General features: G+C 42.1%; 1 protein-coding gene and 1 pseudogene across 6 annotated transcripts; one reads left to right on the plus strand and one right to left on the minus strand.

Annotated features, from left to right (window-relative positions):
• Nucleotides 1-7,875: 7,875 nt before the first annotated feature.
• Nucleotides 7,876-64,789, plus strand: CD47 (CD47 molecule). 6 transcript variants are annotated; one of them, XR_003001860.1, is made up of 11 exons: nt 8,854-8,961; nt 21,583-21,930; nt 32,236-32,325; nt 49,320-49,427; nt 50,617-50,709; nt 51,749-51,841; nt 53,189-53,281; nt 55,685-55,731; nt 58,839-58,870; nt 60,244-60,268; nt 62,833-63,554. XR_003001860.1 is itself a non-coding variant. In XM_024735307.1 (10 exons), the coding sequence occupies exons 2-10, from the start codon at nt 21,672-21,674 to the stop codon at nt 60,953-60,955; spliced, it is 855 nt and encodes a 284-aa protein (XP_024591075.1). In that variant the 5' UTR covers nt 7,876-8,667; nt 21,583-21,671; the 3' UTR covers nt 60,956-62,825. The 6 variants fall into 6 exon arrangements, 4 of the variants coding, with proteins under 4 accessions (XP_024591075.1, XP_024591072.1, XP_024591074.1 ...); XM_024735307.1 differs by lacking the exons at nt 8,854-8,961; nt 55,685-55,731; nt 62,833-63,554 and adding exons at nt 7,876-8,667; nt 60,894-62,825; XM_024735304.1 differs by lacking the exons at nt 55,685-55,731; nt 62,833-63,554 and adding an exon at nt 60,894-62,825 and having other exon boundaries at nt 8,833-8,961.
• On the minus strand, nt 28,508-29,077 carry LOC112393202 (mitochondrial intermembrane space import and assembly protein 40 pseudogene; annotated as a pseudogene).
• Nucleotides 64,790-144,179: the final 79,390 nt, after the last annotated feature.

Here is a 144,179-nt window from a genome sequence, read left to right on the forward strand (position 1 = left end):
ACCGGGGTTCCAAGGGATTCTCCACTGTACTACATGTGGGTCTTTCCCAGCAAATCAAAGGGGACAGAGGAGCTGATGATATTTTTACCAAGATGGATGACCTCCTAGGCAGGCCACCTGACTTCTGAGATCAAACCCTAAGCTGGTGGCTCTCAAGCTTTGGTATACACCAGAATCACCTGGAAGACTCCCTAAAACACAGATTGCTAGGTCCCACTCCAGAGTTTCTGGGGTAAGGTTCAATTTCCCAGGTGCTATGGATGCTGTTGAACCAGATACCATGCTTAGAGAACCATCCCTCTAAGCACGGTTTTGCAATAACTTTTTCTTTTCCTCCTACTATTGGGGTTCATGGGACCTATGGTTGGGAGAAAGTGAGTAGAAGTTGCAGCCGCAGCAGCAGTGCCAGTTGGTGTGTGGGAGACTTCAAGTCCAGGCTGCCATTCAAGACAGACAGATAAGTGAGGTTAAAGGCACATGGAATCAGGCAACCCTTCTCATGATTCCAAATATGTACATCTGTCTTGTCTGGCAGTTTGATCCTAGTTTATCCACTTCACTTTTAAAGCCCATCTGATGATAGTTTGAGTCTCTGGCCCACACCCATAGCAATTAGACCAGTATTACAGAAAAGTAAGTTGACAGATGTACCCAGGGAACTGATGTAGCATCAATAAGCAAACCCCATGAGGCACAGTGTCTTGAGTAATTTTGTGCTGTGACCATAGTAGGGGACGGGGGGAGGAGCACACGTAGGGAGCCCTGGTTTTGGCGGAGAACAAAGGTTCCTCAGCAGACATTCCCAGCTGCTGCAGGTGGGGAATTCTTCTGAAACTGGAGACGAGACTCTCAGCCTGAAATGTACACAGTTTCTCTGCAGCTAATTTCAAAGAACACCCATGTGCTCTAGCCTTCATTCTTTTTTTTTCTAGAAAACTTGCCCATCTAAGGATACAAAAGGCTGGCTTTAAAATCCATTTCTTCCTACACCTTGGCCCCAAAGAGGAATGATAAGCAGTAAAATGTTGCCAGTGGAGTTGGAGCTAAGAGGAACAGTGAGCCTACAGAGTGGTTTTGGTTAACGCCAGTATTCAAGGGTGTTTTGTATGTAAGGAAGGAAATGGGGAACTGCATTAGCTGCTGGAAATATCTCTGAAGGGCTGGACTGTGGTCATTAAATACTTCAGATGCTATCCCTTCAGGAGAGATGACACACTTATTTCTATTCTTGTTGCGTTTCCCTTGTAGATCAGCTGGGGCTCCGCTTTGCTCCATCTTCACTCCAGGACCCAGGCTGAGGGAGCAGCCACTGTCTGGAGCACTGCTAATTGTCATGGGGGAGGGGAAGAGAGAGCAGCAAATCCCATGCCCAGAGCTAACACACTTTACTGGCTACAGTGAGTTGAATAGTCTCCCTTCCAAATTCACGTCCGCTCCTTGTACCTCAGAATGTGACGTTATTTGGAAATAAGGCCTTTGTTGATGTATTTATTGGTCATTAAGGATCTGGAGATGATATACTAAATTTAGGTTGGACACCTAACCTAATGATTGGTGTCCTTGTAAGAAGAGAGGACATATGGAAAGAGCAGAAGGCCATGTGGGGATGGAGGCAGAGAGTGAAGTGTCTCAGCTCACACCAAGGAATTCCAAGGACTGTCCGCATCTACCAGAAGCTAGGAAGAGGCAAGAAACGATTCTTCTCTAGAGCCATCAGAGGGAGCAGGGCTCTGCTGACACCTTGACTTAAGACTTCTAGAATAAAATTTTCTTGTTTTAAGCCCCCTCGTTTATGGTAATTTGGCAGGGCAGCCCTAGGAAACTAATACACTGGGCAAAGTCAGTCTTACCCAGTTTAAAGGGGATAGGGAGGGATAGTCCTGGTGTGCTGGATATTCTCCCTCAGGTCAACTCTCCACCCTTCCACACTCTCCTGAGCCTGGAAAGCTGAACTTCAAGAACTGCCTAAGCAGAGTTTCCCCCCCTGGCTTCTAGCTGAGAATTGCCCACAGCAGGAATTCAGAGGGTGGGAGGGAGTGAAGGCTGACTAGTTACTTTGACACCTTCCTCTCCAGCAGGCTGGTGGTGGCTGTGTTCCTCTATCGAAGACCACAACTCTTGCCTGGAAGCCCTCCTTCAGTTTCTCCTTTCCCTTTCTGGTGACCACTTCCTCCTCTTGCACCTCCAGACCTAGGGACCTGGGAGCAATAGCTATTGTTAGCTAACAGCCCTTGCCTTTCCTTGTCTGTTTCCTTTAACCCCATCCACATCCTTGCAAAACAGTCCCTTAATCCAGGGGTCCCCAACCTTTTTGGCACCAGGGATCAGTTTTGTGGAGGACAATTTTTCCACGGATGGGGTTGTGGGGGACAGTTCAGACCGTAATGCGAGAGATGGGGGGCAATGGGGAGCGGCAGATGAAGCCTCCCCTGTTGTGCAGCCCTGTTCCTAACCAGCTGGATCAATACCAGTCCACGGCCAGTGGGGTGGGGACCACCACCTTAATCTATCTCTTCTAAATCACTTCATTTGAGTGTGTCACCTGTTTTCTGCTGATGCCTAGTGGATACACTTACCTGGGACCTAGGAAGAGAACTGGAAGTTTGGTGGACACAGTGGTGACTACCGCACTAAGTTGAGAAACAACACTAGTGAAACAATAGTGGGAACCGCAGCGAGAGCAACAGATCATGCAGTTGCTTTGCTCGCACTATTCCTTCCCTCTAGCGGAAGAAGGAGTGTGAGCTCTGAAGCAAGATTCAAACTGCAGCTCCACTATCTCTTACCTGTGATATAAGTCTCTCTGAACCTCAGTTTCTACACATGCACAATGGGTATAATGAGGCTTCCCTTATTGGGCTGTGATAAGGATTGAGGGACATAAATATAAAGAACCTAACTGTGGTAGGCAGAATAATGCCTCCCAAAGATTTCCAAGCCCCTAGTAGCCAGGAGTCTGGGAATGTTACTTTACATGGCAAAAGAGACTTTGTGGATGTGATTAAGGTTACAGACCTTAAAATAGGGAGATTATCCTGGATTACCTGAGGGGCCCAATCTAATCACTTGAGCACTTAAAAGTAGAAGAGGAAGGCAGAGGAGTCAGTCATAGAAATGTGGCAGAATAAGGGGAGACAGAAGAAATATGACAACAAAAAAAGGATTTTGTGTACCACTGCTAGCTCTGACATGTTTTGAGATGACATGCAACTATAGACAATGACCCAAAAGAGGCCTCTAGGTGCTAAGGGGCACCCCTAGATGGCAGCCAGCAGAGAAATGTGGACCTCAGTCCTATAGCTACTGAATTCTGCCAATCAGCTGAATGATCCTGGAAGTGAATTCTCCCCTAGAACCACCAGAAGGGAAAGGAGCCCAGTCAACACCTTGATTTTGGCCTTGTGAGACCAGAGGCAGAGAAGCCAGCTGAGCCCACTGGACTTCTGACCTACAGAACTGTGAGATAATAAATGGGTGTTATTTTAAGTCCCTAAATTCATGGTAATTAGTTCTGGCGGCCATAGAAAATGACACACTAGCATGGTGAGGTCTTGGTACATAGTGTGACCTGCTATATGTATGTTACCTGCCCTCAGAGAGGAGAGTTAGGCAAGATACAAGGGGCCTTTCCAGGACCGCAAATGTTATGTGCTCTTAAAGAAATAAGCCTTTGGCCATTTTACAACCTAAAGTAGAAGCTGCCTTTCTCTAGTGCTTTCCCACTGTCCTGAGTGCGGGCCCCCCACAGGGGTAGCGGCTAGCAGCAGCCGCAACAGGAGCAGGACACGCTGTGCTTCTCCCGGACCCGGGCAAAACAAGCCTGTGCACATCTGACATCCACAAGGAAATTCACACCAGATCAGGTTGTCATCTCTCTGGTAGGATATCTCTTACCAGAAACCTTCAGTCCTACTTACCATCCTCCTACCGAGAGGCAGTTTCTATTTCGAGTATTTGCCCCTGATTGAAACATGGGCGAGGAAGAAGGTCATTTCCTGCTGCTGGAGCCTTCCTTCCATTTCCCTAAGCCAAGTCCATCTCCCCAGTCATACGTCGATATCTTCCAGCTGTCTAACCAACCAACCCCAGTCCTTGCCCGGAGAATACAGACCCTCATTGCTACACGGCTTTATTTAATGACTGGGACTCCTATGCTTTAATAACTGGGTCAAGTTGAAATAACATCCTAGGACACTGGGCCCTGAGCCAGGCGACAGAGATGTGGGTCCCTCAGCATTCAATCACGAACACGGGGTGCAGAAGAGCAAGAGGATTAAGCCCTACCCACTGGGCACAGACATGTGCCTCTAGCTTAAGTCAAAATTATAGATAGTTCACCAACCCACAGTAATTTTGCAGGACTCCAGATCAGTAATTGGTGATCTTTCTGAAATACTCTTCACTGCCCATCTAGGAGACCCATCACACTGTAAGAAGATTGTAATAAAAAGAGCTGATATTGACTGTGCGATTACTGGGCACCAGGCACAGCTCTATGTAACTGTAAAAGTATTAACACTAAATTCTCAAGGCAATTTGAAGAGTTAATTTCTATTATTTTTATCATTCTATCATCTAGCTTTTAAAATGAGGAAAGGAAACTAGGGCTCACAAAGGCTGCATAACTTGTCTAAGGTTAACTGGTAGTACGTGGCTGTAACTCAAACCTAGGCTAAAGTGTTTGTGTATACTACATAGCACACTGATCTCTCTTGATTGATTTAACACACACACAGCCTTAGGTCTTAACTAGGCACTGTGCCAGACCCTGGAGATACAAATATACTCAGAAACATTTCACTTTTTTTCTAGCTAACATGATAGAAGAGGAGACAGGTATGTAGAAAGAAATATATATTGACACATTTTATTAGCAGCATGAACAAAGTATAATATAATGGAAGAGGTCATTAGACCTGAAAGATGGTGGAGAGTTATGCGAAAAAGGAAAAGTAGGGTTGAGAAAGGCTTCTTGCAGGAGGTAAAATTTGATCTTGGCCTTGAAGGGTGAGCTTGAATTCTCTGGGTTGGAGAGAGAAGAAGAAAATGTGGGGAAGGACGTGTGAAGCAGAGGGAACAGCATGACAGAAGCACAGAAGCCTGAAAGTAGAAAAGTCTCGGCGTGGAAAAGTCCAATGTTACGAGTGTAAAGTGCCTGACCAGGGCACGGAAGTTAGCTAGTATCACACTGGCCGGAAGTGTTAAAAATACAAGAATCTTCATTACAAAAAATGAACCCAAAAAGAAAAAATCATATTCAGAGATGCTAAGAAGAGAGAGAATACTCATCATGTACTGCAACAAGCTTGATGATTGATAAACCAAAAAATTGGAACTTAGTGGTTCCAATGATAGTATCCAATGATAAAGACCTCTGGTACACCAGATAAGCGCCAGGGTTAGCTCAGTAGTTCAGTTCACAGAATTTCAGAATGGAACATCCCCTTATGATGGATAATTTGCCAGACAATCATAGAAGATGGAGTTCCTGGCCTTGAGAGGTTATTTATAATTCTTTCATTCACCCTTTTAACAACCACTTGTTGATTACCTATGATATGCCAGGCAATGGGACTAGCAATGAATAGGACTCACATGGTCTCTCCCCTCATTGGGTTTACAGTCTAGGAAGGAGTCGCTACTGAACTTGAAGACAGCAACACAAACAGGTACTTTCAGTATAATAAGGTAACTCATGTGCACCAAACATGACTAAAAATACAGAAAAGGGGGACTTAACTTACACTGGGCTTATCCTGGGCTTTGGTCTACTGTGGGATCCTTTGACATGGGTCCACTTATGTAGAAAGGTTCATCTGGCTCTGCAAAACGCACAGGCCTTGCACAGCTAGGCAGGTACAGTCCTGAGCTAGCTCTCAGGAGTATCGGGGACAATGCATGGCACTGCATGGCACTCCAACATGGGGCCAAAAAAAAGGTCTAGTTGAATGAAAAATTACAGTAAGGATACAACTGTATCAATATAAATTTTTAGACAATATCATATCAATATGAGCTATGTGGTAGCACGTAGGTTTGGGGAGGAAGATAAAAGGATGTACTGTTAAGATAGAAAGTGAAAGAAACGGAACTTGACCATGAATTCAGAAGGGAAGCTTGTGAACATTTTCATTGGCCTTGGAGTCAGACCAACCACCATCCCCTCCCTGAGCTTGTGAGCAAGCTTCACTTTCCTCACCTATAAGGGTGTTGAAAGGGTGTTGAAAGTAAAGGGTAGCAATTATTTGGGGGTTGTAAGTTTATTCATCTACAAAGGGGAAACTATAACATCTTTGACATTACAGAGTGAAAAGAAAAAATAGGAAGAAGAGGGCAAGGGAGTTAGATGCAAATGAGAGATAAGTGTCACACAGAACCATAGGCAATGTGCTCATTGTCCCTCTTTCCCTTTGTCATCACTAAAGTGAAGATCATAATACCCATTCTAAGGCTGTTATGAAGATTAATTTAGGTAATATACCTAATGTGTATTACCTCTGTTCCAAACATTCTATGCACTACTCCCTTGTCTTCCATCCAAGAAAACCCGTCACATAAAGATAAGATGAGATCAAAATCCAAATAAAAATGCTTGCAAATGTTACAAGGGAAACACAAATGTGAGGTGGTTAGATACTAGAGAAAGGAGCCCAAGGTTATCCCAGAGAGAAGATCATCAAACCCACGTAGGTTGCTTTGGATTGTCTCTCCTGGAACAGGCCTCCTCCTGCCCCACCATCAAAACCTATCCCAGGGCTTCCCTGGTGGCGCAGTGGTTGAGAGTCCGCCTGCTGATGCAGGGGACACGGGTTCGTGCCCCAGTCCGCGAGGATCCCACATGCCGCGGAGCGGCTGGGCCCGTGAGCCATGGCCGCTGAGCCTGCGTGTCCGGAGCCTGTGCTCCGCAACGGGAGAGGCCACAAGAGTGAGAGGCCCGCGGACCGCAAAAAAAAAAAAAAAAAAAAAAAAAAAAAAAAAAAAACCTATCCCAGCTAGATTCCTAAGAGCAGAGGTGGTCACCCAGGTGGCCTCTCCTTTACCTGACTTAAGCCTATTCCATTTTCTGCACAAAGCTACATTAAGCACATAGCCTCAGCAGCTCCCAGGATAAAATAGAGAATCACTGATCTGTACCTCTGAAAGCTGGGGACAGTCCTTCCCAGTCACTCTTCAGCTTTTAGGGGGGTTGGTTGATCTCAGGGACAGCAGACAACCTTATTTAGCCAACCAGCTGCTCTGTGATACACAATGTCCCGAATGCTCAAAGTCTGATGGATGATTCTTTTGTATCCACATAAGCAGCAATGGGAGGAGAATCCATCAGTCTCTTTGGTAGCCTCAGGGTGTCAAGGCTGCCATTTAAATCATTACTACCATAATTATTAACCATTGTTTTAATAAGATATCTGCCAGGCATTTCTTTTTCTTTCTTTCTTTCTTTCTCTCTTTCTTCTTTCTCTCTCTCTTCCTTTTTTTCCCTTTAATCATTAAAAAACTATCAAATTTCACTGGAGCAACACTTGCCTCAAGTCACATCAACAAGTTGTTTAAAACCCCTTCTGTCTTCCCAGTTCAACAGAAAGTCATGGAGAAGGGAATACTTAAAATACTCTCTCTGATTTTAAAGAATTGATAACGCTGCGGGGAAAAGGTCTACACAAAAAATAATCATAGGGAAGAGTTACACAGTATATTATACAGTACACTGCTACAGAGGGTCAGAGTGGTAATTTTATTTCCTGGATGTTATTACTATGGGGATGCAATGGAGGAAGTGCCATGGGTAGAGGATTTGGAGGAGTGGAATATTGCGATGGGAAATTGCTTTGCTTTGCACGGCGTAAGAGAAAAAACAACCAAGGGAGCGGACAGGATATGCACGCCATCAGAGTAGTCACCAGAGCATGACTTTTGGACAAGAGTTTTCATCGTTTAGGGTAAATGTTAAAGGTAGTTCTAAAAGGGCTTTTGCTTTAGCATGAATGATGTGGCCTGTGTGATTCGGTGAGCTATTCAAAGGGCTTGTCCATATTGTGGCTTGGAGCCACACTTTGAACCCATTTTTCAAGCAAGCTAAACCCAAACTGAGCAGAGGAGTGCACAGGGCGAGATCACTAACCAGGCCCAGTGACTGTGCAGGAAGGGACATCTTGGATACTTCTGCTAACGTTTGTGACCATGCCTGATCGTCCCTAGGGTTCCAGAATTAACCACATCTCAAACTGTTTACCACCGAGAGCGGAACTTGTTTGAGTAATCCCGTTCAAAGGTTGAAAACACTATAGAACAAGGCGAGAAAAAGAGCTGAGAAACCGAGAGCCGCTAGGAAAACAAAAGCAGTTGGGGGCAGGTGAACCGAGGAGCGCCCACGACGGGCGAGGGGAAGTTCCCTGCAGACAGGCGCCCGCCACCTGTCTGCCCTCGGAGCGGTGCCCCCGGCTCGCTGCCCGCTGGGGGAAGCGTAGGGACGCCCCCACGCGGTCTGAGCTCCTGCGGCAGGCGGCGGAGCTTCGGGGGAAACGGGCAGAAGTGAGAGGCGTGGAGGCGTCAAGGTCCAAGCGCGCAGGAGAACGTCGGACCCCGGGAGAGGCGAGTGATCCTGGGCTCGAGAGGGGCCGGCACTCCGCAGTCCGGCTGAGCAGCGCCTGGGGCGGTAGTTCCTGAAGCGTGAGTATGGGAGTGAAAGCAGGAGAGGACGAGTGGAGGGAGGACAGTGGGGCCCACGGCGGTGCGGGAGGCAAAAAGGGAACAGCAGACAGGGACAGGGGTAATGAGGCCCCGGTGAGCGTGGGAATACGCGCTCAGCCTCGGGGACACTGATAGGAGGGCGGGGGACTGGGGTGGCAGGATCTGTAACGGCGGCGGCGCCTGCTCCAGACACCTGCGGCGGCGGCGACCCCGCGGCGGGGGCGGAGATGTGGCCCCTGGTGGTGGTGCTGCTGCTGGGCTCGGCGCGCTGCGGTGAGTGGTCACTCGCTCTCGGCTCTGCGGCTGGTGTCTCGCCGCCCCCGCGGGTGTGTGGGCTGCGCCCCCTCTGGCCCGGCGGCTCCCTGGAGAGGGTGGCCAGGGCGCGGGGCACGCGGGCCCTGCACGCCCGGGGTGCGGACGTGGGAGGGCCCCGCGGGTAATCTGCTCCCCCTTCTTTGCTTCCTTTGCCTCCTCTTCCTCTTCCCCTGGGTGAGAGCGGGGCTCATCTTCCCCTGTTCTCCACCTCCAGATGCACACACTGAGGAAGACTCCAAACCGTGCACCTCGCGCAGAAATTAGCTGTAGAGAGAAAGGGCGCGATCAGAGGAGAGGGGTTGGCAGCTTTTAGGGTCCCCCCTCTTTCGCACCCTCCTCAGTGCTTTAAACGCATTTGGGGTTGAAGGAGGGAGAGTGGGAGGGCCCGAGCCTCATGCGATGCAAGTGCGCATTTTGGCGAAGTCTGAAAGAAGGGGTTTCTCCTGTTTGCCCTCCCACCTGAACATCGGAGTTAAGGGGACGTAAAGGACACAGTTAAGTTTCATTTTCAGCCCAGCGTTTAATCAGAAGATTCTTCTGGCTGCCTTTTTTTTTTTTTTAAATACCCTAGATATAAGCTTCCTGGATGGAAACTCTTTCTCGCTACTCCCACGCCCCATCAACCACTTTAATACAGTCCGAATTGCACGTTCAAGTTTTCCTACTTTTTTTAGGGGAACCATTTTAAAAGTAATCCAGATTTCGCTTGAAGTATGAAGACAGTAACCTCTAGTCAAAGCATATTTGCGGCAGAGTGAGATTTAGTGTCTTCCGACGCCAAAGGCGTTTTGGCCCCCCCAAGCTTTTGGAATCCATTTCTCTTTTTTAAAACGTGTGCTTCGTCTATAACAACTGAGGAAGGAATGGGAATTTTCGTGGCTCTACAGTGCCTGTCACACTTCACATCTATAGATCCTCTTGTGAACTTTTTGTAAAATTAAGAATTGAGTTGGAGTAACAGTAACAAGCAGTTGTTACATTTTATTCTAGAATGCTAAGTTAATTACATTTTAAAAGGGTTATTCGCCTCACTGTGCCATTCATAAAGGCTTGTGACTTCAAGCTATTTCCAAAATGCCCTTAAGTCCCGGCTTAGCTCTCTTTCCTCACTCTGAAGCCGCCTGGAATGTTGGAGCTGCTAATAATCAATCTCTGTTATCTGAAGGGTTGATATTAGGTAAGGTAGTGTTTTCTGTTTTCATTCTTAACGGCTTACTGCCCATTACTATCATTATAGCTCAAATAATACTGCTATCAGAAACCTGTTGTATGATCAGAAAGCCTTATATTGAACCCGATTATGAATTTGTAATAAAATATTACTAATTCAGACCGTTGGTCTCAAAGCTAGTTTGAAGCGTAAAAAGTGTAAATCATGTACTGTTTTAAAAACGGAGTCCTATTTTCAAGTAGATTAGAAAGAAGCGCTAGATTGGTACTTTTGGGGATAGAAATGGTTAGGCCTCTTTTAGTAATAGGTATGATCACATATAATTAGCACTCATTTACATACAATAGTAGTGTGCTCAAGTCCCTACAGAGTCTTAGAATTCAGAATTTATGGTATTTCATTGTACTTAGTTAATGATAACCTGAAAAAAAAACAAAACAGGCATTATGCATTTGAGTTAAGTGTTGAATATAAAACAGGAAGGGATAGTGTTTGTCATAGGATACAATGGATTTTTATGCATGTGTGTTTAATATGTAGTTTTAAAAGAACATGTATGAAGAGATGTTAACAGTCTCAGAACACAAGTAGTTATAAACCGAAGTATTTGGGAGACTGAAATTAGATTCTAAAATGAGTAAGGAAGTCATGGATTTGTACGTTTATTTGTACTCAGGTTTGATTTGCTTTCATTTTCATTTATAAATGATTGTTAATCAAAGGCTACTTCCTGGTAACCACTACAGTTTCCATTGATCTTTGTAGTAAAGGAAATTGTCTAAAATGCCCATTCCTTCTAATTACAGGAAAAATACAACCTCCTTTATTGGTTTACAAGATGTAGAATGAGTTACTATTCTCCTTTCCTCCCCCCTCCCCCATATGTCCAATTATACATTGTTTAAAAGCACATCAGCAGTTTCAGTGGTATTCACTAACTGGTAAATAAAACGCTACTCACATAAGGACAGTGATGTGAACTGTCTTATCAGTGGTTGAATGATTTTTCTTTGTTCAAAGTGAGTTTTTAAAATCAAAGGTACACATGATTAAAAAAACATTTTTATTGCGTAAGTCTAGTAGTCATTTGGCTTGCTTAAACAAAAATGTTTTCTTCTCTCCTCAAGAATATATTACTTTTAACCACAATTTGCCATTTTAAGGAAGTAAATGCCTATTTAAAAGTACTTATTTCCGGGGCTGCCCAGCAGTCTAGAGGCAGTATGCTAAAGCATTACACTAAATGCCTACCATTAGGACATTTGCTCATGCTGTCATCTGTATTTTGGCAGATGTTTTATCTTTGCCACTGAATTGTTAATGGAGATTTGAAAGGCCAGGTTCTAAAGAGGAAAAATAGGTGGTTCTCCCAAAATTGATAAACATTCTAAATCCAAAATGCATTATTAAAACTAAGTTTGCATTCCTTGACGTTAATTCAACTCTAGCTACTATACATTTATGTTCTTTTCGTGATGTAATTTTCATATAACCATTTTACCCATCTTTTAGGTTTTTGCTGTCATACCTTTTTATACAAGAGAAAATTTTTTTCTCTTTTTATACAAGAGAAAAATTTCTATATTTTTATATCTTGTGCCTCAGCCTAATATAATGCACTCTTGGGTTGTGATAAAGCAACTTTCACTTTGTGTACTAGTGCCGATATTTCTTCTATGATAAAAGAACAAGAATGATAGTGTAGGATCAATTTTGCTAAACTCATTGTAGTAATAAAGTAAAAAAAATATAGAGCACCCAGGAAATTTGATTATGATATACCTAGACTAAGACAGTAGGACCTGAATTTTCCCTCTTTGTGGTTACATGGAGTTGCAACAGGAATTAGAAGTTACACCCTGCTCTGAATATTTTATTACATCTCCATGGAGCAGTTGTATAAGACTCAGAATCTGGTCAATCCCAGGGTTTAGGATTTAGATTAGGAGAATAAATGCATATTTGAATACATGTCACACTTATAGGTTAAAAAGCAAGGCAAGGGATTTGGCAAGTGCAGGGTCTATCAAAATTGCATTTCCTGTTTCAAGCAAGTATGAGCCCATGTTATGCTCTAAGCATTTTGCAAGGCCCTCTTGGACATACAGACAAATTTCAGACTGTATGCCTCTTAATAACTTAAAGTGTAGTTTATGAAGAGAAGGGATTTTTTGTTTTTATACCGCAGTAATACTTAATATATTTTAAGTGCTTGATAAGGCTGTAATTCTGGATGTTACTGACTCTAAACTGCCCCGGGCCTTATAATTCTAGGTTGACCATTTCTGTTCCTATGAGGCCACTTTAAAACCGAGTGGGAGATTAGTTTGAGTTAGAACTAAACAGGTGTGGACACCTCCATTTTACCCCAGACTTTATTTAGTTTCTGTTGAGAATAGATCTGACTAAATCCTCCTTTTGACCTTAATTCTAACCCAGTTCAGTTTGAGACTCCAGTTCTTCCTACCAGAGACCAAGCCTGATGGCAAATATTAGTAGGATTCATTTCTTGCAGGCGTCTTTACTCAACAAGCTTTGCTTCATTCACCTTAGTGACTGCTGGGGCTTCTTACCCCAATCCTGAACATCCATTCCAAGCAAATAATTAACTTCCTACTCTACGGCAAAAAATAGTGATGTGTGGTGTGGACTCTCTCAACTTCCCACCCACCATTACTAAACTTGTCCATAATATCTTAGGCAACGTTCGTCTCATTCTCCTCCTTCACCCAGTGTCAGAAGTGTTCCTATTCACTTTCCAAGGAAAGGATCCCCTGTCTACAGCTCTTTCACTTCCACCATCTCGGAGACCTGCCTAATCTCCTTAATCCTTAAGCTTTGAACCTTAGATCTTTCCTTCTTCATTGATTCCTTCGTCTTAGCTAGCAGACATGCTCAAGTTTCACCCCATATTAAAAACAAACAAGAAGAACAACCAAAAAAACCTTGGCCTTGTCCCAGGCTCCACGCTCTTTCCATTATTGCCTTCTTTCTCAGCTTTCTTTTACTGCCGAGTCCCTAGTCTGCTGACATTGCTGCAGGTAAAGAAGCTAATGGTGAATTTTTAAATCTCTAGAGGCTGTTTTTACTCATCCTGCTTGACATCTGTTTTGTCCATATTAAGACCCTTGGTGTCTGCAGTGGCATTCTTTGCTGCCTCACCTACTTCTGTCACTTCTTTTTCTCACATCGTTGGTTTGCTCCTCTTTAACTATTTGCTCCATAAATATTGGTATTCGCCAACACTTTATTCTCTGGTACCTGCTCTGTTTGCTTTGCAAGGACTCTCTGGGTGATCTTGTTTATGCTCACAGTTTCAATTACCGCCTATATTCTTGGTAATTCCCAAGTCTTTGTAGCTCAGACTTTTCTTCTTAAATCCAGATTGATATATCCTGGGATCTACTGGACATCTCCATTTCATTGTACCACAGGTACTTTTAATACTCAGCCTATTAAATATTGAAAGAACATTTACCCCTAAATCTCTTTTCTCTATAGTTAATCCACAATCTAACTAGTTATGCATACTATTGATATTTTAGCTAGCAACTTTATTTTATTTTACTTTTTAATTTTTTTAACAACTGTATTGGAGTATAATTGCTTTACAGTGGTGTGTTAGTTTCTGCTGTATAACAAAGTGAATCAGCTGTACATATACATAATCCCCATATCCCCTCCCTCTTGCGTCTCCCTCCCACCCTCCCTATCACACCCCTCTAGGTGGTCACAAAGCATGGAGCTCATCTCCCTGTGTTATGTGGCTGCTTCCCACCCACTATCTATTTTATGTTTGGTAGTGTATATATATGCATGCCACTCTCTCACTTCGTCCCAGCTTACCCATCCCCCTCCCCGTGTCCTCAAGTCCATTCTCTACGTCTGCATCTTTATTCCTGTCCTGACCCTATGTTCTTTGGAACCATTTTTTTTTTTTTTTTTTTTAGATTCCATATATATGTGTTAGTATATGGTATTTGTTTTTCTCTTTCTGACTGACTTCACTCTGTATGACAGACTCTAGGTCCATCCATCTCACTACAAATAACTCAGTTTCATTTCTTTTTATGGCTGAGTAATATTCCATTGTATATATGTGCCACATCTTCTGTATCCATTCATCTGTCAGTGGACTCTTAGGTTGCTTCCGTGTCCTGGCTATTGTAAATAGAGCTGCAATGAACATTGTGGTACATGACTCTTTTTGAATTATGGTTTTCTCAGGATATATGCCCAGTAGTGGGATTGCTGGGTCATATGGTATTTTTTTTAGTTTTTTAAGGAACCTCCATACAGTTCTCCATAGTGGCTGTATCAATTTACATTCCCACCAACAGTGCAAGAGGGTTCCCTTTTCTCCACACCCTCTCCAGCATTTATTGTTTGTAAATTTTTTGATAATGGCCATTCTGACTGGTGTGAGGTGATACCTCATTGTAGTTTTGATTTGCATTTCTGTAATGATTAGTGATGTTGAGCATCCATTCATGTGTTTGTTAGCAATCTGTATATCTTCTTTGGAGAAATGTCTATTTAGGTCTTCTGCGCATTTTTGGATTGGGTTGTTTGTTTTTTAGTTAACAACTTTACAATTCTTCTTTCTTCTTCTCCTTTACCTCCCACATCTGACTTATGTCGATTTTCCTTTTTTGTTTTTTTACTGGAATTTTTTGCCTTCTTTTCAGTTGTCATTTGCCTGGATTACTGCAGTGATCTCTTAATGTATCTTCTTTCCCATCTCCTTTCCTGCCGCAATTCACCCTTCATACTGCTGTATTATTTTTTTTAATGTAAGTAAGTCTGAGTGGTTTGCTACTGCTTGTGTTTTCAACTCCAAACTCCTCAGCATGACATTCAAGGAAGCCTTTACAATACTTCTTAACCATCTTTTCCAGCCCCCTTTCCTAGAGCTCACCTGAATAATCACCAGCCTTCGGTTATTCTCTTTCTTCATTCCTCTGTACTCATTATGTACTCTGCCTAGAAAGCTCTTACTTTTCTATAACATTCCTACTTATCCTTCCAGACCCAGTTTAAACACCACCTGGTAGGAAGAGCATTCTTAGACACTACAAGTAATTTTAAAGGAACTGTTCCATCCAATCTGCAACTGATTTGATTTAGATTTTTCATTAAAATATGTAGCTTCACGATACTGTAATCAGGTCTATAGAAGTAAGAAACAGTGGAGGATTCTTCTGAAATATGGAACAAGAGTGAATCTTCCCTGATATGATGTTTAGATTTTCCTCTCTTGGGATTCATACTTTAACTTTTTACATTTGGAAGAAATGTATTAAGTCCTACTTGCTGGATGGACCCTGGGTTAGATCCATAGGATACCAAATGAAGACATGGTTCTTGCATTACTATCTTTTGATCCTAAAGGAGAGATCAGTAAAGTAAAACAGTAGTTACAAGATTTGATAGTAAATGCAGTGACAGCACTTGAAGAGGGGGCAGTGGGAGCAATAAGGAGGGATGAATACAGTTGAGTAGTAGCAACGAAGGGGACAGGATTGAACATCTCAACCGCGCTTTCAGGAAGAGCCAAAGTTAGTGAACTGTAGCTGCCATTTATTGAACATTTGCTGTGTATGTGAAAGGCACTGAAATAAGAACTCCATGTTCTTTATCTGATTAAATCTTAACAAAATCTCTATGAGGTGTATACTATCAATATTCACATTTTATAGATGAGGAAACTGAGATACAGAAATTAAGTAACTTGCCTAAGGTTATACACTTAGAAAGTGCTAAGTCACCATCCAGAGTCTGACTCCAAAGTTTGTGCTCTTACCTGAACACCCAGTGAAAGGTACAGGCCTCCTTAGGCTGGGGAACAGCTTGTGTGTGGGGGGAAAGGCATGGAGAAGAGGGTGCATTTGCATATCCATGGAATTGCAAGGTCATTATGATTGGAGCTTAGTTTGGAAATGAAGGAGTACAGGAAGTGGAGCTGGACAGGATCTTGAAGGACCTAGTTTGTATTCCATGCTAATGCCCTTAGAATTTAGCCTGAAAGTCGGGGGGTGGCGGGTGCTGTTAAAGTATATTAGGCAAAAGAGTGTATATTTGCATTTGGAACAGTTATTTCGGGAACTGTGGAAAATACATGGCTGGGATGGGGAAACATTGAGGCTGAAGGCAGGGAGCTAGTTAGGAGGGTATGGCAATAGTTCAAGGCAGAAATGATGAATGTCTAATTAATTCATACAACAGACATTGGATTTAGGAACTGTTAAATAGGCTGAGCCTAACAAGAACTCTCCATGGCTAAGGAGAGGGCAGAATCCAGCGTGATTTGTAGGTCCAGGTCTGGTTGACTGGTAGATAATAGAAAATACTTTAGGGAAGTGAGGATTTGGAATGAAGGTAGGCAGAAGGTAAGTAGATTTTTGGACATGTTGACTCTGAAGTAACTGTAGTGCATACAAGTGGAAACACATAGCAACCAGTTGGCTTTCCAAGGTCTACAGTTAAGGAGAAAGGTGAGGCCTAGTTAAATAAAATGAGTGGGTAGTTAAAACCTGGAGTGAGGGAGAATACTGGGGCGGGGAGGGGTGGGGGGCAGCGTTGGACAGGAAGTCCTTAGGAACCTAATATTTATTGTAAGTCAAGGAATAGATTTCAATAAAGAAAAAATGCTGCAACGAGGTGGTGAAGGCTCTAGGAGGAAATTCAGAGACATAGAAGCCAAGAGACAAGAGCAAGAAAGGAGCTGCCCACTGGCTCAAGAACTGTAGAGAAGTCAAGATAGAGAGTGAACCATGTGCATTCCGTTTTCACAGGGGATGATTGGTGACTTTGGCAAGAGCTGTTGTAGTGAAAAAGGCCAAGGTGGAGGCCAGGTGGCAGAGATTTAAAAAGTGAGTAACAGGTGAAGAAATGCATGTAGATTATCTTTCTAGGATGCTAGGAAACAGAGACAAGTACAAGGGATTTTTTTTTTTCCAGTTGGCTAATATTCAAGCATTTAAAAAAGTTTTTTTAAACCTACTGTAAATGAACTTGAGGGATGTCGGAGGATGATAGTCAATGAGGGAAAGTTCTCGAGATTGATGAGCGTGGGGCAGAAATGTAAACTAGCTCTCAGGTGACAGGGTTCATTTCTGAAGAGGAGGAAGTGAGGGGAAGAGAGGTGTGGATAGTTGGGGTAGCAGGAAAATTTATAGGTGGAAGTATTGGAAGCTTCTGGTTTCTTATCTGGAGGACTCAACTTGAAATAGGAAGAGAGGGCTCCTTCAGAGAGTGTAAGATAACCTCTTCCAAAAGGAGAGTGATTTCAGAGTCGTTACAAAGGAGAGAACTTTTATGTGGAACATGTGAAATGATAAAAGATTGAAGGCCTAAATGGTCAGGGTCTATGGCAATCTTCTGTTGTTCCCTTAGTAGCAGCAAACATTTTCTTTTTTTTTTTTTAATAAATTTATTTATTTAATTTTATGTTTGGCTGCGTTGGGTCTTCGCTGCTGTGCGTGGGCTTTCTCTAGTTGTGGTGAGCGGGGGCTACTTTTTGTTGCAATGAGCGGGCTTCTCATTGTGGTGGCTTCTCTTGTTGCGGAGCATGGGCTCTAGGCACATGGGCTTCAGTAGCTGTGGCACGCGGGCTCAGTAGTTGTGGCTCAAGGGCCCTAGAGCACAGGCTCTGTAGTTGTGGCGCATGGACTTAGTTGCTCCACGGCATGTGGGATCCTCCCCGACCAGGGCTCAAACCCATGTCCCCTGCATTGGCAGGCAGATTGTTAACTACTGTGCCACCAGGGAAGACCCAACAAATATTTTCCTTGAAATCCGTAAGACTGATTACTTTCCTGCCCATCCATAGCACTTCATACAGGAAGGACAGCCCTTATGACCTTGGGTTATAAAAAGTATGTATCAGTCCCCCAAGTGAGAATTCTAAGCTTCTTAAAGATAATTCCTACATTTTTTTCCATTAATGTATCCCCACATCCTGTCACAGTGTTTCAGACCAGGTAATTCTCAATAAACATTTGCTGCATGTTAGCATTTCTGACCTAGACCTGTGTACTGTGAGTATCATGTATTAAGCCTTTTCTGAAAGTGTATAGCAGCTGTTTTGAGGACTGTGTTATGAGATGGTTTGAGTTGGTGGTCTGTATTCACAGAGGTTGTAAGGTCCAATATTTTTGGCATTTGATATAAGTTAATTTTTTCATTTCATTTGTTAATTTATCTGTAATTCTAGCATGGCTGATGGTTATACTTATCAATTTCTATCTGATTTAGACTGCTGTAGGCATTTCTTGATTATTCAGAACTTACTTATTCATGATAATTATCTATATGATCCTTTATTTGCTCTGTCTATTTTAGATCATTTCTTCACTCTGCTGTTTCATCAAAAGGCAGTAGGCAAAATAGAGAAAAACCAAATCAGATAATTTTACTGCTTAATAGCTTTTTAACAAATGTTTATAGAGGATGAAGTTGTAGTTAACAGCTGATGGAGCAACATTTTTGGACTATATTTATTAATTATTAGTGCAAGGATTATTCAAATTATAGTTTATCCAGGTCAATTTCACTTTGAAGTTTATTGACAGCATTTATTCTACTTAAATTGCTTCAGCTATAAAAATGTTTGCATTAATATTACAACAAATAACAGTGTAATCAGTGCTTTCTGTATTCTTTCGAAAATTCATTTTCTAAACATAAGTTATGAAATCGTGGAGTGCTTGCTGACTGCTTCTTACTTACTTAGAAGTGGTCTTACCACTTCTAAAAAAGATCGCTGGGATAACTTAGCTCTTCACTTGTATCTCTTTAATTAAAGGATAATTTTTAGAAGGTAAAATCTTGACTCAAACAAATATAAAATGAACATGTGTCAAAGTTTTTATTTCACATTAATAAGCAAACCAGCAAGACGGTACAACCATCTTGGTTTTAAAAGAGAATTGGAAGAATAGACACATGTACATATGGGAAATCAGGAATGGTGAAATGAATTTGTGAGCAAATGCAAAATTGGTCAGTGTCCTCAGCGCAGTAAAATGTAATTAAAAAAAAATTTTTTTTTTAAATTTTTGGCCACGCTGCAAGGCATGCAGGATCTTAGTTCTCCATCCAGGGATCAAACCCGTGCCCCCTGAAGTGGAAGCACTGAGTCTTAAGCACTAGACCTCCAGGGAAGCCCCTAAAATGTAATTGTTTAAATTCCTCTCTTCCACCAGGTGGAAATCAATGGCAGAACAAAGTTTATTTGTATCTCTATGGATCTGAATCATTCGCATTACCATCAGTTTTCTACAACTTACAAAGTTGTAAAAGCAGCCCAGTCTTAGCAAAATGCACAGGCCCCTATAGAATCAGATATTCCAAAAGCATCTCTCAGACAGTGCCCAGCACTCTGCTGAAAGGACTCCCAGTAATCTTTTTGTCCATTTCAAAATCGTTGACCATATTTTCTGACACTTTCCTTCCTTTCTAATTCCAACATCATAGCCACTTTTCTTCTCTCCTTGTACACTGTAGTCTCCCACTAATGCTTATTTCTCAGGGGGAATAATTTACAACTCCAGGGTTTTGAAGAACGCAGTTGGAAGTCCAGGTTTTGCCTGGGGCTTCCTGATATTTGGGTGGCTAGAAATATAAAGAACTAGGGAGAGGTGAGCTATGGATGCCCACGGGATTGATTCAGACTGCAGATTCCCAGAAATGTAACAATTTAGACCTGCCAGTCAGAGAAGGTCTGGAACATTACATTAAAATGCTGTATAGTGCTTAGTTTTTATAGTATCATCCTACATATTTATAGCACAGTATTGTTTAGAGAGCACTTGCCAATATATTTTCTCCTGTGTTGCTGACCACAATTCTGTGAAGCAGCCCAGTGTTCGTTTTTGTTTGTTTGTTTGTTTTTGCGGTACACGGGCCTCTCACTGTTGTGGCCTCTCCCGTTGTGGAGCACAGGCTCCGGACGCGCAGGCTCAGCGGCCATGGCCCACGGGCCCAGCCGCTCCGCTCCGCGGCACGTGGGATCCTCCCGGACCAGGGCACGAACCCGCGTCCCTTGCATCGGCAGGCGGACTGTCAACTACTGCGCCACCAGGGAAGTCCTTTTTGATCCTGTTACTTACAGAGAGTAAACCAAGGCGTAGAGAAGTTAAGTGAATTGCTTAAGATCGCATACTGAAAATTGACAGAGATGGGATTTGTTCTCAGGCTTCTTGAACATTGTTCAGTTCATATTCCACTCTGCATCCTAGCATTCAATTCAGTGGGCATTTATTGAATAGTAATTATGTTCCTAGAGTAATACCATCCTATGCCCCGATGAAGGAAAAAATCTTAAAGATGAATGATTAAACTTGAGGTTTTATTTATATTTGTTAGTGCTTTTTTTGAGAGAAACACCAAGGAACTACTTAGATGAAAGAATTGATAAATGGCTGAAGAATATGGAAGACAACTACAATTTCTCCACATTTTTACACATTCTAGATGAAAGATGATGCATTTCTCAATCCCTCTTTTATAAGGCAACAACCAGTAGTTTATCCTATTGAAAAGAGTTGATGGAATATATGCTACTTATTAGCAGTACTGCTCTTGGTTTCAACTTGCATCTTAGCTTTATTTTGGGTGGTTTTTGGTTTCTAGAAGGAAGGGATACCTGTAATATACATTTGGAAGTTGTTCCTTAGTTTCAATGAAATGTGGGAGTGGGAAAATACCATTCAATTGTGTATAATCTTTTATAATACTCGCTTACAAAATGTCTGTTGCTGTCTGTATTTTGCAATGGGAAAATAGCCATAGAGAATGTTTTTTTCTCCTTAGCATTCTAAGACTTTCCATCCTAGTGGAAAGATGTGATGTGACTCATGTGATTTACTTTTTATATTTAAGTACAGTAGAGCCTGACACCATTTTCGGAAATGCAACATAGGGATAGAGATAAACTTCATATCAGTTTAGCAAGTTCTATTTGGAGGAGTGTATAGAAGTTAAGACTGAATATAATATTTGGTTTTATTTTCTGTTTAAAATTTTCTCATAGTAAGGATAGTATTTTTCTACATATATCAGAAGACAGTACTGATCACTTCAAAGCTTCCAAAGCCAGATACTACACCTGCATGTTCTAACACGGTTGCTGAATTCATTCCCAAGATGTGTGAGAATGTATATTTTGTTTTACTGGGAATGAATAAGCAAGAAGTGTACAGTATTGTCTATCAGCTGTGCATGTTAATATTAAAATAATTTGTTTCTTTTTTTAACCTTGCCCATCTTCTCTTCTCTATAGCTGCTTGCTTGCTTAAGTGAACAATAGAAGTATTTCTCTTTATCTTAAGGATTTGTAACATACGTAAAATCTCATAGTATAGAATTCTGTAATGAAATGAAACAATTTTATTTCTCTTTTCCAGGTTCAGCTCAGCTAATATTCAATGCAACCAAATCTGTAGAATACACCATTTGCAATCAAACTGTTGTCATCCCATGTTTTGTTAATAACATGGAGGCGAAGAGCATTGCTGAATTGTATGTCACTTGGAAATTTAAAGGAAAAGACATTTTCATCTTTGATGGAGTTCAGCAAAGGTCCAATTCCAGCGATATCTTTACTAGTGCAAAAATATCACCATCAGAATTACTAAGTGGCATTGCCTCTTTGACGATGGATAAACGTGATGCCGTCTTAGGAAACTACACTTGTGAAGTAACAGAATTAAGCAGAGAAGGCGAAACCATTGTAGAACTAAAATATCGTGTTGGTAAGACTTCTATAAAGTTTCCCTTTTATTTCTCCTGAAGCAACATGATCCTGTTAAAAAGGGGGGGTAACATGGGGCCACCAACTCGTTTGAATCAAAAAGCAGACTATTAATAATAAATGTTGATGGAATGTTTAGCGGCTTTAAGATCGTGAGTTTTATCTTATATGCTCTTCTGCTTTTCACAGTAAATCTCCTTTGTTGTTTGTTAATTTGTACATTGTGTGGTTCTCAAACTTTTTGTCTGAGGACTGTTATATTGCGGTGAGCAGTCCGGGGGGTCATCTCCTCTGCATTTCTGTTTGCTGCCATCAAAAGTACTTTCTTTCATGTGATTAATTTTCAAGGCTTTTTCCAATTATTTTGCCTTTTTTTTAAACCTTACACTTTGATCAGTGGTTGACAAGTCCCAGCCATGCTTCCTCTGGAAAGAACAGATTAGGAGGAGACTCAGAATATTAAAAATCAGGTTATCATAGATGATTCCTTGAGGTTTCCTGTGCTTAGCCTTGCTTTGTTATTTTTTCCCTTGGCCAAGATGTGGGAGAGCTAGGGATCCAATTTAATTTATTTATTTATAATTATTTAAATTATAGCACCATTATTCTGCCCTTTCTTCACAAACTTGAGTTGGTGAGTCGCATAAAGCAGTAGTTACCTGGAGTAAATTTAAAGTCTCCTTTCTTTCTGTTCTTCGCTGTGCCAGCTGAGTTCTTCAACCACACAGAAGTACATTTCAACCTCCTATTTTGAAAGCTGTATTTAGAATCACTAGACATATTACCGATCTCAGGATTAGATCATACTTTAAGAACCTCTGCTTTCAATGGGATCAGATCAGTTCAGTTGGATCCGCTGTTTGCCTCTGTTCTTCTCGCATTTACTGTTACTAAATATCTGTTACCACATTGGGAATGGGGTGCTTAGGTTGATAGAATATTTTGACATTGCTTAGGATTAGGAATCAACAGATCTGAGTTATATCCCCTATTCTGCAACTTAACTGTTCACCTTTATGGTATGGAGAAGTTACTTTGCCAAGTCAAGTTACCTCATCTCTAAAATGGGGATGAAAATAGGTACTTGCTTTTATGTATTCTACAGTCTAATGAGCACCAGATGAGATCCCTTGTGTACAAGTGCTTTGTGAACCAAAGTGCTTTGCAGATGTAAATTGTGTTTTTGGGGTGTTTGTTTTATGAAGGAAGGTATCAGGTTGCTGAAGCTGGCCTGGGGTGTTGTGAGAGGGAGGGCAGGAGATGGCTTAGAGTAGGCTAGCAGAATCTGGAAAGCTTTTCTGCTCAGAAATCTCTCTTACACTGTAACTTTTATTAATTTGGGCTGAAGAGCTTTTTTTCTTTATTTTAGAGTATACCTTTCATCAGGAGTCTAATCTGGAATTGGATAACCTAATATCTAGTTGAAATTTCTGAAGGAATGTACAGCTTCATTGGAATGAAAAAACAAGGCATAGGGACCAGTAATTTTTTAGTGTAGTGTAGGTCACTGAGTGGTAAACTCAAGATATGAGACTTGAAAGGCCAGAAGATGGAATGAAGATGGATGAGAAAGTAATACCAACATCTGAGATGAAGAGAAAGTTTATAATTTTGTGTGTGATTGTTTCATCTTTCTTTGTTTTCAAAGTACCCTATAAAAATATGAACTGTGTTTACTCTGGGACCATTCAAATGAGGAAGTACTGTTTCACTGTAGAGAACGTAGAAAATTTTACCAGAGGTCTCAGACATTTGGCTTTGCATTCATTTTTATTTTTTGAAATACTTATAGATTCACAGGAAGTTGCAAAGATAGAACAGAGCAGTGCTTAGGGGTGCTGGGTACTCTTCACTCAGTTACCCCAGTGGTTGGTTACCTCTTATATAATGATACTAAAATATCAAAACCTGGGGCTTCCCTGGTGGCGCAGTGGTTAAGAGTCCGCCTGCCGATGGAGGGGACACGGGTTCGTGCCCTGGTCCGGGAAGATTCCACATATCGCGGAGCGGCTAGGCCCATGAGCCATGGCTGCTGAACCTGTGCGTCCAGAGCCTGTGCTCCGCAACGGGAGAGGCCACAACAGTGAGAGGCCCGCGTATTGCAAAAAAAAAAAAAAAAATCAAAACTTAGAAGTTGACAATGGTACAATGTACGTATATTCTTTGTCATTTTATGATATGTATATTTATGTAACTACCACCATAATCAGCATATAAAACTATTTCATTTGCACAAAACTCTTCCTCATGCTAACCTGGCAAGCAGTAATTTGTTCTCCATGTCTATACTTTGGTCATTTCAACAGTATAATGTAAATGGAATCATATAGTATGTAATCTTTTGAGATTGGCTTTTTACACTCAGTACAGTACCCTTGAGATCTATCCAAGTTGTGCCTGTATCAATAGTTTGTTCTCTTTCTCTCTTTTTTGGCTGAGTAGTATCCCATGGTATGGGTATATCGCAGCTTATTTAACTGTTCACCTATCGTAGGACATTTTGGGTGTTTCCAGTTTTTGGCTGTTACAAATGGAGTTGCTGTGAACTACCATATAGTGGTTTTTAGGTGCACATAATCTTCATTCTGCTGAATAAATGCCCAGAAGTACAATTACTCAGCTGTATGCAAGTGTATGCTTCGTTGTTTGTTTGTTTGTTTTAACATCTCTATTGGAGTATAATTGCTTTACAATGGTGTGTTAGTGTCTGCTGTATAACAAAGTGAAGGAAACTGCCAAACTGTTTTGCAGAGTGGTTGTACCATTTTACATTCCCATCAGCAACATATGAGTGATCTAGTTTCTTCATATCCTTGCCAGCATCTACTGTTGTCATGTCATTATTTTGTACCCATTTTTTACTGGGGAAAAAAAAAAAAAACCTTCTTTCTGCACAAAAAGTTAATTGGAGCAGGACTCTTATAGTGGAATACAAATGTATTGTGATAATGAGACTTACCCATCATGGGGACTTTGGGGATTTAGGCAATAGAAACCATTTTTACAATGTGGTACTTTTTCACAAATATAGGCATAAATGAGGAATAGAAATTGTGTAATAGAGAATTCCACTTAGTAGAATGTGAATTAAGAGTGGGCATTCTTTGTGCCCTTTTTTTGGAGCACAGTATTTTAGAAATACTACCTATGAGATAAGTATACCTCTCTATGAGATTTTATATACCTCTGGTGCCTACATATAGTATAGTACCATGGACAGAGCACAGGACTTGAATTTAGAAAGCTTTTTCAATACATTACCATTTTCTAGTTTAAGAAAATTTGGATAAAAAACTCAACCTGTCTGGCCCTCTGTTTTTTATCTGTAAGATGGGAATACCATTTCCATCACAGCCTTGTTCAAAATATCTTGCTTACTTAACAAAGATTTATTGAGCACCTACTATGTGTCAGGCGCTGTGCTAGGCATTATGGATTCATTGATGATGAAGACATAATCCCTACTTTCAAGGAAGTGATAGTACAAAAGAACAGTAAAATAATCTTACATTTATTAGGGCACAGATAGTTTATGTATATGTGCCAGATAGTTTATGTATATTGTGTCCTGAACTCAAGAACTCTAGGAGATAGGTATAGGTCTTACCATTTAACAGATGAGGGAGCATGAGAGATTTAGGGTAGTTGTTCAAGATCAGAGTCATAGCCAGGATTTTAACCTAGATCTGTCTGTCTTTAAAACCAGTATGTTTACCACCACTGTATATAGTTTCTGTGGAAACACCTTGTAAACAACCAGATTACTAAATGTAAATAATAATAGTTATAAAATGTGTTATTAATATTTATACTTATAGTATTAATGATACAAAAACTTGGAGGCTTAAAATTTTACTTTTTTCTGAGTAAGCTATTAGGGTTTTGTTTTAAAAGGTCTGTTCAAGTTTAGCAAAGTTGCCATTTCCGTTACCATCATCATGAGATACATTATGTTCATAATGTTGACATGAAGGCATTTTGAGATCCTCGTGTTAGTTTTCAAGTGCATGTACAAACAACCACAAATGTAGCAGCTTTAAACAGCACTCATTTATTAGCTCACCACTTTGTAGATCACAATTCTGGTCATGTTATGACTGGGTTCTCCAATCTTACGTGGCTAAAATTAAGGTATTAGCAGGCTGTGTTCTCATCAGGAGCTCTGGGTCTTGTTCCAAGCACACATGGTTTTGGCAGAATTCAATTCCATGTGATTGTAGGACTGAGGTCCCTGTTTCTCTGCTGGATGTCTGATGGGAGCTTCTCTTAGCTCCTAGAGGTTGCTCCCATTCCTTGCCACACAGCCTCTTCCATATTTAAAGCCAGCTAAGGAGAATCCTCCTCTTGTTGAATCCCTCTCGAACATGTTGAATTTCTTTTGCTAGAACAATCCCAAACCCTTTTAAGTTCTTATTTGGTCTGCCCCTTCTCCCTCAAGAATAATCACTCTTTCAAAGTCCACTGATTGGGGGCCTTAATTACATTTAGCAAAATCTCTTTGCCATATGAAACAATATAATCACGGGAATGAAATCCATCATATTCACAGTCCCATCCCTCCCTCCAGGGGAGGGAATTTAAAAAGGCTGCTTTCAGGGGGCAGGGTGTTTGGGGGCTACCTTACAATTCTGGCTTTGATTAAATAACTGGGGACTATACCCTAGCCAAGTCAATACATCAAAAAAACAAACAAACAAACAAAAAAAAAACAACCCATCACAGTCCTGAAGCATCAAATAAAAATTTGGCTTGAATTTTAGTGTCAGAAATTTTATCGTGATCCTTCTCTGTGGAAACGTGTTCTCTGTGCATGGAGGTGTAGCTTGTATATATTTGAAGGGGAGGCACACTTAATGGATGAGATTCCTTGGCTCTTTCAGGTCATCCCATTTTGTACACAATGATAAGAGAAATGAGGTCCTGGGTTTTTATAATGTTTAAACTTGGAAGCAAAATGTAAGCACTTATCCACAGACCACATCCTCTTAGTATCATTTCGTTGCCTTTCCACTAGTAAGTTTACTTTCCTGCGAGCCACTCTACCTGACCAGGAGTTGGAGAATAATGGGCATAGTTGTCAGACGTAGCTTGGGTGGAGTAAGAGTTTGGCTGACTTTGGATCGTCTTTCTTAATCCTGGACTGGAAAAATATCTAATATTGTTCTTAGTCCATTTTAAGCTTAATTTATTTTCTTAGTGCCATAGAAACTCAGAACTGAAAGGGACCTTAGAGAAGTATCTTGTCTCCCTCTCCCCTCGGGAGACAAAGAGTTAGTCGTCTGACCGTACTAATTACTCTAACAAATCAGTAGCTTAATGGGCATATACATAGTTTTATATAAAACATTGGGTTTTTCCCTAGCATCGCATTTGCTACTCAAAGATCCAATTCAGTGATCCTCAAACGTTTCCCACCGTAACAAATTAGAGAGAGGTAACATGTTCATGTCAGTGAGAGAAGACAAATTACAGCAGGGAGATGCAGCAGTGATTTTAAATTGAGAGACTCGTGGGTCACCCCACCCCTGCCACACACACACACACACACAGTTACTGGGGTAGAAGCTGAAAGGGGAGAGTATGTGGCGTTTGGATAAACTCCAGGTAATTCTGATAAGCTCCAGTTAAGAATCACTTAGACAATAATATTTTTTGTTCTATAGTCCCACCCTCTGTCTTTGAAATAGCTCTTATTATTATTTCTGCATAGAGGTATAGAGTCAGCTATTAATCATCTAGTCTATCTGCCCATGTAATTCCTGAATTACTTCTATCACACCCCAGGTAGTTGGTCATTCAAAAAAATTTTTCCTTCAGGTAAAAATCATGCTTTCCTTTTAATTGCCACCGTTTCGTCTCTCAGGCGCTACTTTGGTAATGATTAGGTCCCCACCTCTCAAGAACATTGTATCTGAACAGGCTGAGACAGAGCCAACGTGAACACAGACCCCAAACCAGGGCTTTTGGAATAAAAAGAACAGAAATAAACAGCCTTTCTCTTCACTTACAAAGGGAGTCACTCAGAGGGTACAAAGCTCTGTTTTCCAAATGTAGAAAAACCTGGAGCTCAATGCAAACTGGAAACCAAAATATATCAGAAATGAAGCATAGCGCTTCGTCAAATACTCAAGGGCTGATCATCCTGCCTCTTCTACAAGGAATGGCCCCGCTCCAGCATTTTTAAAGGAAGATGTTTCTCTTTCGCTTTCCAGCTAGGTATAAAATCTACTAAAAGGGATACGAGGAATCCCAATAAATCTGCTCACTCACAAGAGACACTCCCAGATAATGAGTTTGGGTTGCTGAGATTATTCAGCACGTTATTTCAAAGAGGCAAAATTCAGGACAATATGAGAAGAGAATTCAAAAGTGGCAGCTACATGCCCTGATAGGTTATGTGAGACACACATACACACAAGCCATTTTTCAGTGTCTGTGTCAAGGGGCCAAACCCCTGAGCAGCACAGTAAGTTATTTTGTAGCGTACGGTGCACAGAACAACAGAGGGAGAGACACTTGCTTGGAGAGGTTCATCCTCTCTGAGGGAGGCAGGAGCCCAGCGCGCCCCGGGACCTTCATCAGCTGGACCCCTCCTCTTTTTTGGTTGTGGTGGCCTCAGAAGCAGCCATTTCCTCTAATCCATCTGCTGGCTTCTCCTTCTCCTCCTCCTGGGGATCGAGGTCCGGGTACTTCTGCATGCACTCCTGCATGGCCCGGAACTGGTCTACACAGTCCGACCCCTTGACATCCTCTGTGCTGCAGTGGAAGCAGGAAAAGGCCGCCTTGAACTGTTCCCCACACACCCCGCTGGCCATGCCCCCAAGGCACGGGCAGTTCCAGCTGAGGTCTCCGTGGGGCAGGATCAGTCCGTGCTCCTCTAACGGATCATTGGGGTCGTCGGACGCCAGCTCCACGTTGCTTGGAGTTTCATGGTCTTCTTTGGTCACAAATATGATTCGATCCTTCCCTTCCTGCCAGCAGTAGGCCACGGTGCAGCCCGGCGCTCCGACCTCCCGCGATTGAAGCATTGGGGGGCGGCCTCTCGCTGCGACCTCTCGCTGTGACCTCTCTGCTGCGGCCTCTCTGCTGAGGGGCGGGCGACTTGGAGGCCCGCGCGGACCCGCCTCCTCCCATTCAAATATTTACCTAAGCGCATGACAGGAAGAGACTTTCACTGCCCAGAGGATTTTAGTCTATTATCAGGCAGTTCCAGTTCTTCCTGAAGTCAAGCTAAAACTTGCAACCCTGCAATTTCTCACTCACTAGGAGGTATGGTATTTCTCTTCCAAGTTTATTCTTCTCTAAGGTAAAAATCCCCAGTTCCTTCAGCCATTGCTCATGGTTTCAGCATCCCTATTCTAGTCATTTTCCTTTGGGACGATTCCCTATTATGTCTTTAAATTTGATGAGTAAAACTGAACTCAGGACTGCATTTGTGGGCCGTGTCCTACCTTCCTGCTACTACCTGATGGCTGCATTAACTTTCTGGTAGGTCCTGCTTCTCTATAATCCATTCCCTTCAAGGCTGCCAAAGAAGATTTTAAATAAATCAGGTCACATTTCTTCCCTACTTGAAGGTTTCCGATCACTTTTCATTGCTTATAGAATAAAATCCAAACTTTCTTAATAAGCTGAGAAGACTTTTCCCACCTTAACAAATTAGAGAGAGGTAACAGGTAATTAGAGAGTTCTTAATCCCAGCAATCTCTTTCCATCTTATCTTGTATCATTAAATTCTAGTTACACTGGCCATCATTCAGTTGCTCCAACTTGCTGTTCCTTTGGCATATCTTCTCCCCTGTCCTCACATGGCAGGCTCTTTCCAGTCCAAGGCTCAGAGCCAGTTCCTCTCCCCATGAGGCCTTACTACCCACAAGAGTCTGTTCTTCAGCCCCTCCCCCTCCTCAAGCCGGTAGCCCCACCTGGCTTATTCACTGCTAGATCTCAGGTACCTAGAAGAGTACCCTACCCATGGTGGGCTTTTAATAAATGTTTGTGTAGTAAGTGAAAAATGAGTGGTCAGACCAGGTCAAACACACTTCTTATTTTCACTGGTAGATTTCTATTAATATATGCTAAGACTGTTGAAGATTATTCTGTTGTGTAAGGAGGGAGGCCAGTGAAGAAAGAACATTTCATTGTCAGCCCATGTTGAACATGAGATCAGATTCTGGCTGTATCTTGAAGGTAGCAACCACAGGATTTAGTGTCAGGCCAGAAGTGAGATGTGAGAGAAGTCAAGGAGTCAAGGATGACCCCAAGGTTTTTAGCTTGAGCAACTGGAGAAATGGGGTCACCACTACTGAAATGGGGAAAACTGAGAGGGTAGGTTTGCTGAAGGAGTAGGGGGAGGAGTTTCAGGAGTCAGTTTGGGACATGAAGATTTAAGATACTTAAGACCCTTAATTCTCTAGGCCTCAGTTTCCTCAATGATAGGAGGCATGTAGTAGTTGTGAGGATTTGAGGAGTTAATGTACACAACTCAAAAAAAAAAATAAAGCACGTAGAGAAAAATAGGTTAAGAATAGTCATTAGATCATTGAGCTTTTACCAAATCCTCTGGGCATTAGATACGGAAAACTAAAGATGATTCATGAAGGTTTTTCCTGGTAGGATTTTAGACTGAATTGAAATGGGTTTTCTTTGGTATAGGAAGATGCTCAGTAATTCAGTTGGAAATTAAGATATGAATTCAGAGTATCTGAAGACATCTGTCTCTTGGTAGAGATCTGCAACCATGAGAGCATCCACCCCCCCACCCCAAAAAACTCTCTTTCATTCACTCACTGTTTTTTGACTATCGGAACCTTCAGCAACAAACCAATTGAGTCTCTACTATGTGTAGTGCAAAATGCTAGATTATGGAAAGTCAATATCTGTGAGATAGAATTCATAATATTATATTCTGTGGATTGTTGTGAACATTTACCCGAGCTTAACATTATAAGCTAACACAAGAAATGCATGGCTAGTATTACTGTATGAAATCCCACAAGTCTTCTTGCATGCCGATACAGAGGCAGAGCAGTGGAAGATTTGAAAATGTGCACAGCGCATTCCCTCTTCACAGGCAAACTTTGAAATGCTTTCAGTGCATTTACTTGGCTTTATTGTTAGAGAAGAAATTTCACAGGTAAAATTATCGTCTTAGGAGTTGATAAGATGCAATTAAACTTAATTTTTCAAAAGTTCTCAACAAATCTTTCTGAAGACTTAAACTCACAATTTCCTTTATATAGAACATATCATTTCATATTATCATTCTCTAGGTAACTTGTAAACCACTTAATACCTAAAGCCCATCATGTTACTTTATATCTAAACAATCATTTGAAGCCTAATTATTCATAAATACATCTTCTATTCCAGAGTAAGTTTGAGAAAAGCCAGGGCTCACATCTGTTTTGGTTTTAGTCAGAGTAAGGTGAAGGTACCCAGTTGTACAGCTTCCACACTTTGATACCCTGAGTAAGTCTTTACAGAAAGACTTCATTGTTGGTTTAAGGTAAATTCTTGGCGTGTTACACATACAGGTGTTCACTGTAGGAGCACATAATAATAATTGAAGTTAATGTTTACTGAGCACTTGGTAAGTGCCAAGATTTGTTTTAGGCCCTTTTCATGTATTAACTTCGTTAACAATCACAACAGTCCAGTTATCCCAGTGTAACAATGAGGACACTGAAGAACAGAGAGGTGTTAAGGCTTTGTCCAAGATCACAGAGATTGTAAGTTAGGGTTGGGTTTCAAAGCCAGGCGCTATAGCTACAGAACTTTGTTCTCAGCTCCTGTACCATATTACCTCCTTCCAGAAGTCATAGGTTAGGGAAAATGTGGTGAAAAGCACTTAAAGAACTAGTTTCTTGTTTCATAAGTAAAATTTGCTGTATAAGTTAAATTATATGTATAATTTGTTACTTAATTATTTTAAGACCAAAGGTTTTTTTTGTTTCTTTTTTGGCGGGGGGGGTTGTTTCTTTTTGCGTTACGCGGGCCTCTCACTGTTGTGGCCTCTCCCGTTGCGGAGCACAGACTCCGGACACACAGGCTCAGCGGCCATGGCTCACGGGCCCAGCCGCTCCACGGCATGTGGGATCCTCCCGGACCAGGGCACGAACCCCTGTCTCCTGCATCGGCAGGCAGACTCTCAACCACTGCGCCACCAGGGAAGCCCTAAGACCAAAGTTTCAATTAATTGTTTTTATTTTCCATCTCCACAATAAAATATATTGTTCACTATTCATGGGCGGGAGCTACAGTGATTATAGTAAATGTTAATTGTGATTTTTGTTTTCTCTTTTCCCAGTTTCATGGTTTTCTCCAAATGAAAATATCCTCACTGTAATTTTCCCAATTTTGGCTATACTTCTATTCTGGGGACAGTTTGGTGTTGTGAGTAAGTACTTACTTCTATTTTTCATTTATGTTATACTGGTTAAATTGTTATTTCTGGCAGACAATGCTGGTGAAATATTTTATTTAACCAAATTGTATTAGCAAGCATGATAACATGGTAAATAAGAATATACAGTCAATATTAATATTCTCCTTGAAGTCTATATTGTTCCTCATACTTTGCTTCAGTTCACTTTTAATTCCTAAGAAGGTTTTTTTTTTCCTTAGCTTCTTAAGAATGAACATTGGGAATCCTGATAATAACAATACCTTTGACTCAACTGGTTTTAATATTTACAGAGCATTTACACATACATTATTTTCTTTGGTAAAGAGATGGTTACAGCCTACATTGGTGTTGACAAGATAGGATGACATAGAAGGAGCGATCAAGATGGCGGAGTAGGAAGCCCCTGAGCTTACCTGCTCCCACGGCACACCAAAGTTACAACTACTTACAGAGCAACTGTCTCTGAGAATGACCTAAAGACTAACAGAGAAGGTACTCTACAATTAAAGATATAAAGAAGAAACCACAACAAGATGAGTAGGAGGGGCAGAGGTGTGGTCTTGTCAGGACCCACACTTAAGGGTCCTTAAGTAGGAGGAAAATCACAACAATGGAAATCCTCCCTGAGGACTGAGGGGTCAAGCCCCACATCCACCTCCCCATCCTGGGGGTCCTAAACCATGAATACAAGTGCCCAAAATGTCTGACTTTGAATACCTGTGGAACTTATGTTTGGGAGAGCCAGAGGGCTGTAGGATACCAAGACTTTGCTCTTAAAGGGTGTGCACAGAAACTTACTTGCTCTAAGTCCCAGCACAGAGGCAGCAGTTTGACAGGTGTCTGAGTCAGACCCACTTGCTTATCTTGGAGAGCCTCACTGAGAGACAGGAGGCAGTTGGGATTCCCTCCCGGAAGTGAGATGCTGGCGGCAGCCATTTTTGTGATCTCGTTCTACCACTCCGACACCTTCACTGGAGGGCACCATATTGGAATCCTCCCTCTAGCGTATTAGCTCTGGGGACCGGCACAGCCTACCAGCAATCATGCAACTTGTAGCAGTTGCATGCTGACAGGTTGCACAGCCAACAGTGCTGGGGAGCCTATCCTGCCCACCAGTGTGCCCACAGGAGTTGGCCTCACACACAATAAAAGGGCACAAAGAGTCCACATAGGGGATACTCCTGGAGCATCTGGCTCTGGTAGCCATAGGGAAACTTGCTGCTGGGCCCCATAGGACATCTACATAAGGCCACTTTTCTAAGATTGGGAGATGTAATGGACCTACCTAATATATAGAAATAAACAGAATTAGGCAGTATGAGGAGACAGGAATATGTTTCAAATGAGAGAACAAGAAAAACTCTCAGAAAAAGAGCTAAATGAAACAGAGATAAGCAATCTACCTGATAAAGAGTTTAAGGTAATGATCGTAAAGATGCTTACTGAACTCTGGAGAAGAGTGGATGAACACAGTGAGAACTTCAACAAAGAGTTAGAAAATAGAAAAAAGAATCCATCAGAACTGAAGAATACAATAACTGAAGTGAAAAATACATTAGAGGGGATCAACAGTAGATTAGATGATACAGAAGGACAGATCAGTGATCTAGAATACAGAGTACTAGAAATCACTCAAACTGAACAGGAAAAAAAGACTTTTTAAAATGAGGATAGTTTGAGGGACTTTTGAGACAACATCAAGTATACTAACATTCACATTATAGGGGTCCCAGAAGGAGGCGAGAGAGAGAAAGGGGCAGAAAATGTATTTGAAGAAATAATGGCTAAAACTTCCCTAATCTGGGGGATGAAAGAGATATTCAGGTCCAGGAAGCATAGAGAGTCCCAAGAAAGATGAACTCAAAGAGATCCACACCAAGGCATATCATGATTAAAATGACAAAAGTTAAAGATAAGAGAGTTTTAAAGGCAGCAAAAGAAAAGCAACACTAGTCACAATCGTGGGAATTCCCATAAGGTTATCAGCCAATTTTTCAGCAGGAATTTTACAGGCCAGAAGGGAATGACATGCTGTATTTAAAATGCTGAAAGGAAAAATCTAACCACCAAAAATATTCTACCTGGCAATATTGTCATTCAGAAATGAAGGAGAGAGAAAGAATTTCCCAGACAAGCAAAAACTAAGGGTTCATCACCACCTTACAAGCTGGTTCATAAACCAGCCTTACAATAAATGTTAAAGGGTCTTCTTTAAGTGGAGAAGGCAAGGTCATAACTGGAGATAAGAAAGTATATGAAAGGAAAACTCTCACTGCTAAGGCAAATATATAGTAAAGGCAGTGGATTGTCACTTAAAAAGTGAATGTTAAATGACAAAAGTTGTAAAATCAAGTGTAACTACAGTAAGTGTTATTTGTGTATACAAAATAGAATGATGTAAGTATGACATCAAAAACATAAAACAGGGTTGGGGGGAGTAAAAACATAGTTTTCAGAATGTGTTTGAACTTAAGTGACTATCAGCTTAAAGCAATCTGCTGTGTATATAGGTTCATGTATATAAACCTCATGGTAACCACAAACCAAAAACCTATAATAGCTACACAAAAAGTAAAGAGGAAGGAACCAAAACACAAAGCTAAAGAAAATCATCAACCCATGAGGGAAGAGACTAAAAGATGAAAGGAACAGACAAGAACTACAAAAGCAACCAGAAAACAATTAACAAAATGACAATAAAAGTGCATACCTATCAATAACCACTTTCAATGTAAATGGACTAAATGCTCCAATCAAAAGACACAGGATGGCTGAATGGACACAAGAACAAGACCCATCTATATATGCTGCCTACAGAAGATTCACTTCAAACCTAAAGACATACATGCACTGAAAGTGAAAGGATGGAAAAATATGTTCCTTACAAATGGAAACAAAAAGAAAGCTGAGGTAGCAGTTCTGATATCAAGGAAAATAGACTTTAAAACAAAGACTTCAAGAGAAGACAAGAAAAAAAAAAGGTGTGACATAAGGATAAAGGGATCAATCCAAGAAGAGGATATAACATTCATAAGTATTTATGCACTCAACAAAGGAGCACCTAAATATATAAAGCAAGTAGTATAGGAAAATTGACAATAATACAATAGCTGGGGACTTTGATACTCCACTTACGTCAGTGGATAGATCATCTACACAGAAAATTAATAAGAAAATATTGGCCTTAAATGACACATCAGACTTGATGGAATTAATAGACTTATATAGAACATTCCATTCAAAACCAACAGAATACACACTCTTTTCAAGTGCATGTGAAATACTCTCCAAGATAGATCACATGCTAAGCCACAAAACCAGTCTCAGTAAATTAAAAAAGATTGAAATCATATCAAGCATCTTTTCCTATCACAACAGTATGAAACTAGAAATCAGTTACAAGAAGAAAAATGGAAAAAACACAAACAAGTGGAGGCTAAACAACATGCTACTAAACAACCATTGGGTCACTGAAGAAATCAAAGAGGAAATTAAAAAATACCTGGGACAAATGAAAATGGAAACACAATGATCCAAAATCTTTGCATTGCAGCAAAAGCAGTTCTAAGAGGGAAGTTTATGGTGATACAGGCCTACATCAAGAAATAAGAAAAATTTCAAATAAACAATATAACCTTATACCTAAAGGAACTAGAAAAGAGGAACCAACAAAGCCCAAAAGTAGTAGAAAGAAGGAAATAGTAAGGATCAGAGCAAAAATAAATGAAAAAAAACAGTAAAAAAAGATCAGTGAAACTAAGAGCTGTCTCTTTGAAAAGATAAAATTTATGAACCTTTAAGCCAGACTCATCAAGAAAAAAAGAGAAAGGGCCCAAGTAAATAGAATAAGAAATGAAAGAGAAGTTACAATTGACACCACAAAAATACAAAGGATCATAAGAGATTATTACTAACAGTTATACACCAGCAAATTAGACAACCTAGAAGAGATACATAAATTCTTAAAAACACACAATCTTCCAAGACTGAATCAGGAAGAGATAGAAGATCTGAGCAGTCCGATTACTGGAAGTGAAATTGAATTAGTAATCAAAAAACTCTGAACAGACAAAAGTCTGGGAGCAGATAGTTTCACAGGTGAATCTACTAAACATTTAAAGAAGAGTTATTACCTATCCTTCTCAAGCTATTCCAAAAAAATAGAAGAAGGAATACCCTCAAATTTGTTCTGTGAGGCCAGATTTACCCTGATACTAAAACCAGTCAAAGACACTAGAAAAATAAATAAATACAGGACAATATCCCTGATGAACATAGATGCAAAAATCCTTGACAAAATACTAGCAAAACGAATTCAGCAGTACATTAAAAGGATCATAGGCCACAATCACGTGGGATTTATCCCAGGAACGCAAGGATGTTTCAATATCCACAAATTAATTTAACATGATACGCCACATTAGCAAGACAAAAGAAAAATATCATTTGATTATCTCAATTGATGCAGAAAGAGCAGTTGACAAAATCCAACATCCACTTATGATAAACACTCAACAAAGTAGGTGTACCCAAGATAATAAAGGCCACGTATAACAAACCCACAGCTAACATCATATTCAATGGAGAAAAACTGAAGGCTTTTCCTCTAAGGTCAGAAACAAGACAGGATGCCCACTCTCACCACTTTTATTCAACATTGTATAGGAAGTCCTAGCCACAGCAATCAGACAAGAAAAGAGGTAAAAGGCATCCAAATTGGAATGGCAAAAGTAAAACTGTCATATTTACATATAACATGATGCTACATATAGAAAAGCCTAAAGACTCCATGGAAAAAATGTTAGAACTGGTAAATGAATTCAGTTAGTGGTAGCATACCAAATCAATATACAGAAATCTGTTGTATATCTATGTATTAAGAATGAACTATCAGAAAGAAAAATTAGGAAAGCAATCCCATTTACAATTGCATCAAAAAAAATAAATTTAACCAAGGAGGTGAAAGACCTATACTCTGAAAACTATAAGACACTGATGAAAGAAATTGAAGACAACACAGACAAATGGAAAGATATTCTGTGCTCATAGCTTGAAAGAATTAATATCGTTAAATTGTCCATACTACCCAAAGCAATCTACAGATTTAATGAATCTCTATCAAAATACCAATGGCATTTTTTAAAGAACTGGAACACATAATCTTAAAATTTTCATGGAAACACAAAAGACCCTGTATAAACAATCTTAAGAAAGAAGAACAAAAAAAAAGAAAGAAAGAAAGAAAGAAAAATAAAGCTGCAAGTTATCACTCTCTTTGATTTCAAACTATACCACAAAGCTTTAGTAATCAAAACTGTATGTTGCTGGCACAAAAACAGACACACAGATCAATGGAACAGAATAGAGAGCCCAGAAAGAAACCCACACACTTATGGTCAACTAATTTACAATAAAGGAGCCAAGACTATACAGTGGGGGAAAGACAGTCTCTCTTCAATAAATGGTGTTGGTAAAACTGGACAGGTATGTGGAAAAGCATGAAACTGGACTCCTTTCAGTAGTCTAAACTTTTAAACTTCATTTATTTGTTTATTGGCTGTGTTGGGTCTTTGTTGCTGCGTGTGGGCTTTCTCTAGTTGCGGTGAGTGGGGGCTACTCTTCGTTGTGGTGTGCAGGCTTCTCATTGTGGTGGCTTCTCTTGTTGCGGAGCATGGGCTCTAGGTGCGCAGGCTTCAGTAGTTGTGGCACATGGGCTCAGTAGTTGTGGCTCACGGGCTCTAAAGCGCAGGCTCAGTAGTTGTGGCATATGGGTTAGTTGCTCCACGGCATGTGGGACCTTCCCAGACCAGGGCTTAAACCCGTGTCCCCTGCATTGGCAGGCAGATTCTTAACCATGGTACCAGGGAAGTCCCAAAACTTTTAAACTTTTAAAATGTAAGATTTATTTCTCATCTCCCTATAGCACACTGAAATAGTCATTGAAGGCTAGTAAACATTTATATAAGGCAAGGAGTAATTAATGGCTGATTTCATTTATTTATTTTATTCACTAGTGCAACCTTTATAAAATGAAAGCTAGTAAAATATTGTAGTGGATTGACCTATTATATATTTCATGAATTTTACTCAGAAGTTTAAGTCATGTGTATCTAAAGTGATACATAAAAATGGAAGGGAAATGACTGATTATGTATTCTAAGGATTCTTTTCAATGTATGGCACTCTGGAAATGCTTTGTGATTTCAAATCTGTTCTCAACTTTTGCTTAAAAGGGCAAAAGAGAGGAAGAAAGGGCTAAGGGAGAAAACTGTCAAGATATTTCACAACTCTTACTTTCAAAACAGTGTCTAAAATTCTTGTGGAAATTTTCTTAGAATTTCAGTAAGTCTTTTATATCAAGAAAAAGACTGGTGTAGCACGAAGACCTTGTCCACTGATGTTAGGGAAAGCCTTTATCCCTATTGGCAGACTCAGGCCTTAAGGCCTATGTCATATGATTTAAATAGGCAATAGCCTTTTTCTAAGATCATGAAATCATTTCACTGAAGTGTGATTTGTTGCATTTGGATTGATTGAACTGTGCTGATCATGACATTACCATTAGTAACATATCATTTTTAGTGGACCGAACCAGCAGTGTATTCACTATCAGCCATATTCTTACAAAATAAGCTTTACCATTGTTTTTCTGACTTAAAAAAAAGTAATACATATCACTTTAGGATACCTTATACAACAGAGGAAGTCTAGAGAAAAAACAAAAATCATCTAGAGTCTCACAGCCTGGAAATAAACTATTGAGGTATTCTAGTGAATTTCTCCTTCCCTTTCTGTCTTTTTTCTTGAAAAAGGAAAAACCATAAATGGACTCATATAGCTTACATACTTGTAAATGCTGATTTGCCTCCCGTGTTTTCAGAAATCTTTTTGTAGTTGCCTGTGCTCTACTTTTATGGATGTACTATAATTTACTTAACTCTCATCTTGATGGATATTAAGGATATTTCCAAATTTTCTTGATACTATGGAAGTATCTAGTGTTACATACCTTTAGTACATACTAAAGGTATGTAACACTAGAAATGGCAGAGACGGTATTTTAAGCCTCATGATACATGTTGCCAACGTGTTTTCCAGCACCATTGTATCAATTACTACTGCAGGTGAGAATACCTGTCTTTCACCTCACAAGCTTGACATCATTATAATTCTAAAATCTTTGGTAATTCGATGGTTAAAAAAACATCATCTTAATTTTCATTTTTGTGTTAGGGTAAATGTTCTTTTTTATATGTATTCTATTGGTCATATTTTTTGGGGGGCCATGCCTTGTGGGATCTTGGTTCCCTGACCTGGGATCAAACCCGTGCCCCCTGCAGTGGAAGCACGGAGTCCTAAACACTGGACCAGCAGGGAACTCCCTTCTATTGATCATATTTTAAGGAATGTGATCATAAATCTAAAAAAATATTTTAGTGGCAATTTTTTTTTGTAAATAATTTTTTAGCATCTTTATTGGAGTATAATTGCTTTACAATGGTGTGATAGTTCCTGCTGTATAACAAACTGAATCAGCTATACCTAAACATATATCCCTTTATCCCCTCCCTCTTGCATCTCCCTCCCCCCCTCCCTATCCCACCCCTCTAGGTGGTCCCAAAGCACCAAGCTGATCTCCCTGTGCTATGCGGCTGCTTCCCACTAGCTATCTATTTCACATTTGGTAGTGTATATATGTCCACATAGTGGCAATTTTTTAATTAGGCTCATCTTAGAACAAGTAAATGTAGTGTGTGTGTGTGTGTGTGTGTATGTGTGTAGGAGGTACTTATATACTTGATTCACCCAGCCTGCGCTCACATTTAAAGGTGTTTTTGATAATAGTACCTAAATATTTGTAGAGCTCTTGCTTTGTGTGATAGGCACTATGCAAAGTACTCTACATCTGAAATCATATTTACTTCTTTCAGGAACTCTATGGGGATAGATACTGTTGTTATCATTCCCATTTTATAGACAAGAGACAGAGGCACAGATTGGTTAGGCAGTTTGCCCACCATCACCCAACTGTTTCTTGGTAGTACTGGGATTTGAAACAGTGCTATTTACCACTACATTATAGTGCCTCCCTGTCTTGAAATTATTTCGAATGTGTTTTTGTTTTCTTTTCTCAAGAAGGGTGAACCTATATCTGGATATACACATTGAGTAAAAGAAACTGTTATTTATAGAGTAGAATGTGGACCCACTTTATTTATTCAATAAATGTCTTTTGACAGGGTACCTACCGATTACTAGGCACTGGGCGGTATGCTAGAGATGTAGAAGTGAAATGTAAATTGCCCCTGGCTTTGTAGCACTGCTCTGTGCCTTCTGTCACATCTTCAGGTTAGATATGAATCTAAATCTACTTCTCCCTTGGTACGCTTTGTAGGAGGCCTCCTGTTTATGGCCTGGGGATTCCACCAACAGGAAAGCCCCCTTTTTCCCCACTTGCTCCTTGGTTTTGCATTTTTTATATCAAGAAAAAGACTTGGGGCTTCCCTGGTGGCGCAGTGGTTGAGAGTCCGCCTGCCGATGCAGGGGACACGGGTTCGTGCCCTGGTCCGGGAAGATCCCACATGCCGCAGAGCGGCTGGGCCCGTGAGCCATGGCCCCTGAGCCTACGCGTCCGGAGCCTGTGTTCCACAACGGGAGAGGCCACAACAGTGAGAGGCCCGCGTACCAAAAAAAAAAAAAAAAGAAAAAGACTTGAATCAAGTCTTTACACGCTCTAAAGTATTAATAGTAACTCAGACCCATGACTTTCTAAGTTTCTAGTTCCTTTTAACTTTTTCTGTACTTGACCTCAGGGGGTTTCTCTCTGGTTTTTCTAGCTCTGAGTGTCATTCTTTTTGGTGATCCAAGATAAAACCTAAACCTTCTGTCAGCTAAACATCCAGTTATGACAGCAGATTATGCTTTCACTTTGAGGAGAAAGAGTTTCTTTATACCAGAACTGTATCTTGAACTGTATCTCAGGATGTCATCGATCCTACTGAGAAAGAAGCCTTGAGAAGACTTCTAAACTCTGGAAGCCAAGCCAAGGGGTCCCAAATGTGGTGAGCCTTAGACCACATTTTGAAGACAAAGGTCTCTCACAGGAAAATGTTCCTAAATACCTTTGCCTTTAACTTTAACTTACAAGCTTTTAAGCAGAATCTTACGCTTAGCAAACAGCTCAGAGAATCCTAGAATCAAACACTGAGCCTTAACCAAAGTAACAGTTTTCTTAATAGTATTACATTTCAGGTATTTTGTTTTTGTTCTGAAAACTGTACCAACTCAGTTTTCCACTGCACTGACAATTATGTTCCTGGCTGATTTTCAGGGTTGTCCTTCCTTACTCTTTGACAATATAACAGGTATTTTCTATCATTTAGATGTTTGATGAATGATTTCAATTGCTGCCCATCAAGACCTGTAGTTTTTATAGGATTAAGGTTCAACTTCATATCAAGAACTGGATAACATCAGGGAAGGGGAAGGGGAAGCTGGGACGAAGTGAGAGAGTGGCATGGACATATATACACTACCAAATATAAGATAGATAGCTAGTGGGAAGCAGCTGTATAGCACAGGGAGATCAGCTCAGTGCTTTGAGACCACCTAGAGGGGTGGGATAGGGAGGGTGGGAGGGAGATGCAAGAGGGAGGGGATATGGGGATATATGTATACATATAGCTGATTCACTTTGTTATACAGCAGAAACTAACACAACATTGTAAAACAATTATACTCCAATAAAGATGTTAAAAAAATAACTGGATAACATGTTGAAATTCTTTGAGATGGGAGTATCTATTCTTATTTTTTCTTCTTTAGAACTGTTGTATTATTCAGTGAATCCCTGCTTTACACAGAACTGCGGGACTATAAACACGACCATATAAGCTGAAACTCTGCAAAACAATCTAATAATAAATGCCAAAATTTACTATAGTTCTGTGACCTTTAAACTTTTTGTCAAAACATTAAAACGTCTCTTACTGTCAGTAATAAATGTATTAGGAAATGAAAAAAATAGTAAAACTAATATTTAGTACATGATAAATTAAAACATTGAGAATTGAAGAATTTTATCAAGGGTAGTTTGGAAAATGCTTGCCTCTTCTTATATAACTGAATACAGAGCAAGCATCTTGTCTATGCCTTGGTGAATTGTCATACTCCTTTCTAAGATCGAATCAGCTTCCATCACTTTCAATGTCATGAACTATCCATCGCAAAGAATTCCTTTCATGTGAAGTTTTTCTGCCAGAGTCACATCCTTTGGGACATCTTCATTCTTTGTCAGAGCCACCTCATTGTCCTCATGTATGCCAATAAGTTCACTCTTACTAAGTTCTTCTGGCTGCATATCTAGACTCTCTTGAACGGCAGTAGTGTTGACATTCCACAGTCAGCTATTCTGTAACCTCAGTTACCTTCTATTCGAATTTCGCTTCCAGCATTGTCACATCTCGTCTCTTTGCTCCCTCACCTTTATTGCCCTGTTTCCTCTTTTGATTATCCATTGTAAAATGTTGCAGTGGCTTATGACTGGGACACAGGAGGTAACACAACATATGCTTTGCAGTCTGTGCGTGAATTGAATAACAGATGTGCAGTGACCAGTCACCAGCAGTCTTTGAAAAGGGTAACATGAGTGGTCACTGATCATGATGCATATCTGTTATTTATGTAGTGATTTGTGAATTGAAGAGATACCAGAGAAGTTTACACTTTATGCAATTACTCAGTTAATATATTGTGAACTCTGTTTTGGGGGGACTTGTGTTATTTAACTAAATGATGGTAACTGAAATTCATGCATGTCAGAACCGGGACAGGAGAGGACAGCTGTAATTTATTTCAAATTTGTGCATTCTAGGCATCTTTCATTTCGTTTTCTAACTTTCTAGTCCCTGCTCAAGATTATTCCTTCCACAAGGATTTTGGTTACTGCTCAAGGGTCTCTACAGAAATTGGTTAGGGGTCTCTATAGAAATCATTGTTGGAAAATTCAAGGAAAAAAATTCTCCATCACAACAGCCTTGAGATCCTACTAAGTCCTTGAGTGCAATATTGAGGAGTAGCTTAATATTGAACGTGATTAGGCCATGAAAACACATTTAAAAGAAGTAATGGAACAGAATTTCTTTGTAGATTAGAAAAATCATTCTGACCGAAGTAAAGACGTATACTAACTGCACCAGGAAATTTCTGTCCGCAAAGGTAAAGTATCATCATGATAGATATTATTACAAAGAATTCTATTAAATAATCTTGGACTCCCATTGCTTTCCCTTGGTCCTGTCCACATAATTATCAAATTCTGTTATTAAATCGTGTTTTTATACACTGATTTTATTGTGGAAGGAACTGAACAAAACTATAGCTTAGCAGTATACTCTTTTGTAGAAATACAGTCGCTATTCCTTTGACCCTTTCCCAATTCAAACGTCCCAACTTCCTGCATATGTTCTGAAGGTGTGGCACCATGCACAAGACCAGGAATGTTTGGAACCAAGGAAAGGAAGTTAGTGTGTTAGGCATCATCTTCTTTTATCTTTTATATTCAAAGTACCTCAAAGCCCAGGCTTCATAAAGATTGGGCTCTTTTATTGCCGGGTCCTGTAGACTGGGAATGTGATTTCTAGTCAGTCTTCATTTTGACAAAATTATTTCATCGAAACAAGTTGGATAGTATATGGAGTCCATTATAAAATTATTTTACTCTCCTTCTGGCAAGTAATCAGTTTATTATTGGCATTAATATTCATTTTTTTAATATTCATTTTTATCCAGCACCAGTTTCACAAAGCCTTCACTGTTTTTTTAATGTGTGTTAAATATTTTTAAAATAGTAATTTTAATTTAATTTAATAAAAAATTTGAAATTGTAATTTTATTTTAAAGCTTATGAGATGTGCTTTATCCTGCATTGGAGACAATATTGATGTGCAGCTCAACAGAAACCAAAAACATTCTAAAATTACTTTCCGAGAGTTATCAGAAGATAGCACTGTAATAATAAAATCAAACGTGTCTCCCTTTATGATTTTTTCCTTTTTTTTTTTTTTTTTTTGAGGGAAGCCCCGATTTTTTCCTTATTTGATGTGCATTTTACCTCAGTGTTTAACCTTCCTGTTTGCCACTAACTCACTAATCACTTGGTAAGGGATCATTTAAATGTCGTGCATTATAACAGGCATTGAGTTCATGGATTTTAGGGTTTTGTTAGGTGGACTTCAGCCTGTATGGATCTATGTGGGCTTATTGAATACCATCTTTGGGGTGTCATTAAAACTAAGATGATAGTTTTATTTGATCTCCAAGTTGAGCCTGGTAATTTCACTAGACTTCTTCTGCCACAGCCTGCATTCTGTCTCGTATGTGCTTTATGTCAGTGACAAGGAGACAAGAAAACCTTAATGGAGTATCTATTCATAGTATTAGCCACGTTTCTTCAGGTGGCTAGAGGGACATGTCATTTCTCTGTTCGCATGAATCTGAAAGATTAAATACATAATAGGGCTTTCTTAGGCTAGGGTAGACCCACACCTTTTATTTAACTGGAGGAGAAGATCTGGGAGTAACACTTCCATGACACATTCCCCACCAACACACACACTCATTCCCATATTAGAATATCAGGAGCACTGAGGCAGAATTACTTGTCTTTGTTCACTGTCAGCACTTAGAATAGTGATTGTCACATAGTAGGTGCTCAATCAACTGTTACTGAATAAAGTAACCTCTACTCCTACCTCAATTTGGTTGATATGACTTGGGCTAATAAAAGGGCCCAGTACATGGTGGGCACACAGTAAGTATTTATAGAGCAAGCAAATGAACAACCTATCTCATCTCTGAGAAGAAGCTGACTAGATTTAATTACTTTATAGACGGTATAAAAGGGAAACTTTTAGAATTCCTAATTTGTTGAAAAAACTTGACATTGTCTCCCCATATATTTGGTATTCCCGTGTCAGGCAGCACTAAGTTTATAAGTATCTATTAAAAATGTAAGTACCAACCATACCCAACGTTGGTCAGAATGTGGAGCAACAGGAACTCTCATACATTGCTGGCGGGAGTGCAAAATGGTACAGCCTCTTTGTAAGACAGTTTGGTGGTTTCATGTAAAACTAAATGTACTCTTTCCATATGATCCAGTAATCGTGCTCCTTGGTATTTACCCAAATGGAGTTGAAAACTTAAGTCCACACAGAAACCTACACATGGATGTTTATAGCTGCTTTCTTCATCATTGCCAAAACTTGGAAGCAACCAGGATATTCTTCAGTAGGATAATGGATACACTGGGTGGTACATCCCGACAATGGAATATTATTCATCACTGAAAACAAATGAGCTGTCAATCATGAAAAGACATGGAGGAACCTTAAATACATATTCCTAAGTAAAAGAAGCCAATCTGAAAAGGCTACATACTATATGATTCCATCTATAAAGCATTATGGAAAAGGCAAAACTATGCAGACAATTAAAGACACAGACCTACTAGAGAATGGACTTGGGGATATGGGGAGGGGGAAGGGTAAGCTGTGACAAAGTGAGAGAGTGGCATGGACATATATACACTACCAAAGGTAGAATAGATAGCTAGTGGGAAGCAGTCACATAGCCCAGGGAGATCAGTAGAATAGATAGCTAGTGGGAAGCAGTCGCATAGCCCAGGGAGATGAGCTCGGTGCTTTGTGACCACCTAGAGGGGTGGGATAGGGAGGGTGGGAGGGAGGGAGATGCAAGAGGGAGGAGATAAGGGAACATATGTATATGTATAACTGATTCACTTTGTTATAAAGCAGAAACTAACACACCATTGTAAAGCAATTATACTCCAATAAAGATGTTAAAAAAAAAAAAAAAAGGGCAGTGGTTGCTAGGAGTGGGTGGTGGGGAGGAGAGATGCACAGGCAGAGCACAAAGGATTTTTAGGCAGTGAAGATAGTCTGTATAATATATAATATTGGATATATGGCATTATAAATTTGTCCAAACCCATAGAATGTATAGCACCAAGAGTGAACCCTAATGTAAACTATGGACTTTGGGTGATTATGATGGGTCAATGCAGGTTCATCCTTAGTTAAAAAAAAAAAAAAAAAATGTATCATTATTCTTGTGAGTGAAGTTGATAATTAGGAAGGCTATGCATATATGGGGGAAGGGAGTATATGGTGATTCTCTGTACCTCCCTCTCAATTTTGTTGTAAATCTGAAACTGCGCTTAAAAAAAAAGTCTTTAAAAAATGTAAATACTGTATTTCCCCTATTTTATCTTGTGCATTGATTTCAGTACTTTTAGCTAAGGTCTGTTGTTGAAAGCATGGGGATTTTTGCCAGAAAATCATACCAGGAAGTTTGATAAGAGCCTGCAGTTAAGAACACATTAAATTATCTTAATGCTAAATGTTCAGGGAATTACTTGAATTTATTTTCATTGTTAAATTTAAAGTTTTGATAGGTTTGATAAATAAGAACAAATCCACTTATTAAAGGACAAAAACAGATCACACACACACAAAAAATCCTTAAGGTTAGTGGGTTTTGTGGCATCTATATCAGATTCCTGACCATTTAGCTAGCTGGAAACATGACATCTGAACCTAGCAACAAGATACTTTCTCCAAACTTGCTGTGGGACCTGCTAAAATGTGGCCATTGTAAGCAAAGAAAATGAGTGAAAAGAAACCCTTTTTAAAGGTTTACAAAAGAAAACATGAAGATAACCTTTCATTGCCTGTTGTTACTTAAGTAGACCCCTTTAGTATATTTGTTAGAAATTGCTGCTTAATTTTGAGGAAGAGGTTAGGTAGCCTTGAAAATTGGTAGTTGAACCAATCAACAGGAATAAAAGCTACCTCCAAAAGGTTTTGAAAAGACCATTCTATGATAACAACCCTGTCAATAATAGCATTTTGTGGCACTTTATTTTTGTTTGTATTGTTGATATTATTTTTCTCCTACAGCTCTTGTAAGCCTGAAGAGATTGAATTTTATATGAGGTTCAAACTCTTATTTTTCTTAAGCATGGTGTAAGTCAGACTTTTTGTATGAATTTATACTGGACTCTAAGGTGAATTCTTGTTGCTTGATCTTTGTAGCTCTTTTATGTACTGAATTAAACCTAGAAGAGTCTCTTATGAATGTTTGACTGATTGTGAAGTACATTTGAAACAGCTTCTATTTTATAACCCTTTTGCAGAACTTTCAGACTCTCTTTAAATAATAGTATACATGGGATTAAAATGGAAACATGGGATTAAAATGGACACATGTCTAGAGAAAGTTTCTTTTTCTATGTCTATGCCTTTTGTGACCTCTACACTGAATTTCATCCTAGCCAGTGTTTGACCCTAGAAAATAGGGAAGCCCCAAATCTTTGCCCTGTATGAAGGCAGGGACATGACTGAGTCATAGTCACATAAATTTCGAGGCTGGATGGATCAAATGAAAGTTTGGGGAGCTTGCTGTATTGTTTCTCACTCTTTTCTGATTAATGTGGATTTCACTTACCTTCAGGACTGATTACTGATTGGCCCTCCATCTCCCTCTAAAGAGGAAGAAGTTGAGGTTACAATCTAAAGTATGAGTAGAGATTTTAAATTCAAGTGCCTGTATTATACTTTAAATACCTTAACCACAGGTTATAATCTAACCCTAGGTTATAATACCTTAAACATAGATTTTGTCATGGTCATTTAGGAGTTTATTTGTTGTTTTTACTATAATTGATCTGTTTATCATTTTAGTGGATGCAAATTAAATGCTAAACATAAAATTATTTAAAATTTCCCCCTCAGGACCATCGCCCATTGATAAATGGCATGGAGAGTACCGTGTGTAGAGGGAACAGCAGAATTTCATCATGCACTCTATTTCTCTCTGCTACTCAGTCTGCTTTTAGGTTGCTTTTAACAACTTTCTTGGTGAAAAATTAGTTTTAATATTAACCAAAACAAAACCCAAAAGGTGAATATATGATAAAAATATAACATTTTTAGGCTTCTGCATTACATTATTCTTTTAGGGAAGCTGGATACTTGACAAAAGCGTAACACATACGTTAAGGCCTATTTGTAATTTATTTTTATGAAATTATTTTACTTGAACAATTAAAGCATTTCCCCCCACCTCAGGATTTCAAGAGGGTGTGATTTGTCCAATGTTTACTCTACTTTTTCAAAACAAAATGTCTAGATTACCAGATGTTTACTAATTTTATGTAAGGTGGAAGAAAGTTCTGTTTTTGTCGCTATTACTAATTAGCCAGTTATTTCTCATCAGCAATGTGTATATTAGTTGTAAACCTGAGGCAGTTCTGCTTCTCAGGGGACATTTGACAATGTCGGGAGATATTTTTGGTTGACGCAGCTTGGAGGCTGTTACTGGCATGTAGTGTGCAGAGGCCAGGGATGGTACTAAACATTCTGTAATGCGCAGAGCAGTCCCTAACAACAACAACTTATCTGACCCAAAATATTAATAATGCCACGATTAAGAAAGGCTGATAGGGCTTCCGTGGTGGCGCAGTGGTTGAGAGTCCGCCTGCCGATGCAGGGGATGCGGGTTCGTGCCCTGGTCCAGGAAGATCCCACATGCCGTGGAGCGGCTGGGCCCGTGAGCCATGGCCGCTAAGCCTGTGCGTCCAGAGCCTGTGCTCCGCAACGGGAGAAGCCACAGCACTGAGAGGCCCACGTACCGCAAAAAAAAAAAAGAAGCCTGATATATATAACTTCATAAAGTGTCACCTATAAATTCAGCATCCATATTTATACTGCCATGACACCATTTAGCCACTGACATATTGTGAAAAAGATTTGACACGGCTTGACATGATATGAAGGACTTGTTCCTCAAAGGTTATTCAATTGTAGTAAGTTATCAGTTTAATCTTTGCACCTTGTAAGTTACAGAAATGGCTTTACTTCTTGTGATTGAGTTCATGTAATTCTTTGTGTTTTTTTTTTAAGCGCTTAAATATAAATCCAGTTATACGAAGGAGAAAACCATTTTTCTATTAGTTACTGGACTAGTGCTCACTATCGTTGTCATTGTTGGAGCCATTCTTTTCATCCCAGGTAAGATATAAATTTATTATGAGGGAAAGCAAGATTGATAAAATTGAGGGCATTTCTGGGGAGGTGCATATTAGTTTCCTAGGGCTGCTGTAACAAATTATCACAAACTGGGTATTTTAAAACAATAGAAATTCTCTCACAGTTCTGGAGGCCATAAATCTGAAATAAAGATGTTATCGGGGCCATACACCCTCGGACACTCTAGGGGAGAATCCATTCCTTGCCTCTTCTACCTTCTGGTGTATCTGGCAATCTGTGCAGCTCCTTGGCTTGTGGCAGCATAACTCTGATTTCCTCCGTGGTCACATTGTCTCCTCCTCCGCTCCATGTCTCCACTTAATTTCCCTCTGTCTCTCTGTTACAAAAATACCTGTCATTGGATTCAGGACCCACCTGGATAATCCGGGGTAAGCTCCTTCTTTCAGATCCTTAGCTTAATCATATCTTTTACTATATAAGTTAATATTCACAGATTCGGGGGATTTGGAGGTGGACATACCTTTAGGGCCACCACTCAACGCACTCCAGAGGCACACTTCATTGGCCAATACCTGGAAGTGGGAACAAATGTGGGAAGCAAATCTATCTGAAATTGCAGTTGCCTGTGAAGGATGGCAGTGTGAGTGGGAAATAAGGGTCTGCAGCACATGGAAAGAACAGCAGAGACAGGCTGGGACTCACAAGTGTAAACTGTGGAAAGCCTTTGTTGTTTTTTGAGCAGAATACAGTATAGGTGTAATGTTTAGGAACATAAATTTGGCACCTCTGTTTGCAACTGGAGTTAGTAAAGACATGGGGAGGAAGGATATGAATCAGAAGACAACTTGAAAGAACAACTGCTTTGACTTTGGGACAGGTTGAATATAGCAAATGAAGGGAATGGTAAGAGATTCCAGAGTTTCTCACTGGAATTATGTAAGGTAGGTAAGAAGCGGGTAGAGCCAATTCAAGGTTTGACTTGTTGAGACTTATATGTTGACATTTAAGTGTCTTAAGTTTGGTCTTGAATAATCAAAAAAAAGTCATTTATTTTATGTGAAGTTTTCGGGGAAATATATATTTTTAAACCTTTTGTAGTTTATAAGAGTAGTATTGAAATTAATACATTTAATAAATTAAATACTTTAACATCCCATAAGAATAGGAAGTATGTAGGAAAATATTAATTAGTATTTTTAATTTTTAACAGGTGAATATTCAACAAAGAATGCTTGTGGACTTGGTTTAATTGTAATTCCTACAGCAATATTAATATTACTTCAGTACTGTGTGTTTATGATAGGTGAGTATTTGTTATAGCATGATTTTGCCCACCTTTTTCATTTATAAAGCAGCAGTTTTGGTTAAAATATTCTTGTATGATTTTTTTAACAACTCAATAGAAGTTGGTTTATTAAAAGATTTCCCAGGCTATTCTTAGTGATATTTTCCCCATATGGATTAATTTTAAGGTTAACTTCGGTTTTCAAGGCATTCAGTTATCTTGTAAAAAATGATTTTCATATACACTTGATATCAGTGGTTTTTAAAATTATGCTACATAATTTCTTAATGATTATCTTCATATTTTTATTTCAGTTTTTTGAAACTGTAAGTAGATATTAAACATGCCCTTTCTCTTCTTTTGCTAAGCCTCTCTGTTTAAAATTCTACAAAACAGGATTATAAATAACAAATAATAGATTTATTTATTTTTTTTGTTACTGGCAAATCTTTACATTGTAGTTTTAAAAAATGATGTAGATATCCAACTATAATTGATGTCATTTTCACTGCATTTTGGGAGTAAATCATTAATTTTTTTTTTATATCATTAGAGTCTGTTTTTTTCTGTTTACATGTTTAACCCTCAGCCTTAGAGCCTATCTCTGGCTTGCTGTACACTGGAGGGGTATTGATTTGTTATAAAATCACAGATCTAGGCACACGGGTAGAGGTTCGGACGCTTACAGTGGCATGTTTGTGTAACGGTTCTCTCCACCAGAGCAATTCTGTGTGCGTGTGGCAAAGCCAGGCATAATAGCCATTCACGTGGTAAAATGCACAAGGGTGGTAAAAGCAGCACTGTTTTAAGATTCGGGGTCAAAACTGCCAGTCCGCCTCAGCTCACTGTGAAAATTAAAGATTGGAATGTGTGTATCTGGATGGAGCTGACCGCTTAATATGGAAAGGCAAGGTTTAGATCACTGGAAAAGAATCTGCCATCTGACAAGGAACTCCAGAGGCAGTCTTTGGTCATAGAATATTATTCTTGATTGCACAGAATACAAGTAGCAGTGATTGCTTTTTAAACACTCTCAACCCACTTTTCCTCTCTTCAGCTGTGGGGATGTCCTTCTTCACCATTGCCATATTGATCCTTCAGGTACTGGGCCACATGCTCTCTGTGGTTGGATTCAGCCTCTGTGTCTCAGGTAAAAGTCTCATCCTTCTCCAGTCTCACTTTGTCTTGCCAGGGATTTCTCTTAGAGTTCTTCTTTCTGTTTCTTTTTCTTTCTTCTTCTTTTTTTTAATATATAGACTTTATTTTTTAGAGCAGTTTTAGGCTCACAGCAAAATTGAGTAGAAAGTACAGAGAGTTCCCATATACCCCGCATAACAGCCTCCTCTGCTATCCCCCAGCCGAGTGGTAAATGTGTTACAGTTGTTGAACCAGCATTGACATATTACCACCCAGAATCCATAGTTTACATTAGGGTTCATTCTTAGTGTTGTACATGCTACGATTTTGATAAATGTATAATGGCGTGGATCATAGTCATAGATATAATATCATACAATAAAGTTTCACTGCCCTAAAAATCCTCTGTGCTCTGCCTATTCATCCTCCCTCCCCCTAAAACCCTAGCAACCACTGTTCTTTTTACTGTCTTCGTAGTTTTACGTTTTCCAGAATGTCTTATAGTTGGAATCATACAGTATTTTGCCTTTTCAGATTGGCTTCTTTTACTTAGTAACCGTGTCTTTTTGTGGCTTGATAGCTCTTTTCTTTTTAGCACTGAATAACATTCCATTGTATGTATGTACCACAGTTTGTTTATCCATTCACCTATTGAGGGACAGCTTGGTTGCTTCTGGTTTGGGGCAATTAAGAATAAGTTGCTCTAGACATCCATGTGCATTTTTTTGTGTGGACATAAGTTTCAACTCCATTTGGGTCAATACCAAGGAGTGCATTTGCTGGGTTGTACGTTAAGAATATATTTAGTTTTTTAACAAATTGCCAAAGTGTCTTCCAAGGTGGCTGTACCATTTTGCATTACCACCAGCAGTGGATGAAAATTCCTGTCGCTCCACATCCTTGCCAGCCGTTTGGTGCTGTGAGCTTTCTTTTAGAACTCTCATTTTCACCCCACTGAGAATAGTGCTTTCCACATTGCCATAAGAATATTGGCTGTATATGGCTTGTGGGCTGATTGTTCCAGCAGTCAAACTGCTATGCCTGTGTTTGTGGGAGAGCTTTTAAAATAACCAGGCTCCATCCAGTTGGTTGGAGCCTTAGCTTTACACACTATTTTCCATTAGTCTTGGTGTGATAAGGTACATATTATACAGACAAAGGCTTTTTTCTTTTAGTAATTGGGAGTCATTTCACTGACTGACTTAATAGTGATGAACATATGTAGATAAGTTTTGTTTCTTGATAATTAGAAAAAGAATCTCCTTAAAACTGAATATTATTACTGTTATTGCTAGTTCTTTTTTAAAAGTTCAATTATTTCATGTGAATTTCTAATATAGAATTTCATTTGTTTTTTCAGAGTGTACCCCAGTACATGGTCCTCTTCTGATTTCAGGTTTGGGTATTATAGCTCTAGCAGAATTACTTGGATTAGTTTATATGAAATGTGTTGGTAAGTCAACCTTATTGTTGTTAGCCTATGCCAGGAAAATGCTTTTGGTTAATTCTTACTGTTTAGGACCAAAGAAATGCATTGGTAACCCCAAAAATGAGAAAATACAGTGAATACTGCTGTATTTTTAAAATAAACTTGGAATTATTTGGGGGGCAATAAAAGAGGGTAGAAATCATATGAACTAATGAAAAGTTTAGATTATTAACTAGTTAAAAAGAAAACAGCTGTATGTTTTAGAATGTATAAACTTTTTTATACTAAATAAAAGGAGAGATTGTTGAGGATTCTTTTTTTTTTAATTAATTTATTTGTTAGTTTTGTTTTCGTTTTTTTTTTTTGTCTGTGTTGGGTCTTCGTTGCTGTGTGCGGGCTTTCTCTAGTTGCAGTGAGCAGGGACTATGATTTTTTTTTTTTTTTTTTTTTTTTGTGGTACGCGGGCCTCTCACTGTTGTGGCCTCTCCCGTTGCGGAGCACAGGCTCTGGACACGCAGGCTCAGCAGCCATGGCTCACGGGCCCAGCCGCTCCGCGGCATGTGGGATCTTCCCGGACCGGGGCACGAACCCGTGTCCCCTGCATCGGCAGGCGGACTCTCAACCACTGCGTCACCAGGGAAGCCCCAGAGCCTACTCTCCATTGCGGTGCTCGGGCTTCTCATTGTCATGGCTTCTCTTGTTGCCGAACACTGGCTTTAGGTGCGTGGGCTTCAGTAGTTGTGGCACGCAGGCTCAGTAGTTGTGGCTTGCGGGGTCTAGAGTGCAGGCTCTGTAGTTGTAGCACATGGGCTTAGTTGCTACATGTGGGCTCTTCCAAGGCCAGGGCTTGAGCCCGTGTCCCCTGCATTGGCAGGCAGATTCTTAACCACTGCGCCACCAGGGAAGCCCCGAGGGTTCATTTTAATTAATAAAAAAGGATTTTTAATTCACCCGTTATTTCTATGTAGAGTCCTTTCACAGAGACCTATTTGTCAGTTGCTCTTCTTGCAGACTATTTACAGACCTTGACTCCCCTAGTAGACAGAATTGAAATTCAAAATCTGTCACTTTTGTTAATTAAAGAGCAGTGTCCTCTGACACTTGACTTTAAAATATTTTTAGTTAAAACCAGTATAATCAGAACATTGAGTTTTAAATTTTAGGCTTTTACTACTCTTAAAATCAGTTGTAAGTGTGGACTTAGCTTATTGTTTCTAAGCTTTGTATTTAGTCTTCCAATTTTCAAATAACAGATCTCTGTGTAAATTCTTATTTTTAATATGTTTGTGGAGATAGATGCCTTTAATATTAAGTACCTAAAACTAGTGTGATGTCTTACTTAAGCTAAAGATATTTCCTACAATCTGGTTATATTAATCTCCCTTAAATAAAAGATTTCTGGTTTTTATTTATGAAGTAAAGCAAACTCTTAAACATTTGTCAAAATAATCAAAAGTTACAAATTAATGGAGTAAAAAAGTCAGTCTTTCTGCTTTGCTTTAGGTAAACCTTATATGTCTCTAAAAATTAACATAAACTGAATTGTTACAGTCAAAGAATTCCCCACATGACTTGTATCGTACTTTCAAAGAAATCTTACCTTTATTTATGAACCTCAGCTTTTGCTGACTAATCATTGAGTTCAATTATTTTGTATATTTTTGCCCCCCTTTAATTAATGCTTATTAGATAAACAAGTAAAATACTTAACTAAAATTTACTTACCTTTAGTTTATGTGTTCATAAATCAGAGTTGTCTCCTCAATGAAATTTTCTTAGTTCAAGCCATAAAGCACTATTAAGACTTCTAAAGCAGAATGGCATTCATTTGTAGGCATTGTGAGTATCACATTATGAATGCTGATACAGATTCTATTTTTGTTGAGTCTTCTAATCACCATTTGTCTGGTTCTTGAAGATGACACTGCTGCTGATGTTGCTCCCTATGAATGCTTGAGAACAGTATGTGACCTGCAGTATCCATATAGTGTGATGTAGTATTAGGTGTCTTTGACTGATGGTCAGCTCTTTGTTCTTTTTCTTCCCTCATTATCTGGATCACGCTCCCTTTTATTCCCATGCTCCCACATGCCTTCCATGTCTCACGAAGACCAGCAGGTCTGGAGATGCTGACTCAGTGGAAATAGGCATTGTCTAGCTGTTACCCCCTTGACCTTGCTCTCCCCCCTTCTCCACTGCTACATCCCTAAGAAGCCTGTGAAACCAGTATAATATAATTACAACCGTATTATTCTCACATCAAATTCAAAGTGAAACTGAAATCCTGGAAAGTTCCCCAGATTATTTTTTCTTTATGATAGTTTGACATATAAATATACCATATGTAAGTTAAGAATTTAGTCCAGTTTTATTTTCATTTTGAGACTATTCTAAATTAACTTTTCAAATCAACTTGTCTGATAACAGAGTTCAGAGGAATACCTTCGGTCAGTTAAAGGGCAAGAAGAGAAAAGGTACAGGAAAGTAGCTCTTTAGATACCTTGGTAGACTAGAAAAGTTGATGTTTTTCATATATAATCTGAATGTGTAAATCTGAGTATATATAACATTAAGGTTGCAAATTTGAGCATTTGTATCAGGAAGTAAAAATTGTAAATGCTTCCAATGTAACTTTTACTTGTTGCAGAGGCTCTATTTTGGAAAAGTCTATAAAGAATGTGTCTTGATTTAAATGTAATAAAATCCTCAGATAGTTTTTTTAAAAAAAAATCCAAGCTATCTTGGAGTAAGTTTATGTCCCTATGAGAGATTTAACTTTTATCATTTTCATTATTTCCCAGTTTAAATTTGTAGCCTTAATTATTACTTTAAACAGTGGGATTTAAATTTAATTTTCTCTGTTGTTCTTTTTAAACTGTGTTAGGGTTTTTTGTTTGTTTGTTTACTGAAACATTTAAATTTCATAAAATGAAACCAAGGGCTGAGAACAATAAGAATGTGAGAAAATATAGAAGATTACAAAGAACTAACTAAACTCATTGAAGTTGGGTGTGTTACCTATGTAGGTTGCTTATGTCCATTCTTCATAAGGGTCAATACTTCTTAATTTTCCTAAGCCATTGCTATCTAGTTAAGTATAAGGGAATATAGTCATGTTTTGATATGAATCAACATACTAGCAGTCAGAAACCATATTTACCACATCTCAGATATTTTAGAATGACATGAAATAGATATATAAAACTCAGTGATATTTTCTTCCCCATTGTTGAGGAGAGGTGAATCTGGAATCAATAGAAAAAGTTGTCCCTGAAAATTCAAAACCTGGAAATATATTTATAGCATGGGTCAAGTGTTTCTGGGAGAGAAGAACAAATCCAGACGAAGCATTGCAAGTGAGCTCATATGGAATGCTTAAGGCTTGTGATTTAAAAAGATATATATACATGGCTGTCAATGCCTTAGGCCCATGGTAGCAGCAGATAAATCACAATCATTCTTTAGTCACATAGGTCATATGCCTATTGGAGAGGATTAACTCAAGCAAAATTCACTTCTACACTGTTTGGTTTTATAATATTTGAGGGATCACAGCTGACTGGTGCCCTTTGAATCCCTGTTCTTTATAGATATCTTTGTTTCAGAATGGGCTAGCCAAATGTGACGTTCCTTGGACCTGGGAATCAGAACTCAGAAACTCTTCTTTACACATTATTAGGGTTATTAAAGGAGTTGCTTGGCGGTTCTTAATACTAACTCTGATAAATAATTTATGAGCTCGAAAATATAGCTCTAAAATCTTACCTCTGACCCTTCACGTTGCCAATCAGAAATTTACATAGCTGTTCAGAGCTCTTTTCCTTGATAGAACATAGACACAGGACATGGTTTAGTTAAAGTAAGTTGTATATACATGTAACTATCATAATTGTCCCTAATAAAGTTGTGTAATTCTGCTTGGTTTATTTGGGAGGTTGCTAAATGTGATTTACCCATATTCCCAACACATTTCACTCCATAGTACTTTGAAAAGAGGTTTCCTTCTTGTTTGGTTGCAAGGACCAAACCACTCCCCAGGTGCCTCCAGTAAAGGAGATTTACTTTCAAGCCACACATGACACTAACAGAGATGGGAATCTCATGAGAGCAGATCTATAACTGGGCCTCACAGAGTAAGTACAGTAAGTAGTTTAGGAATTGGAAGAATCCAGTACATCTCTAAAGACTGAGTCATCATTTGCCCTCTCAGTAACAAGAGTTAGCGGATGCCCCCCTGCCAGTGTAGTTACTTAGTTCCTCTCTCTTTGGTTCTTTACCTGCTAGCCAACTAGCTCATCCTCTCCTTAATGTTTTTATTTTTTTCATCCTATTCATATCTTCTCACTGGTATATTTTCTTACCTTTGTCTCTAAGCTTTGAGCTTCTCTTTGCTTACTTTCTGACTCCTTTTCACCTTTCTTTCCCTTCACCACCTTTCTAGTCTTCTTTCTGTGTCTCCTCTCCAGGTTCCAATGGGAGAGAGAAACTTTTCAGGCCAGTCAGTTGCCATTTCCCCCATTGGAGTGACCCTTACCTGCTTCTGACTCCTCTATAGATTGGCTTGGGTCAGGCGTCACCCTCATTTCCCATCAGTTTTAGAAGCTTGGTAGAGAGGACATGGAGGAGTGGTAGGACATAATTAGCACAGAAAACCAGAGCAGTTCTGGGGGCCTGCCTCAGTCTGCTCATAAGTAAATCCAGTGCCATCATCCAATCCATAGACCAGTGGAACTGACTATCCAGTAGCATCACCTTCCTACAGAGTCACTCGCAGGATGTTGCCCCTTGATGCTTATATCTGTAGGACTCTGACTCTGTATTTAGGACTGGTTTTAGCTGCTCCGGGACCTTCTCACTTGGTTTTTGTAAGGAAGTTCTCTTTTCTTCCCTATGCAACTAGGGCGGTTCTTTTCCCTTTTGTCACTTTCTTCATGCCCTGTATTCCTTCATCTTCATTAACCAATCCATTGAGCAGCAGCGAAGGGTAACTTGAAAAGCTAAGAAGGGATACAGAGAAGGGCTTGATTGTAGCTAAAACTAGCTGCCTAGAATAATTCTCTACACTCAGAGGGATCTGATATTTTCTTTAGTTTGTTAGCTAGGTGGAGCTTTGAAAACTGGAAAGATGGAAGAAGAAAAAAAGAAGACTGGGCTACAGGGAATGAGAGCAGTGAGCTAAGGGTGGGCGATGGAGTGGTCATTGCCCTATTCTTTCCACATTCCAGCTGGGTCAAGTAGGCAGGGGTGTAGAGCCTACAGAGGGGCTGAGTCGATGCCAAAGTTTTTCCACCACAAAGTGTAACAAGTGGCTGATTTGGGGGGAGATATGGCATGCAAAATGAGAGAGTGTGTGTGTTTATTATTTGATTGGGGTGGATTATTTGCATCATTTTATTCTGTCGATGTATATAATTAAGAGTATTCTGTATTTTTTCATAGTCTGTCAAAGCCAGAAATCTTTCAGTGGAGTTTCTGACACCTTTAGTTTTAGCTGTAAACATTTTATCTTAAAATTAAACATAATGTTGCCTTAATTTCTTTCATTTATTAAATTCATTTTCTTATTTTTTAATTTCATCAGCTTCCAATCACAAGACTATACAACCTCCTAGGGTAAGTTAAAATTTCTTAAATGAATTGGGTATGATCACTTGATGGTTTAGTCTGAGGAATGGTGATTGAGATATTGAACCCCATTGCTCTCTGTTTGGTGTGACATAAAATTAAGAGAACACTGAAGTCATTTCATGACCTTTGCATGGATAGATCCAACCTATTTTAAAACTTCTGTTTGGTCATTTACTGGCAATGGGATACAATAAATGATTCCTTAAGATTGTGCTGTCTTATCACACCCAGAACTGAAAAGTTTATGTGTAAGAATAATGGTCGTTATCTGCGGAAGGAAGCCGATTCCAATATATTGCCTCACCTGTTGGATCCATTTGATGTGCATATACAGAATATTTCAGGCTTAAAAATGAGGAAGAGAAGTTTATATTAAGTTGCTTTCATTAAAAATGATAATCTATAAAGTAAATGGAAATATGGCCGAAAAATAGCTGTTTTGAATTGATTCATTTCCCTCCTTCCCCCATTTTATAAGCATTTTTCTTCCTGCAAACTGTACTATAGTTTTTACTCTATCTTGGCTACCTTAATAAGCTACCTGAGAAAATTCCAAGAAAAGGAGCAAATTTAGGAGATGCACTGAGAGGGATTAATGAGGGGGGGGGGGGGAAAAAAACCTTTGTAGATAGAGACTCATCCTGGTGACAAGCACAAGAGCTACTTTATGGAAATAAGATCTTGAAAGGACTGTATTGTACTCCTCTTCCTATAAAGGATTAATAATAGCTCTGTCTGGAATGCCAAAAGCAAGACTCCTGTCTGTGGCAGGAAGTGGAGATTACATATACCCCTAAAGCTGATAAGCCTCAACAGACGTGCTTGAGAGGCGAGGGAAGTGGGGTTACACCTTACCCCAGGTGTTCACTCTAAAAACATTGGTGCCGTAGCTACACTGGTCACCAACAGCCAGAAGTTTTAAAAGTGCCTCTGTTAGACATAATCCAGCCATTAGACCATTAAATCATAACACTTTTTCTTTCCCTGTTACTGAGTTCAATTTGCGTGACTTGAAAATGATTGTTTTGTTCTCATCTCTGGCTTAATTGTATTATTTATTATGTTGCTATCTGTGTTTGTGCTTCTCAGTTAGGATTTCTTGAACTGAGAGAGGCAGGGTGGGGTGGGAAATTCTGCATAAAAAAAGAATATTAAGAGAATAATTCAGTTATTATAAAACTAATGGCTAGACTTGGCAAGCTTTGCTTTTCTAACTAACTTTTATTGCTTTACTTTGGTTTTTGACTATATATATTCACTGTTTATCTATAGTTTAAATGTTAGCATGTATAAATTTTAGTAGAAAAGGACATGAAATAAATTCTATTTTATGTAAATATATTTTAAATATTTTCCAGAAAGCTGTAGAGGAACCCCTTAATGGTATGTGGTTATTACAAGTTTATAAATTCTTCTTGATCCATTACGAGTTCGTAATAATTTGAATTGGCCGCCAAAGTAGTTAGAATGCTGTCTATGCCCTGGGAAGAATCTAGCTATTTTATTGCCTTAACCTCTCTTTTCTTGATTATTCATCAAGAATTAAGAGTATTGCTTTCGTAACATTTTCACCTCTGAGAAAAATGCACTGTTCTGTGTCTCTCCAGTAGTTGCTTGTGCTAGCCAGGTGATATCTGGGTGAGGGGACTGTTGCCTTTTTAATTGGCCAAGATGAAATGTAACACCCCCCGGTAGAGAAGAATCTCAGTTAATTTCAATTTCTAATTATAAATTTCAGGAAGACACAGGTTGTCATCTTGGAGTGAGACCAAAACATCTCACTTTCTTTCTCCCTAAATCTAGATCTGTATTCCCAACTTTGTGTCCCTTTGTGGAGCCTGTGGGTATGATCCACAGAAAGCCTTTTGTAATCAAATAATAACCTTAAAATTAATTTGGCTTTATAGCTGTGGAATAGTTGGCATGATATTACTGCATATTTGTTTGTCTAGAAATGATTTCTAATTGAGGAATCTTACTAACTGCTTGGCTTGTTACTAATTCTTAGCATTTAAAGAATCAAAAGGAATGATGAATGATGGTAAGTATAAAATGCACCTACAATTATAGGTGGGTTAAAAGATGGACATTGAAAAGAAATAAAATTGATTCTTGAAAGTGTGGCTTTTTTTAAATAAAAGGGACACTGTCAAATCATAAAGGCCTACATTTCTTGGTTTCTAAAGCTTCAATCTACTCTGTTAAAAGTTGCAAAACTAGTAATGTAAAAGCTGTAGGATGTCACTAATGAGACTCACCAGTCTCATCGCTCACAACAAAGAGGAATTACTTCCTTTTTCAAAAAAGGTATTTTTCAAATGCAATGTCTGGTGACTGTAACTCTAAAATGCTTTTGATGCGACACTTAGATAATTTGGCACAAATCTTTATCATCTTGACAGGGTTTCTTTTGTGCTTGTGTGATTTTGTTGCATTTAACCCATGGAGGCTTCATATCTCTGCTTTTCCAAGCAGGAACTGGGTTCTAACCTTTTGGGAAAGGGTTTAAAAAGAGAGAGAGAAATGTTTAGTCACTTCAGCTCTTGGGAGCGGGGACTCTGGGCTAATAACTTCTAATTCTTATTGACTTTCAAAGACCTATATTTATTAGCTCTTAAAGATAAGTATTGTCTGAGATATTGAGTGCTGTAAGCATTCATTTTGATTTTACCTTAACATGTTCTGATACTTTAGTTCTGTTAACATTTTAAAAACTATGTTTTCATTTTATCAAAACTTTCTTCATACCTTTGCTATTTACAGTCATTCCTTGATCGTGTGAATAGTCTGCTTCGTATTTCACTGTTTAAAGTCTGTGACCTGCCTGCTCACCTCTACAGCAAAATGCAGCATTTATCTCAAGAGGCTATATTCCCCTGAGTGTAATTAATTTTTGCGTAAGATTAAAAACATGCTGACTGTGTCTAGTGGACTAAGTTTAAAACAATGCTTAGACTGTGTTCAGTAAGCAGTCACAGAATGATCCCACTTTTGTAACTTTGTGTCACAGCCTTTATTACAAAAAATGCATGCTCTGCTAACCACTGCCCTCCTAAAAAAAACATGATTAGCAGGAATACATTAAATGGCATTTAAAAAAGAACTGGTATCTGAAAGTGTGGCGTGGTTTGTCCGTGTTTGCATCCTGGTGTTTTATTTTTTAATTTCGCTGTTTTTTTTTCCTTTTCTACTGTGGTGTTATTCCTCTGTAGTTGTATGAAAAAACTAAACACTTCTTCATTTTCAGAAAACCAGTAGGAGAACCTTGAGTGCCTCTTCCTTTGTTAATTTCCTTTAAGATGTGACTTTTTTTGCACCATTGTATCAGAAGTTAGACAGCAGTTTTTGTGTGTTCATAGAGCATGAAATCTATAATGACCTTTGAAATTCCCTTAATTTTGCTAATTTTTAGCTGTTCAGAATTTGTGGGTTTTTTCCAAATGTCTGTGGTGGGCTCTTCCTACTGACAGTGCACAACGCCCATAGTGTAACTGCCTTGTTGGTGAGTGAGGTTCCAGGTACCCTCTTGGGACCACAGTCCCATTTCCTCTTTCACTTATACCTAATCACATTTTTAATTCTCTTACCTTAAATGAATGGTGTCGATCTAAAGTGAAAGTGATAGAATATTGTTCTAGGATAAATATCTTTTGCTTTGGAAGAATCAATGTCTGTTGGCTTCTCCGCCAACCCAGCAAACGGAGATTATGAGATTTTGTTGGTTTTTATTTCCATTTGGCATTGGCCTTTTACTTACTGCAACTAAAAAGGCTAATGATTTGCCTGGTTTATGTCTGTGACCTTTGCAAAGCTAAGATTAAATAATTTTTCTTTATTTTTAGATACCACATATCTGAAACGATTTTCAAATTTTAAAATACAGCAACTTGTTAAGGCACAGAAAATAGACATCATAGCAATTATATGTTCATTTTTCAATTTTCCAGAGTAACTGAAGTAAAGTGATGGACTCTGATTTGGAGAGTAGTACGACATGAAAGAAGTACACTTGTGTTTAAGCACCGTGGCCTTGATTCATTGTTTTGGAGAAGAAAACAAGAAAAGCAACTGGTTTCCATCTATGGGAAAAAGTAAATAATTGACCTTTCAATGATTGTTACAGTTAAGTTTTTATTCAAAGCATTTTTAATTTAGTTAATAAAAGACTTATGATTTGTGTTGTGTGCCCAATTGATATCCAGTTTTCTGTTGTTATTTTTATTCAATTAGGGGCAAAGTAGAGTGGGCAACTTCCAAGAATGATGCCTTTCAGATCCTGGGGCCTCTTGACTGTAGGTCACCAGTTTAAATTGGTTCAAGGTGAAAATTTCCTGACACTAACCTGGTTACCCAGAGCTATCTATGAAAACTGTGGCTTCCGTCAAGCCTTAGAAAACTCAGGTTCACAGCCACTGTGGCAATTATGATGTTAGCTGAATAATGTGTCTGCCACTTCCAGGTCAAGGGGATAACATTAAGCACAGACAGGAATTCAGTTGGGAACATCTGTGGGATTTGATACTGATGGGGATCATGGTCTTCATTCTTGGGGGTTGCCACTCACACATTGTTCCTTCAACATACAGTGTACCAGACCCTTTCCAGATTGAGGGTAATTTTACTGATGGATGTTTTCTTCTTTTCTTCACACAACCCTTTACATCCTGTCTTGTCCTTCTGTTATTTGCTTCTGCTGCTGTATGAGATGTAGCACTTTTTCTCCTCTTTGAACATGGTCCAGTGACACGGTAGCATCACTGCAGAAAGGAGCCAGACTTATTCTCAGAGAACTATGTTCACACTTTTCAGCAGAAATAGCGATGGTTGTAACATACGTATTCCCTTCCTCGGATTTGAAGGCACAATCTACAGTGTTTCTTCGCTTCTTTTCTGATCTGGGGCATGAAAAACCAAGATTGAGATTTGAACTATGAGTCTTCTGCATGGCAACATAATGTGTGTCACCGTCAGGCCAATCGGCCAACCCTGAACGGGTGATTTTATTACTGTTGTATCTGTGTTGCATGATAAAGACCCCTCATCTTCCTCCTGTAGTCCTGCCTCATATTCACCTTACTCTAAGATTGAAAAGTAAAACAGAACCCACGTGTCCTACCCCCATTAGAAGAAAATTAACATTCTGACAGCTGTGATCGCCTGGAGTACTTTTAGATTATTAGATTTTCTTCCCTTGTGGGTGTGTGTGTGTGTATGCGCTCATGTATAAGATAGGCACATGTATCTTCTGTATGGACAACAGCGGGGTACCTACAGGAGAGCAAATGTTAATTTCATGCTTTTAGTGAAAACATTTAAAAACAAAGATCTTTATTGGGTGGACTTATATTTGATGTGAATATTTGATCACTTAAAACTTTTCAAACTTCTAGGTAATTTGCCAGGCTTTTTGACTGCTCACCAATGCCCTCTAAAAATACTAGTTATTCTTCCTGTTTGTGTAATAAGACATTCATATTTGTAGTTGCATTATCAATAGTTATTCCTTAGCCCACTGAATGTTCCCACGTGCCTCTTTTATGCCAAATTACTTGTCATATTTTACGTTGGGACCAAAATTTATAACCTGCTGATGCCTCAGAAAAGTGAACACACTATGAAGACAGCTCTTCTTAAAGAAAAAAACAAAGTTCTTCCCTAATTGTGTTCCTGTCCAAAGTATTCTCATATGTAGAGGGAGCTGTATTCCTTTATACAAATTTGGTGGCTCCCTCTGCTCTTTTTCCTTCTGAAAATATTTATATTTCACTAATATTGTTTGTTCCTTTAGAACTCCATTTTGATGAAAGGAGGGCAAAAGCAGTTGGACTTGAAAAAGATCCAAATTCCTATTCTCTATTAAGAAAAAGTCAGGTCTGAAATCTTTATAGTAAACTTTTTTATGAACCAGAGTTGTACCTTTAATATGTAGTCAGCTCTCATTTATTTGGGCTTCAGTCTTGGAACTTATCCATCCTTTGTGTTCTCTTTAACACTGCCTGTCCTTTGAGGCATTCACTGCCCTAGACAACACACAGAGGTAGCAGGAGAAACGCCAGATGAAGTCCACCCTTGCTGTTCCTCATCAGCTTCTCTGGAAAAGGGACCCACAGCAGCAGGAACCCTCTTACTTGGCCATCGTTGGGCCAGTTCATTCTCTTTAAATTAGACTTATAATGGCAGGAAGTTTTCTGTCACACCAGATTAAAGTTGCTAACAATGTTTTTGAACATCATATATCTGTTCCCCCCATAATCTGCTTTTCCACTTAGTGATCCCAATTTTTCCATCGACTCTTCCATCCAGTTTTTATTTACTGTATGTTCTCAGAGTGACACCATTTGTCATTTTGGCAACAAACCTTTCCAGCCTTTTCGGCCAAATCAAATTTCTTTCTCCCTCAAAACATCCTGCCGCCCGTCCTCCCTGACTGGCTCTCCTTTGCAATCTGTGCCTATCTGTCCAGCTGCCTCTTTCATCTCTTACTTACCTTTCCTAGTACTTCACGTGTCTCTGCCTAACTTTGTTGGGTTTTTGTCTTGCCTCTTGTTCAATTAAAAAATTCCTCCGTATGTAGGAAGAGGCTTTTTTTTTTTCCTTCCTTTCTCTTCCTGCAGTGTTTTACATACATTAGACGCTCATTCCGTAAGTTTGATGACCGAGAGCAGGCTGTATTTAGACTTCCCCGTGTTTGTAAGAGGGTGAGCTAGAGAGTTTTCTTTTTAGACAAATTTCACATGCTCTGAAAACCTTCAAAGGTGATGATTTTTTTCACCTGGAAACCCCAGGTCCAATCTGTTAAAATTTCTGAGAATGTCAGAATGAAAATAATGGGGCTATCCCATAGTTGGGAGTATTGCTCTTTTCAAGATGCTATAGTCAGTTTAGTAAGTGACCAACCAAACTGTGGTTTGAGTTATAATAAAGCTTAAAAAGTGGTGAGTTTATTCCTCCTTCTCATTAATACGAATTAAGCTCTATATCACCTAGATTTCTCTTGTCCTAACATGGGTATTCAAAAACGACATCTGTGGTATATGCGTGGAATGGCATACCCCTTTATTTACCCGTTGGTGGAAACTAGAGAAGTGATTGTTGGGCAACTCTTTATCTTTTTATTGTGTGTCATTTGATGGAGCGTTTGTTTAAAAACATTAGTTTTACATGTGTCATATTTTCAAAATCACTGACTGCTATCACCCACTGGGGTCCTTTGTTAAGTCATTTTCTGTGGCTAATAAGGATAATCCAGGTAACTTTTAAGAGATGCGCAGCGAACAGGAAGTTTTCCTGTCTTTGGCTTTTGATAGCTCTTAACATTTAAGACCAGCTTTTCCATAAATTTAGCCTTTTGAAAAAAAAGAGAGCATTCGTAATAAACTTCTCTGTAAGGCAACATCAGTGGAATCTTAAAAGTGTTGTTGTCAGGGTTGGTGAGAGAGGGAAGCATTTTTGTTTTTATTAAACGGAGCATTATTTACAAAAAGCCATTGCTGAGAATTAGATCCCACACCATAGAAATATCCATTAACCATTCTAAAGAAAACTCCAGCGTTGCTATGTGCAAGATCCTCTCTTGGGGGCTTTCTTCCATAGCAATTAAAGGTGTGCTATTTGTCAGCCATTTTTTGCAGTGATTTAAAGACCAAAGTTGTTTTACAGCTGTGTTACCGTTAAAGGTTTTTTTTATATGTATTAAATCAATTTATCACTGTTTGAAGCTTTGAATATCTGCAATCTTTGCCGAGATACTTTTTTATTTAAAAAACATAACTTTGTAAATATTACCCTGTAATATTATATATACTTAATAAAACATTTTAAGCTATTTTCGTTGGGCTTATTTCTATCGCTCTTTCAGCAGACCACAGGCGCATTACTGAGTAAGTTAGTCTATCAACGTATTTTCGAGTCCATATCCTAGGTAACAATGCAAAGGATGACTTAAAATATTAATTTATAAATTCTTTTTGAAAGTATAACAATATCCAATAAGTAAACTTTTGATCAGGGCAAAGTTTTAATGAAAACTTCTAAGCAAGTCCAATGCATTAATTTTCCCCCTGGTAGAGTGCAAACATCACTTTTCTAGTCCCGGCTGTAGTACTGACTAGCAGAGGACCTCAGCAAGGCACTTACCTGCCTCTCAGTGTGCCTCCTTATCTGTAGAATGAGATAAACCTCTTCAAGACTGAAATGTAAATTGAAATGGTTCTCCACTTTAATTGGTTACCAGTTGGGACTATTTTGATTGCAAATGAAAGCAAACCTAAATCGAAGAAAAGTGGGATTTATTGGCTAATATAACTGAAAATTTAGACGTACAGCTGGCTAGTGGGTCTCCAAGCAGCGTCCTCAGGATCAGCGTCTCTCCAGCTTTCAGCTTTAGTCTCTCTCCTCCCTGTTGCCTTCCTTCAGAGATTGCGTGTGATGGCAGAATGACTGACCTCAATCCCAGACCCACCTTCTCCTGAGTTCAGGGAGGGTAGAGGGGAGAAAAAAAGAGTGCCTCCCCCTTTCTGAATAGTCCCATCCACCCCAGATTGCAGCTCGGTTCTCTGCCTGGGCCATGCACCTCTCGCTCAGCCACTGAGGCTGAGCATCGCATCTCTGACACCCCGACTGGGCCAGCCTGAGCCACATGTCTGTCTGGCCTGGAATGGAGTCGTGGGTTCCATCTGGGGCGGGGTTGGGGGACAGGGTGGGAGTTAACTGAAGCAAACTCGGGATTGTAACCGGATCGAGATGGCATTAGATTTTAGGCACCTTCCTTGCAGGTATGTACTCGGATTCTGCATTGTATGTGTGATTGTAAACCATTTGAACGGAAAATAATATTTGGTGGCAAAGTACCGCCTCATTCCTTACCTCATAGGCAATTCAATTTTTATGCATTTATGCGGACTTTTTCTCACTCTCAGCAGGAGTAACTAATGAAGTTCAGAAAGCATTTACTATCCTGCCTTCTGCACGGAAAGCTGTTCTGTGTAGCACAGAACTGCACTCAACCTGATTCGAACTCCCACGGAGGTGTAGGCTTCCAGATGCAACTGGATTTCATTTTTGCGCAGCAACCTTTCCAGCTCAAGGGCTCAAGTTTGACAGCTTTAGAAAATAATGGATTATGGTAACACCATCCACGCAGGACACGATTTCATCAGTAGCTCAGAGATTTCAGCACAATTTACAGTGTTTGGGGTTAGAAGCGAGACTGTGCCGGAACTATACCCCCAGTGTTTAGTTTGAGTATTTAAGCTTCATGCTCAAGTACCCATCCATCAGATCAGAGGGAAATGAAGTGTATTTAACCCTAAGTTATGGATAATCGGATTGATTATTTAATGCCGAAGGTAGCAGTGCAGACTGCATAGAAGTGATCATGGATTTAATCACTAGAACTCCATTTATTCAGCAGTCATTTATTGATTTAGTCATTTGGCTGTAAGACAGCAGCTTTTCAGCTCTGTTAATAGTCACTTGTGGAAGACCAGGTATCTTTTCCCAATTTGGATGATGAGGAATGCTTGGTAAAGAGTCCAATTTGAAGAGAAAATGATTTATAGTTCTGAAAACCGCCATCTGATGTCAATCTGGAGGTCAGATAGCAGGTGAGCTTGGCAGATTTACAAACCTGCAGCTGCTGTTCTCTTACAGATGTTGCAACACCATGGCATAGTACCAGGTGCTGGGAGCCTCCTCTTAAAATACTCTTATTGGGACTTCCCTGGTGATGCAGTGGATAAGAATCTTCCTGGGCTTCCCTGGTGGTGCAGTGGTTGAGAGTCTGCCTGCCGATGCAGGGGACACGGGGTCGTGCCCCAGTCCGGGAGGATCCCACATGCCGCGGAGCGGCTGGGCCCGGGAGCCATGGCCGCTGAGCCTGCGCGTCCGGAGCCTGTGCTCCGCAACGGGAGAGGCCACAAGAGTGAGAGGCCCGCGCAACGCCAAAAAAAAAAAAAAAAAAAGAATCTCCCCGCCAGTGCAGGGGACAAGGGTTCGATCCCTGGTCCGGGAAGAACCCACATGCCGCGGAGCAACTAAGCCCGTGCGCCACAACTCCTGAGCCTGCACTCTACAGCCCGCGAGCCACAACTACTGAGCCCGTGCGCCACCACTACTGAAGCCCACACCCCCTAGAGCCCGTGCTCCGCAACAAGAGAAGCCACCGGAATGAGAAGCCCACGCACTGCAACAAAGCGTAGCCCCCCTCACCGCAACTAGAGAAAGCCCGCATGCAGCAACAAAGACCCAACACAGCCAAAAATAAATAAATTTATTTTTAAAAAATACTCATTTACTCATAGACCTGCCTTCCAAAAAAGACAACTATCATATGCTTCCTGATTTTCTTTGCATTGCCTGAAAAATTCCTCAAGGTTAAACTGACAACATAATATCTGGTGGACTTCCATTCTAAACAAATGGATTGTTTGCAAAGTTTAAGCATATTTGTTTAAAACATGGATTTTATCTTCCATGGAAGCGCTCTACTTATTCATTTTTAAAATAAATGGTAATTAATTCTTCAGGTCAGTCCATAAAGACTTTCGGAGTCATTTTTATTAAAAGCATTGTTTGTTGGGGGGGGCGGGGTACTGTGGTTAGGCTGCATTATGGGTGAAGTGAACTTTTGTGTACATACCAATCATTGTGTAGATTCTGTGGGGAAATTTTTCTCTCGTGCTCTCATGTTGAGGGCAAGTGGAAAGTATTGGAAACTTTGCTTTCCCCACTGCTACGCCTCTTTCCCAGCAGTTGTAGGAATAGCTGCTGCACCACCTCAGGCGCGAGCCCCGGGCTGGAGCACCTCCAACTGCACCTCCCAGGTAGCTTATTCTAGGGATGCTGCTCGCCTTCTGGGGAGTTTACACCCCCAGCTCAACCAGATATTTTTTTAATGTAATGTTTGTAAGTCTCTTTGTAAGTCAGAGGATGCATATATTTGGTTACCCCAAGAAACCTTTCTTTATTGCAATGTTACCAGTGGTTCAATTCTCAGAGTTGAATTGGTAGGCATATATGTTGGATTTTTAAAACTTTAGCCTGAATTCAATAGAACCCATGTCTCCTCATATCTTTAGCTATATGCCTAGCTATAAACAGGGAGTGATTCTGGTAACAACTATTACTAAGTGGAACAGAAAATATTTCCCTGGGTCCTATGAAGGAATGTATTTGAAAGCATCAACAAGTATCAGTTCTCACTCCCATTCAAAGAAAGTTGTTAGAAAATTATAGAATCTTTCTTTAAGTTTAAGCTGATGGACGGATTGTGGGGCATTTAGCAATTGCCTTAAAATAATTGTTCTCAAAATTATACAAAACAATTTTTTCAGAAGCTCAAGTTTAGTAAAATTAAATGCTCTTGTATTAATTTTATATCTCTGAAAAAGTATTCGATACAGTCTCCCGGAAAATATTTGGCTAAAATGTTTGGCTGGAATAGTTAACAAATATCATTTTGGGGCCTTCTGGCTAGAATCATTTTCTTTACTGTGTGAATAGACTAGACTTAGTAGAGACCAGTCAGCTCTTTGCCTCCCTCCTCAAAGGAACTGGGATTCTCCAAAGAGTCATAATATAAAGTGATAGGAAGGTCTCGGAACAGATTTTTCCTGAGCGACTGGGTCCCCTAAGAGGCCACTCAATTTTTTTAACAGACATTAATGAGACCAGCAATCCCCACCTGAGCCAGTTACTTATTTATGTGACTCCTCCAGCTCCTCAAAGGATTTAAAGTGCCCCATTTGGGTCAGGTATGCTTACACAGAGAAAAGCTGCTTTCCATGATCACAGCCACTTGAGCACCTGTCACAAATAGGCGTGGGAGTGGAGGAGAGCAGGGCAACCGGTGGGTATAGACAGCAACACCTTGCCTCTAAACCTCTTGCTCAAAGCGACTTCACGCGGAGGCCAAGAGATAAATTTATTCATATAAAGCCCAGTTTTATATTTTTCCCCTGAGAAGCAAAGCCACCACCATAATTTTCACTATATGTAGAAAACAAATTTATATTAAAAACAAAAATACCCAAGTCAGTAACATTCTAAGAGCCTGGATGCTGTCCAAGTGAACCTGGCAACGACACAGGTGCTGATGGAAACAACATTTTACGAGGCTACCTTCTCTGGTCCTCCTGGGGATCTTCAGTCTTCAAATTGGCGACAAAAATAAGGTTTGATCTCTCAAGATGAGGAGAGAGACAGCAGCATGTATTCTTCAAAAGACTCGAATAGATAATAGATTTTTTTTTAAAGCTGTGGCTGAGTGTAACTTATAGTTTCAAAGGGCTTTTTTTTTTTTAATGAAATCTTTGCAAGCAATAGTAAAGAAATCTAGAACCCCCTGGGGTGACGGTTAGAGTCCTGTCAGGGATTTAGATCTAATTATTAGCCTGAAAGTAAAGAAGAGAAAGAACCGGCCAAGTGTCAGCCTGGAAAATAATAATAGCTGGTGGTGCTCAGCGGCCTAGTCATTAGTGCCTTAAAGGATAGTTCAGCAAATTTATTCTTACCCTGGAAAGAAGGCCACAGAGGTTTCAGTGTTTTCTGACAATAGTTCCTTTTTCTATGGAGTAGAGATGCTGCCTATGCTTCTAGATTTCATCTCTTCTGAGGACCTGGTAAACCTTGGAGCTGGCTCCCCAAGCAGGAACTTAGAGGAGCGGCAACAGGCACAGAGTCAGAGTGCCCACGCCCTGCGCTTCACCAGCTGTGTGACCCTGTGCAAGTAACTTAACTTCTCTGGGCCTCTGTGTCTTTGTTTTACAAATGAAGCTGATGAAAGATAATGCATGTGAAGTATTTAGCACAGTACCTGGCCCAAGATAAGCACTCAGGAACTGTCAACTATTTCTCTTTTTCCTCTTCTTATTAAACTTTTGCCCAGAAGGAAAAAACTTAGCATGATAGTCTAGAGATGAACATAACATAGCTGGAATTTGGATTTACCTATGTTGGGTTATTACCAAAGAAGCAAATCAAACATAAACTGAATTGGCGCATAAACTAATACAATTGCTGCTACACTGCAGACCTGATTCCTCCAAGCACAGTGCTCTGTGAGGACACCTTCTGGTTCCCTCAGTGAAACAAGAGGGCAGGAGGTGACATTAGAGAAAGGCAACGGATGAGTGGATTTGCCCTTTCCTGGAATGGAAGACAGGAGCTTGTCCTCATAGCACATGGAGTCTTTGGAACCCGCTTCTCCTGCCAGCAATACTCAAGTCACCCATTTATTCATTCATGTCAGGGGTTGATGCTCAAGCCTCTAAAAATGTGTTAAGAGCAGGCCCTCTAATCACTGTAGATAGAATTTGATGGAGAATGTAGAGCCTTTAGACTAATAACTAGCAGAGACTAAATCCAAGTACACAGGAGTGAAAGTTGATGTTGAAAATACTGAGTCCTGGTAAATATTCTTTCACCAATGCAAGTATTTCAGTCGGAAGTTTTGATAAGGCTTAGGTTATATGTAATCAGCTCACTCTCTTCTCTAAAATGATTAGAGCCTCTGCTCCACCAGTGCTCCTGGGTGTCTACAGAAAGCAAAACAGGCAGCTGGAGACGTGCTGTGAATTGGAAGTGGCTTCTATTTATTCCTTCTCCACCTACTCATACGGCCACGGATGATGCCCAGTTCAAGGGGGAATCAAAAGCCAAGTGGGGCTGCTTGGCTGAAGTCCTTTGAGTGGAGTGCAGAGCTGGCTTCCAAGAGTGCTTGATTAAAGGCCCCCGATTCATTTGAAGGATTAGCTTTCTATTAAGCCTTGGATGCTTAGACTATTATATACTTTCCACAGAGAGGGAATCTGAACTATCCTCATATGTCATGTTTCAACTCCTGACTCTTGGCCGGAGATGTGTAGTGAATCAATATGTCACAGTCCATTAAGGTATGTTGCTGTTTATGCTTGTTGGGGGTTTAGAGATGCAATAACTACGCAGGAGTCTTTTCTTAGTCTGTCACCTGTCTCTGAGGGAACAAAAAGTAATGCAGAAAGCCAATCACAGAACCATAATTATATCAGAAAGGGGGCACTTGTGTCCTTCATTAGGAACATTTCCATTCCGTGCTTCCCAGTGAAGAATCTTTTATAGACACCTCCCTCTCATTTCTTCTTCCAAACCAATTCCTCAATTCCTCCCACCCAAAATTACAGTATACTGTGAGTCATGACATTATTGATGAGTGTTCAGTAGGAAGGATGTTCTGAGCAGTGAAAAATATAAAAATAATTGGTTCTACACCGGAATTAATGGTGAAACCAGGAAGATAAACCCAGAACAATTAACTGCATCCAAGCAAGATTAACAAGAGTATTGCTCTATGGAAATAAAAAAAAAATCAACAGCATTAATGAAAATTAAGCAATATCTTAGTGGAACTAGTAAATAAATAAATATATCTATATGTTTAATTGAAAGCAAGACTCAATGATGTGTCATTTCTTACTGAGCTGCTTAAAACAAGAAAGTCTAATGTTAAATGAGAAAACCAACTCAGGATACCTTTTCATCTGCATTTAATTAAGACTTCTGTGTCTTAATTAAATGCAGATGACAAGCTTTTGAGACAGGTAGTAACAAGCGTGTACTTAGGAGTCTCATGTGAACTCCCCTCATCTACCAGTTTACAGGTCTCTAGATTTCCAGTTTGGGTACAGAAATCTCCTAAGTATTGTGACTGTAAAGCTACTTCCTCTATAACCTTCGTTTTGTGATTCTGATGAAAAGATACCCTATCAAACTAATATAAGCAAAGCCTGTACTATAGCTAAAATTATCGGTATGTTCTCTTTTCTAGTGATAAAAGCAACACAGAAATGGTCAGCAAAGTATTTACTTGAGGTTCTGCTTCAATTCAACTCAATTTCCTGGAATGTTCTAGGTATTGCAGTAAGCAATAAAGATCAGATTTGGGGAAGAAGACAGATTTGGGAGGTTGTCCCCATCTGCATTGTCTAAACACTTCTCCATATTCTTCTAAGATGTTTTCTCTCCACCTGCTAAGAACCCAAGGTGAATTTGAGTTATTCCTCTTTGCTGAGTTTAGTGACTGTCTGCTCCTAGGTGATGGGGTTGGGGTAAGGGCAGGAGGTCCTTTCCCCAGAGGTGCCTGAAGAGGCAGTGGGGCCGATCGGCGTGCGCACGGAGGAGGACGTAACCGAGTCTGGCCCTTGGGCTGCGTGTGTGACCCTTTCTAAATCATTCGGTGCTTCATGTCCCCTCATTTGACAGGAATATCGCCAGGACTGGTGAAAAGGCAAGTGAGATAACTGTCAAATCCCTCAAAATCCTTGTAAGAAAGATGCTGTGGTATAAGTCAAAGTCACTTCTTATTTCACTATTTATTATGCAAATCCCTTCCTTTTCTTCTTCATCTCACAAGGTCTTTTTTCATCTTTCATGAATGCCATCACTCACTGGCTTCCACCCTGGGAAATAACATTATCGGCAACTATTTATCAAGCCAGGCACTGTGCAAAAGCCCAAGAAAGTAGCCGGGATTAGACAGACAGTCTCTCCAGGGTGGGGTATATATTTAGTAAGTTTCTCACTTTCTCTGACCTTTGATCCCCTCATTTGTAACATAGGAAAAAAAGTTTTTAAAATAGATATCACACCTTCAAGAAATAGTTTGAGAACTACATGAGATGAGGTATGTAAGTGTCTAGTGTCATATAACTAGGAGTTTAATAATGTTACTTCCCCCACCCCCATCAGAAGCAGGAAAAGAAAAAAAACCCAAATTCACACATTTCCCCATTTCTTAACAATTTTTTTAATAGGTTGTTGTTGGAAAGAAAGTTGAAACTCTTGATTTTTTTAAAAGAATGCATCATTTAGGATGAAATAGCAGATCACAGGTTAGAAATCACAGGACCAGCAATCTTCAAGTCACTCTTTCCCTCCCAGGATACATTCCATCAGGGGAAGCAAATCCTTCGGCCGAGTGAGAAGTGTGTGGATTCGAATCTCAAGCAAGTGGAGCCCTCTGAGCCGGGGGATGGAGCGAGAGGCCTTGGGAGATGAGGAGCCCGAGTCTTCACAGAGCCCGAGCTCGCCTCCCTTGTGGGCCTGGGGGAGCAGCTCTGTGAGCTAGCGAGACCAGTGGGTGAAACACCTCTGCCAGGGCTGCCTGCAGGTCGAATTTGCCTCTCAGGACCTAACAGGCTCCACGGGCATGGGTGCCCACAGACCCTGGTGACAAAATAAGCAAGAATCCTTTTTTGGATGGATCTCAGGTGAATTCTGCTCACTTTCAGGAGAGAGTATTCCAAATTTTCCCCCTCCTCAGTTTCCCTCTGGCCTTCCCCACTTTTCCCAGCCTCAGCTCTGAAGTTCACCATTTATGCAGCGCCAATGTCCTATAACCTCCAGAGAAGGTCTGGAGGGGTGAGTGTACCCAGTGTGGGCAGGGGCAGTGCGCAACAGTAAGCAATGCTGGGCATTGAGACAGGAGGCCTAGGATCTCATCCCTTGGCTGTCTGTCATGCATGAGATGTGGACCCCAGGGAGGTGGCGGGAGATTTCTGCATCTCTGCTTCTTTATGTGTAAAGTGAGGGGCTTGACCTCGATGCCCGAAGGGCTCACCCTAGCGCTACTGGTCTGTCATCTCTCCAAGAAAGTCAGTGAGAACAGCTGGACAGTGTTTCTTCTTTAATATCACCCCAGGAGAGGTCAGGAGGTGGCCCACAGAAGAGGCCAGCACCTCGGGGTGATAGAAAGACCCCAGGAGAGAAATTCTGCTAAGTAAAGGAGATTGCACCTCTGTCCAGCCTGCACCAGCCTCCGGGCATCCCCTAAGGACACAAGGCCCAAGTCAAGGTCAAAGACATAGCTCCCCTGGTCACTGGGGATTCCAAAGCCTCCCAACGTCCCAGCTTCTTGAGGAAGGACACGTGGAATGTTAAATTTGGAATAATTTAGCAAGAACACTTCAAGATTCAAGTACTAGGCAGAAGGTGGGATACAAATGGGCCACAGGCAGGTAGGTTTTATTTGGTGTACACAAAGTTTTAAACCACATTTGCACTATTAAAAGAAAAGGAGAAAAAACAAAACGGCAAAACCAGGAGGTTCTACATTTTTAAAAAATCTGGATTTCCAGCATTTGTTAATAAACACAGTAGAAGATCTGGCCATACTGGTCCCCATGCCCACCCCCCAGTGAGGGGCTGTTGTTGCACAGTTTCCCGAGTTTCCACAGCTCCTTCCGCAGGTGCAACTTGAGCCTGTAGTTTAGTATTCTGCTTGGAGTTGTGAAATAATTTTTCTGTGATCATGAATCCACGAAAAATGAGAAAACAAAACACATACCCGGAGGACCACTTGTTTTACCAGCAAGTAGAGAAAGCATCATTGTGGATGTGAGGGATGTGGTTAATGTTTACTATGCAAACCCCCAGCATGCTCCATCCATTTACGATACCTGCCTGACTCTCAAAGCCATTTGACTTCCTGTCCTCTCCCTGGAAAACTTGGGGGATAGAAATCTGCAGATAGTCTGCAACTTTGGTCCAGCCCTTCCTCCTCCAGAGGTACGCAAGGTCAAGGTGGGGTGGCCTTGGCACCTAACCTTGGCAGGAGTCTTGTTATCTTCAGCCCTTGATTCGTCACCTGCAACAAACAACACATCTCATCCATCAGGCTCTGGGCAGGTAGGAATTTGGGAAATGAACTTTTATTTTGTTTGCTTGGTATTGACAACATGACTTTCTATTATGATTTTCTCTGTCTTTGACCCAGATGAGGAAATTCAGGCTCAGGTAGGTAAGTTCCATACCCCAAGGACAGAATCCCAGTGTCAGCTGGTCTAGAAAGGGGGCTGGGAAGGGAACCTTTCCTTGCTCTTTCCCTGGGGACAGCGAGGTGCCCTTCCAGCACAACCCTTCCTTGTTCTCCCAGCTCAGATTCAACATGGGCGCACACATATTGTAAGGTTGTGAGCCGGCCAGCTTCTCCCAGCCTCTCCTGGTGTCACCCTCATCTAGCAGATGGGGCGGTGCCGGGAGAGGAGCCAGCTGGTGTCTGCACGCTGTGGACCTGCTGCCCGTGGGATGGTCCCTGCCAGCCACCGCCGCCTGATACTGATGGCGAAGAGCCAGGTGCTGGAGCCTTCTGCAGGCATGGACAAGGACGGGCCACAAGCTCTCTCAGTTTTCTACATAGGGCTGCTCAGTGCTGCCTGGATCCCAGCCAGGAGAGCATTGGGAAGTGGGTAAACGCTCTTCCCAGCTCTGAAATGGAACTGAGACCAGAAGGAAGATCAGTACTGTCATGACGCATGGAGGGTATAGAAACACCCTAGCAAAAGAGCAACCCGGCAGCATTGGTGTTGACAGGGCAAAATTACAGCCCCAGCTGTGGATTCCCAGGTGGCCTCACTTCAGTTACAATCACCCGCTCAATCCCCGTCTGGTGAGCGCCTACTCTGTGCTAGGTACCCAGACAATACACAGTTTCTCCAGCAACCCTGGATAAGGCCACATGAGCCACAGAGGAGCTTGCTTGCTGACCATGGATCAGATCTGGAGAAAGTTCTGAAGCTTCTGTGTCTGAAGTTCCAAGTCAAGGTGGAAGCAGCCGATTCACCGCCTCTGGCCTGAACGTGTCTCCCCAAAATTTGTAGGTTGAAACCTTGATCCCACTGTAATGGCATTTGGAGGTGGGCCTTTGGGAGGAGACTAGGGTTAGATTAGGTAATGAGGCTGGGACCCTCATGATGGGATTAATGCCCTCATAAAAAGAGGAAGGTGAGGGCCTCGGCAAGCCAGGAAGCGGGCTGTGACTAGACATCAAATCTGGGGAATCTGGTGGCACCCTGACCTTGGACTTCCCAGGGTATCCAGAACTGTGAGAAATAGCTGTTTGTTATGTAAGCCACCCAGTGTGTGGTGTTTTGTTATGGCAGCCCGAGCTGACTAAAATATCCCCCAAATTCAATTCTTTGGCAGTGAATCCACCAAATGATTTGCTTTGCAGAATGACCACTTAACTGCGGATGCTAGTCAGAAGGTTGGGCTAAAACCTTCCATCCAGAGTATGTAGGAGCCTGACCTGGGCTCCAGGACAATGCTAAGAGCTTGAGTTTCTAGGTTCTAATACTGCAGTAGGTGCTTTTCTGTATGCTGTTATTCTGTGGCAATCTTAGAACACTCAACAGTAGTTTCTTCAGACATATTTTTATTCCTGAGGCACGTGAGGCTCAGAGAGGGCAAGAAACACATCCAAGGTCACTCAGTTGGTAACTGATACAACCAGGATTCAACCCAGTTCCTTCTGGCTCAAAGCCCCGGTTCTGTTTTCTGCAGCTGTGCCCGGGAAGGCGGTGCTGCAGAAACATTTTAGGTCTCAGACTGCTGAATTCACCTTGAATCCTTGGAAGTGTTTTAAACCAGATGCAAACACACGTTTCTAAAGAGTATACCCATAGTTACTTCTTGTGTCAATATCTTCTTCCAGATGACTGAGACACGTCTGATAAGACCAGATTAACCTATTTCAACTTGCTGGCTGGATTCTGACACACTGGGGATAAAAAAGTATATAAAGGACCAAAACCACATTTACACCGAACACAATAATATTTTCTCCTAGGAAACCTTCAGGTCGTACAACCAAATATTGACTATAGAACCAGAAGAAAATAAGGATCCCCATCCTTCCTTGATTCTAAGATACGTCATTTGGACAGTCTGAAATCAGGGCATCTGAATTTAATATGGCTGTCACTTCCCCTCCCCCACCCCAAGTAGGCTTTGACCTTAAGTCAGGAGACATCAAAGGCGCAATGAAAACAACTGTGTGTCTTAAAACCAATGTCATCTTAGAAACAGGAAATGTGAAGTGATGATAAGAAGTCTAGCCCGGAGAACATTAATTTGTTTCTATATCCCCAAAAGGTAGTGAGCAGTGTGACTTCAATATGTTTGTTAAAAGGACAAATACCTCAATAAAATAGGCACTGATTTTTTTTTTTTTTTAGAAAAAAATTTCAGACATATACCAAAGTATAGTGTGTATTGTAGTGAACTCTCATCACCCAGTGTCGGTATTTTCAACTCAGGTCGATCTTGTTTCCTCCTCCACTCCCTCCCCGCCCCAGATCATTTTGAAGCAAATCTCAGATGCCAGGGCATTTCATCAGTAAATGTGTCTGTATATATTTGTAAACGACCAAGACTATCCTTTGAAAAAACAACGATGGGGCTTCCCTGGTGGCGCAGTGGTTGAGAGTCCGCCTGCCGATGCAGGGGACACGGGTTCGTGCCCCGGTCCGGGAAGATCCCACGTGCCGCGGAGCGGCTGGGCCCGTGAGCCATGGCCGCTGAGCCTGCACGCCCGGAGCCTGTGCTCCGCAACGGGAGAGGCCACAACAGTGAGAGGCCCGCGTACTGCAAAAAAAAAAAAAAAAACCATCCCTGGGACTTCCCTGGTGGTGTAGTGGTTAAGAATCCGCCTGCCAATGCAGGGGACACAGGTTCAAGCCCTGGTCCGGGAAGATCCCACATGCCACGGAGCATCTAAGCCCATGAGCCACAACTACTGAGCCCACATGCCACAACTACTGAAGCCCACGCACCTAGAGCCTGTGCTCCGCAACAAGAGAAGCCACCGCAATGAGAAGCCTTGCAGACCAAAACAAAGAGCAGCCCCACTCACCACAACTAGAGAAGGCCCACACACAGCAATGAAGACTCAACGCAGCCAAAAATAATTAATTAATTAATTTAAAAAAAAAACATCCTCTACAGTAAAGGTGGAAATCAAAGACATCAGAGTAAAGTTCTTGGAAGGTGGACAGATTCCAAATGCATGAATTAAGACTCTTCAGAGATAGGAGTATCATTACACTGTGAATGAGATCAGAAATTGGAGCCTGTTTATATTTTCACATGATAGGACATTACTAGTTCCACCTTAGGTGACCAGACAGCCCTTTGGCTGTAATTTGTGATCAGGTTAATCTGGGGAGTAAATCTATCAGGGAGAGCAAAGTCCAGCAGCCCTGAGAGCCAACTGGAAGCCCTGCCTCTCTAATTGTTGCTGTGATGGATCTGCACTTCCGAACAGTAATCATCCATCACGTGAACCCACCTCTATTTTTCTAGCTCAACAGGGCTCGCTGTGCTCTCTGAAGCCAAAAAGGGAGAAAATATTCCCTCCAACCTTTCCGCATGATGAATTCTTCCACCTCTACATAAAGCCCTGCTTACAGGCCTGTCTTTTTGAATGTCCTAGCTATGATAAAAGAACTGGGCTGAAGAACAGTAACGCTGTTGCTCCAGCCAACACACATTGCCTTACATTTTTCACCTCTTTCCTTATAAGAGCTCCCAGTGCTAAGGGGGAAAAAAAGGATAAGAGGAAAGGAAAACCCGCACAGTATCAATAACTTTACCCTTGAGATTAAGTCACTTTCTTAGATAGTGTTTTCACAACATACATGTTTTATGCATTTCTGCTTAGATTTTAAGATATTTGGGCAGAAATCAAATTTCCCTCCAGATTTTATTCAGCACCACCTCCTAACACACAGACGTGAGCGCGCGCACACGCACGCACACACGTGTGGAATGTGGTTTCTATGTCAGCGTTAATTTCCCATTTACCAGGAGCATGGAGCTGTTTTTTCAGAATATGATCAACTTAGAGGTGTTGGTGTATGGGTTTAATAATATTTTTGGTAACTGAAAGGAGGAAATAACCCATGAGTCATGAAAAACCTGAAAAGATTACTCTGATGTTTGTTTATCTTGAACTAAATTTGCAGGGAAATCAAATCACTCTGGCAGCTAAAACTGCACGCTCACATTCTTTTGTATGAATTAATTGTACTTAACTGCTCTGTAATGTCCTGATTAATTATTTCCTGTTCCAGTCGGCTGACTGCATTTTTGATACCAAACTTGCATCGTGATGAGAACCTTGGACCTGTTTCTCATCTCGCTTGGGGCTCCCGTAGAGCTGATCTAAACAACTAGCTTCAAAGGAAGGCATCACCTTCATCAGCGCCCTAGGAGGGCTGTGTCACAGCACACACAGTGACAGTGCAACTGTATTTTGGGCCCAGGGCACGGAATCAACACTTATGCGTGGGCAGCAAAGAGCTGGAGCTTTGAACGCAGCGCTATCTTTGAGAAGCGTAACCCTTGCCCTGCACCAGAACTGGGTGACTTGTCTCCCACCAGCAGGCTCTCCGGAGTGATGGGGCTCTAGACAGGAGGGCGGATGTGATCAGGAAGGTCCTGGAGAAGCTGAGTGTTTCAGTTTCTTATCGCGGCTATGACAAATTACTACAAACCTAGTGGTGTGATAGCACACAGACTTATTATCTAAGAGTAAAATTACTACAAACCTAGTGGTGTGATAGCACACAGACTTATTATCTAAGAGTTCTATATTTCGGAAATCCTAAAATCAAGATGTCAGCCGGGCTGTGTTTCTTCTACATGCGCTAGGGTGCAAGCCATTGCCTGGCCTTCTCCGGCTTCTAGAGGCTGCCACATGCCTTGACTTGTGTCTACTTCATCCCTTCTAAGCCAACAGAGTAGCATCTTCCAATCTCTCTCTTTCTCTGACCTCTTGTTTCTGTCATTGCAGCTCTTTCTCTCACTTTCCTGCTTCCCTGTTTTTCTTGTAAGAACCCTTGTGGCTACATTGGGTTCAGATGATCCACAACAGTCTCCCCATCTCAAGATTCTTAACCATGTCAGTCCCTTGGTATATTTTCACAGGTTCCAGAGATTAGGATATGGGCATCCTTGGGGGGGCCCTTATTCTGCCTTTCACACGAAGGATCCAGACTGAGAAAAAGCCAGTGGAGGCCAGGCCCAGGCTGCCCCAGTGGCAGGGCAGCGTTTAGCTAGGCCTGCACCAGGCACCAGGGAGAGGGTAGAGAAGAAGTCAGGAGGTGTGCGTTCTAATCTTGGCTTAAATTCTCTCCCAAGGCCGATCTTGCTTGTTACCTGGTTAAAGGTTGATCTGATTCAGCTTGCCCTAACACCGTTCATGTAGCTATTACTACAATGACCCAAGGTACCAAATTAGCTTGTACACATGGGCTAAGGACAGCAGAAAAGTGACACTGAGGACGTGAGCACTGGGACTGCTCCTGGAGTGAATGACTAACATCAACAGCACGGCTGATTGTATAAAGGGCTGCAGTAAGTGGGTTAAGCCCAAGCTGCAGTTAGCGTTCACACATTTAAAGGAAGACTGAGACTTGGGAAGGTTAACAAGCTCTGGAGCAGAGAGGCCAAGGAGGTCAGGATGCACCAAGCACTCACCTCTCCTCTTTCCCCTGACAAACCCCCTGAGCCTGTCGCCGACAAGAGATGGACACAACAGACACAGAGCCCAAGGTCCTGAAGTCCTCAGGTCGTGTAACTAACTGCTCTCTCCTCTGATTCCAGGCTTGCCATGAAGCCCTGGGGTAATTGGGCTTCCCAGGGGGCCTCCACGCGGGGAGAAGACGAACTGTCAATCTTGACAGATCCACTCTGCTTCTCATAGAAAATGAACTAACTGGCGTGCGGGCTTGCATGTATTAATGCCTTGGGAATTTAGTTAGGGTGAGTCAGCACCTCAAAGCTGTCAATCTCTGGCCTGCGTGACAAATGTATACTCTAATTTCTCATGAAAATTAGCAAACAGCTCTGCTGGTTTATATTTATTAATGCCTCATGAGTTTCTTTAGGATGTGTCAGTATCTAAACGCTGACCAGATCAGGGGTCCCTCACCGCCCCCTGCTCCATCCCCACCCCCACCCCGACCATATACCCTGACCCTCACTCTGGGCCACGTCCTTGCGCATCTCCATTCACACGGAGCACACCGTGCAAGGTGCCCTTGGAGCTCGGCAACCCTGCAGCGCTGCCCTGAGTTGCTCCCCAGCATCCTTCAAGGCTTCACTTAAATGCTGCTTCTTTTAAAGCCTTCTGTAACCCCTCAGGGATCTTCAGACCTCCCTGTTCTTTGTTCTAAGAATCCTGCACTTTCCTTTCTTGTACTCTTCACCCTTGTTCTGCATCTTTCCCACCACGAAGGGAACCAGGGGTGTTTTACTCACTCTTAGACGCCCAGTGCCTAGCACAGGTCCTGGCACAAAGTAGGTACTCAGTAAATATTTATTGTAAAATAACTAAATGGATGCTGTCCTGATGACCCCTCACGCCTCTTTTGGAACCACTAGAGAGTGGGAAACGGATGTTAACACACCAAAAGATTCAAGAGAAGGTATTATAAATTAAGGGAAAAGCCACATTCCAGATAAGGCAGAGAATGCCTTTGTCGAGCTAACAGGAGGCTGTCTTCCCAGGAGCAGTGGAGAGACAGCCCATTAGGATGGAATGTGACAGGACAATTCTGCCACAGTGACAGGGCAGCAATGAGGCGTCTCTAACAAACAGCCAGACATTTCTATTTGAATGTCCTGACATTACCACAACTCAACGGGTCCCAGAACAGGCTCTCAGTCTTTTTAATCTCGACGACTTCCAAGTGTTCTTATTTCTGGGTGTTTCCCAGAATCTTAACTTTGGAGTTAAGATTTCTCTCTCTTTAAAGTTCACACCAATTGATAAAGCAACAACTTACGTGGGTTTCTCATAATACTGCTCTCTGAGTTCCAAGTCCCATCGTGTCCCCCACCTTGGGCAACTGCAAAAGCGTCTTGAGCGGCCTTGCAGTTTCTGGTCTCTCACCTTTTCATACCCATACTGTGTCTCAAACAGTTTTCTTCAAAACAAAAGGCACTTTTTTTTACGGACGCGCCAACAAGGCACACGGGATCTTAGTTCCCCGACCAGGGATCGAACCTGCGACCCCTGCAGTGGAAGCTCGGAGTCTTAACCACTGGACCGCCAGGGAAGTCCCAATACCACTTTTATAATCTCAACTCTTCTCTTTTCTGAAACTCCTCTAAAGGCTCTATGACTCCACACTGTCAGCAGACAGGTCTCGGGGGCCTCGCACCTCTGCCCTGTTCTATCCACCCTTGTCTCCTGCTGCTTCATGCCTCATCCGTGACCCTCTTCATTATTCCTAAGCCATTTCTCCTCCCCCTAAGAACAGGCAAATCCTACCCCTCTCCCTCTACATGCCCAGGGCCCTCCTGCCTCCTGTTCAGGCTGGACCGTCTCCCCTTCTCTTTCTCCCGTTTGACCCTGTCTATACTTCGCAGCCCAACTTAAGTCCCAAGGCTTTCATAAAACATCCTTTAATTATTTCACCCCACATAAGGAGACTCACCGAAGCAGACGGAGTGTTGAAAGGACTTGGACTTCAGAGTACAGCCCCGCTTTGCAGCTCAGGAAATTGAGGCGGACAGAGCCTGACCCGGATCCCTTTCTGAAGCCATCACTTTTCCTTACAGTTCACCATGGTGCTTAATCATCAGCCCGCCTGTGTTCTCACTGCTTCCCATCTTCCCAACCAGGCAGGCTGGCTCCAGGAAGACAAGGGAATCTATTAGGTTTCTTCTGTCGCAGCCTCAACATCTCACTCTCTGACGGGTTTAAAACGTTCTCAATAAATACTCGTGTTGACAGAAACCCAGGGAAAGTGGGTCATGGGGGGTATAAGGAGATGAAAGGACAGGGGAGAGAATTTCGCTGTGGGTGTTTTCCAATCATTGCCACGTGACAAGGTGGCCTAACTCCAGTGACCCATCCTAACTTTCATCCATCAGGTAACCTGGTCTAACATGGCTCTCCTACAAGCTGACCCTCCAGCCCCTGGAGGAGCTGACGGCTGGAGCCTATTTGCTGAGCACACTCCTCACAGCTGGACAGTACAATGGGTTGAATAATGGCCCCCCAAAGAAAGGATGTCCACCTCCTAAACCCATGGTTATGACCTTTTTCGGAAAAAAGGGCCTTTGCAGATGTAATTAAGTTAAGGATCATGATATGAAATCATTCTAGATTATGCAGGTAGGCCCTAAATCCAATAACAAGTGTCCACATAAGGCACAGAAAAGCAGACAAGCCAGAGATGAGAAGGCCATGTGAGGACAGAAGCACAGATTTGAGTTATGCAGACAAAAGCCTGGAGCCACCAGCAGCTGGAAGAGGCATGAACAGATGCCCCCTAGAGCCTTCAGAGGGACAACCCTGATTTCGGACTTCTGGCCTGCAGAACTGTGAGAGAATACATTTCTATTGCTTTAAGCCAAACAGTTCCTGAGAATTTGTTTCAGTAGCTTTAGGGAGCTAATACAGACAGCAAGTTCTTCCTTGAAGAAGGACCTGGGAAGCACATCTGTCTCTTCTGCACTGTCCACAAAAATGTTGGAGCAGTCAAGCATTAACAGGTCCAGGTAACTTGATAGGACGGATGTTGGGAGAGTATTCCCAGGGTGCAGGGTGCACCCAGAGGAGAAGCCCTTGTCCGGTCAGTGCTGGAATGGGCGTGGAGGCAAGAGGCAAACAGAAACAAGGTAAAGGAAGGTATTCAAGGAAGCCTTCTGGAAGGAGGAGACCCTGAAGTGAGCCTTGAAGAATGAGGAGTTAGCTGAGTGAGGAACTAGAAGAGCTGTCACGCAGGTGGCAGAGCACAGCAGTTACTGTTAACAGAGAACCAAGTGTGCAGTAAGGAGGTTGGAAGTCTAGGTAGGGGTCAGGTCTCTGAGGGCTTTGCAGACCATAGTAAGAAGTGTAGACTTTTCTCTTAGAGGTGATTGGCAGCTGGGACTGTACCAGTGCATGTCTGAGAATGTGTGTGTAAATTTCTTGGTTGTCACTGTAGGGGAGGAAAACCCTTCCCTTCTAGGTTCTCTGGCTGGCCAGATAATTAAATTGATGTAAGACAGATTAACAGGAGGAAAAACAAATTTAATTGCATGTGTATATACAGGAGCTCCTAAAAATATGAGACTCAAGGAAGGGACCAAAGCAGGTAGCTTTTATATCTTTTATATAAAGAAACAATACATTTGTGAAGAATTGATCAGACAAAGAGGTTTGAGTTTGGGGTAGTAAATTAGTAAAGAATTAACAAGTTTTGTTTATATAGCCCTCTCTGCCCTATATTTCCTATCTCTGGTGATAAAGATAACTTTCTTACTCCTGGTGCAGGGAGAGTACCTTTCACATGGGAGATTTATTTCCTGCTTCCAGACGGACAAAAGAGGGTCAGAGTGTCTTTCCTACACTGGCTGTTTCCTAAGTAAATTTAATTCAAGTAATCAATACGCCAAAATGGCCTATTTTGTGGTGGTGTATTCTGCTCCCCCTGAAATGGAGCAGGACTCTGTGGGCCCCTCCCGGGTACAGATCCTCTCTGTGTCCCCCATCTCTTGGATGTAAGAAATAGGCTTCATTCAGCCTCCTTGACCTTCCCTGAGTCCCAAAGGGCAGATGCAAACATTTGCTTATTAGAGAAGGGAGAGAATGCAGACACTAAGGAGGAACAGTCAAGAAACAATAGTGCAGCCCTGGGATAGGGTCCTGGTTCCTCCTCAAGGGATATATAGATAACAGAATGTCTATGAGTTCTTCTGCAGGAACTAAGACCCCCCCCCCCCACCACCACCCAGGTGGAGGATGGTAACTCCAGGCTGAGCACAAGATTCCTGGAACACCACCCTGTTACCTCACCACCAGCCAATCAGAAGGAAGTCTGCACACAGTGGAAGATAATGAAGACTCTAACCACCTCCCCAAATGATCCTCCCTTTAAAAACTCCTGGAGGAGCAGAATCTTCAGAGTTGCTTTTTGGACGCAAGTCCACCATCCTCCCAGGTAGCTGGCCTTCTGAATAAAGCGCCTTTCCATTCCTACCAGCATTTGTCTCTCAAGTCCTGGCTTTCAAGACTCAAGCAACTGAACCTGAGTTTGGTAATACTCCTCATCACAACGAGATTTTCTATTAGCATTTAGTAGCCTGCATACAGGGATGCTTAATGTCTCGCGGTGTGAATGGATAGTCCAGCACAATGAAGACCTTCTTATCCCTCCCAAACTTGCAAAAGAGCCCCACCATCTTGAGCAAAACCGCTGGTGACAGTAGGATACCACTGAAGGGGTTTAGACAAGGAAGTGACAAAATTGGGAATTGCAGACGGATGGCTGTGGTGTAATGGGAGTGTAAGATTCAGAAAGACAGAAGTAAAGTCCTGAGAAAAATTAGGAGACCACAGTTCAAGTACCGTGAAGGTGTGAAAAAGATGAAGACCTGAGCCAGCAGGGGAGGGAAGGATGGCAGGAGGAGAAAGAGTTGGGGAGGGGATTGGGAGGCAAATTCAGGAGACATTTAGGTAAGAAATGCAGGAGTTTGTATTTGAATAAGAGACTGCATCTCAGATTTCTAGTACAGAGGTGTCACTCACAGATGTTAAGAATGGAAAAGGAGTTACCAGATCATAATTCAATTTGGGACTTGTTGATACTGCGTTGCCTACGAGATAGCTAAGCAGAAATGCACATTAGGCAATTGAAATCTACTAGCAGTCAAAGGGTGGTGTGAACGTTGTAATCTCTAAAGAGAGTATTTTCGAACAGACTAACAGAAGGTGTTTTCCATAAATGGACAATTTGAAGCCTGGAAAATTACTAGTCTCCTAAATGGATTGGGGGCTTATAATTTAGTGCCATTTCACAAGAATGTGGCTTCTTTAAATAAAGGGCAAAAGAAACTCTTGACCTTCAAATGAAGTGCTTTGTTTGCACTCAGATTAGTTTACAAAGGATGATAACTGCTCAGGTGCTCAGGGTTCTGCCTCTTGGATAAAAAGGAACTAGACTGTTCTTGTGAAACAAACAGTCAGAAAAACACAAAGCATTAGAGTGTTTGGACATCTAAGACCAGAGTCAATGTTGACTCTTGGCCTTTAAGAGAAGAATCTAGCCCAAAGAAGGTGGTATCTCATTTTCAAAATAGTTTTCTTCGTTGTGCTACCTGGAGTACTTGAGATATTTCTCTTATCTTATGTTTGATTGTAAAAATAACTTCAGAATTTTGCTTCAGTTTAGTGGGGCTAAAATTTCCAGTATTGCTGATTTTTTTTAAGCTATTTCCCAAATGGACAAAAGTTCTAAGAACTCGTTCTGACATCTCAGTTTGGTAACTTTATGTAAAACCCATGAAGGCAGTGATCAAATCTGCCTGATTCACCACTGAATCCCCAATAACCAACACACTACCATGCACATAGTAGGCATGAAACTGAGCAGGACCCTGTGGGACCCTCCCGGGTGCAAAAGTCTTTCTGTGTCTCCCATTTCTTGTTTGTAGGGAAAAGGCTTAAGTCTCCCAGACCTCCCCTGAATTAAACAGTTACTAATTAGGGAAGTGAGGGAATGTTGAAACAAAGGAAAAGCAGTCAAGAAACAATAGGACAGCAAGAAAAACTCCTAGTTCCTCCTCAAGGGATAAGCATAGCAATCAGATACATATCTCTGAGTTCTACAGGAACTAAGGCCCCTGCCCAGGTGGAGGATGGTAACTTCAGGCTGAGCACAATCACATAGACCCCAGACTGGTTGGAACCAGAAGGCTGATGGTTGAGATTCCTGGAATTCCACCCTGTTAACTCATCACTAACAAATCGGAAGAAAGTCACACACTCTACAGCCCTCCCCCAAATTTTGCCTTTAAAAATTCTTCCTTGGGGTCTTCCCTGGTGGCGCAGTGGTTGAGAGTCCCCCTGCCGATGCAGGGGACACGGGTTCGCGCCCCAGTCTAGGAGGATCCCGCATGCCGCGGAGCGGCTGGGCCCGTGAGCCATGGCCACTGAGCCTGGGCATCCGGAGCCTGTATTCCACGATGGGAGAGGCCACAGCAGTGAGAGGCCCATGTACTGCAAAAAAAAAAAAAAAAGCCAAAAAACTCTTCCTTGCAGATTATGAGGGAATATGGGTCCCTGGGGCACAAGCCACCCATTCTCCTTGCTTGGCCTTCACAATAAACCTTTCTCTCTCCAAACTCCTATGTTGTGGTTTGTTTGGCTTCCGTGTGTTGGGCACTGGAACTTGAGTTTGACAACAGGCACCCAATAAGTAATTGATTTCTAAAAACACTTTCATTCCAGTAAGTGAGAGAGGTGGGTGTTAAACAGCTAACTACAGCAGTAAATCCTGAATTGCTTTTTGATGAAGTCTTCCAAGGGAAAGAACAGATTGCTATCAGAAGGGACAGCCTGTAGGATTTATCTATTCTGGAGAGAGGAAGGCTGAGGAAGAATCCTTTGAACTAAGATCTAAAGGCTAAAATGAGTACCTGTTAAGACAAGAAGCAGGAGGGACAGAGGAAGTGGATGGTTAAGCGCTATGGTGCATGGTACAGATGAGTGATGTAAATAGGAGATTAGGACAGAAAAAGAGGCCAGGCTCTGTCAGCCTCAATTTCCTGAGCTGTAAAGAGGAGCTGCACTCTGAGGTCTAAGCCCTTTCCCTATGTGGGTTTAAATAATCAAGAAAAGTTGCATGAAGGCCTTGGACTGAATCTGGGTTGTGAAGATAGATCAGGCTTAAAAAGGAGGGTGAAGGGGGGAGAGAAGGGAAGACACACTTACGTGGTGGAAACACTCTAAGCAAAATCACAGGAGCAGGAAGGAGCATAGACCTTCTAGATAGAGAGGGATATGATTTGCCTGTCCAAGAAAGGGAGGAGGAGAAATTTACGAAGAAAGGAAGAGAAAGATATATAATAGAAACTATTAGGCCAAATCATTTACTGAGGAAGGAATAAATGATCTCGTATAATCTCACAAAACCCTCTGAGATCAGGGAAGAGAAAGATATATAATAGAAACTATTAGGCCAAATCATTTACTGAGGAAGGAATAAATGATCTCGTATAATCTCACAAAACCCTCTGAGATCAGGACTGTACTCTTATTGTCCTAATTTTACAACTGAGAACACTGAGGTACAGAGAAATAAAAGAACATGTCCAAAGACATATGACAATTGAGTGGTGGGACCAGGACTGCCACATGGGCAATCCCACTCCCCAGTGACCCCTGGGAGGACAGGGGCAGGGGCACAGATAACCTGTGCCATGCATTTCTTATCACAGTCCCAAAAGGTGCCTCTTAGCATGACTTAGGTTTTTGTTTCGTTTCTCCCCAGTAAATTTATAAGCCCTGTGAGCACAAGAAGAAAGACTCTATCAAGTTTTTTATAATTTGTTATAGTTCTAGAGCCTGGACAAGGACTCAACCCTACATTATTGACTGGAGAGAAATCTATAATACGCTTGTGCCTTCCCTACGAAGTGAAAGGGAGCAGGACCCTGTGGGGCTCCTGGACACAAATGCCTTTCTGTGCCCCCACCCCCATTTAAGGTTCACAGGGAACAGACTTCAGCCTCCATGACCTCCCCTGAGTTCTAAAGGTCAGGTTCAAACAATTGTTAACCAGGGAAGGGAGGGGATGCAGAGACAAGGGAGGAGCAGTGAAGAAACAATAATGCAGCCTTGGGACAGGATCCTGGTTCCGCCTCAATGGATATATATACATAACAATATCTTTGAGCCCTTCTGCAGAACTAAAACCCCCAACAAATGGATGATGTTAATTGCTTGATGAAGCGTTCTTCATTCCAGAGAGAAGGTCATGGTTTGATAACCTCGAAAACCACAGAAGCTCATCAGGAGACGGCCTGAGGCCAGATTAAAGGAATGCAGGTCTTGCACACACCCTGATCCTCACCGGCAACCCTGCATTTGAACCACTGCTATAAAACTCCTCACCAAATCCCCCTGGGTTGGGGACACACAGTTTTGAGGGCATGAGCCTGCTATGTGCCCCTTTGCCTGGCAAAGCAGTAAGACTGTTCTTTTCTACTTCACCCCAAACTCTGTCTCTGAGATGCGATTAGGCATGGGTGCACAGAGGCCACAACAGAAGGACCCCCTTCTGTCCATGTGCACCTGCCAGCCTGGCCAGGAGTGGACACCTGAGTCAAGGTCAGCCTATGACCTTGAGATTAATTATTGATGGGGCTCTTCCCAACAAAAAATGATCTCTGCTAGAGATCTGTGTAGTATCCATTTTGACCTATCAGACTCTGTCTTGTGTACGGTCTGAAAATGAGATATTCAGAGAAAATCATCAGTCAGCAGCAAGGCAGAGGCCAAATGCCATACAGTAAGCAGAAACTATAAATCCGAAAAAGCAGAGTAGAGTCAGTAAAAAGTCAAAGGAGACATTGAAACAGGGAGTAGCTGAGTCGCCTGGTAGAACATATTAGGATAGAGAGGGTGTGGCTTCTGGCTGGGCAGGCTTCCGGGGGCGGGTGTGTGTGTGTGTGTGTGTGTGTGTGTGTGTGTGTGTGTGTGTGTGTGACCTGTGCAGTCTCTCAGCCCCATGCTCAGAAAACCCCTCACGGGCTATCATCATCTTAAACTTCTTGATAACTTAAAAAAAAAAAAAGAGGGACTTCACACTTTTATTTTGTACTGGGCCCTGCAAATCATGATAATGAAGGTGATTACAATGACAACAATGGTTACTATTTAAAAAAAAGAAAGAAAAAGAAACAGAGCCGGGGACTTCGGCAGACTTGAAATTGACGGGTACTAGTATCGTCACCTCTACCCCCTCTCAGTTCTCCAGACCCACCAATCATGGCTCGCTTAGGATTCCGTCCACTGCCTCCAGGGTAGTCTGCTTAGAACATAAGCCACACCACTCCATTTAAAACCCTCCAGTGGCTCCCAACGTCCTTAGGTCAATGCCACCTGCCATCATGAACTTGACACTCTCCAATTCACCTGTCCTTGTCTCAGAGACAAGTTAAGGACAAGCTTGGAGCAGTTCCATTGGAGCAACCTCTGTGAGAGACACCAAAATATAACCAGGCACCAAAGTATTACCAGAGAAGTATCTCTGCTTAGCGATTACTGCATGTTTGGGGGAAGCTTCAGACCTTTGGGATTGGGGGCAGGGGAATCATGACCCTCAAGAATGGTTGATGGGGAGAGGATGAGACCCCCAAAGGGTACGCTGGAGGAAAAAGAGCTGATGGCTAGAGTGAGATCTGAGGTCGGTTGAGAGGCACAATACGAAGTAGGAAGATCCTAGCTACCATAGAACCTCTGCTTGGCTGAGTTGTCTGTGATGGCTGAGGTCAGAGCTAAATTAGGATGGTGAAATAAATGAGCACAGCTTCCTCTTCTGCCCTTTTCCCAGGCAGCGCTCAGCCCCTCATGTAAGCAAATGTCGAGTAAATATTTAAAGAAAAAAGCTTTAAAGGGTGCCAAGTTATTGGACTGCAAGACTGGACATGATTCAGCCCAGCTGTGCACACCCCTTTTTCTTCTTTCTGTCAGCTGGTACTCTCTCTCTTTCTCTCCATACCACCCTTTTCTCAGTTCCTGGAAAAAGTTACCTCAGGGACTTCTCAGAGGCTGTTTTCTCTGCCTAGAAAGTGCTTTCCTTTGGCATTTGTGGTCCAATCAGCTGTGGGCACAACGGCAGGTTCAGATGGACAGAAAGGGTTATAGGGATGGCAGGTACAAGACAAAATAAACTTCTCTCCAATTCCAAAAGGAAGCCTCCAGAACCACAAAGAAGTATACGAAATATGATGGAATCTGGGTTCTTGCTCTGAGGCATCTATATGGACCCCAAGCTTCTCAGTGATAGAGACTGTATCTCCTGGTTCTATCTCTGCCCTTCCATTCCCGGTGGCGGCTAAGCACAAAGACTGAAGAATTAGATTCCAGTGTTGGACACCTGGCCTCACCACTCGATGTTTATGTGTCCCTGGGCATGGTTTTGTTTGTTTTGTTTTGTTTTTCTTTTCTTTTTTTTCTTTCTTTTCTTTATTTTTTTAGGCTGCTCCATGTGACATGTGGAATAGTTTCCCAACCAGGGATTGAACCCATAGTCCCTGCATTGGGAGCATGGAATCTTAACCACTGGACCAGCAGGGAAGTCTCTCTTTTCTTTTTTAAAAATTCATCTCTGTGCCTGGTTCCTCATCTGTAACGTTAGGATAATAGTGGTACCATATTAACTTTAGATTCAATAGTATTAAATCAGATAATTCATCACCCAGCACCATACTTGCATAAAACATTTCAGTTATTAACACAGTGTCTAACACCTGGTATTCCTTTGAACCACTCAACTCAATAAGTACTTCATAGCTGTTCCTTGCATTGAATTGAATGCTGTCCCAATAGGCTCCTATCACTGTGTCCTCACCTCTCTGTAATCTCATTCCCTCCCTTGTCAGAACTATCTGAAGTCAAGATAAGAATGAAAGGAATAATCCAGCTTCTCCATTCTTAGATCCCATAAAATATTTTGAATTGCCAACAGAAGCAGAATGTTTTCTGATGGAATATTCTATTTTCCTGAAAGGCTCTAAAAATATGCATCCACTATACTTAGTAAAAGAAGTCCAGTTTGCAAAGCAAGTGAAAGATGTTATGAATTTCTGTGTTGAGCAGAAGAGTGTCAGTTCATGGGAATTTATTATGTGCAGTTCACGAGGCCCCAGGGTCGTGATGTTGGCATTCAAACGTTTGCAAGAATAGCGCTGAGAGCAAAGTTGACATCTGTGAGAATGAGCGGGCCCCAGTGCTGCCTTTTTGTTCTTCCAGAAAGATCATAACATATTAATCAGAGCTACTCCTAATTCTTCCTCAGCTGTTGCCCCATCAGTCTGAACATACCATCCCTCAGTCCTCTAGATGGTCTATATGGTGATAATGGAGTGAATTTTAACAGGGTCCTCCCTCCCTCCCTCCCTCCCTTCCTCCCTCCCTCCCTTCCTTCCTTCCTTCCCTCCTCCCTTTTCCCCTCCCTTCCTTCCTTTCCCCTTTCCTTTATTAATTCATTCTAGAATATGTAAGCCCATCGACCAAGGGCCAGGCTGTAAACCATATTGATCTGATACTTACCCTCGTGAATCTTACAGTCTAGCAAGGAATGTAGACATTGAATGTTAGTAAACTAGAAGTGGCTGTGACAGTGAGAATATATTGGATCCAACCTGGTCTGGAAGCCAAGAGAAAGCCTCCTGGAAGAAATAATTGTCCTCTGAGATCTGAAAGATGACCAGCCAGGAGAAACAACTAGGAAGAGAGGGATATGGGGTTCAGTAGGGTGGTGGGAGAGGGCCATGAGGCCCTGCTGAGCTAGGGAGCACGAGGTCCCCCACGGCCTAAACTGTAGCTGCTCCGGGAACATTCACAGCCCCTCACCCTTATGTGTCTGTACTGGGAAAGATTTTGCTTTCAGGTGAAATCAGAGGCCACCTCCTGGTATGATGTGAGGGGATGATATGCTCCTCTCTGGCTTGGAAAGGATCAGTGATCACCTCCAACTTGCACACGTGGAGATCTTGTCTCCAAGAAGTGGAGAAGCTTGTCCCAGACTCAATGCTCCAAGAGGCCGAGCTGGAGTTAAGACCAGGACTTGGTGTCTCTAAAATATGTGCCCATCCCACAACAGTAAGGTAACTCCCAGAGGCCTTTTAGATCAATCTTCCCCCCGTCCCACCCCCCAAAAAATACAGTCTTCACACTCATACCTGAAATTCCTCCACCAGGAAGAGGTTAATACTTTAGAACAAGGTATGTTTCTTTCCTCGTGGCCCTCTTTCACAAACAAACACTGAGCAAACTTTGGAATGTTGAAAAATGCTCATGATAAAGAAAAGGGGACCAGACCCTTCTTAAAGTTTTGTCCTTACTATTTAAATCATGAATAATTCCATATCTTGAGTTCTTTTATACCTTAAACAAATATATAAGAAAAATTTTTTAAAAAGCAAATACTCCTTGGGAGAGGTAACCTATTAAGTCAGTAACACTTAAGAGTGTATATGTTTATCAGGAAACTTTCATCCTAACAAGAGAAATGAGGGCAGCACATAAATTATGGGCTCCCACCAAAGTTTGAGACACAGAGGCAGATGTTATGGTACTAAATATAACTGTCATGTTCTTCAGGATTTTACCTTGTGCCAACTCTTCTAAGTTATTATAAAATATTCTGCACTCCCCAAGCCTAGCTCACATTTCCACTGGACATTAGCTCCAAGTCTTCTCTCTGGGTGGAATATCTTCTAACCCCTTGATACAGATTTCACCTTCTCCAGGAAACCTTTGCAGATCTCCTTAGTCAGAAATCATCTATGCCCCTTGTTTTCCCCATACCGTGTAGTGATATCTCTACTATTAAGCCCTTACTGCATTTGTACTTATCCTAAAGTTAATTAGGCATTCACCTGTTTCCCCTTCTAAGTTGGGAATACTCAGTCATCACAGCTCATTAATCTGTACATCTCCCACAGGGTCCAGCTGAATGCTGTGTACATGGTAGGGGCTTAATACATGTTTAAAGACTTGAAAGGAAAATATGTTCCTTCTAGCTTGAGTAAATCTTTAGCAGGAATTTCTCCATAATTGTCCATAATGAAGAGTTCTTCAGCTTGAGCCATGTGCAGGACTGCTTTGGCCCGATGAATTTTCTTTGATAGAAAAAAAAAAAAAAGTAACCCAAATGCTCTTTCCTATGATAAGAGTCATAATTTCAAGAGACAGAGCTGCTCATAGGCAAACACTTTGAATTCTGTACTATGTTCTGAGCCAATTAGAAGCAACTGGATTTATGAATTTTTTATTTCCCTGATTGATTTTCTATTTAGTTTCCCCTGAATAAGTACTTAAAAATCTTTCCGTAACATTCACCCTTTTCATTGATTTCTAGCCTTAGAGAACTCACCTTTCAGCAGTCATACAGGCCCTTGGTATTTCTTTTTTTTTTTTTTGCATTCCACTTCTCTTAAAGTAGTTTATTGAAATCCTCTCCAGATAAAAACCTTGAAATCATTAAGCAGATCCCTGTTCAGAGCCACATTAATTCTTCTATTTTTCTCCTTAAAGTAGATGACTGGTAGACAGCTCAGAATAGCAATGAGATATGGTATTTTTCTCTAATACCTCTTCCATGATGAATAACTAATTTTTTCAAAATCCCATTACTCGGAACATTTCAATCACGGTAGAATGAGGTCTCTTATTTGGGTCCTGGTTAGTTTAGCAATGGCCTCCTTCCCTGGGGACACTGAGAGCTGCTAAGGCCGGCTAGTGATGGGACCTGAATGTGAACACTGCTCACTGGGAATGTAGGCAAGAGCTTCTTAATTCCTGGCTCAAAATAGCCTGCAAGGTCTGTGCCCACCTCCATTTTCTCCAGAGATTTCAGCCCTTGTCCCAAGGATCCTCTCCCTGCCCGAAACACTGCCACAGCTGTCCTGATGGCTTTGGTATCTACACGGAATTGGACTTCGTCAGCAGTCAGAGCTATGTAGGTATGAAGCCCTCAGTCTCTAGGAAACCCCTCCTGGACCACTACCTTGAAGCTCCAAGAAGCCGTGTTCTTAAACCTCACCACAGTGTCCACCATTGCTTCCCAATTCATAGAGGAAGTGCTGTGGGTCCTAGTGCTGGCTGGGCCCTTGGAGAGCACTGTGCTCGGGGATTTTAGCCTAGGAATCCTTTCCTCAGATGAAATCATATATGGATGCCCCGTGAGAAAGAACAGAAGGAACAGAGCTGCTCAGACTGAAACAGGTGTATAGACCCCAACCACTCATCATGTCTTGTACCGTGGTTTTATAGATCACAGAATGGGCGTCTAAACACACGGCATTTTGAATAAATTAGGTTTGTAGCCCCAGGCTTTTATTCTGATCTGTGACGCAGAGCCTCAGCCCCCAGCAAACTCCTCCTTCACTGGCAACTCTTCCCTGAATATTCTTGGAAGGTTCCAGAGAGTTTCTCTGAGTTGCTCGTGAATGAAATCATTCAGCTCCCCACGTGGGTCTGCTGTGCTGTCTCCACTCTGTCCCCCTCTCTCCCTGCCCTTGCTGCCCTCCTGGGATCCAGGCAGGTTGCTCCTAAATCCCACAGCCACTGCTGCTGCCTTTGCTGGGCACTACGGCCACCCTCCGAGGCACCACTCAGCTAGTGCAGTGGACGTGGGGAGACCCTGAGGTTGACCGGCCTCCTTTATGCATCCCTTCCGCTAAAAGGGTACCAATGCAAGCTCATTCCTTAGAGAATCATTCATGAAAATAGCCTTCTCATGTTTGCTCACAGACTTCTTTCTCCAGGTCCTGAATATTGAGTCAGTAGAAGGCTGGGATGAAGACCCATCTGTGTTACTGAGAACTAAAGCTTTGGTCATAGGTCTGGTGAATTGGCTGGGTTCTGCCCTCAATGATGAGCTCCCATCTTCAGGCTCTTTAATTTCTCAATCAAATCATTTCTTCCGGCAGTCCACTGGGTGTGTAGACTCCCAGCGGTGGTTAAGGCTTAGACATAAGCAGGGCCATCTCCTCCGGCCCCATGTCTGGACTCCTCTCTAGTCACCCTTGCCTTTAAACACACAGTAGACAAAAAGTTGTAAGTAACTCAATTTAAACTGATTGATTTTTACCGAAATGAGAGATCAGGGTATTTTGAGAGAAGACGAATTTCTACAGGTAAAAATTTGAAAGTTGTATTTATGGTTATGCATCAATGAGAACATTTAAAATTTTGATCAAGCAAACGAATAATTATGCAGGATCTGAAGACAGCACAAGGATAAAGCTAGTCACTAGGAAACGTGGGGAGAAACCACACACACACACACACACACACACACACACACACACACACACTTCCCTAAACAAGAGAGAAAAGGAGGGACCTTTCTTATTCCCATTTGCTCACTTTAGGATTGCTTTAAGGCTTTGCAACTTGTGAAATAATAAGAAATATATATATTGGTCTCCCCTGTCCCCCACCCCAGTTCCTGACACAGAGCTCCTGAAACTCTTATAAATGCTGAAGTATGAGAGCATTAGGACCATCTTTTGTTCTAGTGAGGAGACTGGGTGGGCTTCCAGCTCGGACACTGGTCACCAGAAAGACGCAGCCGTGCTCAGAAGCTTGGAATCTTCAGCCCCACCCCGTAATCTCCAGAGAGGGGAGAGGAGCTGGAAATGGAGTTAATAACTGATTATGCCGACGTGATGAAGCCTCCATAAAAAGCCCCAAAATATGGCGTTCAGGGAGCTTCTAGGCTGGTGAACACATCCACATACCAGGAGGGTGATGCACCCAGCTCCGTGGAGACAGAAGGTTCTATGCTCTGCACCTCCCACATATCTTGTCCTATGTATCTCTTCATCTGACTGTTCATCCATATCTTTCAGTAAACTGATAAGCATAGTAAGTGTTTCCCTGAGTTCTGTGAGCTATTTGTGAAAATATTGAATCCAAGGGAGAGGAGGTCATGGGAACCTTCAATTTGTAGCCAAGTTGGACAGAAGTTGTGGGTAACCTGGAGACCTACTACTTGTGATCTGACTCCGATGTTGGGGCTGGAGAGTAGTCTTATGGAAGCGGACTCTCAGCCAGGGGGATCTGATGCTATCTCCAGGTAGACAGTGTCAGAATTGAGTTAAGTTGTAGGACACCCAGCTGTTGTGGCAGAATTGCTTGGGGTGGGGAAAACCCACACATCTGGTGTCAGAAGTGTTGCGAGTGTGGTAGTAGTGTGAGGGTAAAGGAGAAATACAGGAGGAGGGCTGGAGGTATTTTCAACCCACGGTGCAAAATGCGGTCCACAGACCAGCCACACCAGCATCAGCTGGGAGCTTATTAGGAATGCCGAGTCTCAGCCCTTACTCCGAGGCTGCTGAACCAGAACCTGCATCTTAGCGCTGCCGGAGATGCGTAACACTGGAAAGCTGTGAAGCACTGTTCTAGACACTAACAACCACTTACACACATGGAAAATATGTCTCAGATCCTTCCAGACCTCACATGTGGCTGCTGTACAGGAAGAAAGAAATCTTGGGGAACTCAAAGAGGACTAACGAGAAAAGTGTTTGAGAGGAATACTGGGAACGTTCGTGGGGGGGGAAAAAAAACTTCAAACTTCTCTGTTTTGCTAAAGATTGGCTCTGGGCACCAGCCTTTATAGTTGAAGCCAAGAGAAACACCGTCCAAGTGTATAATTTCGAATAGGAACTGCGGGGTTTTCTCCAACTCCAGGGCTAGGCTGAGATCAGGAACAGCCCAGGACCCCAGCTTCCCCATTCCTGACAGATGTCAGTCCCAGAAGAATTGCTTAAGAAATAGATAACTGGCTTGGCAAGAATAAGCCATATTCACTGTTGCTTTCCCCTTGAATGGAGTCAGTGAATGCTCTGCCTCAAGGTTAATTTCCAACCCCTGACAGCAATGTTCAAGACATGAAGGTGGGGAGAGAAAATCCTCACTTTAGTAGGTAACAGTGATACAACGCAAGCTTCTTTCTGTTTAAAGCTCCTCATGCTAGGGCAGTTGGAGAGCTGCGGAATAGGAGGTAAGTGCGTGGCTTCCAAAACAATGACTTCATATTTGCAGAGGATGGATGAAGGTCAGCAGAACGTCTGAAAGTGAGACACATCTTTCTTCTGGGCACTTCCATTCCTAGGCGTATTGTCCTGCTGATGAATTTCTCCCTGGGAAAGCACCAGATAACAGCATTGCAGGAAGGGAGGTGATACCTGCACAGGTGGGTCTTTGCTGCACCTGTTTGGCTCAAAACGTCCCATCAGAGAGAGGAGTGCAGCCACACACACGCCCCCTGCTCTGGATATGTACCACTGCCCTGGAAGCTTTTCTTTTCCACTCAGAGAAGCAGTTTTGGTGACCCAGGAGATCCAGGACTTGCAGCCAGACACTGTGCTGTGGACACAGGGCCTCTGCTTGGCCAAACCACCATGTGTGACAACAGAGAATTAGAAGTGGAATCGGGGCAATGCGTCACTTGCCATTCTTAGAGCTCTGGAGACAGGCTGTTATCAATCAAGCCGGCCACATCCATCAGGCTCTTCCCATTTGGCCACGGCTCATAGTCACAGAGGCACAGCCAGGGTCTCCTGATAAATCAAATCCAACAGTTCTATGATAAGGATGACACAGGTGAATGGGGGACAAAAGTGTACAGTCTTAGCCATGTGTCCACAAAATTTAAAAAGTGGAGGAAGGGAATGTCTGCTTGCTGCCAACCAAGTGCCAAAGACTTTCTTTCTTTCTTCCCTTCTTCCCTTCTTCCCTTCTTTCTTCCTTCATTCCTTCCTTCCTCTCTCTATTTCTCTCTCTCTCATCTCTTTCTCTCCCTCTCTCTCTCTCTACGTATAAATAATCTTACTACAGCTCCACCATAGCCCTGTGTGGAAGGAAGTCAGTATTATCGCTGTCCTCAGCTGAGGAGACTGAACCTCTGAGTAAGAAATGTGCCCAAAGTCACACAGTTTGTAGTAGTGAAGCTAGTATAGAAATTCAGGTCTAGGACAGTGACAGAAATAATTAGAATAGAGAGGAAGATAAAGAGTAAGGAACTGAGTCAGGGACATAGAGAAGATGAAAAGAGAAAGAAGAAAAAAGATAGGGAAAAAAGGATAAGAGGAAAAGGCCAGAAGCAGAAAGCAAACAGCCTTCACAGCCAAGTTCCTGCGCTGGGCTCCCAGCTTTGCCACATGCAGCCTAGTGACTTGGGACAAGTCCTATCACCACAGACTCTTCATCTGTGCAATGAGGTCAGGGCCAGGCAGCCAGCTTCGTCACTGGTTTGTTTTCAGGATCAAATAAGACTCTGCGGGAAGTTCTACATAACTGGACGTTTTGTACGAATGGAAGATCTTCAGATGGCATTTAGAGGATGGATGAGGCTTGGAAGGCCAGGCCCCCAGGATAAAGGGAATGAGAACATCCACCAATGGTGAACAGAGCTGTGAGGAACACCCGCCTCAGATGTGGAGTCAACTTGGATGACGACCTGCAAGTCCTGCTCTGCCCCGAATCAACGCCAGCAGTGGAGGTGAGTCTGCTGACCCGGGCATTTGCCCCAGGTGCAGATAGCCACTCACCTTCCCACTGAGGTTTCAGACAGTGGAAACCCCTTCTCCCAAATCTGCATGGGAATCAAGGGTAATTACCCCCTTTCTTCCTGGGCCAGGAGCAGGTCATTGAGCTGTCATCATTCATGGCAGCCTGGGAAGACAGTGAGAAGTGAAAATGTGGTGAATTGGGGGCGTGGGGGGAGGATGGGTGGAGATTTGGGAGGAAGGAAACAGGAAGTTTGGATGCCATTCTCATGCAAAGGATTCACATGACTCGATTGAGGAATCGAGGCGGGGGTACTGAAGAGGCATTTTTGTGAAATAAGATCCAGAAAGAAGAAACCAGAGGGCAATAAGTTAGTTGGAAAACCTTCTCTTGCTCTTTTTTTGTTGAGAGCAGAAAGCCAGAAACGAGAAAGGCTAATTTGGGCAGTTTCTTTGAGGTGAGGACCGTAAAGGAGGAGACCAGGGAGCTCCTGGGAGTGTTACCCGGCCTGTCTATTAACGGTACTCAACTAAAGGTGACCACAAAGCTGTATTTGTGAGTATCCACCTGTTTGATATGTGCCTCAAGGTTTCTGACTTTTTTCTATAGCGCTGCCAGAAAGGTACAAGAGGAAGTTACTGCAGAATGAAGGAGACAAGGCCCGGATCCCAGGATGTGCTCCTGTGAGGTGGAAGCAGAAAACTCCTCTTTGCAATGTCCCTCCTCCCCTGGGAGGGAGGTGAAGTGGGCTGAATGGTGCCCCCAAAGATATGATCACATCCTAATCCATTGAACCTGTCAGTATCACCTTATGCAGGAAATGGTCCTTGTGGAGAAGGTTAAGTTAAGGGCCTTGAGATGAGGAGATCATCCTGGATTATCCGGGTGGGCCCTAAATGCCATCACAAGTCTCCTTAAGAGAATAGGAAGAGGGACAGTAAATGGATGCACAGAAGAGAGGCCAGTGTGAAGACAGAGGTAGAGGTTAGAGTCACGTGGCCTTATGAGAAGGAAGGTCTGGAGTCACCAATGTCTGCAGGAGGAGAGGATGGATTCACCCCCAGGGCCTCTGGAGGGAGCTCAGCCCTGCTGACGCCTCGATTTCAGACTGCTGGCCTCCAGATCTGTGAGAGAATACACTTCCATTGTTTCAAGTCACCAAGTTTGCGGTAATTTATTACAGCAACCATTGGAAACTAATGTAGGCTGTAATGGGAAAAATTACCCAGCAGCAGAAATACCTCCTAGTCTGCTGACTTCCCTCTTCAGGGAAAGTCCAAGACTGGGTCCATTTGCCAGAACAAAACAGCCGTGGAACCATATGCTAACACATATATATGGAATCTAAAAAAAAAAAAAAAAAAAAAAATGGTCATGAAGAAGCTAGGGGCAGGATGGGAATAGATGCAGACCTACTAGAGAATGGACTTGAGGACACGGGGAGGGGGAAGGGGAAGCTGGGACAAAGTGAGAGAGTGGCATGGACATATATACACTACCAAACGTAAAAGAGATAGCTAGTGGGAAGCAGCCGCATGGTGCAGGGAGATCAGCTCGGTGCTTTGTGACCACCTAGAGGGGTGGGATAGGGAGGGTGGGAGGGAGATGCAAGAGGGAAGAGATATGAAGATATATGTATACTTATAGCTGATCCACTTTGCTGTAAAGCAGAAACTAACACACCACTGGGAAGCAAGTATACTCCAATAAATATGTTAAAAAAATTAAAAAAAAATAAAAACAGCCGTGGAATTGACCAACACCCACTCTGTGCGGACCACCATGCAGAGTTTCAGAGGGAGGGCGACCACACAGCCACGCTCACCACAGGGGTGTTGGCTGAGAACAGGGGCCAGTGGCCAGAGGTGAATGCCACCCTTCTGGGGATGAGGGATGAAACATAAAACCAGAGGTGTATTTCCAGGATCTCATCAAATCCCCAGCAGGACTGTGAGTTGGAAATGGAAGCTCGGAGTTCAGCCCGAGAGAAAAGTAACTCAGACCTGGGTTTGAAACCCAGCTCCCCCATTCAGTGACCATGTGACCTGTCCCCCTGACTCTAATTTTTTTATCTGTAAAACAGAACTTATGACACCTACCTACAGGCTTGTTGGTGGGAGGTTTAAAGCCGTTCACAGAGCCCTCTGCTTCCTGAACGGCCTGGTAAATGGTTCTTGCTATTATTGTTCATGATTCCAGAGCTGCAAGACAAGCCTGTCTGACATGCGAGCCCGAGGATGTCTCATCCTGCAGAGATCAGCCTGTCTGTGTGGAGGTGCTCGTTTCAACTCCCCCCACAATACCGGTCTGTGTGACATGCTGCCTGCTATGCTCAGCACCTACCTCTCTGTGCTCCCCAAACCACAAGGGCTAGAAGCCTGTAAACTATATTTCTTAGACCCCCCTGCCAGCAGAGTTCCAATTTAGATGCTGCCCTTGGGAGGCTTTTGCATGAGAGCAGGAGGTAGAGAGAGAGATTCTTTTTCTGGCTCCAGCCTGGGAGGCAGCTGTAGGTCTAATACCTCCTGCAGGGCAGCGGCTGGTTCCTGCTGGCTTGAGAAGGGTCGCAGGGCTGTGAGTCCCACGGGCTCAGAGGCAAGTAGGTTCCTACAGGGCTACAGGGACTGACTGCAGTGCGGGATCTCTGGCTAGCACCACTTTCCCACACCCGGTTTTGCTCCTTCCCTGCCAACAACTTGGAAACGTCACACCCTGTATCAAATCTCTCTCTGTTTGAAATACCTACAGTCACTTTCCTTTTCCTGACTGAATCCGTAACCAGTACATCAGTCCTCTACAGAGGCACAGGGGCCAAGGTATAGAGATTTTCGGGGGCCCAGAGGCCATCTTCACCAGGAAATACAACCTTGTGTTTTCCATTAGAGATAATAATCCTTAAAATGAAAATATACCCGGGAAAGCTATAATATTGGCTCAAACACTTACAGGGTATCATTGATTATATCAGAGTCTGTCTTTAGAGAAAGTTTTGTAAATGGGGAAGAGTGCAAAATGCAGTAGGGCAGAGAGAGGAAGCTGGGATAATAGATGCGGAAATGAGAGAGAATCCCTCAAAGTGAGGAAAAAGTATCAGTGGAGAAAAATACAGGTTTGCCCAGGCAGCAACTTATAGCTTGATTTTTTTTTTCATTTTTAGAGTTGTGGTAAAATATACATAACGTGGAATTTACCATTTTAATTATTTTTGAGTGCACAGTTGAGCGGCACCAAGCACATTCACCTTGTTATACAGCCACCACCACCATCCACCTCCAGAACTTCTACATCTTTCTAAACTGAAACCCCATATCGTTTCACAATAACTCTCCATTCCCCCTACCCCAGCCCCGAGCTACCATCATTTTACCTTCTGTGTCTATGAATTTATCTCCTCTAAGTACCTTAGGTAAGTGGAATCACACAATATTTGTTCTTTTGTGTCTGGCTTATGCCACTTATCATAGTGTCTTCAAGGTTCATCCATGTTGTAGCACGTGTGTCAGAATGCTGTTCCTTTTTAAGGCTGACTAATATTCCATTGTATGTAAATACGTACCACATTTTGTTTATTTCTCTGTCAATGGACACTTGGGTTGCTGCTACCTTGCGGCTATTTCAAATAATGCTGCTATGAACATTGGTGTACAAATATCTGTTCAACCCCTGCTTTCAACTCTTTTGGGTAGAAAAATTCTACCTAGAAGTAGAATTGTCGGATGACATAGTGATTCTAGATTTAATTTTTTGAAGAACCACCATATTGTTTTCCACAGTGCCTATATCATTTTACATTCCCACCAGCAATGCACAAAGTTTCCAGTTTTTCTACATCCTCTTTAATACCTGTTATTTACTTTTTTTTCAATAATAGCCATCCTATTGGGTGTGAAGTGGCATCTCATTTTGATTTTCATTTCCCTAATGATTAGTGATGAACATCTGTTCGTGTGTTTATTAGACATTTGTGTATCTTCTTTGGAGAATGGAACTTGATTTTTTACAGGAATTTTAAAAAGGATAAAGAGATTTAAGTCTGTAGGAAGAAAAAAGATGTGACCCCTACCCTCCTCATATGAGCTTCAGAGACTATGAAAAAAATTTTTTTTGGTGGGAATGTAAATTGATACAGCCACTATGGAGAACAGTTTGGAGGTCCCTTAAAAAACTAAAAATAGAATTACCATATAACCCAGCAATCCCACTACTGGGCATATACCCAAAGAATACCATAATTCAAAAAGACACATGCACCCCAATGTTCATTGCAGCACTATTTACAATAGCCAGGTCATGGAAACAGCCTAAATGCCCATCAACAGATGAATAGATAAAGAATATGTGGTAATATATACAATGGAATATTACTCAGCCATAAAAAGGAGCAAAATTGGGTCATTTGTAGAGACGTGGATGGATCTAGAGACTGTCATACAGAGTGAAGTAAGTCAGAAAGAGAAAAACAAGTATCATATATTAATGCATATAAGTGGAATCTAGAAAAATGGTACGGATGAACTGCTTTGCAGGGCAGAAATAGAGACACAGATGTAGAGAACAAACATATGGACACCAAGGGGGGAAAGTGGTGGTGGTATGATGAATTGGGAGATTGGGATTGACATTTATACACTAATATGTATAAAATGGATAACTAATAAGAACCTACTGTATAAAAAATAAATAAAATAAAATTCAAAAAAGAAATGTGTCAGATCACATTCCTTAAGTGTATTGGGTGCAAATGAATGCAGAATGAGACTTTTCTGCCTAGCCAAATAAAATTAATCAGAAAGCAGATTCCAGTATAAATTCAAACAAGTTGTGAAATAAAATGCATTAAAAGCATGTCAGTTTCTATTGAAGGATGCATAAAAAAGTAAAACTCCCCTTGTCATTCAAATTACGATTTATGTGTCTGGGCTTCAGGAGATGGGGAGCTGCATTTTAGGTTCATGGGGTAGGGAGGAGGGACAAATTTGAAGGGAACAGCAACTCAGTGAAAAGAATAAAAAGAACTGCTTCCTGGCTTCTCTCTTTCACACCACACTTGAGGCCCACACAAGTGATACTCAGAACTGTGCAGGAGAGAAAGTTCTCTGCAGGCAGAGGGAGGAAGATTTCCTGCTCACACTTGCTAAGGGTATTTGAAACGAGTGTGTGGGAGGCAGTCTGTCTTCAAACCTAGACACAAGAGAGATCTTATTTGCTTTCATAATTCCTTTTCCCCTCCCTCCTCATATTTTTACTCTAAAGAGTGTGCAGAGTTTTCAAGCATCTAGGACCTGATTCACCATCACTCTCTATAGCTTTAAGCATTGTACCATTCACAAAAGAATAGCAATGAAGTTAATTAATGGCCAAATTAATTGAAATCTATATTGCATCAGATGTCTATCTCAACGTTTTTGGCAAAAAAAAAAAAAAAAACTGCACCAATGCTAACAGCTAATGAGTGGCTGATACATAGCAAGATTCTCAGTAAGTGTGAATGAATGAACATTTGAAAACCTGAACCCCCATCACTTCTTCCCGGAATTGTTATAATTGCTTCCTAATCGCTCTCTCTTCTTGCATTCCACCTCATTGCCATCCACCAGATGATGTAACTGGGAGTCACTTTTAACTCTCCCTTTCTCACTCTCCACTAGCCATCCACAATCAGGGGCTGTTGTATTGCCTTCTAACTAAATCTGCACCATTTCCACTCCTCTCCAAGCTCCCTGACACAGTTTAGTTGGGACCCTAATCAACTATCACCTGGGTATTTTAATAGTCTTCTAACTGTCCTCTTTTCCAAGAAAACTCTCTACATTCTAATACTTCCAGTAGAATTCCAACACAATGATCTTCCTTTCCAAATTGAATGACATCAGGAATACCATTTCTAGATGCTTACATCAGAAACTGGAAGCCTATGTAACAAAAACAATAGGCCTGAATACATGAAGAATATATGTACAATGGTGTTCATTGCATCATAATTTGTAATACCAAAAACTGAAAACAAACCAAGTATCAATCTATACAGGAATGGTTAAAGAAATTGTTTGTCTATAAATGGAAGACCATGTAACTATGACAAAGAAGTAAGTAGACCTACATGAATCGCCATGGAAAGATGTTCACGATAGTATTACCTTTAAAAGAAAAGTTGCATACAGACAGCAGCAGAATATATAGAAACAGAGCATTTTGTACAGAATGTATATGTGAATTGTGTAGGAAAGGTATCTTAGCAGGCCCAACTGTAATCCTTTGAAAGTCCTGCTTACAAGGTTGGCTGTCTGTGGACATAGAGGAACTTAGACTTCAGGAGAGCTCACACTATTCCCAACAGATAAGAGGGGTCACTATGCATTAACTCTTTGCTCAAACAAAGTGGTTTGTGCTCTAAGCACTTGCTTTCCTTCTGGGAGTCTGAAATTTTAGGATGTACTAGTTAAAGCCTGCCTATGTGACCAGCCCCCGTTAAAAACCCTGGACGATGCATCTCTAAAGAGCTCCCCTGGTGGACAACATTTCACAAATCATTTCTGGGGAATTAAACAGGGCCTTTGTGACTGCACCAGGAGAGGGCCCCAGGAAGCTTGTGCCTGGTTTCTCTCCAACTTTGTACCATGAACCTTCTGCCTTTGTTGATCTTGCTCTATACCTTTTCACTGTAATAAGTCTTAGCCATGAGTATGACTATCTGCTGAGTCCTGTGAGTTCTCCTAACAAATCATAGAAGTTGGGTGTGGTCTTGGTGTTCCCCCAACTCATGAATACGTAGCTTTATTTACATATACACAGGAAAAAGTGTGGAATCACTGAGAATTTTTAATTCTTAGTAGTGGGTTGAAATAGTCATTTTACCTCTGACTATAGAATATTTTCAAAGCTATGGGAATACAGCTGAGGTGTTTTTGTTTGGTTTTTTTGCGGTACGCGGGCCTCTCACCGCTGGGGCCCCTCCCGCTGCGGAGCACAGGCTCCGGATGCACAGGCTCAGCGGCCACGGCTCACCGGCCCAGCCACTCCGCGGCATGCGGGATCCTCCCGGACCGGGGCACGAACCCGCGTCCCCCGCATCGGCAGGCGGGCTCCCAACCACTGTGCCACCAGGGAAGCCCAGCTGAGTTTTAACGTTGCGCGTCTTCAGTGACTTACTATGTTGTAATGACTGCTTACCTGTACACTCTCACATAATGATGAGTCCCCTGGGGGAGGGGTCCTGTCTCATTTTCTCAAACATCTACGGTGATTAATATAGACCTGGGACATGGTAGGTGACAGAAATGATGATGCTAATTGAATTTGAAAGAAAACTAAGCAGAAGGACATAGAGATGATTTAGAAATAACCTGAAAGGTAATATTTACATGCCGGATATCCTTTTCTTTCATAGATTTTCAGTACCGTTGACTTCCCAGCTTACTTCGAGCCTCCCCCATTTTCACCCCTCTTTGGAAGAGATAGGGAAAAGCCAAAAATATAGAACAACAGCAACAAAAAGTTGAGATAGAGTTAGATGAGGTTAGAAAAATAACTACTATGTAAACATCCTCTCTCTTCAGCTCAGCCATAGGCAAGCAGGTGGTCCTTTCAATTAACATAGTTTATCCTCAAGAGGACAGTATATGTTCCTTCTCAAAGAAATCTCTGTTGGCAGCTATATCAAAGGACCTCGGATATATAGTAGGAAGTGTATAAAACAAATGCAGAAGCCTTTTAAATTTTCTTTCTTTTTAATGTGCAGCTTTGTAAGACTGATTAAATACCTGAATAACTACAGGGTACCACTATGTGAAGAAAAGCTAAATCAAGTGTTTATTCACTGCTTTAGGCTATACTAATATAGAACGGTTGAGTTTTTTCGTTTCACCTGATACATAAAAGTAAACCATCATAAATTCAAATTTTGGCACCAAATTCTGAAGACTTGTCAGAGTACAGATTTTGAGGGGATATAAGTAGTTAAAGAAACATATACAAACACTCAACTACTAAGTAAAAAGTGGGTTTGGTCCAAGACACTTTGTTTTGAGTTTTAAACTCTGACTTAACTTGGAGTCTATAATTCAAGCTGGCACTGAGTCAGTGTTTTCTAAATTTCTTCTTGTTTAGTCATAGATGTACCATGTATTATACAGACAGCCGCAAATTGAGATGACACAGAAGTGCATACTTTACATATGTGTATGAATTTTTTTATCTCCATATAGCAGCCAACCTGCAAAACATTCCCACTTGAAATGAATATATTTGAGCAGTCAGGCTAGCCCTACCCAGGTTCTGAGACTAATTTAGAAGCATCTAAAACCGTAATTTAAAAACCATTAAATTCCTCTCTGAGCTACTGCTACCAGGGGCTTCCAGACATAGCCTTGAATAAGTTTTTATCCTGGTGAAAGATCAGAACCTTGTTTTACATGCTGAAGCTTTGTGAAAAGGTGAATCCATCTATTCTGGTTACAGAAAGTCAGAGTTCGCTTGACATTTTCATTACTAACAGTCATTTTTCAAAGTAAATTCACACTTCGGTTGGGTCTCAGTGGTCATAAATGGCTGTCAGAACTTGCCCAGAGTTCATCTAGATATTCCCTTGGGATAGACTTATTAGTGAGTGGACAGATTTCTTCCATAGGCCATAATATATAGCCCACATATGGCCAAATACAAAATTGTGTGTGTGTGTGTGTGTGTGTGTGTGTGTGTGTGTGTGTGTGTGTATTACTGTGTCATATCTCAATGAACAGATAGCTTCTTTTTCTTAAAAAAAAGGTGGGGCGGTGGGGCGGGGGGAGTTGCCTATGCAGATTTGGTCCAATTTCCCCCTTTTACATATAGGTTTAACTGATTAATGAGAAACAAAGGCCTAAAGTCAATTACCTGGATTTAGAATTCAATGCAATGCAAAGCAATTGAACAATTAACTATTTGAGTAAAGCCCAAAGGCAGTGAGCCAGGCCTGTATTTGGGAGAAGAGTGTTCCAGGCAAAGGAAGTAACAAGCACAAAGGCCCTGTGTCTGGAGTGGAATGAGTCACAGGAGAGGAGCAGACGAGTTGTTCAGAGAAATCTCAGGTCACGCACCAGATCTCATAGGGCCTTGCAGCCACTGTAAAGACTGGCTTTCCTCCAGGGAAGGTTGTGTAGCCACAGAACCAGCCACAAACTGGCCTTATCCTGTTTCTAACAAGACACTGAGTTGTTTTTCAGGGACAACTGATCAAAACCACAAGTCATGCATGTGAAACACGCGCAGAGGAGAAAATTTTGACCTCCACACCCAGAACCAAAGTCTCTCCCCTCCACGGAACAAAAGGACTGGGACATGACTGGAACCTGAACACGGGAACCCTTTCAAAAGTGAAGGGTCTGTTGTCCAGGAAGATCCGGTGCTGATGCCCCTTTACCATCCTCACCTCCAATGGCCAGGTTCCAAAGCCCTCCAACCTACACCTGCCCCACCGGTACTTCAGCACCCCAGCCCTCCTCCCCTAACTCATAAAGATGTGACTGAACCCCTGAGCAGGGGGACTGATTTGAGTCCTGCCTCCTGTCTCCTTGCTCATCGACCTTGCTTTGATGCTTTTTCTTTTCTCAAAAGCCGGCGCCATAGCATTGGCTTCTATGCACGTCACATCCAGCAGAGAGCGAGCCCTCTGCTCGGTAACAGTGGAAAACTGTTGGAGGGAAAGTTCTAAGCAAAGGAGTGACACAACCTGATTTAACTTTGGCAGCATCACTTTGCTGTGCTGATTAGACCACAGAGCAGCACAGGTGGAAGAAGCGAGGTGTCAGGAGCTTTGGAAGAGACGATGGTGTCTTGGAGCAGGGTGGAAGCAGTAGGGATGGCAAGAAATGGTCAGACTCTGGATGTGTTTTGAAGGTGGAACCTTCAGGATTTGCAGGCTGGTGGAATAAGGGACGAGGAGGCAGAGGCAACGTCAAGGTTTTGGTCATGAGCAGCTGGAAGAATGGAGCTGGCACTATTAGGTCTTCTCCATCTAATTTCTTCATTTTCCTGGAGTGATGAAGATACAGCCTCAGTGGACAGATGGGCTGACAGCCTTTCTCAGCTGCAGGCAATCCCTGGGGTGTGTCTGGGGACTGAGCTAGGCATGCCCAAGCTGCAGTCAATCTGAGCCCAGGCCTGCATCGCAGGGAGGCACCAAGCGGGGTGGGGGGCCAGGAGTCTTTTTATTTGTGGGACTCAGGCGCTTCCCAGAAGAGAACTTTCCCCAAGGGAAAAGAAAGTAAGAGTCATCAGACCAATGAGAAACAGTCCTCAGTAATAGAAGGGGAGGGGAAGTTCCAGAATCAGCGGGTACCGCTTATGCCAAGATTCTTCCCCAGACCAGGGCTCCACTGACTTCTGTCCGGGTCCCAGAGAGAGCGAGAGCCAGAGTGAGAGATGAGAATAACATCTGACAGAGAGCAGCTTCCACTGAAATCTCTGTAGGGTCCGTGGGCTGAGCTGTACCCAGTTGGGGTCCTAGGTCAGAGGGTCTCCCTGGCCTGTGCCTCCTCTTCCTCAGCACCCCACAGGGCTGGCCCAAGGCCACCCAGTAGTAGAAAAATAAGTCAGACTGGGACCATTGTAAGTGAATGCAGGGCACCCCTGGGCACTCATTCGGGATTAAGAATTATACCAATGAAGCACAGATTATGTGAGTCTTCAATGAAGCGGTGATTTCTTAGGCAATGAAAGGTCAGCATGCCCTACAGAAGTTGCTGGAGACCCGGCCCCTCCCACTCAGACCTTGGAAGATGCTTGGCAGCCTACCCTCAGCTGGGATGGCCCCAGGTATGGCCAGGGTGGCCGTTACTAGGGGCAAAATTTTAGGACCACAAGGATAGTGGAGATCCAAACCAAAAGCAGGGACCTTCAAAAGGCTAAAACCCTGAGATCAAAAGGTTTCTACCCTTTTTTTTTAAAATTGGAATAAAAAGGTTTTGGGTTTTTTTATAACATCTTTATTGGAGTATAATTGCTTTACAATGGTATGTTAAGGTATTTGCTTTTCTCTTCCTGACTTACTTCACTTTGTATGGCAGACTCCAGGTCCATCCACCTCACTACAAAAAACACTTTCGTTCCTTTTTATGGCTAATATTTCATTGTATATATGTGCCACATCTTCTTTATCCATTCATCTGTTGATGGACACCTAGGTTGCTTCCATGTCCTAGCTATTGCAAATAGAGCTGCAATGAACATTCTGGTACATGACTGCCTCTGAATTATGGTTTTCTCTGGGTATATGTCCAGTAGTGGGATTGCTGGGTCGCATGGCACTTCTATTTATAGTTTTTTAAGGAACCTCCATACTGTTCTCCATAGTGGCTGTATCAATCTACATTCCCACCAACAGTGCAAGGGTGTTCTCTTTTCTCCACACCCTCTCCAGCATTTATTGTTTCTAGATTTTTTGATGATGGCCATTCTGACTGGTGTGAGATGATATCTCATTGTAGTTTTGATTTGCATTTCTCTAATGATTAATGATGTTGAGCATACTTTCATGCGTTTGTTGGCAGTCTGCATATCTTCTTTGGAGAAATGTCTATTTAGGGCTTCTGCCCATTTTTGGATTGGGTTGATTGTTTTTTTGTTATTGAGCTGCATTAGCTGCTTGTAAATTTTGGAGATTAATCCTTTGTCAGTTGCTTCATTTGCAAAAATTTTCCTCTATTCTGAGCGTTGTCTTTTGGTCTTATTTATGGTTTCCTTTGCTGTGCAAAAGCTTTTAAGTTTCATTAGTTCCCATTTGCTAATTTTTGTTTTTATTTCCATTTCTCTAGGAGGTGGGTCAAAAAGGATCTTGCTCTGATTTATGTCATAGAGTGTTCTGCCTATGTTTTCCTCTAAGAGTTTGATAGTGTCTGGCCTTCCATTTAGGTCTTTAATACAGTTTGAGTTTATTTCTGTGTGTTGTTAGGGAGTGTTCTAATTTCATACTTTTACATGTACCTGTCCACTTCTCCCAGCACCACTTATTGAAGAGGCTGTCTTTTCTCCACTGTATATTCTTGCTACCTTTATCAAAGATAAGGTGACCATATGTGTGTCGGTTTATCTCTGGACTTTCTATCCTGTTCCATTGATCAGTGGTCACTTCGTTATTAAGTAGTGTATTGTTTAGCCTCCATGTGTTTGTACTTTTTACAGATCCCTTCCTCTAATTGATATCTAGTCTCATAGCGCTGTGGTCGGAAAAGATACTTGATACGATTTCAATTTTCTTAAATTTACCAAGGCTTGGCTTGTGACCCAAGATATGATCTATCCTGGAGAATGTTCCATGAAGTGTCCTGAAGTTGGCTCTCCCACCTCAGTGGCACAGTTCTGACTCCTGGCTGGAGTACCAAGAGCCTTTCATCCACATGGCTCAGAATAAAAGGGAGAAAAAATAGAAAGAAGGAAAGAGGATAAAATAAAATAAAGTAGGATAAAATAAAGTTATTAAAATAAAAAGTAATTACTAAGAAAAAAAATTTTTATGTAAAGAAAAAAAAAACGGATGGACAGAACCCTAGGACAAATGGTGAAAGCAAAGCTATACAGACAAAACCTCACATAGAAGCATACACATACACACTCACAAAAAGAGGAAAAGGGGACAAAATAATATATCTTGCTCCCAAAGTCCACCTCCTCAATTTGGGATGATTCATTGTCTATTCAGGTATTCCACAGATGCAGGGTACATCAAGTTGATTGTGGAGATTTAATCCAGTAATCCTGAGGCTGCTGGGAGAGATTTCCCTTTTTTTTCTTTGTTCTCACAGCTCCCGGAGGTCAGCTTTGGATCTGGCCCTGCCTCTGTGTGTAGGTAGCTGGAAGGCGTCTGTTTTTTGCTCAGACAGGACAGGGTTAAAGGAGCCGCTGATTCGGGGGCTCTGGCTCACTCAGGCCGGGGGGAGGGAGGGGCAGTGCGTGCGGGGCGGGCCTGCGGCGGCAGAGGCCAGCATGACATTGCACCGGCCTGAGGCGCGCCGTGCGTTCTCCCCGGGGGAGTTGTCCCTGGATCACAGGACCCTGGCAGTGGTGGGCTGCACAGGCTCCCCGGAAGTGGGGTGTGGATAGTGACCTGTGCTCGCACACAGGTTTCTTGGTGGTGGCAGCAGCGGCCTTAGCGTCTCATGCCCGTCTCTGGGGTCCGCGCTTTTAGCTCCGGCTTGCTCCCATCTCTGGAGCTCCTTTAAGCAGCACTCTTAATCCCCTCTCCTCGCGCACCAGGAAACAAAGAGGGAAGAGAAAGTCTCTTGCCTCTTCGGCAGCTCCAGACTTTTTCCCAGACTCCCTCCCGGCTAGCCGTGGTGCACTAACCCCTTCAGGCTGTGTTCACGCAGCCAGCTCTCTCCCTGCGATCCGAGCCTCAGCTCCCAGCCCCCGCCCGCCCCGGCGGGTGAGCAGACAAGCCTCTCGGTCTGGTGAGTGCTGGTCAGAACCGGTCCTCTGTGCGGAAAGCTCACCGCTTTGCCCTCTGCACCCCTTTTGCTGTGCTCTCCTCCGCGGCTCCGAAGCTCCCCCCTCCGCCACCCGCAGTCTCCGCCCACGAATGGGCTTCCTAGTGTGTGGAAACCTTTCCTCCTTCACAGCTCCCTCCCACTGGTGCAGGTACCGTCCCTATCCTTTTGTCTCTGTTTATTTTTTCTTTTGCCCTACCCAGGTACGTGGAGAGTTTCTCACCTTTTGGGAGGTCTGAGGTCTTCTGCCAGTGTTCAGTGGGTGTTCTGTAGGGGTTGTTCCTCGTAGATGTATTTCTGATGTATCTGTGGGGAGGAAGGTGATCGCGTCTTACTCTTCCGCCATCTTCTCAAAATCCTCCTCTGTGGTTCTTGAGGTTATCAAACTGTGACCTTCTATCTGGAATGAAGAATGCTTCATCAAGTAGTTAATATTTTCCATTTGTTGGGGGTTTTAGCTCTGCAGAAGAGCTCAAAGATATTTTTATGTGTATCCTTTGAGGCAGAACCAGAATCCTGTCCCAAGGCTGCATTTTTGTTTCTTCACTGTTCCTCCCTTGTCTCTGCGTCCCCTCCCTTCCCTGATTACCAATTGTTTGAACCTGCCCTTTGGAACTCAGGGAAGGTGATGGAGGCTGAAGCCTATTTCCTATAAATAAGAAACGAGGGACACAGAAAGCCTTCCATGCCCAGGAGTCCCATAGGGTACTGCTTGGTTTCAAGATGATAGCAGAGAAGAACATTAACTAAAATAACTCAAATGCTTACTTAAAAATGTCTGTCTGTCTTTGATTCCAACATAGAGAAAAGACAGCATGAACATACATACAGAAAAGAAGTAGCCATTATCAGTGGATCAACATGGTGGGACCCCCCCACCCTGGTTGGGGCTTCTGGTCATCATTTCCCATGCCATGGCCACACCACTTGAGTGTTTGCAAGTCAAAATAGGGCACTCCAATGGAAGGCAAACTTATGGGCCACTTCTCATGGCAGAATTATGTCACCATTAACTGTTGCCTGCCCAAGAACCTGTAGCTACATAAGACCTGTCATGTTACCTAGAGGAAGCACCTTCCTTATTAAAAATAAATAGCTCAAGCCCCAATGTAGAGGGAGACAGCACAACGACCTGATCAGACATAGGTTCCTTTCTTTTCCATCCCTTCATCTTTCCTTTTGTTTACCCAAACTAGAAAAACAAGGAAAAGAAGTAGTGTGAAAAGCACACAACTTAGGCTATAAGCTACTGCATTTATTCTTGGTTTGTTCTCACTTGACTTTAGGAAAAAATCTATTTACTGTGGAGAAAATTTAAGAATTTTCACTTTCCATTCTGATGTTCAAATCCAAGGCAGACATTAATCATTCTACAAAAGAAAAAGGATTACCAAATAGTATAATCGTATTTTCATTTAAACAGATTTCTTTTAAATGTCTGGAAGGCTATATGCAAAAAATTAAATATCTGTGGTGAATTACAGGTAGTTTTTTTGACTTTATTTATTTATTGATTTTTTTGCTAACTCATTTTTCTAAATTTTCTGTAATAAACCTGAATTACATTTATAAACTGAGAAAAAAATTAAAAATAGATACATTGAATTTAGTTCTCAAGTCTATTAGTCAGGCTTTTTAATTTAGCAAGCAAGAGACTCATATGGGTTACCCTCAGTGCTGAACGCTTTTCTTTCCACAGAAAGAAGGACAGTTATCAATCGGAACCCAGACTTTCAAAGACTGGGATGTAGAGCGCGTCTCCCTGAGAATTAGTTCAGTTAAACAGTAAAATCTTCAGAGAGCCGCAGCCCAGGAATATGATTGATGTTGTGACTCCGAATTTATCATAGATCTATAATTGTTGAACAGTAGGGAAATTTTTTTCAGGTTGTGTTCAGGCTTGTCAGTTGCTCCCTGCTGGCCATTGAAGGAGGAAGTATCCAAACCTTTCACATATTGGGAAATTCAGAGAGAGTTGAAGCACCGAGACAGAGAGAATGTTTTGTAATTAATATAAAAATTCCCAGGATTAAGGAAATGACCATTTTGAAACAGACTGCTATCCGAGTGAAAAATGTAAGCGGACTGGCAGAAAATAATCAGGGTGACAATCCCTAAGAAAGAACGGGGACAGAGATACTTTACAACTTCTTAGGAGGAAGGACTGGATTTTAACGTCAGAACCTCACTGTGTCTTTTATGTTGAATGGTCCATAACTAGGTCCCCAGTAAGGGTTTAGGTTCTACACAAGCTGAAACTTCCAGGATGCCTAGTGGGCCTGTGGGCAAATTTCAAGCAGTTGTTGACATGGGGGACCATGGAGCTTCATGGAAAATGACTGGACATTTTGAGGATGACGTCTGAATGCTGGATCTTAAAATCCCTAAGCCAGAAGAAAACAAAGGGTACCTTTCAACACCCTCCTCTCCTCTGGCCTGGGCAGTTTTCGGGGTGGGGCAAAGTTCTCTCTGAGCAGAGGTGGGAGAGTTATCCTTAGAGCTCCCTATGGCTGGTGCCACGCCAGCCCTGGCTAGACCAGTTCTGTAAGTTACAGGGAATGAGGGTTGTAAGACAAAGAGCAAATGATAAAAACAATAATAAGAAGGAAACACACACATGAAAATTCATACAGCCCAAGGCAATACAGTTGTGAAACCTGAAAGTATCCTTTGGAGGGCTATTTCTCCCCTTTCACTTCAAAAGAGAAGTTTGGACTGGGAAGGAGAAAAGGCAATGGTAACACATTGGGGATCCAGAGAGAATTTGTAAGGAAACAGGCAATAGAGGATAATGGGGCCCCGCGGGCTCTGCAGCAGTGAGCTGAGGGACTTCTTCCGCTGGCCAGTAGTATAATGGGCAGTAGTGAGCATGTCACTGTCACTTGTGTGACATGCTGCAGGTCTACCCTAGAATGAAAGGGGGTGGTTAGAGGGATGAATTTCCCAGAGCTGTATCTGGGGACAAACAAGAGGTTTACTCTTCTATTTCTCTTAGAAAGACTGAATTGTGTTGCCTGGGCAAACACACTTTCAGCCAGTGGCTTTGATATTCTCAAATGATATATTCTGTTGACACTCATCAATTATACAATAAAATAAGTCCTTCGTGTATTGTTAGACATTTTAGCTAGGTGTATCTAAATGAACGTTTCTGTGAGCTTTCTAGTGCACACTTTCAAATCAGGGTGTTGGGAAGATAACGTAGTATCACCTTTAGGAAAGCAATTTAACAATATACAGCTCATGAATTTTAAAGGTACTTTTACTCTTTGTCCAGTTACTCCATTTTTGGAAATAATAATTAATGCAAAGATCCTTGGGTGAAGATGTTTATTATCTTGTTACTTACAAAAGTCAAAAAACTTCTATCAGTCTAGGGTTTGCCTGGTGGCGCGGTGGTTGAGAGTCCGCCTGCCGATGCAGGGGACGCGGGTTCATGCCCCGGTCCGGGAGGATCCCACATGCTGCGGAGCGGCTGGGCCCGTGAGCCATGGCCGCTGAGCCTGCGCGTCCAGAGCCTGTGCTCCGCAGCGGGAGAGGCCACAACAGTGAGAGGCCCGTGTACCGCAAAAACTCCTATCAGTCTAAATGCTCAAAAATTAGAAATTAGTTAAGTAAATTGTGAAGATCCACACTATGGATGTAATGGAAATACTAAAGTGATTGTTATAAAGTGTTTTTTATGTCACTGGGCTATGTCTATGACATAATTTTAAGAGGGAAAAAACAAGCTAGTAAACTTTAATATGCAGTATAAACTCCAGCTATATAAAATATGCATTATGCATAGAAATAGGAAATAGATGAAAAATTATCTCTGAGTGTTAAGATTATGTTTGAGTTTTATTCCTTCTTCTTTCCCTTTTTTAGATTTTATGTTCCAAGTTTCTACATAAGCAAGTCATTAAGTTATAATTTAAAAAAAAAGAAATGCATATGTGTGTGGGCACACGTGCATGTATGTTCCTAGTGTGCACACGTGTGGCACACATGCACTTGGTAATTTGATAGGAAAGCAGCTTGCTCTTGCACAATGGTTGTCACTTATGTTACAAACTCAATATTCTTTTTTTTTAATTCTCAAATTTATTTATTTATTTATATTTTGGCTGCGCTGGGTCTTCCTTGTTGCGCGCGGGCTTTCTCTAGTTGCGGCGAGCAGGGGCTACTCTTCGTTGCAGTGCACGGGCTTCTCACTGTGGTGGCTTCTCTTGTTGTGGAGCACGGGCTCTAGGTGCACAGTCTTCAGTAGCTGTGGCTCGCGGGCTCTAGAGCGCAGGCTCAGTAGTTGTGGCGCACGGGCTTAGTTGTTCCATGGCATGTGGGATCTTCCCAGACCAGGGCTCGAACCCGTGTCCCCTGCATTGGCAGACGAATTCTTAACCACTGTGCCACCAGGGACGTCCTGATAAGCTCGATATTCTTATTGCTTTTCCTTTTCTATCTTGAATAAGAGTTGCAGGTCTATTTGCACACACACACACACACACATCCCATATATACAACACACTTGAACACAAACGCACCCACAAACATGACTAAAATCTTTCTGGACAGAGACCTGAGATCAAATAGGATGAAATATATAAAACTCCCTCTCAAAAAGTCTTCCCTCTCCCTTCTTCTTTCCTCCCTCTTTTACTTTCCTCCTGGTGAGCACTCTTCCACTCCATGTTGCCTGAAGAGAGAATGAGAAAGACAGGTATGGGGGAGGGGACAGCGAGGCCAGCATATTGCCTTGGCAGCACTTGAGGGTAGTCAGCACGCAACGAGCCAGAACACTGCTTAGACGGGGTCCAGGCTGGGCTGGAGAGGCAGAGAACTTGGATTCAATGAGACAGGCCATTTGGAGCCCCAGTAGTCTCCTCAACAGGGAGCATCCACATTCCAGAGAACACTAACCGTAAGGAAGGCCCAGGTCCAAGGTACAGGCCCAGCGGCCAGATTGTCCTCATGTCCAGAGCACCAGGAAACTCAGGGCTGGCTCAGAGTGATTCTCTTTCTGTGGGTCGAGGGGGGCTATTTCCTCTCCCCTTTCCCAATATACTGGCTTCGTGTAAAACAGAGGCCACAGACTCAAATGACTCAAGATTCAGCTGTTATGTAAGTGAGGCAGGCCAAGTGTGATGAAACACAGAGTGACAGAGACTGCAGCCTACCGGGAACATTTGCTCTCTGAAGTGGTCCTGCATACTTTCGTGCCAGCACTTTTGCTCAGTGGGTATGAGACCAAGAGTTGTAGGTCTTCCAGTTTTTCAAAGGAAGCTGAAAATCCAAAGGAGCTTGGAATTCTAGGGGTGTGTGTGTGTGTGTGTGTGTGTGTGTGTGTGTGTGTGTGTGAGAGAGATCTCACCTTTTTAAATGTTGGCTCAATTTAAAAGAAAAAACAAAACCATAACTGTCTGTAGACCAAATAAAAGATGTCTGCTGGCTGGATTTAATGTGGGCCATTGGTTGGGGAATTTCTGAAATAAAACTAGGTAAAGCTGCCCCCACTCTTGCCTTATGGCTGGTAAGAAACATGGTGTCTCTTGTAAAGAGACAAATATTTAATTCTTACTACTATAAGGGATACATGTGAAATACTGAGTTGTTCTCTGCCTTCTAGGAGCTTAAAATACTATTGAGGCAATAAGCTATTCATTCAGGAAAGTCAGGTAATGGTGTTACACAAAACTCTGGTATCAAGGCCTAAATGGATCAGATTAAATATATCAAAGTCATCTTAAAAAGAGAGAATGGCTTTTAGATCTTTATCAAAATTTGACTGTAGTAAAGCCAGTGGTGTGGAAGTATCCAGGGTATTGCTCACTTTTATATTCCTAGCATTTGGTACATAGCAAATGATGTTCAACAAATATTTCTTGAATAAAAGGATAAAATTAATGAGTTGTAGATGGGAAAAAATAAGTCTTATGAGCTTAGAAAAATGGGGGAAAAGAGAAGCAGATATTTTCACTGTTGATGACAATATCCAATGGAGAGACACTGAATTTGGGGGCCAGTGCATTTGGTCAGTAGGGACCCCATTCCTGTTAGGGGGCAGAGAGGTGTAGCCAGTTCTCACTGTAATCCATATTAAATAGTTCACAAAGCGATTTCCCTTCTTTGCTGAAATGTCTAGTCAACCTCCTGATGACCAGTTAAGCTTCCCTGACATATTGAAGGAGGGAGAAAAGAGCCCAGGATAGGGGACCCATGCATTCTGCTCATGTGAATGACCTGCGTCTCTTTACAATGAGCATTCTGACTTATATATGAGTGCTGGGAGAGTCAGGTTAGCGGTACTCCATCTCCCCAGCCCAGATGCCACTCTTTGGGATCCGGTCTTGGTAACTGCAACTGACCTTCCTTGATGGTGTGTCTAATGCATCATCTCTTTACTCCTAGAACTGCCATCGTGGAATAATGGCCTAAGTGAGCAAGGCAGACAGAACACACAGTTGTAGATCAAAGAAGGGAGAAATTGTGTTTTGAGTAGTCAAGAGAAGGCTCAGAAGAAAAGAGGGGTCAGGGATGGTTCTTTAACAATGAATCAGCTTCGGAAAGGTGGAGAGAGTGGGGAACAGATGACATGGAGGGTGGTGATAAAACTTGCCTGCTCTATCAGAAAGTTAGGGTTAGTTGGGTTAGGTCAGCCTAGAAGTCAGGCTGAAGAATTTGAACTTTATCCAACAGACTTACAGGGGAGAAACTAAAGTTCTGAGGAAGCAGATGATGGGATGAAATTGGTGTTTACTAGGATCTTTTGGAATGAGTAGAAAAGGCTTCATTGCATTCTCATTATTGTTCAGAATTAATGAATCAATCCTAAAGGGATTTGTGGGAGTCAAACAGGGCCCTCTCCAAGAATGTGAACTGACTGCAAAAGCCTAATGCTTGGTCTCCAGGAGATAGGTGGACAATCTGAGAACACAGTGGACCTTGGATTCCTGGAACAAGCTCGGCCATGAAGACGGCAACAGGAGAAACACCACGGTGAACTCAGACCCCATCACTATTAACAGCTCATCTCTGATCGTCCCGATGCAATAGCAACTCACGGCTCTGGTTGTCATCACGTTCAACATTTCCAACACTGCCATTTACAAGCCCTCAGAAACACCCTTAGCCTCCGGCAATACCAGGAATTCAAAGCCCCAGCCATGTCACTCCCAAAAAATTAAAAGTAAAAGAAAACTTCTAACGGCCTCGTGATCACAGTTTTATGAATTTGGGGTGAGCAGCAGAGACAAGTGCTCATAGGGCCCCTTAGATTAGCTGGGGGACTTGAACAGGTCACAGGTATCTGGAGCTGCAGTTTTCAATCTGTTTTATTTCAGTCCCAGAACCCACTGTTTAAATGAAAACTCATCTAGGATTCCAATACTTGAAATGGGTGGAAGCATCAAGGTTCTGAATAAAGAATATGGGGAATGCTTCTGATGGGCCTTTGCCCCTCCAGTTTCCACAGCTATCCCACCTCCACCTCTGGGGTCCCTGGGTCACCTCTGCTCAAGCCCAGTACTCCCTAGAATGTGGTGTGAAAGCGACTGTGCTACACTGTAGACCTGTAGAGCAAAAATTCAGTTTCGCTGTGGCCCAAGGTAGTAATAGCAATTGTAATCATAATTTAAGTAACATTTATTTTGCACTTGTTATGGGCCAAAAATTGTCCTAAGCACTTTCTATGTGTTAATTCTTTGGATCCCCTCTACAATCCCCATTTTACAGATGAGGAAACTGAGGTCTAAGGAAATTCAGCATCTTGCCCAAGCTAGTATGGTAAGTGGTATAGCCAGGATCTGATTCCAGGAAGTCTGATTACAGAACCAGCTCTCTGAATACTTCAGAGTCATTGGTCCTTCCTCATTACCTTGGGAAAGTTATTAAACCTTTAGGATTTGTGTACAAGTGTTTAGTTTTAGTTTCTTTCCCCTGCCCTAAAAAGAGAGGAATTGTCAGAGGAGCCAATCAAGGTTCATGGGGGCCTGGACTCGAGGCCAGATTTCTTCTGCCCCTCTTTGCAATACTAGATAACAAATGACTCCCCCCCAACAGCTTCAGGGAAATCTGACATCCCTGCTCTATGTTTCACAGGAGGACGGATTGTAGCATCAAAGCCATAGCTATAAATATCAGAGTTAATGAGGGAGGACTCCTGGATACCTAAATGAATCCATTTTATGGGTTTGTCATATATCAGGTTAATATGATTCTGACAAATAATTATACTGAAAACTGGACAGGGACCAAGAATGTTGTTACTCCTTTTGAATGTTACAGCAGAGGCTTCTGGCCCATTAAAGGGTGATGACGCCAATACTGAAGTGCAGAGCAAAACGATAACAATTTGTGGCATTTAGACAAAGCAGCTCACAGCTCTGCACCCACTCTGGCTCAGACAATGGGATTGTCATTGTCTGATTCCTTAATGAGGAGAGCAGCTCCTTCGTATAGATTTCTGAACTGTTAGATCTGGTGTGGATACAGGAGGATGGGGTAGAGGCACACTGGAATATTAATATGGCTTTTCTTTCTTTTTTTTTTTTTTAACATCACCTATAAGGATTTTCACACGGAAGGACATATACATGAAATCCCTGAAAACGGGATTTCCATTTGAAGATGTCAACTGTGATAGGAGCTTCTTGTTTGACTAGAAGGATGGCTAGTTCTGTCTCGGGTTAATTACAGTGGCCTCTGAGGGGAAAGGGCTTCTTACAGAAGAAGGGGGGGAAAAGGCACTATGTGGCTGTGACATTTGCCATCATCTAATTGGGTCGCCCTGAAGTCCTGGCTCTGCGTTCCAGGCTGGAGGGCTGGGACTCCCAGGAAGACTGACCTCAGGGAAGACACTCAAGTTCATGGGTCTTTCCTCAGACACAGGGGCTTCTCTCCAGTGCTATGAGTGTTCAGTGTCCTATCCCAAGGGGGTGCAGAGAGGCTGAAGTTCAGACCTTGCTCTGCTCATCGAGCCTCACTGCCATTCTCTAATTTGAACAAAGGCGCTGCATGGGTTAGCAGGCAGGGGTCCTTGGCTCACCCAGCGTGGACAGGGACCCACTGCCTGGGCTGTTAGAGCAATATAAAGGGACAGCTTTACTTTGCCTTTCTAGCGCTCCCAAACAACTTCCCTCTGTATTCTCCTGCCTTATCATGCTCAGCCTCTTCTCATGTGGCATAAAAAGAGGGAGAAATAAATGTGCTCGTAGTTACAGAGAACAGACTGGGTGTTGCCAGAGGCAGGCTGTTGAGGGTGTGAGTGAAATATGAAAAGGGGGTCAAAAGGTACAAACTTCCAGTTATAAGATAAACAAGTCCTGGGATGTGATAACATGCAGCGTGGCGACTATAGTTAACAATACTGTACTGTGCGTTTGAAAGCTTCTAAGAGAGTAAATCTTTAAAGTTGTCATCACAAGAAAATAAAAGTAGTGACTATGTGTGTTGATGCATGTTAACGAAACTTATCGTGTTGAACATTTTGCAACATACAGCCCACCGTCCTTACCCATGGGTTCCATGCCTCTGGATCCAACCAACTGTGGGTGAAAAATCTTTTAATTAAAAAACAATTTCCGGGAAGTTCCAAAAAGCAAAACTTGAATTGGCCATACAGCTATTTACATAGCATGTACGTTGTATTACAACTAGTTACAGAGCATTTACATTGTATTAGGTACTGTAAGTAATCTAGAGATGATTAAAAGTGTATAGGAGGATGTACTTAGATTATATGCAAATACTATACCATTTTATATAAGGGACTTGAGCACCCATGGATTTCGGTATCCAAGGGGGGTCCTGGAACCAATCTCCAACAAAAACTGAGGGGCAACTGTATACATATATCAAATTATTATGTGGCACACCTAAAACCAATATAATGTTACATGTCAATCATATGTCAAAAAAAATTTACTAATTACTTAATAATTAATACCTAAAAAGAGAGTGAGAAATGAGACATATAGGTATGGCTACACTAAGAACAAAATCCTATTTGGGGGGCTTCCCTGGTGGCGCAGTGGTTGAAAGTCCGCCTACTCTGACTCCGCTGGCACTATTTCTTTTCACTAGTAAGAAACTTTCCTCACTAATACCGTTTTTCTTCTGCTTCTCTGTCCTCCCCAATAGCTTTTCAGCCAGGAATGGCCAGTGAGATGTTTCTTCAAATGCCCACACCAAAGCCCTCTTTCCAAACCTAAGTCAGCCTGGACTTTGTACAAACTGAAACCTACGGAAGCTGCTTTAGCAAGAAAGCAACCCAGAAACTGTCTCCTGCCAATCAATCAACACTTAAAGTGAAGACTCCAACGTGGTGTTTTTCCTCATAACATCCTCCAAAGCTGTTCTGTGTTAAATTGTTTAGTGAAATTCTCATTAGGATAACTGTGGTGACTTCCATGGGAACGCATGCCAGAATATTGCCGTGAGGAAAAGCGTCAGCTTTCGAAGACAGCTGCTCCTTCCTGCCATCTAAAAATTACCCAAAGTGTGGAATCCTCTCCAGGCCACTGAGCACTGGCCCAGGGACCCTCTGTCAGGGCCCCTCCAGGCCCCGTGTGGCCCATTCTCCCTTTTGCCACTGCCTAGTCTGAGCAGGCAGCCTTTGGCTGGAGTGTTGCATCCCTGAAAACAGAGAAAAGCCTAACACCCTAAGCTGCTCAGACCTTGAACCCAGTATTTGGAGAACACGCCTTCCTTGTTTTCTTTCCCAACCTCAGGAAAGGATAATGCCATGTGTTTTTCTAAAGAGAAGACACACAGCATAAGATAAAATCATTTTTTTCCGGCTAAGCCTCCCGCTGGGTTCCCCAGCCAACTTTCTGCAGCTCATAAAATAAACACAATTCCCATTCATCCCCCCAGCTCCAAATCCATCATTACTTGGCTGTGGACAAATAGGCAGGTGGTACTGCACAACAGGGCTTGGATGAGCTCTTTTTTTCCTTCCTGGACGGAAGAAGGAGAATTAGCACAAAATCTTTCGTATTAATGAATGACAGGGCAGACAACTGGGAGGATCATGTGAATTTCATCCTGGAGGAAAGTATGGAGGTGATTATTAGAACAGTTTTGCTGTCTCCATAAAGGCAAGTCTGGAATCTGCCATACTGGCCACCATCTCAGTACATGGTCCAGAATGGCTTCGCTGGATGGAGATGAGCAACTATGTGGTGGGGAGGCTTGAGGCCGGAATAACATGGGCGAGTGGAAAGTGGATCCTTGATCAGAAACATGAAGCCTTACTGCAAAGCATTACCTACTTTGGGTTTGTTTCCTTTTAAATATTGAAAATTGGGGGAACTTCCATGAAGTAGTGTCAGGACAGGGAAGACATAAACAGATGTAGATTTTTCTGTAAAGTGTGTAGAGCTTAATTATGCTCACTTGCTTGGGCCTCCTGTAAGCGCTGAGAGTTGCTGGGGGCTGTTAGAATGTTCTAGGTGGGGAGGGGAAGCCAGGTAGTAATTAGAAAGTATTTCTGGATAAGCACACACTCATTTTAAAGCCGCTGAAGCTTTTCTGTGTCGTCACACTCACAAAGCTGCCAGGTCTTTGTGTAGCTAAGAGGTGGCTATTAAGTGGTAGAGCCTAAGGAACTGTCCTTCCTTTGACATCTGCAGGCCCTGAGGCCTGGTCTGGAAGCTGGAAGAGGAACAATTTCCAAAGGTGTTCGAGGTAGAGGTAAGTGTTCAGACTCCTAGGGGGGTGTGAGCTGTGCAGGGTTAGTGGTGCCATCAGGAAACAGGGTCTCCTCCTCAGTAAGTTCTGGGACTTTCTGTTGTCGATACTAATGATTGTCCTAAGGCCTTATTACCTGTGAAGGTGTAATGTACTTGATCCAGTGGTTACCTACGGGATGACCTTGAGTAGTGAGGAGACAATCCATACCTATAGGAGCAGCGCTAATAACCTTTTTGGACGTGGATGCCAAATCTGCCCTGAACGATCCTAAACGTCCCCATTCCCACTATTTTCTGAGGGAAAGATGGGATGGATCCCAGGCCAGGATAATCCTTCTAAATGGGAAAGGATTTCCTTAGAGGAATCTACATATAAAACTAAGTCAGAATTTATGAAGGGTCTGAGACTTTTATTTTACCTGCAAGCTAACAAGTTAGCCTGCCACACTTTTATTTATGTGTACCATGATATATGTTTTTATATAAATATATATCAATCTAATAGACCTATATACATATATGTGACTATTTGTATATATATACATATAAAAAAATGAGACTTCTGTGTCAGAGACAAAGACCATTGATTGCTCTCAGCAAAAGCAGTGTGACGTTTGGACAATATTGCCCTCAGGGCCATGCAGTGAGGGCTAAATGAGGGCTATGCATACAACGGGGAGCATTATTAGAGAGGATTCCCACAGTTAGGAAACTCTGATTTTGCATCAGAGGGCTACTGGTGGCCTGCATATCATCTCCTCGGGAAAGAGAAAAAACCTAACTATAATCTGGAATTGAAGCTACTCTTCTTTGGGTACAGGAAGAGGAGGTCTTTATCTTTTCCACCTTGAAGTATCTCTAGGGAGGGAGATGTTGACAAGTTTCAGTATCCCAGAATGTCTCCTTATACAAATATTCTCTTTATTATTATTTTAAGTGTTTTTTTTAATTGAGGTATAATTGACATATAACATTATATTAGTTTCAGGTATACAATATAATAGTTTGATATTTGTATATATGGCAAAATGTTCACCACAGTAAGTCTAGTTAATACCTGTCAGTATGCATAGTTACAACGAAATCTTTTTCCTTGTGATGACAACTTTTAAGATTTTCTCTCTCAAGCAAATTTCAAATATGCAATACAGTATTATTACCTATAGTCACCACATCCCTGGGACTTATTTATTTTAAAACTAGAAGTTTGTAACTTTTGACCCCCTACACCCATTTCTCCCAGCCCCTCCACCTCGTGCCTCTGACAGCCACCAATCCATTCTCTGTATCTATGAGCTTGGGTTTTTGTTGCTGTTATTGTTTTAAATTCTACATATAAGTAAGATCATATGGGTTAGTGTTTTTTTTTTTCGGAACGCCGGCCTCTCACTGTTGTGGCCTCTCCCGTTGCGGAGCACAGGCTCCGGACGCGTAGGCTCAACGGTCATGGCTCATGGGCCCAGCCGCTCTGCAGCATGTGGGATCTTCCCAGACCGGGGACACGAACCCGTGTCCCCTGCAATGGCAGGTGGACTCTCAACCACTGTGCCACCAGGGAAGCCTGATTTCATTCTTTTTTGTGGCTGAATAGTATACCATTCTATATATATACCACACCTTCATTATCCATTTGTCCATTGATGGACACTTAGGCTGCTTCCACATCCTGGCTATTGAAAATAATGTGTCAATGAACATGGTATTACCAAACTCAGGTTCGGCTGCTCGCTGCTCAAAAGCCAATACAAAGACGAATGTTGATTAAAAAAGGAAAGGTTGCTTTATTCAGGAGGCTGGCAACCTGGGGAGAAGTGGGCTTGTGTCCGAGAACCAACTCCGAAGATTCTGCCCAACCATGAAAGTTTTTAAAGGGAGGAAGGGGAAGCTAGTCACTATTAATCATTCAGGGAGGGGGCCACAATCTTTGTCATCTTTCACTGTGTGCAGACTTGCTGAATACTTGTGATCTTTCTTTAGATGCTATCTTGTTCATGCAGTTTGCTCACAAGATTACTGGAGAGGAATCTGGGGAGAAGATCTAGTCCACCATTAATTACTTATTCATCATTTCTACTTCTTTAATTTAAGAAAAGAATCAACACGTTAAGCAAGGCATTGTGTGATCAAAAGATTTGAAGGGTGTGCTTGGTCCAGAGGTTAGTGAAGCATGAGGGCACCTGGTGTAAAGGTTAAGTTAAAATATAGCTTTGTTAAATACTGTTTGATTCCATTTATACGAGGTACCTAGAATAGTCAAATTCATTGAGTCAAAAAGTACATTGGTAGATGCCAGGGGCCGGGGGCGTGGGGGAAGGAGGAATGGGGAGTTAGTGTTTAATGGGGACAGAGTTTCAGTTTAGGAAGGTGAAAAATTCAAAAGATGGATGATGGTGAGAGTGGTACAACAATGTGAATGTACTTAGTGCTACTGAACTGTACAGTTAAATATGGTTAAAATAGTGTTTTATATTATGTGACTTTTACCATAATAAAAAAACATTATGTGTGTGTGTGTATATATATAACTATTGTTAAAGTAATACGGCAAAGGGCCTCCTGAAAAGAGCTGCTTACAATGGGGGAACATACATCTTTTCAAATTAGGGGTTTCATTTTCTTCAGATAAATACCCAGGAATGGAATTGCTGGATCAAAAATTCTTAATTTGGCTGTAAATGTCTTTGCTTAGAGAACCCAGATAGTTCAGAAATGTGCAATGTTCATGGAGAATTGCCTCTCAACAGAAACACAGAGGTAAAATAAAAAAGCTCCTCCCTCAGTAAAAGTCCCTTTAGTTATACACAGCCTTTCAAGAACATTTTATATAATTATACCGCCTTATATAGTAGCATTTTGGAAAATAGAAGTAAGGGAAAGAAAGTGTGAGTGACTTCCATGTTTCTTCCTCTGTATTGACCACATGTGGGACGCAACATTCTATTAAGGAACACTGGAGTTCAGGTGTTCCATCCTGTGACCATCAATAACATGAACGGCGGTCAGAGGAATGGCAATAACGTGTAATGTGAAAGAACATCTGCCCGGTGGACGACTCAACAGAAGATATGAGATAAACTCCTTCTTTCTCAAGGGGTGCTGGAAGAATGGGACTCGTGGAGCAGGGGAGACCTACACTTGGAGTACAAGGATGCTCTCATTTGCTCCAAGGTGAGCTGGCTTGCTGAATTCTTCTCCTTGGCCTAGAGAGAGGCTGGACCATCCCCAATCAGAGGAAGCCCAGCCTGAAAATCTCCACCCACCCTCTTCAGACCTAAACACTTTTGACTTACCTGCAGATGGCTCTTTTGCTAACGACTGTCTCCCTGGGCTTCACTAAAAGGAAGACGGAGGGCTTGTTTCTCCTGAGGGTGTGTAGGAACTCTTCCCCGAGAATAAACCCCTTCTTGGCAGTGCAGTCGATCAGGTCATCAGCACACTCCCGCCTCAGTGTGGCTGACCTTCTCCTGCCTGACACTGGCAAGGCCAGTCAGGCTGGAGCCCGAGTTTTCCAGTCTCTGCCCAGTAGCTCACCCACCTCTTCTGTTATTTCCTCTATCTGCACAAGAGGTCGAGTATCTAAATCGCTATTGTAGGTGATGAGGGCATTTTGGCTTCTGAACCCAATTTCCAATGTGTGTGGTCAGGGAATTCCCCCCACCACCACCAAGCAATACTTAGGACACCAGCCGGGTGTCCTACAAGTCAACACAATTCTAACATGATCCGCCGTGAGATAGTATCAGACCACAAAACACCAGTTGCGAGCCCAGGTTGTTACCTCTGCTTCTGACCCACTGGCTATAAATCTGAGGTCCCCATAGCCCCCTACTTGGGTTTCATTAATTTGCTGGAACAGCTCACAAAACTCAGGAAACCCATTTACTCACTAGATTACCAGTTTATTACAAAGAATACTAAAAGATATGAATACTAAAAGATATGAGCCAGATGAAGAGATACATAGGGCGAGGTCCAGAACAGAGGAGCTTCTGTCCTCACGGAGTTGGAACCCATGGAAGCATTCCAGTTCCCCAACCTGGAAGCTCTCAAAGCCCTCTTCTTTTGGGTTTTTAGGGAGGCTTCATTTCCTAGGCATAACTGATTGAATCATTGGCCATTGGTGATTGAACTCAATCTTCAGCCCCTCTCCCCTCCCTGGAAATCAGGGGATGAACTGAAAGTTCCTCTATTCATGGTCGGTTCCCCTAGCAACAAGTTCCCATCCTTAGTCACCTCATTAATATAAACCCAGTTGTAGTGGAAAGGAGTTTATTATGAATAACAAGAAACCTATTTCACCTTTATGGCTGTGAAGCAATTTCAGGAACTGAGGACAAGAGACCAAAAGGGTTTGGGGATCCGTGAGCCAGGAGCTGTGGACAGAGACCAAATACATATGAGAAATACATTTTGGTCATCTAAATGACCAAATACGTATTTCTTATATGTACTACAATATTGCAGAGGGTAAAAATAATCTCATGAGGTATAAAGATGAGACTAATCTTCGTTTGAACCATATGAAATTCTTTTCTTGACAGTCAGAAAACAGTTAAGTATTGGCAATTTCATATGATTCACCTAATAGTTCTTCCTGCCTCAAAAGGCGACGTAGGGCACATCAATTCCCCAAGTCAGCTACACTCATTTGATTTCCATGATTTCAGCAAAGCACATACACAGAGGACTCAAGCATGTATCTCCAGCTCCCACTTCTCTCCTGACCCATTGGACATCCCCATTTGGATGTCACAGATGCACCACAAATTTGCTGATATGTCCTAGTTAAAGTCACCCTTCCTTCCTTTTCTCAGACCTACTCATTCTGTATTCCTTATGGCACATGACTCCAATGTCTACCCAAAGTCACCAAGGTCTACCCAGACTTCTTGGCTGCTCTTTCCTTAATCTTCACCTCCACTCAATAGACACACGTATTAATAATGTCTCCTTAGCAGTCAGTCAATTTCCTACTTCCCCACTGCCCTCTTCTTTTTTTTTTTTTTTTTTCGGTACAGGACTCTCAACCACTGCGCCACCAGGGAAGCCCGCCACTGCCCTCTTCTAAGCCTTCAGAATTTCTTACTTGTATTCCGGTAACAACCTCCCAATTGTTTCCCCAGCCTCCGATTTTCTCACACCTCCAAATCACATGGAATCCTTCAGAGAAACAGTTCTGAAGTGCAAATCTGTTGTTATTCTGCACATCTCCTGTTGCCTTTATGATAAAGTCTTCACCCCTTATGGCCCATAAGACTTTGTATCACATGGTTCTCAAGGGAAGATGGGATCTAGCAGTATCATTTCATTTAGGGTTATTTGGGGTTTCTCCGTGTCCAGTATGTTACTAATACTTAGTGGGAAAGAACCAGGGATGCCAAATATCCTGAATGGGAGATGCAGTTCTGTCCAAAGAACTGTCCCGTCCAGAGACCAAGAGCTCTTGAGTTGAAATACACTGGTTGGCTCCTGACCACTTCTCCAGTCTGATTTCTAGCTACTCAAACTTTTTAACTTTGTGCTGGAACCATCTTGAACTTTGCAGTTCTTGGAGGTGCCTGTTATCTTATACCTCTGTCTTTGCCTCTCCCTGCCCATCCCACCAGCCCCGTGCACCAGCTTCTTAATTTGCCAGCTCCTTCCTACTTATCCTTCTAGGACTCAGCTCAGATTTTATAATTCTGGGATTCCATAATTCTGGAGCTCCCTGGGCTCCAAAACATCTCACATTTCTCTCTCTACTACTGTGTTTATATTGTCTCTTCATTTGTAGGTATCTCCCATTCCCCTGTGAGCCCTGAAGGGCAAGACAGGGAGGCCAGTTTCTGTATTCCTAGCATAGAACTAATTTACTGTAGTTCCTCAGAGAATTTGTAAAACTATAGAATATCTTCCACTTGTTGTCAAGATGTTTTAAATCTGAAAATTGATACATCTGCTTGGTAAAAATTCAAACAATATAAGCAAGAAGACCACGTAGTATAATGGATAGGGTTACCTGAGTTTGAATCCATGATTCACTGCTTAACTTCCCTGGCTCTCTATTTCCACATCTGGAAAGTGAAGGTAATAATAGCGGCACTATTGTATAGTGATGAAATGCAAGTGATAAAGAGGTTGATCTCAAGTTCCAGCTCTGCCACCTACTAGCTGTGTGACTTTGGGAAAGTTACTTGACATCTCTGTGCCTCATTTTATACAAAGGTAAACTAAAGATAATAAAATCTGTCCTACAGGTATTTGGATGATTAAATGAGATGATACATACCTAGCACTTAGAACATGACTTGGCATAGGGCAAGTACTCAATAAATGTTAACTAATATTAATAATAGCAAAAATATTATAAAAGAGTATATATTGAAGACACCAGTTTCTCTTACCAATAAGAACATTTATTAATATTTTATGTATTACTCCAGAAATTTTATGTGTATATCTAGTGATATATTTATTTTTCAAAAACAAACAGGAGTAAATTATGCATTTCTTATTTTTCCCCACTTACAGTATGCTTAGAGACGTTTGTCTAATAGCACATGTAGTTCTAACTCATTATTTTAATGGCTTCATTGTATGGTAGTTCCATGTTTTATTTACTAGTTCCATAAATTTTTTTACAAGCTCCTCCCACCATTGATAATTATTTCCAGTTATTTGCTACTGCAATAAGAGTTTGCTGTTGAGTAATTACATTCATCATAGATAAACCTCTCTCCCTTAAGAGAAGGCAGTCTCAACTACTCTCCAAAATATCAAGGCTTTTGGTCTCCAGACTTCCTCAGTGATCTCCTACATCGGCCCATGCAAGTGTCCTGGGGCCATCTTGTTTCTCACTTGACTCTTTTTCAAGGCCTCTTACCAGGTAGTCCTCCATCCCCACAGGTCTTATAGTCTTTGGGATCCATACCACCTGAGTGTTCTTTCTTTCTTTCTGCAATAGCTTTTTTTCTTTAACTTTTTATTTTATATTGGAGTAGAGCCGATTAAAAATGTGTGAGAAGTTTCAGGTGAACAGCAAAGCAACTCAGCTATGCATATACATATATCCATTCTCCCCTGACTCCCTTCCCATACAGGCTGCCACATAACATTGAGCAGAGTTCCCTGTGCTATACAGTAGGTCCTTGTTGTACACAGCCTGAGTTTTCACCAGTTAACAGTTACAAGTAACTGATTACTACTGTTAAAAATGACCAAAGAAGACAACTTAGGTGATACAAACAAACTTTATTTGACACTTCATGAAGTGAACAGTCTCCTTTTGGAGAACGTCAAAATGGGGTGGAACGCAGGAAGCTTTTGTAGGCTAAAGAAGGAACATGGATGTAAGTAGAGACCCCAGAGTTGGCTTCGTGTTTGGGGAACCACCTTTCTGATCAAGTGGAACATTTCCAGGGACACAAAAGTTGTCTAAGTTTTGCTTTGCTGACATGGCACCCTGGGCAGAAGCAGCTCCATCTTGGGTCAAGAAACTTACTTCAACACTGCACAGGAAGAACAATGTGCAACGCTGCGCTCCCAGATGGCTGCAGCTGGGCAGAAGGGGGAAACGTGATCCTTCATCTTTCTGGAAGGGGAAATGATTTTTAACTGTCAGAAATCTGATAAAAAATTAAAAGTACATAAAATCAGTTACATAAATTATAAAACATAAGTCATGATTCTATTTGTTTTGTGACAACTTAAAAAATGACTAATTTTTCATCAATGTAGAAAATAAATACGGATCACTACAATATCCAAGTGGTTGTTCCCACTTCCTCCCTCCTCTGCAAATATTATACTCACCCTGTGCCTGTGGTTGGAATTCAGTATTGGAAGTGGAGGAGGCTGGAGGGAGTGGAGGGCAGGAAGAGACGATCCGGATGGAAAAGGTGGGAAAATGTCAGAGAGAAATTTCCCTTGTGCCCAGTTTCGCTCAGAGCTGCTTCTGCCTGGAGCTCTACAACAAAAACGGTTCAGAAAGGAAGCCAAAGAGAAAAAACTCTTTTGTGAAGCTTTCCAGGTGTAGACATGTCTGAGAAGCTGATTGTGTTTCTTCCCAATCATGCAGGTCCATGGTCACCCAGGTCCAATCATCACAAAGACTGAGATGATAAACATACGTCACAGAAGTCTCTGGACTCTAGGCTTCTTTTCAGAGACAAAAAATGCTTGAAATATACGGTTCCTCTCTGGAGGTTTTGTTCATTGCAGGCCCATGTTTTACTAACTGTCAGTTGGGGAAGCAAAGGCAGGAGTCAGCACCACGTCCTGAGGATCTGTCTTCTGGAGATTTCAGGAGACACCAGGGAGTGCTGTGAGCTATGGGGAAACATCCCACATCTGCCCTGGAGGAGCAGTTCATCTGGCTACTGTATTTTGTATAGCAACAACAGTTTTTCAATCAGATAGATGTTCTCCTACTTTCATTCATCCAGGTAGTCCATTTCTGCCCAATCAGGCAGATTGGCTGAACAGAAAGACTAGCCTGTTCATCCCAGGGTCTGGAAATGCCAAATGTATTTCTTTTAAATCCTGGACTGCTTTTCACTGAATGAGGCCAAGCCTCCATCCAGAAGGTTCTGCTTGGCAATTAAGCCAGGTCGTGCACCTGGGCTGCTAGGGGTCAGGACCTCGTGTTGGGCTGTGAGGGCTGGAGGTCCCCCATTCGCCTCTACCATGCGGTGAGCCAGGCTGGAGCAGTGGAATAGAGCATGGGGTTTACAGACAGTTTCTAGCAACGTTCCTTACTATTGTTGTGACTTCTTTCTTGTCGTTAGCATTCAGTGCATTGTTAGCTATTATTATGAACAAGTATTAGAGGCCAAATGTCACCAGCACTAAGGCACTGTTGTCCTCTTGTCCCTTGCTACTCACAGTGCATCCCTAGGTTGGCGCATCTTCATCACCTGGGAGCTTATTAGAAATGCAGACTCTCAGGCCCCACTCTAGAATGATGGAATCAGAATCTGTGTTTTGGGCTTCCCTGGGGGCGCAGTGGTTGAGAGCCCACCTGCCGATGCAGGGGACACGGGTTCGTGCCCCGGTCCGGGAAGATCCCACATGCCGCGGAGTGGCTGGGCCCGTGAGCCATGGCCGCTGAGCCTGCGTGTCCGGAGCCTGTGCTCTGCAATGGGAGAGGCCACAACAGTGAGAGGCCCGTGTACCAAAAAAAAAAAAAAAAAAAAAAAAAATCTGTGTTTTCTCAAGATCCCAGGAGGTTCCCACGTGAACAGTCTGAGAGGCCCTGAGGTCTAGTGGTCAAGCTTCCTGCCTCCCTGAAAGGGCCGACACACCCACTCTGCTTTATTCAGAAGGACAATCTCTCCGAGTGTTCTCCTTGTGGTGAACAGTCTTCCTACAACCCACATCTGGACACATGGTCAAATCAAATATGAACTGACTTAATGGGGTCAGTGGGACAGGATATTTGATGCTGAGATTGACCATCACCATATTTAACTCCCATTTCATAACCATTTTGCTTTCTTCTTTCTGAAAAGGGTGGAGAATTATTTCAAAACAGTCCACCTCCCCAGATGAGTCATGGATGAGGCTGTATGGTAGCTTTTTATACACTTCTCTGCCAAAACGTTTTTTTTAAGGGAAAAAAAAAAAGAGTCCCTACCAGACACACCCTGGGAATCTGTTCCCTTCCCACCTGGCTTCTGGAGGTCAGTCGCTGCACAGATGGAGCTGGTCCGTGTGGCCACCTGGCCTCCCTTTCAGTGAATGTCACAGATTCTGCCTATTAAGTGCCCCTTTCTTACATCTGCACATGCAGGACACTGAGACCTTTGCAGCGGCAATTTTTCAACGTGACCCACAATGCATCCTTGCAGCAACTCTCCGTCAGGACACACTGAATTACAGGCAGAGGCAGCTGCCGCTCCTAAAACCCAAGTTCCCGGTCCAAGGCCTCTGCCGACCATCTGTGACACCATGGAGACCCTGTTTAGAGTCAGCAATGTTGCCTGGACTGTGAGCTGTGACTCTGAAGGAGTGTGCGAACAGAGATCTCACTCGTGTTTGGTTAACATTTCCTATTCTTCCCATTTTCTATCCTAAAAAGATGTTTATGTCCACTGTGTGAAACTTTCAGCAGGAGTGGCCTTCATCCCATACTCTTGGCCAAGAGCTATGCAATTCATGGGCTGCATGGGAATTGGCCTGAGACCAGTGGAATCAAGGAAGGGGCTGGCTGTGGGTTCTGAAGATATGTCAGCCGGGGGTTGGTCGCTTGCAGGTAATAGAAACCCAACTCACACCAGCTCAGGTTAGCTTAGTAACTGGGAAGAGTGCTGAGTGGCTCACAGATGAAGAGAGAGTTGAAAACCAGGGTGTTGGGAACTCTAATAGGAGATGATGTAATGCTTCCAGGAATTTCTCTCCTTGGTGTGTGTATGTGTGTGTGTGTGTGTGTGTGTGTGTGTGTGTGTGTGTGTATACATACACTCAGGCTGGCATCCTCTTTGCCACTAGAGATGATGGTTGCAAGGAGCTCTTTGACTTGTTTTTCCCTTGTATGACCCTAAGGGGTCAGCAAATCATTGGCCTGGTGGCCTATTTTTGCACACCCCCAATTCCACACATGGCAAGCTAGGAATGGTTTTAAATTTTTAAAGAGTTGTAAGACAGCAAAAAAGAAGACTATGAGACAGGACCCTATGTGGGCTGCAAAGCCTAAAATATTTACTACCTGGCCCTTCACACAAAAAAATGTTCTGACTCCTGAAGGGAAAGAGTTCCTCACCCGTTCCACCAATTCCAGCAGAAATGGCCCCAAGAGACACGCACATTCCTGAGGCAGTCACTGTGGCAAGAGAGGTCGGGGGATTCTGATTGACCAGGCTTGCTTCATATGAGCCCTCGGTACCTGGGCAGCAGGACCATTCTTCCAAGATAAAGCAGGTTGCAGCTCCCAAAAGGGAGAGTTGGGCAAGTCAACCAACAGATAACCCATAGGAAACCAATGACACTTTTTTAAAAGAGGGCTGTTTCCAAAGATGTGGACAGTGGGCGAGGGATGGAGGAGAACACAGGGATGAGCCACAGGGGAAACCTAGTCCTGAAGGGGCAGGGAGGGAACTGTTAGCTAAATCTACAGGAGCTGTGACCATGAGATCAGTCACCAGGCTGGAGAGAGAGGGGAGAACACAGCAACGGCCAAGCTGCTGCCTGGCGGGGAGGGAGCTCACACTGTCCAGGCCTCCAGCCTCCTGTCCGTGCCCCCCATCGGCCACACCAACCAGGAGGCAGCAGCCACATCCTAGAGGTCAGCCTCCTGGGCACGGAGCACGTGGAGAAGTGTCTGGAACAGGTCTGGAGGGGCAAATGGAGACAATGCAGACAGTCCACAGAGAGAAGTCTGTCCTCCAACTCTACCCGGCTTATGGCCTGTGCAGTTAGAGGGCCTGAGCTTAGACGGGGCCCACACTTGGGTCAATGCCGTCACCGTCTTGAAATTCTTAATAATTTTTGAACGAGGGGCCCCGGTTTTTCATTTTGCACTCAACCCCACAGATTGCACAGCCAGGCCTCACTCTATATTTACGACTGCGTGATCTCAACAAGTCCTTTTATCTCTTCTGCCATTCGGTTTCCCAATCTGTAAAGTGACCTGAGTGATATATTCCTCTCAGGGTTGAAGAACGAATGAGGTTTGTGTGTGAAGGGCCTGCTGGAGAGAGTGAGCCACCAGCCAAGATGGTCCTACCTCTCCCGCAAGGGTGCTTCCTCCGCTTTCCTCAGGCACAGACCTTGACAGCTGTGGGCAGCAACTCGGGAAAGAGGAGGCCCTAAAATGCAACCCGACTAGAAAGAATCCTGATCTTATCTCAGGCCCAGAGAGCTGATCACGAGGGAAGAAGTGACAGAGATGGGGAGGGGTGGTCGTTTGTTTGGCTACTAGTCATTCAGAGATCATTAGAAATAAACCTAACAATCCCCTAGTTACCTTGTTTGACATGAGGAAACTGAAGTCCATAAATAGCCAAAGCCTTGCCCAAGGTCACAGACATAGTGAATAGCAGAGCTTGACCCCAACTCAGGACTTCTGGGGCCAAGTCCAGGGAACTCTTAACTCCCTGCTGTTGACAAGGAGGCCATTGGACTGAGGGGCTCTGATGCCTCCACGCACGTAAGCCAACCCAGCTCTAAGCCTGGAAATGTCTCAGGGTTATCAAATCAAAAGGCTAAGGACTACCGGCCACAAACAGCCAAGTAGGCTTTAAATCAAGCCATTTCCTTTCTTTGCTTCCCCACTTTCCCTATATAAGTCTTTCCCTTGACCTCATCAGGTTTGGCACTGCCCCATATCCACTGGAATGGATAAATGCTCAAATAAGCTCTTAAAATGTTTAATATGCCTCAGTTTATCTTTTAACAGAACGCATTCATACTCACACCAGAAACTGGACATGGTTTGACTTCAATACAAGACTTGGGGATTATTATCAATTTGCTGTGGTACAAATTGTTTGTTAACAGTTTGCCTTTTCTCCTCTGCTCCCTCCCCAAGAAATCCCCACTTTCTTTCTTCCTCTGCATTTCCACTGGAAGAAATTCAGGTTTTTATTCCTCGAGGGTGCGTACTAGCGTCATAGGTGCCGTGGGCCTTGAACCGAAGGGCCCATCAGGACTCTGGTGAAGCCCCTGGCATGAGGCCCTGAATGCATCTCAGAGCTGAATGGAATCTGGATGAAAATTTCATTTTCTCCACATAGTGCCTAGGCCCTAAATGGTCAATGTTTTGTGAGTCCTGTTAAGATGAAATAATTCTGTTCGTCCTGACTCACAGATTTTCTGCCTGCTTATATACCTAAAGGCTTTTTCCACTTCTCATCAGAGTATTTTCTTTTTATGCAAAATTGTCTTATATCCCACAGCAAGCTTTAATCTGGTGAGGACAGTCTGTTTCTCCTGGCAACCTCGAGGATACTAGATGAATGGGGGTCAGCTGGGTAGTTTGAAGAGAAGCCTTGGTAATCTGTTAAACAAAGCTGGGAATTTTCCGAAGAACGTTTAGCAAAGATACTACAGTTTGAAGTGAATAGGAAGGGTTTTGTTCGCAAGCTCTGCCTCACTGTTGGACTCAAAGAGTGTTCAGCCCCAGAGAAGAACATCAATGTCTTTTTGGAAATTAAACACACACACACACACACACACACACACACACCAACCAAAGACTTTTCTGCCCACATTGAGTTTGCTTAACTGTAAAAATGTTTGTCACGCCTGAAAATATGTATCTTTGCCTTTGACCCAAAGCAAATGCTATAGAGGAACAAAGATACCATATCTTTTGTCTTTGGGAAAATGAATTGTGAAAGATCGTGCTTCAGAGAGATCAACAAAAGACCCAAACGATTCTGCACAGTGAAATCTTGGAGTTTGGGCTGTGGATTGGGAATCCGGAGGCACTTAATCTCTTTGTACATTTATTCCTCCATTTGAAAATCAGGGATAATACCTGCTGCCTACTTAACCTTAAATGGATATTTGAGGATTAGCCAATTAAAGTTTGCCGAATGCTTGGAAACCAATGGAGGGAAAAATCTGTATGAACATAAAGTATTACTATCATTCTCCCCGTCTTCCTTTTCTCTCTCTCTTTCCAAGCACTGCTGTCCTGGGAAACTCAGTGAACAGTGTTTGTGGTTTTGCTTCTGGTTGCTATTGTGGAAAGGGGCTTTTTCATTTTATTAACAATTTATTAAGTGGTTTGTTTGAAACTGGTCCTTCCTCTACCATCAAGGGGAGGTTTCCAAACCAAAGCATCCTAGAGTGATGGCCAATGGCTCACACCTGGCAAGGTTTCTTTTGAGTTTATCTCTAGAATCCTATAGAGAGGTAAAAACAACAATTTTCAGGTAAAATAGTAAGTATAATTTGGAAAAATTTGCCCGTTAGTGATGTAAAGCTAGTGAAGTAGAAAAATAAAGTTAATTTAGAACCCTTGTTACAATCCTTAAAGAAATTCCCCTTTAACCAAAACAATAACATCACTTTATATTTACAAACATTGCCCCTCTGGTTCTTAAAACCACCTATAAAATGAGCATAACACAATTTGGTCATATTATACTCATTTTACAGTTGAAAAAATTGAAATGTAGAGAGGTTAAGTGATTTTTCCCAAAATAATTTAGCTAATGAATGGCAAAGCTGGAACTAGAGTCTAAATTTCATTATATTTTCTGGTTCCAAGAGCAGTAGATTTTCCCTTGCTGCTATCTTTTGACTATGGCCCAAATGATGTTAAAAGTCCAAACCTTGTTGCTTTGGTACTCTGATATGTTTTTGTCCACACCACCAAACAACTCATTTCTGACACGATCTACCTAGAGGTAGCATCAGATCCCACAAGTTAAGGGTTGTCCTACAAGACTGCCCCTCCTCCCACTTCAGAGGCCGCTCAAAAGTCCAGGTCGTCACCCATCCTATTGTTCAGAGGTTCCAATAATCCCCCTCCTCAGGTTCAACTAATTTGCTAGAGCAGCTCACAGAACTCAGAGAAATATTTTACTTACAAAATTGCTGGTTTATTATAAAAGGATATAACTCAGAAACAGTCCAATGGAAGATATGCATAGGGCAAGGTATGGGGAAGAGGCAAGCAGCTTCCATGCCGGCTCCAAGGGTGCCATTCTCCCTGAATCTCCACGTGTTCACCAACCTGGTAGCTCCCCAAATCCTGTCTTTCTGGGTTTCCATGGAGGCTTTATTACGTACACATGGTTGATTAAATCATTGTTCGTTGGTGACTGAACTCAATCTCCAGCCCTCTCCCTTCCCTGGCCTGGGGGTTGGGACTGAAAGTTCCAAGCCTCTAATCACTACCATCCTTTGGTTACTAGGGACTTTCCAAAAGTCATCTCATTAATGTAACAAAAAACACTTTATTGCTTTCATTACTTAGGAAATTCCAAGGGTTCTAGGTGCTCTTTGCCAGGAACAGTGGGTGGAAACCAAATACATATTTCTTACTATATTAATAAATTACAATCTCACAGGTACCCTTTCCTTTACTTCACAGACTATTTGGACTTGTGCAACACATCTAATCTGATGTGAGAACCTGTGGAAAGCCTGGAACAGAATGTCCTTTCCAAGATCACTTCTCTGTGCTAAGGGATTGTAAGGCCAAATGCAGAGAATTACCTAAGGAAAGCTGGGAAGTCAGGACCAGGAATTCTTACTGGAGCAGCATTTATCGCTCAGGGTCTGACTCTAATTCCACCCATGCTGTTGCTCCGCTATGTCTAGAGTTGGGTACGCAGTCACTCTGTCAGGAATACTTGGTAGGTCCTAATGCATAGATGGAAAATCATTATCATTGTTAAGAAACAAAATTCAACTAAGTAAATTTTAAAGATTTTATTGACTTTATTCAATGAGTCATAAATGAAGCAGCATCCAATCTAGCAGGTAGAAAAGAACTCCATGGAGCTGTACAAAAAGAAAGACTTTTATAGGCAGAAGGGAGAAGATACAAGGAAGTTACACTAGGCAAAAAAGCAGGTTGGTTATTGCAAGGTTGCTTTCCTTTAGGGGACGGCAAGGGCCTACCAGGCAGGTGACCTAACCAGTGCTGATCAGGCAATTCCTGACTGACTGGTTTAAGATTCCATTTCTGGGAGAGCTGAAGCTGTAATTAAATTAAGTCTTGGTTTGGTGACATGGAGTTAGCATAAGTGACTCCATTCTGGGCCTGTTGTCTTGTTTTTAACATCATTGTGTGGGATATAATGGATGTTGTGGTATACCAATCAGATCCTTTTTTCAGGACCAACACTCTCATTCCCCCAGATTCTGGGAACTCTCAGCTGAGCTCCGCTCCAAGAATTGGCAACATCCAAAGACAGCTGCACCCACCAAGGTCACCCTTCCTACCCTGTGGCAGGATGTTTGACTCCGGGAGAATGGGTGTGGCTTATGAAGGTCCAACACCCCTGCCTCAGGGCATGACAACTCTGGAGGACAAAATGATGGTCCAGAACTCTTCTTAAGATTGATTGAGGCCTTTGTTGTAATTCCATGACAGTTCAGTTTCTCCCTAGGTCCAACCTTTTTCTCCCGTCACCTACTAAGAACACTCTCTCGATAAACCTCCTGCACCCAGTTCTAAGAATTTCAGAGTCTGTTTCCTAGAGAACCTGACCTGCCATATAGTACCAGAAGGGGCCCAAAAAAACAGACTTCAGCCAGCTGGCAATGATGACTCCATCGCTGGTGGGAGATGAAGCATTAATAGCCCTTGGCATGTACTTGCAGTACGATTATTAAAACTTTTACCAGTGGCAAACTAGGATGGCATACCGGTGGAAGGAAATTGTTCTAGCAAACAGCATTGGAGAGTTTTGTGGTAACTGGTAATTGTAAGGACTGTGAAACTGAATGACTATTGCTAAAGCCATCCATGCATTAAAGAATGTCAATGGAGCTTCCCTGGTAGCGCAGTGGTTGGGAGTTCGCCTGCCAATGCAGGGGACACGGGTTCGTGCCCCGGTCCGGGAAGATCCCACATGCCGCGGAGCGGCTGGGCCCGTGAGCCATGGCCGCTGGGCCTGCGTGTCCGGAGCCTGTGCTCTGCAATGGGAGAGGCCACAACAGTGAGAGACCCGCGTACCACCAAAAAAAAAAAAAAAAAAAAAGAATGTCAATGAAGGCCACTAACCCTCAATATAAGCAAGGTATGAAAGCCAGAAGGGGGCCTCCTTGGCAGTATTTAAAGAGACTCTCATCTCCTGCAGCAGGCAGGCAGAAAAATCTGAGGATCAAGGCCAGGATTTAAGTATAAAAGTAGCAGATCTCCATGAAGGTTGATATTTGACCTTGACAGTTCACCTACACTAAGATTGTGACCCTGTTTGGGAAGGAGTGGGACCCTAAGAGTTATGATGAGGAATCTAAATCTTCATATTCTGCTAGACTCTCTGGGCCAAGAAAAAAGGCCCATTCCTTCTTGTTAAAGCCTAGTTCTTCCTCCTTACTTGAAGATAAGACAGAAGCTTCTACCTTGCAAAGCAATGTGCAGCCACCCCCATAATCTACCACACCTCCCAGAAGAATAACTTAGGGTCAAGTCACAGCATAAACCAGCTGAGGGGGTGCAGGAGTTGCAAAGCAAGAAAAGGGATTATACACCTAAGGAGCTGAAAGATGTAACCAAATTTTACTGTCAAGAGCCAGCAGAATACAAATGGACTGGACTCTTGGAGGCGCTGGATTAAAGGGGATGGAATATAAAGTTGGATAAAGGATCGTTTATAGATCTTGGAGCACTAACCCTTGATGCAGGATTTAAGATCATGGCAAGAACTTTGGGAAACATGCCAACATTTTGGGGGCAAATGAAGGAGGAAGGAACTGAAGGGCTAGGAAAGTGGGCATATTGCACTGGCTACATTATGCATTGTCAGAAAACCTGTTAGCTTATGTTCTGTGAGAGAGTTCAGAGGACATTCCATTTACCAAAGAGCATGGGATGTGCAGGGGACACTGGCATTGTTAAGAATCTCGGTGGTGGTTAACCTTTGTAGAATAGGACTGATTTTGGAGGTTGCTGTTGCAAAATTGGCTCTCAAATAGCACAGTGCTTGTAGACTTCTGAAAAAATAGAGGCCAGGTGGTAGCACTTAGCCATCAAAAGCAAAGTGAGCTCAATTATTGTAAAGAGTGGCAAGGTTGGGGAGCGGGGAGTGGCATGACTCAGGGAGTGCTGTGGAGATAGTTAATGGAACACGGCACCTCCAGGGTCAAGACTGAGCAGGCGACAAGGTTATTTCTCAATCTGTGTAACAAAAAGAAACAAAGGCTAAGGGCTACTGCTACTATAAAATGTCACAATCCCTTACTAAGTTTCTGGACCTGATTCAGTTTTCAACCCAAAGACCTCTGACTGAAAGCAAGGCTGGGTTTCATGAGTGAAGGACACTGCAAGATCAAATGCTATCATAATGATTCTCCCAGTCCTTCTCCAGAGGGATCTACAGCCATCTACTTAGGGAACCATGTACTGAGGAAAGGGCAATACTCAAATATTCAAGAACTGTGTGTTGACATTGGTTCCTGGCTCACAGTAGGTCAGCTAAGTGTATGGACCTAACCAGTAGCTATTTTTCCAGTCTCTGAGTGTATAATTAGAATATAAGGTTGACAGAATCTCTATATTGGTTCCTTGACCTGTGAGTTAAGAATTCTCATAATGGGAAAGGCCAAGTGGAAGCCTCTGATACTGTCCCTCCCACCATGGACAAGATATTAAATCAAAACCAACATTGCATCCTTTGGGAATAGATTAGTGTCAGGTCTGAAGACCTAAAGGATGCAGAGTTGGC

This window comes from Neophocaena asiaeorientalis, unplaced genomic scaffold (assembly GCF_003031525.2).
Source record: "Neophocaena asiaeorientalis asiaeorientalis breed wild unplaced genomic scaffold, Neophocaena_asiaeorientalis_V1.1 scaffold136, whole genome shotgun sequence".
Lineage (NCBI taxonomy): Eukaryota > Metazoa > Chordata > Mammalia > Artiodactyla > Phocoenidae > Neophocaena > Neophocaena asiaeorientalis.

Excerpts from the sequence above, each read along its gene's own strand:
- CD47 (XM_024735304.1), top strand. The coding sequence starts at position 8,916 with ATGTGGCCCCTGGTGGTGGTGCTGCTGCTGGGCTCGGCGCGCTGCG. Across the intron at positions 50,710-51,748 it reads GTACTGTGTGTTTATGATAG|CTGTGGGGATGTCCTTCTTC; the intron begins GTGAGTATTTGT and ends TCCTCTCTTCAG. Across the intron at positions 51,842-53,188 it reads ATTCAGCCTCTGTGTCTCAG|AGTGTACCCCAGTACATGGT; the intron begins GTAAAAGTCTCA and ends TTGTTTTTTCAG.